Source organism: Rutilus rutilus (assembly GCF_951802725.1).
Source record: "Rutilus rutilus genome assembly, chromosome: 10".
In the NCBI taxonomy this organism is placed as follows: domain Eukaryota; kingdom Metazoa; phylum Chordata; class Actinopteri; order Cypriniformes; family Leuciscidae; genus Rutilus; species Rutilus rutilus.
Genome location: NC_140215.1, coordinates 31,657,074 through 31,801,252, shown reverse-complemented (window position 1 = coordinate 31,801,252; position 144,179 = coordinate 31,657,074). Strand labels below are relative to the sequence as shown.

At 40.7% G+C, this 144,179-nt stretch overlaps 1 protein-coding gene and 2 long non-coding RNA genes across 8 annotated transcripts in view; all 3 read left to right on the top strand.

The window, feature by feature from the left end:
• LOC311298464 overlaps positions 1-360 on the top strand; it is a 3,692-nt gene extending 3,332 nt beyond the window's left edge. The window contains exon 4 of the long non-coding RNA XR_014628963.1: positions 258-360. This is a non-coding gene — a long non-coding RNA (uncharacterized lncRNA). The remainder of the gene's footprint in view (positions 1-257) is intronic.
• Positions 361-464: 104 nt separating this feature from the next.
• On the top strand, positions 465-1,481 carry LOC311298923. The gene is made up of 4 exons (XR_014629018.1): positions 465-545; positions 842-947; positions 1,135-1,241; positions 1,424-1,481. It is a non-coding gene; the product is annotated as an uncharacterized lncRNA (long non-coding RNA).
• Positions 1,482-24,997: 23,516 nt separating this feature from the next.
• Positions 24,998-139,787, top strand: galnt13 (polypeptide N-acetylgalactosaminyltransferase 13). 6 transcript variants are annotated; one of them, XR_014628969.1, is made up of 15 exons: positions 24,998-25,483; positions 31,470-31,714; positions 46,353-46,521; positions 53,018-53,184; positions 64,156-64,363; positions 73,950-74,120; positions 81,467-81,584; positions 81,767-81,947; positions 104,758-104,897; positions 107,953-108,051; positions 111,141-111,275; positions 112,580-112,609; positions 114,321-114,532; positions 127,230-127,316; positions 127,420-127,885. XR_014628969.1 is itself a non-coding variant. In XM_084421503.1 (14 exons), the coding sequence occupies exons 2-13, from the start codon at positions 31,573-31,575 to the stop codon at positions 114,504-114,506; spliced, it is 1,746 nt and encodes a 581-aa protein (XP_084277629.1). In that variant the 5' UTR covers positions 24,998-25,483; positions 31,470-31,572; the 3' UTR covers positions 114,507-114,532; positions 138,361-139,787. The 6 variants fall into 6 exon arrangements, 4 of the variants coding, with proteins under 4 accessions (XP_084277629.1, XP_084277630.1, XP_084277631.1 ...); XR_014628968.1 differs by lacking the exons at positions 127,230-127,316; positions 127,420-127,885 and adding an exon at positions 138,361-139,779 and having other exon boundaries at positions 114,278-114,532; XM_084421503.1 differs by lacking the exons at positions 127,230-127,316; positions 127,420-127,885 and adding an exon at positions 138,361-139,787.
• Positions 139,788-144,179: the final 4,392 nt, after the last annotated feature.

Below are 144,179 nucleotides of genomic sequence, written 5' to 3'. Positions count from 1 at the left end.
TTTATCGTAATATATTTTTATCGTATATTTATCGGCCGGTCCGTGAAAATATTGTCTGATATTAAACCGGTCCGTGGTGCAAAAAAGGTTGGGGACCGCTGCTTTAAATCATTTAAATACATTTAAATAGTCAATATTTTGAGAGACACAAATATTTTGTTTCTTGAACAACCTTTTTATTAGGACTTTATTCTGTGATTTTCAGTTGATATTATATGGACAATTTAATTACCACAATATTTTTTGTTTAATTTTAGATAAAACCCCTAGAGTATGAAATCATTGTGGGAATTATAAATGAGCATCACCACTGGACACTAGCGGTACAATTTCCTATACATATATTATACAAGTAAATTATGTCACAGAAGAAAAATGCAGTGCCATAATATTATGTTATATGATAAACTTGATTGAGTAAATAATTAACGTGTAATTTGTTTTCATGAAAAAAAAGGTGATCTCCCACAACAAAAAAAGTCCCTGTTCCTGGATTCACTGGGGGAGTCTAAGCTGGACATAAAAACATGTCTTGAAACAACAAGGTAAGGATAGCTGTAAACATTTAACTTCAGCATTATTAACATTTACACAAGTTGTTAAGTTAATCATCTATCCATAAGGGGCTCTATAAATATGTGAAAAGCTTACAAATCTAACAACAACAAAAAACACAAAATATAAATGTGAACATTTTGTTAGTTGTTATTAGTATTTTGTTTTTGTTAGAGTCTAAAAATGCATACCTGGTGGCATTGACCCCTATAAACATCAAACTGTTTTGTGTGTGACAAAATAGCAAAACATAATATTTATTCATATTGTTATTATCTTTCTTCAGGGCATTCATGCGAAACAAGGGATGCAATGTCTCAAGGTGGACATGTGACACAGTCCCACATCCCAAACAATCGGACAGTACCTCGTGTGGAGTCTTTGCCTTGAAAGTATGTTAACTATTCAGAGTATTGTCCTCACCCTCACATTATAATATGACTATTGTTCTGTTAAGAGTGTTACCAAACATTTATTTTACACAACCATTGACTAAAACTACAAAGTTATTCACTGACGGCAGATTTATGTCTCTGTAACATGATTTTTTAATGTAATCATAAAATATGTATTTTTCAGTTTGCAGAAGAACTCTTGAAAAATGAGACAGTAGGTTGTCCTGCTTCAAAAGAGGCCATCATCAAACACAGGCTGCAAATCGCTGTCACTTTTTTTTCTAGAGACTGGTAAGTAATAAGCTATCAGGGGATGTTTTGGTAATCCAAATAATTGTCCGTACAGTTGCTGTAAAACATCATATGTAGCTACCAGAATTGTTCCATACTTACCTAAATAGTATTACAGTGTGGAAAAATTACAAATTATAGATGCATGCTCTGTGTTTTTTGTGTTGTGTTTTGTTTCAAAGATGACCTGACTGACATATGTCACTTCTGTGGGGAAGAAGTGCCAGAGACAGACTTGAGACATTTACAGTAAATAAAACTATATATATATATATATATATATATATATATATATATATATATATATATATATATATATATATATATATATATATATATATATTTTTTTTTTTTTTTTTTTTTTTTTTTGTTATAAAGTTATTAAGAATTATCTTGTATTGTCATGTTGGATTCTTCTATTCTATTTCTTCTATTTTACCCAGGACTAACAAACATTGTAATATTATTTTATCTCCACATAAATTACTGTAGAAGAAAGAAAACATGAATTACACAAGAATGAAAATTTGCAGCCTCTTACTGAAGACATCTTATTTAAAATCAAAATTATTAGTTTTCCAGATTCAGTATGACATTTGTTTGCAGTGGTTCCACCATATGTGCGTTCAAGGCCCACCAACAGAGGAGGCCTTCCTGTGTACTGCTTGTACTTCTACTTTGTTTTATGTACAGCATTATCGTACTGGAGGAAGTGGTTCATTACATCTTGTTGTATTCCATTACACCTTCCAAGTTTGTGTCATCTTATCTTAATAAATCTGGATAGGTCTCCCTCCACTGCATGCCTCTCTAAATAATCATAATATTATGTTCAAGTACTTGTACATTCCTTTGCCAAAACTGGTAAAAAAAAAACAAAAAAAAAGAGATGACAAGCTGTTGCTGTTGTCACTGCCAATCCATCTGGTCTCTAAACGTCTTAATTTAATATTTTTGTTGTTTATGTTTTTGGTTTTTTTAAAGAGTAACTTAGAAATTCTGTCATTTGGCATGTCAGTGTTGGTAAACATGTTCTGGAATAGTGTTTTTTTGTGACTGAAAAAAGTAGTCTGGTGGTAGCAGCGCATATGCTCTGCCTGAGGGCAGAATGGTGAAGTGGAAACTTGTCCATATTCACATTATTAGACATGATGTGTGAAGTATTCACAAAATAAAACACTTGATTTGGCAGGTCGAAAATATGTCAAAATAAATAATTCACTGTGGAAGGAGAAGGGGGAATTCAGAACAATTTACAACAATATACAAAGGCTGTGTTTGCTTTATGAGGGAAATTATATGGCAATGGTCCACCTTTACCGATGAATTCATGCACGCTCATGCGACCGGGTATACACTTCCTATCAGGGGTAAGTAGCCTTCCTTGGCACGACACCGGAATCTGAACACCACATTCCGAACACAAAACAAGGCACACAGACAAGAGAGCGCACGGCTAGAGCACGCTCGAAACTGTGCGCTCAGACAAAGACAAGACAATACAGCAGTGTCATGGCTCTGTCACAAAACCAAGAATAAACTACACCGAACTGACAGATCCAGCACCTACCCTACTTATTAAAGGCTGCTTATCTGTTATCTATTATTGCTCACCAGTGGCCTGTTGCAAGAAGCTGAACAAACTCTTAGTTGCAGAGTAGGTTTACAGTTGATAAATCCAGATAAATCCAACCTGGTTTAGATCAGGTACAGCGATCTCACAAAGCTTGGTATAAACGTTCTCTGTCAACTCAGGTTTTATTATCCAGAGTTTGCGATTAACTCTGAAGCACGTGTAGCCGAATGTGTGGCACGTGCGGCAAACAGCCAATCACACGGAACATGGAGAGCGCAATTCACTTCTCTTCTGAAGATTATTGCTGCGTTCCAAACCGCATACTTCCCTACTATTTAGTATGGGAAAAAGAGTAGGCGAGCGAAAAAGTATGTACGAATCCAAAAGAGTAGGCGAGAATTACCTGGGTGACGTACGAATTATCGCGAGATTCGGACTTAAGTGCGTTCCAATATGCATACTTTCCTACTATATAGTAAGCGAAAACAGTACGTGAAGGAAGCAGTACGTTCGAAACATCAGTATTCATAAAAGAGTAGGCGAGAAGTTCCCGGATGGCTTACTTCTTCCGGACAGATTTTTTAGTGCTCATCCGATGGATACTCTTCTATCCCAGGAGGCCACGCGAGAGGATACGTCATTATAAAACATCGCAGAGATCAGCGACGCGGGTGCTTTCAAATGTGAGTAAACACGTTCCTTTTGTTAAAATTGCATGTGTTGAACTACTGAAGAGTAAACTGTTGAATTGTTGAAGGTGTAAAGACGTTACACAGTATAGTATAGTTGTGATTTTGCTGTAAAAACACGTTTTATTATGTATAACGTTAGCTAACAGGGGAGCTCCAGTAAAGACACGTAAGTTACGTCTCTAAAGTGGATTTACATAAACAAACCATACATCAAAGACGCTTATTTTAAATGTCTATTTACATCTGACAGGAAAATCTTGAAATATCACAACATGAAATAGACATCTGAGTGAAATGTGTGCTATTATGTAGAACAAATCTATAAAGTAACTAACGTTAAACATAAGTTATCTATTTTATTTGTCCATTACTGTTGATAAATTGAGGAACATTTATGTTGGATAAAAAGTAAAAAAAAACCTCAACATGTAAATGTAGTGTTGAGTTCATAAATCACAGAGGTAACGTGGATCTTGTCTGGATGTTACAGGGTCAGATGAACAGATGTGTGTTTATCCAGTGGAGAGTGGCTCATGAAGCTGAATGCTGCCATCAAAGGCTTTGAGTGAGTATACTACAGAAATGAATAACAACAACTATTTCAATATTAAGTTGTATTTTATTTTAATTATTGTAATTTCAAACAGAGCTATCACAGCACTTTTCTGATTCTTGATTTCTGTGCATTTGCTGCACAGCTTTTGTGGTGGAGCAGGACCTGCAAGGGAAGATGATGGCGGCATTTGTGGAAAAAAAGCGTTTTTGTCTTCTAAATAATACTGAAATCAAATGACATTGTGTGGTTAAAATTACTGCTTTTGTGTTATGTTTGTGCATTTTGTAGGATCTGAAATGTCAGCGGGCTGGTGTGAGCACTGAGGATGAAGAGCCCAGAGCTGAATCCTAGAGATGGTCCCTCCATCACTCCACTTGCCTCAGATTGTGTAGCACAACACATCACGTAACAGCCTCAGGCACAAAGGAACGGCTCACCTCTGGCGGTCAGCTGATTCATCAGAATAAAGCCGCAGAATGGGAACCGCTGTGTTGAGATGGTAGAAGGATGTGGGGTTCAGCGTCTATAGCCTACATACATGATTGTAGTTTGAATAAAGCTTTGTTTCATGTGTTGACTTATGCATTTGTTTATTATGTGATGGTGACTTTCATTCATTCTTTTACTAATTTATTAATATTTCTCATTGTTGTCAGTAAATAAAATATAATTATTTAATTAATGTTTTATTTAATTGTTTGAAAGAAAATGTAGATATGTTCATTATATACACATCTAGAGTGTATTCAATCCTGCATAGCTATGTCATATGACATACATTACAATTTGTTTGTTTTATTGAATTATATAATTTTCAGTAAAAAGTCATATAATTAAGTATTGGTCAGCATTTATCGTTGTTATTATTGTATGTTTTGGGGTGGGATAGAAATGCAATTCATTCTGAGGTAATATTAATTTTTAATATTAATGATACTTAAATTTTTCGAGTATAAAATCAACAGTTTTCCTCCAAAGGCAAATCTTCGCACAGCTTCCCTTTGTGCAGACATTACAAACGCTGAGGAAACCCGTTCTAGGTAGGGCTGTCGAGTTACTGATGTTATGAGATCTGTAAAAAATCTCATTATGTATGCAAACCCATAATATATATATATATATATATATATATATATATATAATGGGTTTGCATACATAATATGAGATTTTTACACAGGAAAAAAGAACCTACAAGGTTGAATATCTTAATATATATTTTCTTAAATAATTCATTATAATACATTTAAAAAAAGCATTTTTTGTTATTTATAGGCCTGAGAGATGAAACGACAGTTAAATTCAACAAGAAAAAGAGGAAAAAATAAAGCAGTTAGCCACTTTTGCTTGTGGATGAAAATATTTGGATATAAAAAATTAACAACATATTCAAGAGATGACAATTTTGGGATTTCGTAATAAAAATAAATAACATCGTTAAGGATAAAACGGTAGTTCACATTAGTAGTAGGGTTAAATAAAATAACTTAAATCAACCCTAAATGTAATTCACAAAATAAATGGGCAGCAGTTTCTTCAAAAAGACCACAAAATGAGCAAGTTTAATCAATATCATGATATTTACAGACAGATGAATTAAACGTGTCCGTTCGAATCTTTTAAGTTGTTGCACGTGTGATAACGCGTCGTAGGTCACATGATAACGTCAACATGGCAGATGTCCGGTTCGCATTCATACTCAACGAGATTTGGCTATAAAGTACCTACTCTTTTAGCGCTCGTTAAGTAAGTACTCATTGAAATTAAGTACCTACTCATTGAGTATGCGGTTTGGAACGCAGCCTATGAGATCGTTTTGAAAATTATCATGAAACTAAAAGCGTTTACAAGGCAGGAATAAACACTGCTGTTGCAGCGAAAGTTTGAGAAGGCAGAAAGAAAATATCTGACTATATCAATGCATGATGTGAATCAAAGATATGCCTAATATTTACAGAACTCACAAAGAGCTCAAATGAATACATTGTTTAAAAGCATTATATATGAATGCATGTATTATATTTATATTAATTTCAAAGTTTAATATTACTTGTCAATTCATATAATAATTATATGAATGTATATTAATTAAAAGTAATTATAATTCATATAATATAAATATAATAAATAATTAGCAGCAAAAGATGAGCATTTTGCCTCTAAATTTTTTCACTATAAACTGCTTTAATTTGGAGCGAGATACAGGGAGTGTGGCTTTATTTCATCAGATACATGTCATTTTGCTCACAGCTGATTGTTCTAGTGGGTTTGCAATCTCTAACCCAGAATAAAACCTGCTCACTAGCATATTATCCATGTAACGTAAGTTACCATGGCGATGAACATTGCTAAAAACCAATCCACCTTCTTGAGCCCGAAAAAACAGAGTTTGCGCAAACTAATCTCAAACTTACCTGGGTAGAAACGTCTCGGTTACGTATGTAACCCTCGTTCCCTGAGTAACGGAGACGTTTACGTCGGATGACGACGAATGGGGTTTCGCTTAGAAAGCCTATTATCTTCGAGTATATAAAACGAGCCAATGGCAATGAAATGCCATGGGTCTGCGGAATTTGCATAGCGTAACTCCGCCCCACCCTGGGGGTATATAAGGAAGTGCGCTGGCAACATGCAGATATGTCTTCGCTGAGGAGCCGAGACTGAACTCAGGCGTTCCAGCGGTACAGCGGAAGTGGCAGGGAGACGTAACGTCTCCGTTCCCTACTCAGGGAACGAGGGTTACATACGTAACCGAGACGTTCCCTTTCGTAGTCACTCCGAGTTACGTCGGATGACGACGAATGGGGTTCCCAGTGTAATCACGCCACCTCTCGACTGTCTTCCAGTGCCCTGCGTAAGTCTGAGCTCCCTGTCGTGAGACTGGCACGGACGAAGGACTCCTACTTAACACAGGAATACCAAGGTACACTGGGAAGCATATCTCAGTGGAAATATGCAATTATGCCCAACCCGAAGGGGGGGACTTGAAATACACATATGACCCCGCGGGGCTGCATATGGAGAAACACTGTGGTGTCCAGCCGCAGGTGGAATATTTCAACCCCAGGGGTGGCAAGGTGGCTTGCCAAGGGAAAGACACATGCTCAAAGAGGCTTACAGTGGAAATACACATGTGGGGGTCGCCCGGAGGGGGGACCATGCACATGGAGGCACCTAGCCAAGCGCGAAAGCTGCCAGTGGCATAACTCTGGCGTTGACGTCAACAGTGCTGGAGGAGACTCAGGGCTTATGAGGCTCAACTGAGGAGAATATCGCACGTATCCCGTCCGTGGAGAGGAATGGCGAGCAAGCGAAGACACCTGAGCAGAATCTAGCACCGGCTAGTTGAAGCGAGTTCATGAGAAGAAACTGGCTCAACTCTGAGATTGTAGAATCTCGCGAATGTGTTAGGTGTCGCCCAATCTGCAGCTCTGCAGATGTCTGTTAGCGAGGCGCCATGCGCTAGAGCCCAAGAGGATGCCACACTCCGGGTGGAGTGGGCCGTCACACCAAGGGGGCACGGTCGACCTTGCTGCTGGTAAGCCAAAGCAATGGCGTCCACTATCCAGTGAGACAACCTTTGCTTCGAGAGAGCCTTTCCCTTCAGCTTCCCACCATGACAGACAAAGAGCTGGTCTGAGGTCCTGAAACACTGCGTTCTGTCTACGTAAGCACGGAGGGCGCGTACTGGACAGAGCAGTGCCAAGGCTGGGTCTGCCTCCTCCAAGGGCAGCGCTTGCAGGTTCACCACCTGGTCTCGAAAGGGTGTGGTGGGTACCTTGGGCACATATCCAGGCCGGGGTCTCAGGATCACGTGAGAGTTAGCCGTCCCGAATTCCAGGCACGCTTCGTCAACCGAAAATGCCTGCAGGTCCCCTACCCTCTTGATGGAGGCCAATGCAACCAGGAGCGCTGTCTTCATTGACAGGAACTTAAGCTCCACTGATTGCAGAGGCTCAAAGGGAGCACTCTGCAGGGCAGTTAAAACCACTGAGAGGTCCCAAGAGGGTACGAGGGGAGGACGAGGAGGATTCAGTCTCCTCGCTCCCCTCAGAAACCTGACGATCAGGTCGTGCTTTCCCAAGGACTTACCATCAACTGCGTCGTGATGTGCGGCAATGGCGGCAACATACACTTTCAGGGTGGAGGGAGACAGCCTTCGCTCCAACCCTTCTTGCAGGAAGGAAAGCACGACACTGATGGGGCATTTCGTGGGTTCTAGATTTTTAGAACACCAGTTGACGAAGAGGTTCCACTTCAACGCATAGGCATGTCTCGTGGACGATGCTCTAGCGGAAGTGATGGTAGCCATCACCGCTGGTGGTAGGGTACTCAAACCTGCCTCGTCCCGTCCAGGAGCCACACGTGGAGGTTCCACAGATCGGGACGAGGGTGCCATAAGGTGCCCCGTGTCCCTGAGAAAGCTCGTCGGCCGCCTGGTTCAGGTCTCCCGGGATATAAATGGCTCGAAGCGACCTCAGATGCTTCTGACTCCATATGAGGAGGTGGCGGGCGAGTTGCGACATACGGCGGGAGCGTAGACCACCTTGACGGTTGATGTACGCTACTGTGGCGGTATTGTCTGATCGGACTAGTACGTGTTGACCCTTGAGCAACGCACGGAAGTGGTGCAGGGCAAGGCGTACAGCCAGCAACTCGAGGCAATTGACATGCCAAAGGCGCTGGGGTCCTGTCCAGGAGCCTGCGGCAGCATGTCCATTGCACATGGCACCCCAACCCGTGGCGGAGGCATCTGTTGATACAACAACATGCCTGGAAGCTCGTTCTAAGGGAACTCCGGCCCGTAGAAAATTGAGGTTCGACCATGGGGAGAAGGTCTGATGGCAGGTCGGAGTCACTGGGACTCGGAGCGTGCCGTGTTGCCATGCCCACCTCGGGACTCGATCGCGAAGCCAAAGCTGAAGCGGTCTCATATGAAGCAATCCGAGCGGCGTTACTGCGGCTGCGGATGCCATATGCCCCAGGAGCCTCTGAAATAGTTTCAGTGGAACCGCACTCTTGTCCTCGAATTGGCGAAGACAAGTCAGCAGTGACTGCGCGCGCTCGCTCGTAAGCTGCGCGCACATGGCGACCGAGTCGATCTCCATACCGAGAAAAGAGATCCTCTGCACGGGGCAGAGTTTGCTCTTCTCCCAGTTGACCCGAAGGCCCAGACGAGCTAGGTGCCGGAGCACAAGGTCCCTGTGTTCGCAAACCTGGTCTCGAGAGTGAGCTAGGATCAGCCAGTCGTCGAGATAGTTCAGGATGCGAACCCCGTGTTCTCGTAGGGGAACAAGGGCTGCCTCGACGACTTTCGTGAAGACGCGAGGAGACAGGGCTACCCCGAAAGGGAGAACCGCGTACTGGTATGCCTGCCCCTCGAAAGCAAACCGTAGAAACGGTCTGTGTCGAGGAAGAATGGAGACATGGAAGTAGGCATCCTTCAGTCTGCTTCTGGGCAGTCGAGAACTGCTGGGCAAAGTCCTCGACTGCTCCGCCGAAGAGGCCAGCCTGGGATATGGGGGTGTCGAGGAACCGGGTCCGCTCGGCCTCCCGCATATCGGCCAGGTTGAGCCACAGGTGTCGTTCCTGGATCACGCAAGTGGACATCACCTGACCCAGCGAGCGTGCGGTCACCTTCGTCGCCCGGAGAGCGAGGTCGGTGGCGGCACGCAACTCATCAAAGAGTGCTGGGTCAGTCCTCCCCTCGTGCATGTCACGTAACAACTGGGCCTGGTAGACCTGCAGTGTCGCCATGGCATGCAGTGAGGAGGCTGCCTGCCCCGCAGCTCTATAGGCCTTCGCCACGAGGGTGGAGGAGAACCTACAGGCCTTGGAGGGGTGCTTTGGGTCGCCACGCGAAGAAGCACTCTGAGGACACAGTTGCATCGCAACAGAGCGTTCAACCTGGGGAACCCCAGTGTACCCATTGGCAGCCGCCTGATCGAGAGGAGGCAAGGCGGAGGAGGTCGCCGAGCGATCACGGGAAGACAATGGTGCCTTCCAGGACCTCGTGACCTCCTCATGCACATCCAGGAAGAAAGGCATTGGGGTTGGGCGGCGACGAGGGTCAGTGGCCGCTCCCAAAAACCAATCATCCAGCCGCGAGCGCACTGGACCAGGTGGCGGGGACCACTCAAGACCAATGGCCGCGGCTGCCCGGGAAAGCATGGCCGTCAGCTCGGGATCAGACTCGGGCAATGCTGGAACACCCGAGGGTAGCAGCACAGCCGAATCGTCACTTCCCAAGGACTCCTGCCCACCTTGTGATGCAGCGATCGACATACGGTCTTCCTCTGGAGCGCCGAATGAGACCCGCGGCAAGTCAGAGGACTGTACCGCGGGCTTATCCGGAACACTCGCGGGTTGCACAGTGCTAGAGGGGGGTGCGGAGCGTGGAATAGTCGGTGCTTGGTTCCACACCGTAACCCTCAGGTCACCCTGGCCGCCAGCCGAAGTACCAGCTCTCGTGGAGCTCGTAGATCGGGGTGCGGGTGAGGGGACTCTACCACGAAGGTCATTGAGTCTCGACCGCAACCGTGCAATGGGCATGTTCCCGCAATGGGAACATGACTCATCCACAAACGCTGCCTTAGCGTGCTCGACACCCAGACACACAAGACAGCGATTGTGCCCATCAGAGTCAGACACATAGAGACCGCAACCAGAAATGCACGGGCGAGGCATCTTTAAAAAGACGTGCCACGTGCAATGCTCTTTTGTGAAAGGAGATTTCTCCGCAAGTGTTGAAGCGACCAGGGAGATGAACACACACACTCTGGCAAATCACTGCACAGATAAGCAGGGAATGTGCACTCGCTGGAACTCACTGTCACACCAACACCTGGAGAGAGGCTCGTCTCGAAGAGGATGAGAGATAAACTCAGAATTGGCTGTGGAGTGAAGAATCAACTTGGCTCCGAAGCGAAAACATATCTGCATGTTGCCAGCGCACTTCCTTATATACCCCCAGGGTGGGGCGGAGTTACGCTATGCAAATTCCACAGACCCATGGCATTTCATTGCCATTGGCTCGTTTTATATACTCGAAGATGATAGGCTTTCTAAGCGAAACCCCATTCGTCGTCATCCGACGTAACTCGGAGTGACTACGAAAGGGAACCAGCTTTGTGCAACAGGCAACTGATCAAGTGGAGTTTTTCCTCTGGGTCTGTCCCTCCATCATTAAACCTGCTGCTATTACTTCTATTTTGAAGGAATCAGGGCTAGATTCTTCTGTTAATTAAATGCAATTTTCCTTTTGTTTCTAAACTGTTCAGATTCAGATTCACTTTATTAGCCATTTGCAGTATGAAACCACATTGGAAAAAATGTACAAGAAGCTCAAAGTGCAAAGTCGACACTTACGATGACACAACACAAAAAACAAACAAGCAAATGCCACATGTTTCTAAACTGCTCCTCTCAGCTACAATTTTCTTGATCCCTATCAACCTGTTTTTTTATCAGGCCACAACACTAAAACAGCACTGACACGTTTTCAATTAAACTTGCCAGACAATGCAGTAGAAAGGCAAATAATGTATTTTTGAAATCTGTCAAAGTCAATTACTGCCCTGTTGTTTGAGTAGGAAATACTTCTTAGCAGACCCAGCATTGTGCACTACCTAAATTTACAGCCGCTGCTGGAACAACAATAACAGCTTGTTATGTGCATATGTCATTAAAGTGTTTGTTTACTTGTCCTCTCGATCGGATTACAAAAGGTTTAAACCACCCTTACAATCCGAATGAAATATGAATCGTATTTAGCCAATTCATTCTGACTGACGTGGTTAACTGTGCTACTAGTCCAATTACAATCAGATTATTTGAGTCCATGTAAATACAGCTAGTGTTCTAAGACGCGCTTATGACTGCACACATTTTTTAACGCTATGAACATAAGAAACTAAATATATGAGACAGTTGTCAGATTGCATTGGTGATTTTAAATATGAAACTGAATCATTATCTTGGTGAACAGCTTTGGTTTCCCCATTCAAAGAAATAGGAGCTGTACTTGTATGACTGAAATAGCTGCCTTAAAAGCACTTTGGTAATTCTTAGAATTCAGTTTTGGCTGGCTTCGGGAGGTCATGCTGTGGGTCTCCACAGGATCTGATTGTTTATGTTTTGATTACTTTCAATATACAGTACATAACCAAGTCATCTCTTGAAAATAACAGATCTAATCCTGAAATCCAAAGAAAAGAAATGAAACTTTACTTTATCAGGATAGACTGGTGTTTGTACTGCTCTAATCTTTGATTTTGTTTTTGCAATCCCAAACAGGAAGTCTGCTTAAGGAAACACAGAGGACTTGAGACAGCATGCATAAACACACAATACACACACGTCCGCTACATTTTAGAGGCATTTTTATGGATAATTTTAATATATGCTTTGCATGTTTTAATTTGTATCAGTTGTTTGTTAAGTTATTTATGGGGCTTTTTTCTACTTTGTATGGACTGCTTGCATTTGCATTGCATGTTTTGAATGCAAAAAAGCTCAATTTGAACCAGTTATAATTGTGTATTAAAACGGTTATAGGCCCTAAGAACATGTTACCATTTGTTGTGGTAAATTGCTGTTTACTCAGTGTGACTTATTAGATGTGCCTTGTGCCTCAGTCACAGCATAGTGCCTTTACTTTTCATACTAACAGCTCAACAAGGTCATGGCTTGCCCTTGGTGTCAAAGGTTGAGTTTGAGTCTGATAAAATGTAGACTACTTTATTTGCCTTAACTTTCTTTCCTCTTACACAATGGAATACCTCCATGACTGCTTGTCAGTCACACACCCTCTTTGAGTTTCATGCAATTGTATTTTATGTGTATACACGATTGTACATGGGTTCCACATGAAGTTACATGGAGTGCATATGGGTTTAACAGACATAAATTATTGATTTATATGAGAAATGTTTGTTGATGTTGTTTGTTGAACACGGTTGACCAGCCCTGTTTGTTTGAACCGCGAGAGGCGTCAAAGCTTATGCTACTCATACATCGTCAAGTGTTACTCTTTTGGCGCAAGTCGACTTGCGTACAGCCGTCTGCCGGAAGCTAGTTATTTTATACGATTAAAGTTTTAAATATGGACATTTTTCTTACAAGAACGCTACGCGTCGCTTCAGAAGGCCTTTATTAACCCCTCTGAGCCGTTTGGGAGACTTTTATGATGGATAGATGCACTTGTATGGACTTTAATATAAAGCTTGGAAGTGCTAGGACATTTTTTATATTATAACTCTGATTGTATTCGTTTGAAAGAAGAATGTAATGTACAAGTAGGATGGCTTTAGGGTGAGTAAATCATGGGCTAATTTTCATTTTTGGGTGAACTATCCCTTTAAGAGCAAGTGAATTCAGTGCGACAGTCACATTCAAGAATGACCTACAGTCACATTAATATGCTAAACTAAATATTCTAACTATGATCATATTGTTAAATTCTATTTATTTAATCAAAAACATTTTTTTTTTTTTTTTAATCCATTAATTCTTCAATATCAAATTAAAGCATTATGGTAGGGGTGTCCAATCTTTCCAGCTGAGTTTATCTCCAGCCCTTATTAAACACACCTGATGCAGCTAATTAAGGTCATTAGGATCAATGAAAACTTCCAGGCAGGGGGGTATTCCAGAAAGCAGGTTATGTGACATTCCCGGGTATGTTTAAGAGTAAGTAAGCGGATAACCTCAACTTTCGGTTCCAAAAACGGAGGTAACTTTCAGGGTATGTTAGTAGTCATAGCAACTCACTCTCTGAACTTTGTTTCAGAGAGGTGACGGAGCATGGCGTGCCCTTTTGAAGACGATCAGTGGATGTGGAAGCACAGATAATCCGAAATCTTTTCCGGCGTGAGAGGGTGATACGACCACGTATCAATGTGTTTTTCGTATCCAAATGAATGTTTGCGGGAGCGTTACCGTTTTTCAAAAGAATCGTTAATTTATTTAACGAAGATTTTGAAACCATACATAGCAAACGAGACACATCGCGGATTAGCGCTTAACACGGAGTGCATTTTGTGCATTGCCCTTCGCTTTTTTGCGACGGGGAGTTTTTTGTATACAATAGGCGATGCAGAGCATATGGGAAAGGCAACTGTGTGTAGGGCTGTTCGTACAGTGTGCATTGCACTCAAACGGTTCCTACACACTTTCGTGCAGTTCCCTGGCCATAAACCACTGAGGGTCATTAAAGAGGAATTCCACAGAGTGGCGGGTTTGTCCGTTCTATGATATTCTATGACAGACCATTTTAGTTACATAGCACTACTTAATCTATACTGTATACAGTCACAATCATTTTAAATGTTTCTAATTATATAACTTTCAATTTCAGGGTTCCCAAATGTGATTGGGTGCATTAATGGAACCCACATTCCCATTAAAGCTCCTTCAGTCAATGAAGGAGACTATGTTAATAGGAAGTCAATCCATAGCATCAATGTGCAGGTGACAATAGATTTTTTAGGTGCTAAATGTTTGGGTGTTTAAACCATTAAATCACCCTCATTACTGGTTCCCACTAACTAGGTAATATGTGATGCAACCCACCTCATCACTAATGTTGAAGCCAAATGGCCAGGGTCTGTACATGATGCCAGAATGTTTAGGGAGTCATCATTGTGCCACAAATTTCAACAGGGTATGTTTTGCCTTACACAATGTTATGTTTTTTTTATGCAATTATACACTTTAACTACCTTTATAGGACACTTCAATGGTTACTTGCTGGGGGACAGAGGGTACCCTTGTCTGTCCTATATGATGACACCCTACCCTGAACCTGAGCCTGGACCACAGGCACAATTTAACCTGGCCCACAGCAGAACACGGGTCAAGGTGGAAATGACCATAGGCATCCTGAAGGCAAGGTTTCAGTGCCTGCGTGGGCTCAGGGTCAGCCCAGAAAGGTCATGTGACATCACAGCTGCTTGTGTTGTTCTTCACAACATTGCCACACTGAGAGGTGAGAGGGCCCCCCCTTCTCTTGATGAAGATGGCCAAGAGGAACCCCCAGTGAACCCAGTAGACCAAAGAGATGGCAGGGTGGTACGAGACATGATTTGCCAAAATCACTTTAATTAAAACCAGTTAACAGTCAAGTGTTGTTCATTGTTTCCTTCCTGTAACAAGACATTTGTATTTATTGCTTTAGATTTCATTCAACAACAAATGACAGATTAATGTTCACATACTGTTTCCCACCTTAAGCTGGTGCTCCAGCAATTCAATTTCAAGTCCTTTTTTAGGTTAAGCCTTTTCTCCTCCATTTGAAGCTGTATAAGGTCCATCTCCATGTCACTCTTTCTGATTTGCTTTTGAAGGTGGACCTTATACAGCTCTTTGGCAAGCAACTAGAAAGACAGAATAATTAAACATGACTGATAAAGTCTGTCATACAAACACAGACCAAATATTTAAATGAGGAAGGAGAACTGCAGAACATTTCTTACACTGCTAAGATTCTGTGTGGAGGTAGATGGACCCTCATCTGTATTAAAATCTCCTGCCATATTCTGTAAAATGACAATGACAATTTATTTATTCTCTTATGTAAAAAAGGGGGAATGCATTCTATGCATCATACCTCTATGGGCCTCCCCACATTTTCTGTTTCGGTCACAGCAGAAGTGGTCTCTTCATCGTCCTACAATCCTACAGTGAAAATAAGGAAGGATGCTTGGTCTAGCAAACAGAAACCTAAAGACAATAATCACTTACAACTGTGACAGAGTGTGGTGTTGCAGGAGGATCCAATAATACAAAGTGGCCATCAGCAACTGCAATATAATTAAACAAATAAGATAATCATGCATATTCAATACTCAATGTATATTCTTAAACAAATACAACTAATAAAGAAGGACATTAGGAACATCTAAGAGTACTAGTAATAAGATTACAGTATACAGCATATGCAGTCAAAGCAGCATGCATACTGCACAAGTGAATCAATGACTGTAAAATGCATTCAAAATGCCTTTTTAAAATGGTGACAGTGTTGATGATTTTCTTTATTAAAACACTGACAAAAACAGTGAAAACATCAATAAATCATAAGTATTAATATGGTACACCTACATTTTACTAAGCCACTTGTCTTGGTAGCGGAGTCTGACAAACTGCCCCCTGGAATTCCATCGACCACAGGTCGCCCTTTATTAAGGGACAGTGCCAGCTCCTCAGTTGGGGTGAGGGAAGGTGGAGGTGGACCCCCACCTGTTTTACAGGCCTCAGCCTTCTTTCAGCCTAGAAAACTAAATTACATTAAATACTAAATTACATGGCGTCAGTAACAAGTTTAGTAAGTTTAGAAAATATTACCTTGCTGGAGAATGTTTTTGTGTTTAATTTTGACTTGGCTCACACTTCTTCTGGCTCCAGAAGGATTATGTCACGGTGTGGTGTTGGAAGTAAAGGGGAACAGGCAAGAATTCCAATATAAACTTTTACTAAATATTGCTTCAGGTAGGTACAGACAGGCAGGCAGGTAACACTCACACGCTAAATACAAAGTAACATAACCAAGAACCGACCAAGACAGACTGAACAAAGAGAACTAAATACAGACACTAATGAACTATAACGAGGTGAGGACAGGTGACACAGATGATGAAGACAATGAACAGGTGGGTAATTGAGGGAGTGAGTTCAGGTGTGGAGACAAGGAGGATTCTGGGAAGTGTAGTGAAGACGAAGACAGAATGGTGCAGACGATGACTGTGACATAACTCCCCCCTCCCGGTAGGCGTGACCTCACGCCGTGGAACAACAGGGGTGGGGGGGTGGGGGGGTGGGGGGGTGGGCGCCCTGAAGGCTGATTAAGGTGTGGCAGGAAGCCTCCAGGGCGGAGCTGGCGGAGCAGGCTGCCAGGGCGGAGCAGGATGAGCAGGCGACCAGGGCAGAGCAGGTTGAGCAGACGGCCAGGGCGGAGCAGGTTGAGCAGACCCCTCGGGCGGCCATGGCGGTGAGGACCCCTCGGGCGGCCAGGACTTTTCTGGTGGCCGTGGGCCCTTGGGTGGCCACTGCGAGGACCTATGGCCCCCCCAAAAAAAATTATTGGGGAGAGTGACGGAGTCAAGACAAGGCTCTGGGACAGGAACTGAGACCGGGACAGGCTCAGTCTCTGGATGGGCAGACGGGACGTGAACAGTCTCTGGCTGGGCAGATGGGACGTGAACAGTCTCTGGCTGGGCAGACGGGATGTGATGCGCAGGCTCGGAAGGGCTGACGTGATGCGCTGGCTCTGGGCTGGACGGGACCAGCGGTGAGGGCTCTGTGCTGGACGGGACCAGCGGTGAGGGCTCTGGGCTGGACGGGACCAGCAGTGAGGGCTCTGGGCTGGACGGGACCAGCGGTGAAGGCTCTGGGCTGGACGGGACCAGCGGCGAAGAGGGCTTTGAGCTGGGCAGGACCAGCTGCGAAAAGGGCTTTGAGCTGGACGGAACCAGCGGCGAAGAGGGCTTTGAGCTGGGCGGAACCAGCAGCGAAGGGAGCTTCAAGCCCGGCGGGATAAAAGAAAACAACAGTTCTGCGGGCCTGACACTGTCAGTCTCTAGCTCGGTGGGCATGACGCTCACAGTCTCAGGGGCGGCAGGCATGACGCATACTGCCTTGGGCTCGGCAGATCTGGTGTGAAGTGTGGGCTCGGCTGGACTGGCGTTAAGTGCAGGCTCGGCTGGACTGGCATGACGTGCAGGGTCGCTAGTGCTGGTGACTGACTCTGGATCAGCTGTGCAGGCGACTGACTCTGGATCAGCTGTGCTGGACGGGACAAGCGGTGAAGGCTCGGCGGGACGAGACTCAGGACCGGGAGTGAACACCGGGGCGGCAATGTGATGATCAGGTGGTATCATGGCGTGCCACGGGATGAAGCTTTCCAGACACCTGGAGAGTGCCTCTCTCCAGTCCAGACCAGAGAGATCTGGAAGCTCCCTCGGATCGACCTCCTTGGCCCCACACCGGTAACACGCCTTGATCGTCTCATCATTTAAAGAGCTGGTGACAGCGAGAAGACAAAACCTCCTGGTGTAGTCGAACAGATCGCAGCTTTTTGCCAAGCCAACTGTCTTTCTTTTGCTGATGCAGCAGTATTGCTTTTTTTTTGTTATAATGGGCTTATAGTCTTCATAAGCAAGCATTAAAACCTCCAACTTAGTTTCACCGAAGTATGTAGCTCGCTTTTTTTCTCCCTGGGTTTCCATGGTGACTCCTGAAATCGGCGATCCATTGAAAATGTCTTTATGTACTCGCCGTGCGCGCATTAACTCTGGGTTACCAATAGGAGGTTGATTAAACTAACTCCTCACAGGTGTTTTGGAACCGACATACCCAGAGTAAGCAAGTTTGGGGTTAACCAACCAAGAGTCCAAGGTTTATTTGACGGTAAGTTAACCTTGCTTTCTGGAATACACCCCAGGGGCCTGTTTCAGAAAGGAGGTTCAACCAACTCTGAGTTAAAACTTGAACTCTGAGTTGACTTACCCTGAGATGGGAAACTCTGAGTTTTTGGTTACAGAACAGCTGAAATGAGTTAGTTCAATCAACTCTGAGTTGACTGACTCTGAGTTAAGCGCATGCACCACAACTATAAAAAGCCATTATCAATGGAGCGCAGATATTATGAGTCACCATGGCAACAGCGCCAGACAAAAAGAGGTCTGCATATTTCTCACCAGCAGAACTGGATGAGCTTCTGCAAGCATATGGAGAGTATGAACACATATAATTATTATTTTTTAAATATCCGCTGCAACAGCGAAGGACAGAGAGTTAGCTAGGGAGAAAATAGTTGCTCGAGTCAATGCGTAAGTTTACATTTTAATTACTGTTATACAGTGTTGGATGTAATTAATTACCAAGTAATCTAAATACTGTAATTTAATTAAAGGGATTACTCTTAATCCTTCTGTAATTTAAAGTAAAATCTGATGTAATTGCATTAGACTATAGAACAAATCTATATATTTAACATACATTTTTAAAAGGTATATTTTTAATGTAACCTTCTCCCTCTACACACTTTGGTCAATTCAAGAATAATTCATGCAATTGTATATTGTTTATTTGAAAGCATTAAAAGTGCAGTTTCTTGTCTCTCCTTGTATTGTTCAAGTGGTTGAGGTTGATATGGGATTTAGTAATTAGTAATAAGTAGACCAATACTTTCTAAAGATAGTCATTATTACATTAATCTAATTACACTGTTGAAGATGTAATTTGTAGTTAGTAATTAATAACTATTTTAGAGTAACTTACCCAACTGTTATAATATCAGAGGTGAAACTGGAAGAACAGTATGTTATTCAACCTAATTTTAATTTCCATGTAGGTGCAATCCTGCAGGTATTAAAAGAGCATGGCAGCAGCTGAAAATTAAATATAAAAACATAATTAAATCAGGTAAGGCTTGAGCATATCATGGGTGTAGGCTACCTGACTTTACAAACATTTTATATATTAAATAACTAAATAGCATCCAGTGTCTAGCAGTGCAGCAGCATTTTTGGCTGATGGAATTCCTGGAGGGACTTCAAAGCCAGTCACTCCAGGAGATCCAAGGGCCTTCATAAAATGTAAGAGGTTTACATATGTGTTATTTTTTATATAGGCTATTTTTGATATTTCCATTTGTTTTACTTTGGGTTGGGTTTTTTGTTGGTCCCAACAGATTCTGATGGTAATATCTGTCTTTTCGAGCCTCCTTCCCAACAGAACCCCAGGCAGTTGTAAGTAGCCTACTCAATACACCAGAAATTATGACAAATAGTGTTATAAAGTGTACTCAACCAAATGCTCATCTTCACAGGACGATGGGGATAAAGAGTTGCTGCTGCCACAGAGAGGCCTACAGAGGTAATGTTAATATTATGTGTCTACACATCAAACAATCTACACATTCAGATTTTTTTTGAAAAATCAAAAAAAAAAAATATATTTTTTTTTTTCATTTTTATGTGGAGTAGCCTATAAAATCTAAGTTTAAATCTAAAAACGGGTATTCTTATCTCTCCCCCCGCCCCCAGAGTGTGGAAGAACAGCAGGAGGACGGTCCATCAGCTTCTGGTGCACAGATGAACACAGTTCAGTGATTTTCAGTAAATGCCACAGTTTAATTCTGTAGAATTTGTTTAGAACTACATTATGTAACTCTAATCTACTACTGTCTTTTCAGTTGCCAGTTAAGGAGTTATATGACTTCAAAACAGCAATGAATAAATGTACTGAAAGAATGAATGAGGTGTTTAAACACCGCTTCCTCTTTTAAAAAGGGGAGGAGACCGAAAGAAACTCTGGGTTTACCGAAGAAAACCTGCTCCCGACCAGGTTAGGTTCACAGAGTAAGTTACCATGGTAACTGAAACAGAAAACCCAGAGTTTCCCTCATTTCAGGGTTAATATACTCAGAGTTTTCACTTAACCTCCTTTCTGAAACAGGCCCCAGGCCTGGTTCTCTCTCGTCCTTCACTGTCGTTGCTCCTCCTTTTATGATTCTGCTCCTCCGTGAGAGATACGAGCGTCACGAAGGTGTTGCTCATTATCAACGTCTCACGCCGTTCTCTCACAGCCCTTGGCCATGTTCTGCTTGCCACAGAATGATTACCTGATAAAGCAGTAATCAGGGAGCAGGATATAAGGCACAGGGCAGCATCAAAGGTGATTGTGCTGTCGACTACAACTCAATGTATAATCAATGTCAGCATTATCAGGATGCTGCTTCTCATTTTTTTATTGTCCATCCTTCTCTTCCTTCCCTAAAGGTAAGAAGGCAAGGTGCTCTGCAAGCATTGAGTAATAGATGCAATACGTGAGCTATGTGTAAAGTATGATATTCTTGCTCACGTTCATGTCTCTTGCACTTCAATAAATCTGTTAAATGTTGTTAGAACTTTAATCAGGAAATTCTTAATAAACATTACTAAAGCAGGGTGCATTTTTTTAAGAATGTAGAAAAATGTATGCTTTATTCAAACACTTTAATAACTTAAAATTAACGTTTCTCATTTCGGTCATTAACAATACAAATCAAACACAAATAACAAGCATGCAAATCAAAGGAACAGAGAAATAATAAGGTAGATGCAGCATCGTTTGAAATTGTTCCAGAGAATGGGCATATAGAAGTATGCCAGGTGGTTCAACAAACAAGACTTTTATATAGGATGCACAGTGCGTTCTCTCAAATGAGAAATGCACATGCAAAACCAAAATGGGCGTTTTTCAACTGTTTTCAACAAATGATGTTTTATTAAAAAGGTTCGGGAGGAGCACGTTCAGATAATTAACACGTGTGGAGAGCACTCAGCTATCAACGATAAGAGGTGTATATATATACTGTATATTCAGCAGTCTCACCTCAATTCATGAGACAGCTAGCAGACGGTCGGTTTAGCTGGTCTGTCTGCTTCCTACCTGAGCCCCAATTCGTGTTTGAGCTCTAAGACTATGTGCCATGTTACTAGAGAGAAGAGTGGCACCACCCATGAAGGATAAAGACTGAATACCATCTCTTTTCAACAGGTCAGGTCTGCCCCAAAAACTTTTCCAATTGTATATGAACCTTATATTATTCCGTGGACACCACTTAGACAGCCAGCCATTGAGTGAGGACAGTCTACTTAGTATCTCATCACCCACTGGGTAAACAGGGAAGGGACCAGAGCATATTATAGTCTCAGAATACATCATAATGCAGAAAAACAAATATTGTCTTTCTATGTTTACTTTGATGTGTTTTTGACGTGAACAGCCTCAAACAGTTGTGGCGTGTGTGATAGAAATATTTTATGTAATAGGTATTTTCAACATTAAATGTACAGAGAAATGCAGACTAAGGTCAAAGTCCATATACAGTATACTTAGCCAAAAAGTGCTTAACACAGTAAAACTAACAGTCATATGATAAGCTTAGATCATTACAAACCAATCACCATGAACAAATCATAGTGAAGAAGACTTGAGTGACATTGATTTTTACTCAACTGTGTGATTTAAATGTACATGCATCTTTCTATTCAGGAGACTCACTTGGTTGATGTAGCCAGTGACACCCCAGTCGTGAATACAACTTCATTTCTGCAAAGAGCAACTTGGGAGTCGTGTCAGGTATGTACTGCGTAGGTGAGAAATAGATTCTAAGCTCAAAAGACAACAACAGAACATCTATGTGTGATTGAGGTTGTAGCAGAAGTACAAAATATTATACGCTCAAAAGACAACAAAAGAAACAGCTAAAATGTGCAAATTGTGATTCATTGAGGTAGTGATAGTAGCTTCTTGACGGGACGCTGTCACATTACTTCAGAGAAGTATTGTATTGTATTGTAAGAATTCAAGGGAATTACCTTGAGATACTGTAATTATTATTATTAACAACTGGAGGTTGTTTAAACTGTCCGTGGTGAAGAAGTCAGATTTAGTAGGTTGTATTTGTATTAAGAATTTCCACGCTCAGAGCTGCACCGGGCTTTTTTTTTTTTTTTTTTTTTTTTTGACATGACACGTGTCATGTCAAAAAAAAATGTGCCCGGTGCAGCTCTGAGCTCTGTTGGATGGGTTTGCTTTCACTTTTGAAAGAGTTTAGCCTGTGTACAGTTTGTCTTTGTTCATGGACTCTTATTTTGATAATCTTTTGTCTTGATGTGCCTGTTTTCAGTTCCTGTGTAATTGGTATCTGTTTCCTTGTTTCCATTGCCATCTTGTTTGTTTCCATCACAACCCTTGTTAATCTCCATGACACCAAACCACCTTCCCTCATTAGCCCATTGTCATCCTGTCTTTAATCCCTCAGTTGTCTTCTGTTCATTGTCTTGTGCTGGTGTTTGTCTCTCATGGTTCCTGATGTTTATTAAATGTGAGTTCACCGTTCTTCTGCGTCAAACCTTTCTGTTTGAATTATCAGGTCAAACCAGCGCGTGACAGGTACATACAAACATCCATTATCCATTCTTTACTTCAGGACATGTCATAAACTTTTTAACATAGAGCCAACAAAGTTTAACACTTAAAGGAGAACTCCGGTCAATTTTAACATTGAGCTCATTTTTTTGTACATTTGGAGTGCTGTCAGTACAGAGAACAACGACAAAAATCGGTGTTGCCTACAATGTGTTATCCTCTTTTTAAAATGTGCACCCTGTTGACTTCAATGGAGCAAGTTTTAAACCTGCTTTTAGCCTCTTAACATCCTTGATGTGTCATTACAAGTGCACAGGTCATGTGAGTGATTCCTTCGGAGTGAACGCGGGTGAATCTGACTGCAGTAGATGTGAAAGAAATATATAAAAAATGATGTTTATTCAGCCAGCGCACATACCTGTATTTACATCCTGTTTTCGGTCGAAGTCCACAGTAATCGATTGTCGAGTTCACGCGCATAGGTTTAGTACCTATGATCACGCGCGTGAACTCGACAATCGACTACTGTCGATTACAGCATTCTGCATACTGTCGATTACAATCGACTACAGCATTCATTTGCTGGCTGAATAAACATCATTTTTATTCATATCTTTCACATCTACTGCAGTCAGATTCACCCGCGTTCACTCTGAAGGAATCACTCACATGACCTGTTCACTTGTAATGACACATCAAGGATGTTAAGAGGCTAAAAGCAGGTTTAAAACTTGCCCCATTGAAGTCAACAGGGTGCAAATTTTAAAAAGAGGATAACACGTTGTAGGCAACACCGATTTTTGTCGTTGTTCTCTGTACTGACAGCACTCCAAATGTACAAAAAAATGAGCTCAATGTTAAAATTGACCGGAGTTCTCCTTTAATTTCACATCGTCAAAAGTTTCCCTCAACTGAAGCCCCATTAAGATCATGCATGTTTCAGCTTCATCAATTTGTGTTATTTATCATTATATAGCAGAATAACACCTGTTTAATTTGCAAAAATGTATTAGGACACAAATGTTTTTAGACGTTATGCCAGTCAATGCCAGAGGATGAACCCATTTTAAATCTTAACCAGGTATAGAGAAGAACACAGCAAAAAATTACTGAAATGGCAGTTGGCTCATGTATTGTTGTTGTATCATATGTCTTAAATATTATATATCTGTTGGAAATCAATCCTGTCTAGATCAATCAGATGTTTCAGATGAAATTTATTTGCAAATTTATCTTTGTAACATTTTTACAAATTTTGACCAGAAACATAAAAAAAATAAAAAATAAAAAATAAAAAAAAATCTGCATTGACTTTATTATAGTTTTCCGATCAGACAGCAGACAGTTCACAACCAGAAAACATGGAAAATGTTTTGTGTGTGTGTGTTGAAACATTGCATAGACAGAACAGGGCAAGTTGGACATTTCTAAAATAATATCCACTGTGTCTAGTTTCTACTGCGTACAGCAGGTGTCGCTGCCGTGTCTGTAAATTCCACTGTGGGCAGCAAATTTGTGAACCATGGATGGCGAATTGAAAATGAATGCAACTATCAAGTATGTCATAACAATTATGTAAAAATCATATAAAATAATTTTAATCATTTGTAGGCTATGAAACATAGCTATAAAACAAAACTTGGTAAAATGTGCTGTTAAAACATGTGAACATGTCCTCATGTCCCGTGAAAAAAGGTAATGTAATCAATTAGCCTACTATATATCATACTTATTAATACATTTTTTTGTTCATTATGGATTAAGTAGTACTGCAGGTTCTAATTAAATACAACAACAGCACCCATACTTTATTTTGTAACGTTTAATCGTAGGAAGAAGAAAGGCATGAGTTTGCAGCAGTAAAAAATAAATAAAAAAAGCCTAATATTAACCACTGAATTATTATGATTCTGAATGATTGGTAATAGTGTCATGCATCAGAAGTAGAATTGTCTTTTTTTTCTTCAACGAGAGATCTGCCTTTAGAAATAGCCTACATGTACCAGATGTCCTCGGCGCACTTGCGCATTGGTGTTTTAAGATGGACACGCCTCTTGTCTCCAGTCATCCTAAATCCAATACCCCAACCGGAACGATTCCGACATCATATGAAAGCATTTCTGAGGACAAGCAAAAAAAAAAATTCAGATGAAGACACAACCTGAAACCTGGTGCAGGACATATAGCTCCAGCATCCTCATCTGATTCCAGGAATGACATATGTCCAGTGATGCAGTGGACAGAATGCATGCAGCATCATTTCTCACACAGACAGTGCTGTAAGGGACAGCTCGAGGTGTATTTGGCCAAAAAAATCCGGCCTGTTATTCGTTTAATTACTCATTCATTTATTTTTATTTTTATTGGGAATATGTCGTTGCTCGTAGCCTACCAAGAAATAACCTACACATGAAATCGTGTTGGAATTATAAATTATAGGAAACGGACGCAACACGTTGTTGGCTGGTCATCGGGAGCTCAAGGTGTCATTCAGCTTTATTCAGTAAGTACAGAAGTGTCATTGCCTTACATGTAAATAACTACCTTAAATATTGAGAGCACATTTAAGCATTCACGAATCGATGCAAAACCAAAGCCAGACTATACGAAAATAACTCATTGGGGGTTAACATTTTAAACTTGTATAGCCTAGCAGTCATCGTTTTGTTTTCGTGTGGAAACCAACCAACATCATTTATTTATTTATTTAATAACTACAACCTGAGCATTTTGTGTCATTAAAACTTACATTTTTTTGGGAGCTTGTGACCCAAACATATTTTAAAATTAGCACGTCAACAGCATTATGTCAGTTTTTGATTGTTATGACATTTCTTGTCAAACCAATTTTGAGTTTTGCAATGCATAACTAACTGAAAAATGATAATATTCGGGTTGTGAGGGGTTATTACTGGTGGGTTTGGATAGAATAAATGCAGTTGCTCCAGTCAACTTGACAAGAGCTTGGATGATCTTTTGTAAACAACCAAAGAATAATGTTTATCATAAGGTAGTTAACATTAAATACAATTTAAAGGGCTTTTTTGATAAATATCCTATTCCTAGATATATAATTTTATGATGGATTCCCCAGCTGTCATTTACTGAGAGAGAATAATTATTCTCAGATGTTGCCTTGGGCATCTGATGGCATACTGTGAGTCTAAAGGTGTGTGTGTGTGTGTGTGTGTGTGTGTGCGTTAGTGAGTGTGTGTTAGTCAACTGATGCACAGATGTATGTGGATATATGCAGGCCACCATCATGAAAAAACTGCATGAAAAAAACGCCTTAAGGAAAAATTGTGTTTGTCTTTAATTTGAAGTGAAAGCTGCTGACTCAAGAACTCAAGCACATTTTCTGCCACTGGACCTGATTTTAGTGTGAGTGTTTTGTAAAAGGAAATAAAAGCTAAAGGATCAGAGGATTAGTGAGTTAACTAAGCTCTGAGACATGCTCACTTAGTGACCTATGTAGATAACTAGGGTAGGATAACTATGCCATAAACCGCTTTTTTTTTCTCTTATCTTGTGGCATAATCAATCATATATTATGTCAGTTGACTTTGGAAACATGTAGGCAATATTCTGCAAAATATGTGCACATGATTTCACTGTGCTGTTTTATCATGTCTGTGTACTTTTATTGTGTTGCATAGTTCTGTGCTTCTTAACCTTTATGCAGTGATAGTTATTTTAATACATTGAAACAATCTGTAAAAATTCTGCAGAGCTAAAATAGTCATTAGTAGGGTGTTATTAGTAAACTCTAAGCAAATGTGTCAAATAAATTATGGCTGCAAATTAGCAAGGTCTCATTTGCTACAAAGCTGTGACTATCAGACTTTCAAAAGCCCAATGTGAAGTGAAAGCCTCTTAATTAAGACCCAATCAATGCTTTCTTTAGGTTTTGAGTTTCAGGAGACTAATGGTAATAGCTTTGAGGTAACTGTACACCACAGTCTCAAGGGCTGAGTTTTTAGACTTTCATTGTCAACTTGTGCTTTTGAGTGTATATATATAGAATTAATTCTATATGGATTCACTGTTTGCTGTCCAGGCATTCCCTGAAGGAAAAGGACATACAGTCTGGAGTGAGTGTACTGTTTCCAGACTGCAGTAAAAAGAGAAGGTGGAGAGAGGGCACAGAGAACAAAAGAGAAGTACCTCGTTCATTATAACAGGAGTGATCTTGTGTCACACCTCTTGCTTGCAGTGTAGACAACAGAATTAGGAAGTTACAAACTAATTAAAAAGAAGAAGAAAAATAAAAAGGGTGTAAAACATTAATAACTACTATAGTAGCTCAGCTGATGGAGTTTTGGTTCCTTGCCACTGTCACCTTTTTCGCCTTTTTTCACCTTTGTTGCCATTGGCTTTTGGCTTGCTTAGTTGGGGACATTAAATTTAACATTTAATTTAATATTCAACAATAATATAATATAAATTAACTAAATTAATAACTTGTTTGCATTATTTTCCTGTTAATTATATCTCTGTAAAGCTGCTTTGAAACAATTTGTATTGTAAAAAGCGCTATATAAATAAATGTGGCTTGACTTGACTTGACTTTTCAGTATAGTTTGCTTTCTAGTAACAAGCAACTATTTTAAAGTGAAATGTCCAGTGAGTGTCACTACAAGTGTTCAGTTTTATCTGAAAGATGAATGTGAATCTGGCATAATTTTGTTATGTTGATGGTTGTATGTATCGCGGCAGTTTTTAAATGAAATGTCTGGTGAGTGGTGCTAAAATGTTAATGCTCTAATATGTAAAAAAAAAAAAAAAAAAAAAAAAAAAATTTCCACTATGCTATATCTTATCTTAAACCTAACTAAAAGTGTTAACAAAAGCAAACGTGAGAAAAAAAAATATACAATAAATTTCTGAAGCAACCTGAAGCTTGCTATTACATGTCTTCAAGCTCTTTTTATCATGACTCGTGTATGACAATACTCATATTCAAGCGTTCTGCATCACAAGTGAGCAGGTGAGCTTCCGGACAAGTTTATTATGGCCAAAAAGCCATATGGAGCTAGTTATGTAATGCAACCATCAAAATAGATTAGTTTACAAATCATGCACTATGCTAAGTGTTCTGAGGTCATAACAGCCTTGTGCAAAGAATCACACAAAAATTAAGGTGTGTCCCAATTTGTGTACTTTTGCACTATTCTATGACGATCCAGTGGCCACTATGGAAACCAAAACTTGCGCTTTTGGAACCTATGATCGGAATCGAAAACAAATTTTCTAAACAATTCCAATGGCATCGTTATTTTTTAAACGGTTCCCAGTTGGAACCGGTTCTCGATGCCCAACCCTATTCCTGACAGTAAACTCTGCCATATTACTAGAGAGAAGAGCAGCACCACCCCAGGAGGGATGAATACCATCTCTTTTCAACAGGTCAGGTCTGCCCCAAAAACTTTTCCAATTGTCTATGAAATCTATATTATTTTGCGGACACCACTTAGCCATTGAGTGAGGACAATCTACTAATTATCTCATCACTCCTGCAAACAGGAAGGAGGCCAGAGCAAATTACAGTGCCTGACATCGTACTTGCGAGTTCACACACCTCTTTAACATTAATTTTAGTGATCTCCGACTGGCGGAGTCGAACATCATTAGTGCCGACGTGAATAATAATCTTAGAGAATTTATGATTAGCATTAGCCAGCACTTTTAAATTTGCTTTGATGTCAGGCGCTCTGGCTCCCGGCAAACATGTGACTATGGTGGCTGGTGGCTCTATTTTCACGTTCCTTGTAATAGAACCACCAATAACTAGGGCACTTTCAACAGGATTCTCAGTGGGTGTTTCACTGAGTGGGGAGAATCTATTTGTTATGGTAATCGGAGCGGAAGAGTGTTGTTTTGTCCTGCGACTACAGCGTCTCACGGTCACCCAGTTGCCCTACTGCACGGGCTCTACAGCCGGAACCGAACAATGTACAGAGTTCATAAAGCTAGTCGCAATCAAACTAGTATCTAAAGCCCTTGCACTCTTACTATCCTCAATTAAAGTTTGGATGTTTTTCTCTAGTTCTGAAATCTTCTCTGTCAGCATGACTATCTCCCTACATTTATCACATGTAATGCCCTCAGTACTGACAGAGAAGGCTTTGCTATACTTGTGACATGAAGTGCAAGTGGTAATAACAGGAGAAGACATTACTCACTGTGTTTGTTGACTGATCCTACTTACCACAGTTGTTTGATAGACTCGTAAAAAGCGCAAGCGCGTGAGATAAAAATAAAAAAAGACGGCAAGCACACATGGCAGGTTAACAGGCTAGCGAGATACTAGCGTGTTGTGCTAGCGATAACGATTTAGATAAAAGCTAGCGATGTCAGATTAATGTGATAGGCAATATTAGATGATATCTAATATATGTTGATGAGTAAGTTATATTTAGCAATATAAACAAAAAGGAATGATAGTAATTGATAGCAATTGATCAGCAGCAAGGCAGACAGGAGCAATCTTAAGAGAGGAGCTTTCCCTTTCAATCCTTTTAGTGTTCATTTCAGCTGGAAACTGCAGTGAATATTATGTATTGGTTTTTGGAGCTTTGCAAAAATGTAGGTGGAGGCATGTATAATAAGCCTAGGTTGTTTGTTCTTGTGTTACTGTACGGTAACAAACTTAAGTACAATGGGGTTATGGAATTATTATTGCAATATTATTTAGGTAACCAGATGTAATATTAATTAAGGGCCCTACAACCAAAATATAACAAAACACATTTATTTACTCAAAGTGACCCTTTGAATAGTTGACTAGAAAGACAAAACTGAAAATGCAAAGCATACTTGCAGTTTTGATGTCACAGTGTCTGGTTTTGTGTATCTGTTGATATGTTTGTGGGTGTGGGATCTGTGTGTGTGTTGCTTGTTTGTTGCTTAGAAACCAGCTGATCACTTAATCAGCCCACAGCTGCAACTAGTTAATTCTGTTTGTTAGCTGCCTATATCTAGCGGGAGTGATTATTGCATGGTGTCGGTTCGTCACTCTTGTTTATGCTCTCTTACCCAGTTCAGGTGCCTGAGTTCCTTACGGAGTTATTTCCTCGATCTCGTCTGTGTTCCCAGACTTCTGGAGATCGTGTGGAGTTCTCTTTATTCCAGGTCTCGGTTGGCATTCACCCAGGACTATTTATATCACTCATCCTCTCCGCTGTATTTATATCCTGGTCGCCCGCCTGCTATACGTGGTGTTTTGAGTTATTCATCTGTTCAACCTGCCTTCAATAAACTGTTTGCTTGCATTTGGATCTACGACTCTCATTCTGACATTTGAATTCTGAGCACAACAATCTGTGAAGTCAAACTTGCATTGCTACAAGCATTTGCATTAATTAACTTGCATATTGTATAAAATTACTAGTTTGAGAGTGAAACACTACTTTCACAATGAGTAGATAAATGACTGATCAGAGACTCAGGGGCCTATCATACACCCGGCGCAATGTGGCACCACATTGTGGCATCGCAAGTGTTTTTTGCAAGTTTCAGCCTGACACAGTTATCATTTTCACGTTCTGCGCCATGTTGTTTAAATAAATGCATTTGCACCCGTTTGTGGACCCATGGGCTGCTGGTCTGAAAACGAGGTGTGTTCAGGTGCATTGTTGGCTCATTGCTATTTTGAGGCAACTGAAATATACTGCGCCATTGACCAACAAAAACCTGGTCTGAAGTCAATGGTGCAATATTTTTTTTGTTATTTAAAGAGCACATTAGTAATATGCGCCTATAGGAGGGTCCACAACGTGCGCACACTCTGTTTATTACACACACAGGGACACGCAGCAGCACACAAACATAAAAATAAAATACAAGTTTAAAAATTATTTTAAAAATAAAAGGATTACAATGTAAAAGATTATTATTGTGTACATAAATATATGGTGGAATCTGGCTTGTTCCGGAGATGGTCTGCTTGCACGCTTTAACCTTGCGCACGAGCAGATCCGTTTGCGCTCTGGAGAAGCGTTCGGTCTTTCCGCTTGCAAATTCCGTCATGTAAATAGCAATCCGCCATGGCGTGAGTGCAACTGGCTTTTAAAGGGAATGGGGGATGAGACTCTGATTGGTTCATTGCATGTTACACGCAAAACACACCCATTACTCATTAAGAGAATAGGAACAACCCTCTTAGACCATGCGCCGGGCGCGCTGACCATTTTTCCCGTCATTAAACTAGCAAAAGTGGATTCAGACATGCCCTTCCTACACTTGCGTCGTGCGCTTTAGACCATGCGCTTAGTTCGTTAAAATAGGACCCTCAGGGTTTATCTCAGATCAACCTGTTATACTCAGCATATCTGCAATTATGTCTGTAATTTGGTCTTTTAACTCTTGCTAGTCTTGCTATGTATCATTTCTGAAGGCTAAATGAACAGTGTATCTGCTCTATGTTATCTGAGTTTTGCAAAGAAGGATTTCAATCTTATAATACTTATGCATTTCTTGTCTTCTTCCAGTGGGATGACGTCTCAAGGTGTGTCCTGTCACAACTCCCCCTGCCCCATCTCCTGTGTCCCTCTCATCTGCCCATCTGTGGGGTCCTGACGCCAACAGGAGCTCATGAGACGCTTTGTGTACTGTAAGGTGGTGCTGACCACCTCTCTGGTCTGGGTGCTAGTGGACGTCTTCCTATTGCTGTACTTCAGTGAGTGCAACAAATGCGATAGTAAGAAGGAACACTCACTCCTGCCTGCGCTCAGAGGTGAGTCAGACCGTTTAACAGAATGGTAAGGGTTATTCATTACCTTCAGGAGTCCAGGTGTCCACTGTTCATATTTACTGCCTCTTAAGATGGCTCGTTGTGCACCCGTGCAGATGTGTTTGTGTACTTACTTATACACTCACTTTGTAAATATAATGATAAGCATACAGTCTGTATTTGAAAGGAAAAGTTAAACCCACAATGAAAAATGTCACCATTTACTGTCCTTACAGACCTGTGTGACTTTCTTTCTTCTGTGAAACACAAAATGTCAGGTTTTTGTTCAGATTGCAGGTTGCTTTATTTTATACAACCAATACATCTGAGGGCAAATGCAGACCTTGCAACACACCAGTTTGAATGTTTGCCAAAGCACAAATAACATTTGAGCAGAACATTTTCAGTAAATAATGAAGGCAAGACACTGCAGGAGAACGATACAAATATTAACTAATAGATACCACCATACTTCGTCAGTAATATTTAAAAATGCAAATGGGGCCTTATCTAGTCAAGTAATCTATTAGAGTAATAGGTTTTTACAGAGGGGAATTTTGAATATCTCTTTTTCTCACTCCATAAAATAAAATAAAAATACAGTAAACAGTCAGTAGAAAAAAAATCAGTTTCAATTCAATTCAATTCAATTCAAATTTATTTGTATAGCGCTTTTCACAATACATATTGTTTCAAAGCAGCTTTACAGAAAGTGCATTTCAGAAATGTACATAGAGAAATACAGTTAGTTAATCATGTATTGATTTAGGGCATAAACATATCGCCAGCGTCGAGTCGTCTCTTCACGGGCGTCGAGTCGTCTCTTCACGGGCGTCGAGTCGTCTCTTCACGGGCTTCGAGTCGTCTCTTCACGGGTGTTGGGGCATCTGTAGTTTCCATGGGAGGCTGGATACAAACTGGAGCTGACGATCTGTATTCGGGACTAGCGTCCCGAGATAACAACAGAAAAGCAGATGGGAAATAATTAGCGTAGCTGCTGTTCATAATATTAATGCATTCAATCTGATTCAACTGTAGTATAAAAGGTAAGTATTATGTGAATGCTTGGCTAAAGAGATGCGTCTTTAATCTAGTTTTAAACTGGGACAGCGAGTCTGAGACTCGAACAATATCAGGAAGGCCATTCCAGAGTTTAGGAGCTAAATGTGAAAACGCCCTCCCTCCTTTAGAGGACTTAGATATTCTAGGAATGACCAGAAGCCTCGAATTTAGTGATCTCAAAGAGCGCGATGGATTGTAGGGCGATAGAAGATCCGTTAAATACACTGGAGCTAAACCATTTAGGGCTTTATAGGTCAGTAGTAATACTTTGTAATTGATACGGAACTTTATAGGTAACCAGTGTAGAGACGATAGAATTGGTGTTATATGATCATATTTTCTTGATCTAGTAAGAACTCTAGCGGCGGCATTTTGCACTAATTGTAGCTTGTTTATTGAGGATGCAGGACAACCAGCTAATAAAGCATTACAGTAATCTAGTCTCGAGGTCATGAATGCATGAACTAACTTTTCTGCATCAGAAACAGATAGCATATTACGTAGCTTAGCAATGTTTCTAAGGTGGAAAAAGGCTGTTCTTGTAACATGAAATATGATTTTCAAAAGACAAGTTGCGGTCTAGTATAACACCCAGGTCTTTTACTGTAGTGGATAAAGTAACAGGACATCCTTCTAAATTAAAGTTGTATTGTAAGAGGTTATGTGGGCAGTTTTTTGGACTAATAAGTAATACCTCCGTTTTATCTGAATTTAATAGCAGAAAATTACACGTCATCCAGTATTTTATATCTTTAACACACTCTGTCAATTTAGATAATTTATTGTTTTCATCTGGTCGTGATGAAATATATAATTGAGTGTCATCCGCATAACAGTGGAAATTAATTCCATGTTTTCTTATAATATTACCAAGTGGCAGCATGTATATTGAGAATAGCAGAGGGCCTAACACAGATCCTTGCGGCACTCCATAGTTTACTGGAGTTATGATCGATTTTTCCCCATTTAAACAGACAAAATGGTAACGGTCTGATAAGTACGATCTGAACCAGTTTAATGCCCGTCCCTGAACACCAGTGTAGTTTTGTAGTCTATCTAAGAGTATTTTGTGATCTACAGTGTCGAACGCAGCACTAAGATCGAGTAAAACTAGTATTGAGATACAGCCTTGGTCAGAAGCTAGAAGTAAATCATTTGTAATTTTAACGAGCACAGTTTCTGTGCTATGGTGCGGCCTGAACCCAGACTGAAACTTCTCATAGATATCATTTTCTTGCAAGAAAGAGCCCAGTTGAGCGGACACCACTTTTTCTAGTATTTTAGACATAAATGGAAGATTTGAAATCGGTCTGTAATTTGCTAGATTATTATGATCTAATTGTGGTTTCTTAATAAGAGGTTTTATAACTGCCAACTTGAATATTCTTGGAACATGACCTAAAGATAAAGACGAGTTAATAATATTGAGAAGAGGCTCTGCCACTACAGGTAACAACAACATGTTTATTAGATCCAATGCCCACTAAACTACTGAAAGAAAGTTTAGTGGGCATTGGATCTAATAAACATGTTGTTGTTTTAGATGAAGTGATAAGTTTATTTAGCTGTCTTATTTAGTAGTTTATTTCCTGTCCTATAGTAGTAAAGCGGTGTAGTTGTTCTTGAGGGATAATTGAGGCTGAATCATAAGACACCATTAAAGATTGTACATTTACAATTGTGTTTCTGATGCTTTCTATTTTCTCAGTGAAGAAATTCATAAAATCATTACTACTAAACTGTAACGGAATATTTTGCTCAGGTAACGTCTGTTTATTTGTTAGTCTAGCCACGGTGTTAAATAAAAACCTTGGATTATTTTGGTTATTTTCTATTAGTTTGCGGAGGTGCTCAGCCCTGGCTGCTTTTAGGGCCTTTTTATAACGTGACATACTGTCTTTCCACGCGATTCTAAAGACCTCTAAATTAGTTTGTTTCCATTTACGCTCTAAATTACGAGTTTCTCTCTTGATAACATGCGTAGCACTGTTGTACCATGGTGCTTTCGTTTTCTCTCTAACCTTTTTTAATCTAATTGGTGCAACGATGTCTAATGTACTAGAGAAAATGGTGCTCATAGTGCTAGTCATTTCCTCTAGTTCATCTGTTTGTTTCGGTTCACTGAGCAACTGAGATAGATCAGGTAAGTTTAAAAAAAAAAAAAGTTAGATACATCAGATGATTGATATATGACCACACTCTTGTGTAAAAAAACTCTAGAGTATAGATATAAATAAAACTGTATAGTTTACCCTAGTGAAAAATAAATATAGCAAAATGTATTTGAAATACATTTATTGAATGCTAAGTATACTACAAATACATTTACATCTTGATGCACTTAATATAAATACCCTGCAATTGTACTTTTGGTATACTAAATTGATATAATTAGTCTGCTAAATTGGAACAGCTAATTTTGTACTTGATGTACTTAAGTTATCCAGACGTAGTGCTGAGATTCAACTGAAGATATACTTAAGTATATTTGATTGTGCTAAAATAGAACTATTGCAAGTATACTTTAAATATCTTGCATTTAAAGACTGACATTATACAGTGATCATATTATCATTTCTAACAGTGATATTGAAACACATTTTAGGCTTAATATTAATATATATTAATACTCAATAAAGAAGTACTCCAAATAAAGTGTAATTATAATATTTATATCAGTAAATCTCAAGTGATATGTCAGTAAATATGTTAATGGCTTTTTGTACTATACTTAGTGTGAAAAAAATGTATTTTAAATACATTTTGACCTAGGTGGTCCCACTTTATATTGTGGCCCTATAATACCTGTGAACTTACATGGTAACTGCATGTGTACATAGTATTTAACTACTGTGTGAGTACACATTGGTACATAGTATCTATAGCTGTAATATTTGTGTATCTACACATATGTAACAACCCACGGAATGGTATATGTAAGTACAAATGTGTAACAGGACATTGGTAACAACACTTTTTTCACTTCAGTAAGTACACAGGATTTATGTAACTATATTTTGTAACAACAATATGTATTTACACAAGTTGTTCCACTTCCAGACGCAGTCTTATATACTGCATTTACCAATTTGGATATAAATGTATTTAATTTCCAACCATGTCAGTATGTTAAAAGCAGATTTACTTTCACAGTGGCAGAGTTTTTCTAGTTTTATTTTAGGCAGTCTAAAGGACCTTGTGCTGTTCTAGTGTTAACCCAGCTGCAGGTACACAGACGTTTTACTTCAGAATCTGTTACACTGTTGAGTGTAATGTGTATTAATAAACATTGTTTAGCTTTACTGCTTTTTTTTTCTTCTTCTCGCAGTCCTCTATACATTATTTACTGAGAAGTGATCAAGGTTTAATACTTGGGCATTTCACCCATGCAATTGTTAAATTACTTTTCCTGTGGAATTATCATGTAACGACTCTGATGGTACACTACAATTACCTTAACAATTACACTTTATATTAAGTGGAAAGTTCCTGCAGAGTTACCATGTAAGTACACTGTTATTATAGTGTTACACAGATGTTTAGGTTTTGCAAATTACACAGTAAGTTGTGACCGTTTTACACTTTATATTAAGTGGACAGTTCCTGAGGACTTACCATGCAAGTACACTGGTATCACAAGGTGAAACTTTAGTTGTAATTCAACATTAGTCCTGCCAGTCATAAATACATGGTATACACATACTGTAGGAATCATCATTGTTTTCATAAAGTTTCAGTGTATTCCAAACTGGCAACTGCAGTATTTAAGAATGCATGTGGAAGTGAAACAACTTGTGTAAATACATATTGTTGTTACAAAGTGTAGTTAAATAATTCTTGTTACACATATGTACTTACCGAAGTGACAAAAAGTGTTGTTACCAATGTCCTGTTACACATTTGTACTTACACATTCCATTCCGTGGGTTGTTACATATGTGTAGTTACACAAATATTACAGCTGTAGATACTATGTACCAATGTGTATTTACACTGTAGTTAAATACTATGTACACATGTAAGTTCACAGGTATTAGGGCCACTTAATATAAAGTGGGACCGATGTTATAATCAAGCCACTTCTGTTTTCAAGCAGAACTTTCAATATGAAGTGAATTGTCATTGTTTTCTGGCCGTGGAATCTCTTGAAGTGTGCTCACCAGCTGCTCATTTCTTACTGTTTAATCCCAGCATCATCAGATCCTTGTCCTCACTTCAATGCTCTGCCTGGTAAACAGGTTTAACTCGTACCGTAAGCTGCTTTCAGGTTTAGATGTGGCCCACCAACAACCATAATCACAGTCTTTTTCTGAGCCTCATCAAATGTCTTATGTATTCAGATTCCGTGGTCTGCTTGTTGCTTCTAATGAAGTGTACAAACAGGAAGCTTGTGTCGGTCTGAAATACAATCTGTATCTATGCATTCAGGATTTAATAATGGCAGGAAAGCAATTAGGGTATTAAACAGACAGATGAGGTCAAAGCAGCCACAATGCTGAAAGAGCAGGGCTTAGAAGCACTGCAGTCTGTCGGCTATTTGCGATAGATTGCTTTTTTTACAAGGTCGGACCAGCTTAAAGATCTTCTCTTATTGAGGTCATCGCCAGTGATTAGCTAGCCCTGATGGCAAGAGGTGGTTATCTAAAGGTTATGAAATCAGCACAAAACTTGAAAGTTCAGTTTCAAGCAGGGAATTTTATACACTTCAGCAAGCCACTTATACCTGTACAGTGCATATACCAATGTGCACTATAATGATTTTAGGTCCATAATTGCTTGTTAATTATTACCTTTATATTTTAGCCTGAATTCTTATTACCTACTGATTCTCTTAATTAGTTTGTTAATTATAGAGTTCGACTTCATTGGCTAGCAAGTATCTTATATAAAAATTAATTGGCAGTTGGCATAGCTGATTCACTGATCTTCTGATGTGAGTATATCCATTATGCCTAGTCTTATAAATGCAGATAATTCCACTTCCTTTGGCATATAATATATATTTCATATTATTTCATAATACAGAACTATGTTTTTACATTTTCTGATAAAAAAAGGTGAATGGCTATTGATGATTTCCGTTGCACAGCTCTTTGCCACAATGCTAGTGTGTTGTCAGTGGTTGCTAGGGCATTACTATGAGGTTGCTAAGGTGTCCTCAGTGTCATTTAGATAGTTGCATTTAATGTCTATAGTGATTGCATACTAACTGGCCCAAGAAAAAAACAGCAACCCAGGCTCATTGGGAAAATGTGCCTGTAGTGACGTTTCTGCAAAATTACATTATGGTGCTTCAGTCGGCACTTTGAAATTGGAATGTCCAGTGAGTGGAGCTGTAATGCGTTTTCAGTTTTATCCAAAACAGATGAATGTAATCTTCTTGTAATGTGCAAGCAGACTCAGAAATCAAGGAGAGATGTATCTAAATGCAGGTTAGCACAGAAGGACGGCCTCCATTGCCGTGGCGGACAGCGCCTCCTCTTGGAAAGTGCCAACAAGTTCTCTTTCAGAAAGGAAATTTGGAAGGACTCAAGGCATATGACGTATGCTTACTTTGTCTGGATCCGAAGCGTTGGTATTGACCCATCTTTCAGAATCAACCTTTTTTTAAATCCAGCGATGAAAAGCAGACCGGTGCAAAATGATTGGCAGAAGTATAGATCGTCACCGGCTGTGGGTGGGGCTTCTCCCTACTACAATGACGTCATTGTAGGGGGGAATCTGAATCAGCTCGTTTGAAGAGACTGCTTTTGATTTATGGGAATTAAAAAAAAATCTTTTTACTATTATAGGCTGGTTGTTCTCACTCACTGCGGACACACATTGGTTTTCAAACATCTTATAAAAGGGAATTTTGCATAATAGGTCCCCTTTAAGACATGCTTTTTGGGGGCATTAAATAATGGCGCATATACAGTAAATTGAGGAGCACAAACCTTAGTAAATCACCTTGCATTATTAATTTATATACTCTCCCATAAATGTTGCATCTGAAAGGGAATTTTCTACAAATGCATATCCAATAAGGGCAGCTGCAAAAATAACCCTGTCCACGCCTTTTCAGCACAATTTATTTCACTGTGTGTCATTAGTAAATCCTGACAGTATTTTTTTTTTACGCCAAAAGAGGGTTTGCGCTAGGCACAAGATTTTAGTTAATCTGGCCCTAAGTGTAGTAATAGTAATGGAAACACCACTAATGTGATCAGTCTTGTCCAGTCTTTAGAGTTTCCTTCTATTTCATGTCTCTTTAAAATTATATCTACTGTAGATATATTTTCAAATATCCTATCAAAGGAAGATTTTACTTTTAGTCTGTTCAAAAGATAAAACAAGTTGGTTTATTTTTAGCTTTACTGTGCAGCCAATTATTAAGTTGTTCTTAGATACTACAGTAGATGTATCACAAAAACAGCCACCTTAAAGAGAGGACAGAGGTTGCTACAAATATGGATCTTATTGCTTAATAAATATTGTACTGGGATCAATATAGTAATGCAGTGGGGTATTGTTGCTTCCACATCTTAATTGCTACATCATTAAGTATACATCACCCTCTTCCCAGACTGAGAATGAAACAGAGCTTTACATTCTAATAAAACAAAAGAGAGATGCTTAGTGAGTATTAATTATTTAACGTCTTTTAGACATCTTTATGAATAACTCTAGAGAATCTCTTCAAAAGGGTCAGATCGGCTCTGTTCCAAAACCTCATACCTTATTAACCTTTTTTTCACTTTGTCTGATATCTTGGATTCATAATTTTTTTTTTTAATTATTATTAAAGCAGTACATTTTGACACAGTACATTGTCTCCAGCACAAAGTCTATAAGTGTTGCTGCTTTGTAATTTATCCATAATGTGGAGTCTTTCCTTTTCAAAAAGCTTAAAATACTGCTTATGAAGGCAACAAGGTTTTGGAACAGAGAGTATGGGACAACGCTTCCAGATTTATTTCAATGACATGATATTATGGGCTGTCCTTGTGCCCAAATGGATGCTATTTTTGGATTAGGCAGCTAAGTAAGAGAGCAGTGTGTAAGGGTATATCAAATCCCCTGGTGTTCTGCTTTGAAATACTGTGAAGGTTGAAGACAGACGTTAAGAAGCGATGCTGCAGAGTTTAATTCTTGCCGTTATTGTCAAAGACCTTGATAAGTTGCTCTTCGTCATACTGCAGTCACAGCACTCCTTATATTGCAGAGTACATTGAATATATTGCTTCTAATCTGCAGAGTAATCCTGTCTAAACCTGCCCCTGCAGACCACCAGGTTCACCCTGACCTCTTAACTGAGAAACCCAACAGATCAGACAAGCCATTACTGAGGACTGTGATTGGCTGAGAGAGGTTTGGATTGAACCCTCTTAACCTGGTCTTCTGCAGATGGATTTATCGCTCTGGGAAAGTTCAGACTGTAGGTTTATAGAAGGCAGTGATAAAAACCCTCAAATTATATTGTAGATTACAAAGCACAGTGATGTTCAAACCATTCATAAAACCCTAGCAACAACTCAACATCTTGTTATACCCTAGTAACCACTTGGAATGCATCCTAGCATTGTGGCAGTGAGTTTTCCAAGGGCAAAACCACTCAAAAAACTGAGTTCTTATCTGTTGGCTGGTTAAATGATGCATTTGTTTTTGTGTTTACTTGTATAAATACTGTTTTTGTTTTCATTTTCTAGTAATCAGATGCAGGGCAGTCTGTAGGAGGGTGAAAATCCTGGAAATGATTCACTAGCAAACATGTGCTACTTTAATGTTTTTGAAGGAGCATCTTCAGTTACCACAGGGCAAATATGGGCTTAACCTATAACGCCTACTCTATCGTACTTAATTAGCAAATTTATACGGCGTCTAAATTATTAACATGATCAAAAGTTAGCTGAAAAGTCTGTTGTACACAATCTTTTCCATGCCTTCTGTCATCTCACTGTGTAACAGTGTGGCTGCTAGCCAACACATATGATAAAGGATACGCTGTCGTTTTCAAAAACGATTACCATAAAATAAAACGTGCAGGAGATCGCTAGATCTCAAGGTATCAAGGAATAAACGCAAACCCCACAATGTGTCAATAGCCACGTTTCCATTACCCTTCAAATTGCACAAATTAAAATTGCGAATTGAAAATATGCTCAATGGAAACGCGTCAATTTCACAAAAACTCCCATATATTGCAAAACTGTTTTTACGCTCGCATGAGGTGGTTTTTCAGGCAATTCGAAAAAGGAATATTTCGCAAAACTGCAATGGAAACAGTTATTGCGCATTTACAGGTCGCCTGACGTAGCGGTATGTTTGCTTTGGACAGAAGACGAGACAGAATCCTGTATTAAACTCATAAAAGACAAAAGAATTACGGGAATACTGGATTCTAAACAACAAATAAATTCCACAATCAAGACCTTAAAGCAGAGATGAGGGAGAAACATCCAGAAACACCTCATACTGTATGTGCCACTCACAAGTATTAGGGTATTTCCTTGCCATTAATGCTTGGATAACATGCCTATGTCTCCTTTGATTTAAAACAATGGATAGTGCGGTGGCTGAGATATGTAAACCTACCAAGATCCATTGCCATGATTTTTGGAATGACTTATCGCAAGAGGAAAAAAAAAAAGACTTTTCAGTCGCATAACATCGGTTAATGGAAACGGCGTCATTTTGCAATAGTTTTTTATTGACATTTAGAAAATATCACACAAGTTTTGCGCAAGTCTATAATGGAAAAGCGGCTAATGACAACCAACAAACAACTGAAATCACAGGGCTATAAATACATTGGGCAAACTAAGGAAACCAAACCAGACAAAGGCGAAATTAATACGTGACTGCAGAAACAAACGAGGACTTTATCAGTAACCAAAGAAACCGAAACTAAACAGAGTGGACAGGAACTAAAGGACTAAAGTACAGAATTTCAAAATAAGAGTCGACACGTCAGAACGTAAACCTGGCACAACAAGAAAGCTACGGAGGTTGAGGAAGCTACAGAGTGAAGTACAGGTACAAGATCTATAGCCTCTGCTTCGACTAATAGATCTAGAAGCTCATCGGCTAGCATAGCTGCTGCCAGGGCTCGCGCTAAACTGGAAGCTGCACGGGCCAGGACTGAATTCCTTAAAAAAGAATCTGAAATCTTGATTGAGAAGGCTCAACTGAAAGTTACAGAGGCACGCATGCAAGCGTCTCTGTCAGCTATAAAGCATGAAAGTGAGGTGGCAGCAGCCATCGCTGAGGCAAAGGTTTTGGAGGCAGCAGCAGATAGTGAGTTCAGAGAAAGGATTTCTGATGTGAGAGAAGTTTCTGATCACACTTGTGATTACGTCATTAATCAGTCTCAACTGAGGTTATTGTCTCCTGCTGGAGATGAACCATGTCAACCTTGTCAAATGAATGAACCATGTCAAAGCCTTGTCCATGTGTTGAGGCCCGAGACAGGCCTTGATATAATTTACATCATTTAAAAATAGAGACTTCAAGGAAACCAATCTCAATAGACAGCAATGGAGAAGGGTGCAACATCTCACCAACACTTTCTGGGGCAGATGGAGGCATGAATACCTTGCAACGCTTCAAAGCCGAACCAAATGGAAAGAGGAACGACAAAATCTAAGACAGGGTGATGTTGTCCTTCTTAAGGATGCGCAAAGTAAGCGCAATGAACGGCCTATTGTGACCAAGATTTTCACCAGCAGTGACAAAAGAGTCAGAACGGTTGAACTAAGAGTTGCAAGGAATGGGACAATCAAGACATTCCTCAGACCTATATTGGAAACAGTTCTGCTCATGCCAACAGAGGACTGATATTTTGTGTGGTCTTATGTGAACATTCTCAGGTTATATAGTGGTCTCTAAACAATACCAGGTGGGGAGTGTCATGGCACACATTTGTTTTTTATTTCTTAGCACCATCTTGTGGCAGTTTGGTGTTACAACAAAGAAATTGATTACTGTAAGATGTTTTCTTAGTGGTTGGTTTAGACAGTGTTGGGAAGGATACTTTCAAAACGTATTTCGTTACAGAATACAGAATACATGCCCAAAAATGTCTTTTGTAACGTATTCCGTTACGTTACTCAATCTGAGTAATGTATTCTGAATACTTGGATTACTTCCACATTGAACTGCATTTTATAAGTGTCGGCCATCAAATCCTGCTTAATAAACATGCCTATTCTTGTGGGGTGGGGGTGCGGTGATGCGGTGGTGACGCGTATGCCAATAAAGCACCTAAAAGCTGGCACAAAGAACCAGCAAAAGTAATAATTATGAATATGTAAAATATAGAAAGGAGATATTTTAATTGTAATTAAAATTAAATTGTAATTTAAAATATTAATTGTAAAATTAATATTTTCATTTTAAACAAGTGTTTTCTTTGTCAGTGTCGGCTACAAAGATGAAGTTGACAATGCTGACTCGCGATCTTCGCAGTAGCCTAGTGAACGCGCCAGAGAGAAATGCACATTTCATACGGATTACATATGCAGAGAGCAGTTCTTTCGTGTTGAATTGTTCTGTTTAAAAGTAGACATGTCTGTGAGGCAAGTAGGGCCTACTACCTTTGAGACCAGCTCCAGTTCACACGCCGGCGCCTCCGTGTCCTGATTATCTTTTGTCTGCTATATTTACTTCTTATTAAATCCAGGCAATTGGTTGATGAAACATTGATTAAAATTAAGATACAATTAATACAAAACGAAATTCACTTTAAAGAAAGGCTTTGTGCTTTCTGTTTGAGCTCTCTGTAAAAGTTTTAGAGCAGTCTTTTAGTGCACCTTTCAGAGCGCTCACGTCCGTAACGGGGAACTGTCACGACCGTAACATTGTTTTTTCCTCATAAATGCGAATACAAAAAATAAAATAAAATAAATATTTTATGTTCTGTGGAGGCTGACCCTTCTTCATCCGGTGATTAGTATTACTTTTGGTTTGCGCAGTGTAATTCATAGAATTACAACAAAAAAAAATTTGCCACCTAAAAGTTCACGATTTTTTTGTGTCACGCATGTTTATTTCCCTCATATTAAATATAAAACACATGTAGACCGAGATTTTTCTAATGTCTGGCCTCCTTTATTAAGGGAGTATGGATATATAAACAGACGTTTCACTATTGGTATTAATGCATTTTCTGAGAATTTATATTTCAAGTTTTGACTGCAAATGTCACGTCCATAACGCTGGAATTGCCAAAAAAAAAAAAAAAAAAAGATCTTCAACTAGTTTTGTGGTCTAGGTCTACGTATTTGGAAAAAAAACATACTTTAAGATGCTTCTTCAGGTTGGAGGTGGAGTCTTTGGACGCTGAAAAGAGGGTTGGTTGCTGGCAAGCAGAGGTTGCACTGCACAGTTATATTTCGTTCTCCCTTCTCTTTCTTTAATGTGAAATGCTGTTTGAATTTCCAAGATATAGACGCATTCTTGCCCTGGCTCTGTTGTTCCGGCTCCATCTCTACCTCTAGCTCCCACTGCTCCTCTTCTGACTCCATTGTGACTGATCACGCAAACCGCGCATTTTTTTCGTTTTCATATTGGGGCTTCTGGGAAATGCATGGAGTTGGCTTAATTTATTTAGAGAGTGAATAAACTTGTGAAACAGAGAAGTATTGTCATGTAATCCATTGATTTCAACAATGTAACTGTATTCTAAATACCAACTATTTAAATTGTAACTGTAACGGAATACAGTTACTCATAATTTGTATTCTGAATACGTAACGCCGGTACATGTATTCCGTTACTCCCCAACACTGGGTTTAGATCATGTGACTCTTGGGTGAGTTCTTTATTCAAGAACTGCTATAAAGCCAAAACAATCTCTGTTACTTTAAACTATCCTTGTATCTCTGTAAAGCCGCTTTGGAACAATCTACATTGTTAAAAGCACTATATAAATGAAGATGACTTGACTTGACTTAGAGGCTAACCAGGAAATAACCACAGTGTTCCAGATTCTTTGCATGTGGTTGGCCAACAAGTCTCATCTCTCTGTTTCCTTTACGATTTTGTGCCTCGGAAAGGCTTTGCCTTTTTACCAAAAAAAAAAAAAAAAAAAAGAGAAGGAAGAGGAAAGAATATAACAGTAAATCTTTCAATTTTACTCCTGCATCTGCACCTTTTCTGACTTCTGTTAGCTATCTGTCAGTGTTGCGTAGATGGAACACGCATGTAGGACAGAATACCACAAGTCATGTGCAATATGTGGTTGTGATATCTGAGCTTGAGTATTTACAAGCCATTTTATTTCCATATGTGAAGTAAATTGCAAATATTAACTTCTAAGTGAAAAGGGATGCTCAATTAGAAATAATGCAAATTGCACCTTTTTTTGATGTCATGGCTGACCCTTTTAAAGGGGTGGTTGAATATGATTTCACTTTTCTAACTTTAGTTAGTGTGTGATGCTGCTGTTTGAGCATAAACAACATCTGCAAAGTTACAACGCTCAAAGTTCAAAGCAAAGGGAGATATTTTCTTTTAAAGAAATAGCTTTTTAAGGACTACAACAAACGGCTGGTAAGGACTACACAATATAACTCCCGGGTTAGTGACATCACTAACCCTAAAATTTACATAAACCCGCCCCCGGACAGAATATGCTAATCATTGAGTAGAAGATAATTACACATAAACTACATAAATTCACCAACTAACCATTCAGAAATGTTGTCTACATATTATCACTTCTTCTTGAGTCTCTCCATCTTTCTGACTTCGGTTTTAACATAAAAGGCTAAAAGTTTTTGAAATTTCCAGTGCATGTCTGTGTGAGGTAAAATGACACAAGCTCTTGAAGCTCCGCCCTCTGTTCTGGGAGCAGCAGCTCATTTGCATTCTAATATCTTTGACAGAAAAGGCAGATTCGAGATCGGCCTGTAATTGACTAATTCTGTAGGATCAAGTTGCGTTTTTTTAACAAGCGGTTTAATCATAGCCAGCTTAAAGGTTTTTGGTACGTATCCTAGAGACAAAGACGAATTAATGATATTAAGAAGAGGATCTATGACCTCTGGGAGCATCTCTTTCAGTAGCTTAGTCGGTATAGGGTCTAACATACATGTTGTCGATTTAGATTAATTAACGAGTTTGCAAATTTCTTCCTCTCCTATAGCAATAAATGAATCAAATTTTTCCTCAGGGAGACTAAAATGCACTCCCTGATGCGATACTGTAGTAGACAGTTGCATAGTTATATGCATAGGTAAAATGACACAAGCTCTTGAAGCTCCACCCTCTGTTCTGGGAGCAGCAGCTCATTTGCATTTAAAGGAACAGACACAAAAACGGTGCGTTTTTGCTCACCCTTAAAAAGTGACAACTTTAACATGCTATATAAAAATATCTGTGGGGTATTTTGAGCTAAAACTTCACATACACACTCTGGGGACATCAAAGACTTATTTTACATCTTCTGAAAAGGGCATTATACCAGCCCTTTAACAATCCAACCAGAGACAAAACGTGTGTGCAATAAATATATGGGTGGGCACAAGGTTTAGACAGAGTACCATGCAATTTGAATAAATAATCCACACTGACTGTCACCCTGCTTTCTCTGTTCCAGCGGTGATGTCGCGCACCTACGAGGCTCCAGGTGAAATGGGGAAGGCTGTGATTATTCCCAAAGATGAGCAGGACAAAATGAAAGAGCTCTTTAAAATCAATCAGTTCAACCTGATGGCCAGTGACATGATCGCGCTCAACAGGAGTCTGCCAGATGTTCGGCTGGACGGGTGAGCACGTGTGTGTTTGTACAGACAAATGCTTCATGATCACATTAATGACACTAATCACAGGATCCAATCTGCTGCCAAAATTCCAAAAACACAAATCAGCTTTTATTTGTTGTCCTTTGTGTTTTATGAAGAAAGATTTCAAGAAAGACAATGACAAGAAACTCAAACAAAAATAGACTTTTTATGTTTATTTTTTAATGATATAAACAGCAATAATTTGTCATTTTTATAGTGAAAACTACAGACACTGATTTTCTGTGGCTAGTTTCATTTTGTGCATTTATTAGATGAATGGTTACCTCAAAATTCATGGTTACATTTGCCATCAGCCCCACTAGCCTGTTTGAGTTAGACACTTAAAATTTCACATGAGAGTCCCTGTCTTCATGGAAACACATTAGCCTCAAGGACTTTCCACAATGAAACAGTTTCAGTTTAAAAATAATATTTGTATGTGATTTTTTTTTTCTCATGAACCACTCATCAAAATTTCATAATACAAGGCCCCAGGTATAACTAATACAAGGCCCCATTTTGAACTAAATCTGGCCATAGCAAAGTTCGTTAGGAGTTTGCTTCGGTGGTTCCAAACAGCTGACCAGTGCATACTTTTAAGAGCTCGCTTAAGTACTGGGGAGCTAAACCATTTAGTGCTTTGTAAGTAATCAGCAATATTTTAAAATGTATGTGATGTTTAATAGGCAGCCAATGCAGTGTTGACAGAACCGGGTTAATATGGTCATACTTCCTGGTTCTGGTAAGAACTCGAGCTGCTGCATTTTGGACCAGCTGTAGTTTGTTTATTAAGCGTGCAGGACAACCACCCAGTAGATCATTACAATAATCTAGCCTTGAGGTCATGAACGCATGAACTAATTGTTCCGCATTTGTCAATGAGAGCATATGGCGTAATTTAGATATATTTTTAAGATGGAAAAATGCGGTTTTACAGATACTAGACACGTGACTTTCAAATGAAAGATTGGTATCAAAGAGCACACCCAGGTTCCTAACCGACGACGAAGACTTAACAGAGCAGCCATCCAAGTGTTAGACAGTATTCTAGATTATTACGTGTGGGAGTTTTTTGTCCAATAATTAGAATCTCCGTTTTTTCAGAATTTAGAAGTAGGAAATTACTAGTCATCCAATTTTTTTAGTTTCGTTAGGTTTTGAAGAAATATACAGCTGAGTATCGTCAGCATAACAGTGAAAACTAATTCCATGTTTCCTAATGATATCTCCTAATGGTAGCATGTACAGAGTGAACAGCAACGGTCCTAGTACTGAGCCTTGTGGTACACCATACTGAACTTGTGATCGATAAGACATCTCTTCATTTACTGCTACAAACTGATAACGGTCAGATAAGTATGATTTAAACCGTGCTAGTGCAATTCCACTAATGCCAACATAGTTTTCAAGTCTATTCAAAAGAATGTTGTGGTCAATGGTGTCAAATGCAGCACTAAGATCGAGTAACACTAATAGAGAGATACAACCACGATCGGATGATAAGAGCAAATCATTTGTGACTCTAATGAGAGCTGTCTCGGTACTATGGTATGGTCTAAATCCGGACTGAAAATCCTCGCAGATATAATTTCTTTCAAGAAAGGAACACAGTTGTGAGGATACTGCTTTTTCTAATATCTAACATACATGTTGTCGATTTAGATTAATTAACGAGTTTGCAAATTTCTTCCTCTCCTATAGCAATAAATGAATAACATTTTTCCTCAGGGAGACCAAAATGCACTCCCTGATGCGATACTGTAGTAGACAGTTGCATAGTTATAATTTTGTCCCTGATATTATCAATCTTATAAGTGAAGAAGTTCATAAAATCATTACTGCTGTGTTGCTTGGAAACTTCTGGGCTTGAAGCTTTCTTTTCCGTTAGTTTAGCCACTGTTTCAAATAAATACCTAGGATTATGTTTATTTTCTTCTAATAGGGTTGAAAAACAAGCAGATCTAGCAGCTTTTAAAGCCTCTCTGTAAGTAATCGAGCTCTCCTTCCATGAAATCCGAAATACCTCTAGTTTTGTTTTCTTCCAGTTGCGCTCCATTTTTCTGGCTGCTCTCTTAAGGGCCCGAGTGTGCTCGTTGTACCACGGCGTTGGACTATTTTCTTTAATCTTCTTTAAGCGCAATGGAGCAACTGTGTCTAAAGTGCTGGAAAAGAGAGAGTTAAAAGTTTCTGTTGCAATATAACTCCAATAGAGTTTACAATGTCTTTAAATGCCAATCCCAATGCATCTTTTTCATTATCTATGTGTATATTAAAATCACCAACAATTAGTACTTTATCTGCAGCCAATACTAATCCTGATAGAAAGTCCGCAAATTCTTTGATAAAATCTTTATGGTACCCTGGTGGCCTGTATACAGTAGCCAGCACAAATCTCAAACGTGATTTATCGTTTACACTATATATTTTTACATTAAGCACTCAACACTTCAAAATATGTATATTTAAAACTTGATTTCTTAGTGGTTTTGAAAATATTACTATAAATTACAGCAACATCTCCCCCTTTGCGTTTCAGACGAGGTTCATGTTTATAACAGTAATCTTGCGGGGTGGACTCATTTAAAGTAATGTAATCGTTTGGTTTTAGCCAGGTTTCTGTCAAACACAGCACATCTAGGTTATTATCCGAAATCATATCATTAACAATGAGTGCTTTTGGAGTAAGGGATTGAATATTCAGCAACCCAAGCTTTAGCATTTGCTCATCTGTATTATATCTGTTTTTTATTTGTTGAACATCAATTAAATTTTTAACCTTAGATGGGTTTGGACGTTTTTTGGATTTCCAAATTCGGGGAACAGACACAGTCTCTATATGATGATATCTAGGTGAAAGAGGCTCTATGTGATGGGATTTATCTGACCTTGGTGACGCGAGGCCACTAGCAGACAGTCGGTAAAAGCCAGTCTGTCTGCTTCCTGACCTGGTGCCCAATTTGTCATTTTTTATCTCTAAGACTATGAGCCAAATTACTAGAGAGAAGAGCAGCACCATCCCAGGACGGATGAATACCATCTCTTTTCAACAGGTCAGGTTTGCCCCAAAAACTTTTCCAATTGTCTATGAATTCTATATTATTAAGCGGACACCACCTCGACAGCCAGCCTTTGAGTGAACACAATCTACTAACTATCTCATCACTCCTGCGAACAGGAAGGGGGCCAGAGCAAATTACAGTGCTTGACATCGTACTTGCGAGTTCACACACCTCTTTAATATTAATTTTGGTGATCTCCGACTGGCGGAGTCGAACATCATTAGTGCCGACGTGAATAATAATCTTAGAGAATTTACGATTAGCATTAGCCAGCACTTTTAAATTTGCTTTGATGTCAGGCGCTCTGGCTCCCGGCAAACATGTGACTGTGGTGGCTGCTGTCTCTATTTTCACGTTCCGTGTGATCGAATCACCAATTACTAGGGCACAATCAACAGAATTCTCAGTGGGTGTTTTACTGAGCAGGGCAAATCGATTTGTTATGGTAATCGGAACGGAAGAGTGTTTTTTTGATCCGCGACTAGAGCGATCCTTCACTGTCACCCATTTGCCTTGCTGCACAGGCACTAATTCAGCCGGAACCGAATCATGTAAAGAGTTCACTATGCTAGGTGCATCCAAAATAGTATCTAAAGCTCTAGCACTCTTACTATCCGCAATTAAAGTTTGGATGCGTGTCTCTAGTTCTGAAATCTTCTCCGTAAGCCTGACTGTCTCCTTGCATTTATCACATATAAATCCTATATTGCCGACAGAGAAGGCTATGCTAAACATGTGACATGAAGTGCAGGTGACAATAACAGGACAAGACATTACTCACCGTGTTTGTTAACTAATTCTTACTCACCTGGGCTTTTTATGAACTGAAAGGCGCGAGCGCACGAGAGAAAAATAAATAAAAAATAACTGAGCGCACAGGTGGCCCGTTAACAGGCTAGCAAATTACTAGCGTGTTGTGCTAATAATAACGGAAGCTAGCGATGTCAGGTTAATCTGAGATGTTGGGTAAGCTGTATTTAGTAGTATAAACAACTAGAAATGATAGTAAATGATGGTTCAAAACAGAAAGAATCTTACAGCACCGAAGCAAACAAACTCACAGCAGGCAGCCAGGCAGACAGGAGCAATCGATCAGCGATCCAAGCACCTAGTCAACACTTAGTCAACCTCAACACTTAGTCAACTACACAAGCCCAATTAGATGACAAAATAAAGGAAAACATGGAAGTTTGGATTTTTTAAGCTCAATACGTTTAATATGTACTGAAAACATCTGTCCGTCTGTTTTAGAAATTTTGATTTAAATGATTTAATTGAGTTAAAATGTTTTTTTAACATGTTTTTTGTCTTTTCACTACACATTCCCTTAATATTTTTAAATGAAGCATTAAAGTCAAACAAATGGGAAGAAACGGAAAACAAAAATGCCATATCTTTGGTAAACTGCAGAGCAAATGCTTCTTCCAAGAGCATCATACATCAATGAATGCAGGGAGGGGTGACATCCTTCAGCATGCTGAACAGTGGCATAACTCAAATGCACCAGATGAATGTGGCATGTTTTGCTCTAACAGCTCTCTGGGATTTCATTATGTAAGTCGAATGGCTCTTTGGATTCTGTAAACAAAGACCTTTTTCATTGCACTGAGAAAGAAAGACGGAAGAGAACAACTAGTTTTTACACTTCCTGAAGAAAATGTCAGTGGTGTTTGCTTTAAGTTTGCTAAGGTGTTATTCTGAGTGGTTTTAAGCTTGCTACTATGTGTTTCTTTGCAATTAAAGATCATTGGTAGATGGTTGCTTACCACCCCAAGTTAATAGAGCCCACCTCCAAGTCTAGAAATTCTGGTCTCAACAGATATATTGATCGGGTCTCTCCTTAAATCTAAGTTTGTGGAATGGTTTTGCTATTTTATCATCTACCGGGTGAAAATTGTCAACTGGACAACACAATTGTTGAAAATGTCAGATCACTTACAAAACTAATAGCCAACAAGCTGCTTGATTTGAGGAATCAATTATGCCAATACCACAGTGTGGAACGAGTTACATGCTCAAGTTTAATACTTTGTGGTTATGGGTTTGTTTAAATCGCATCTATGAGCAATAGAAATAGTGAGGCTTGCCATAGCAAGCACTATTCATTAATACTTTAGAAAAACATGTAAGAAAACCTTGGGGTGATATTAAATAAATTTGTCTCCCAGAGCAACACCATTGGTATAATATTGCAGTAAAATAACTCAGCAGCTCTATTGTTTGTGCAATTCACTCACTGCCTACAGCAGAAATCTCCTGTGAGTTGCTGTTGTATTCATAGATAGATGTTGCATGCTATCATCTGTAATATGTCTCCAGTTTTTACCCTTTTGCCCCCATCCTGTCTGTGCACACAAAGAGAATCAGAAACCTCCTTCCCTAGCTGTTCATCTATCTCTTTTCATTCCCCCTCTCATTCTTTCTGTTTTTCAGCTCACACCATCTCCAGTGCAGTTTAATGCTTTATTTAGAATCTCTTGGTGATGCTAGACCACTAGAAAATGTGGCTACATTTAGACAGCAGCTGAATACACTTGTCAGTCCTGTTTCAAGTGCTTGATATAGTCCTTTTTATACACTTTATGGACGAGAAAGACCAGATTCTGTTACTGAAGTGATTTTGGCTTTTACTGTATGAAGATAACCATTTCATGCTATTTTCAATATAGGTATTTGACGCAGAGGGTCAATATCTTGCTTGATAGATATTTAGATATCATAATTACCATGTTTCTTGCAAAAAGCATCTTTCTTCATTGACAGCCGTTCAATAGTAATGTATTCTAATTAAAAGTTTGCAAGCGACATATATTTCCCAGTCTGCTGAAGAGGAGTTGGTTTTGTGTTTGTATGAAATCAGTGTTCACTATAATTGTCAGAGATCATTGTATTAATGCAACCTGGGAAAAATGTGCCTTGAAAGCTATGCACAAAATGATAGAATGATGCACAATATACTCAAAGACCATAACAATGTTTTAAATTTTTATTGCAATTTTTAACCTTATGGTCTTAAGGAAACAGTCTTGTCCTGTCACCACATTACTAATTAGTAACACACAACATAACCCATAAATAGCAAATCTCATCTGCTTGTTTATATTGTCACAAAATGTAAACTATATTATTGCCCACCCTTATGTTTACCTGCATGTTTCAGTACACTCGCGCAAAGCAATATATACTATATAGCAAATCTTGGCAGCTTGATTGTTTGTATCGCCACAAAATGTAATCTATATTTTATTACCCAGCTCTAATGTGCTAAATGCAAGGAATAAAGATATTAACATTTCATCAACATTAACATCATAATTGTCTGTTAAGCTGCTTTGAAACAATGTGTATTGTGAAAGGTCAAATAAAACTGACTGACTTGACTCCGTCTAAACATGTTTCTGTTTTTGTCTGTTCCTCAGCTGTAAGACGAAGACATACCCCGATGACCTTCCAAACACCAGCATTGTGATCGTATTTCATAATGAGGCATGGAGTACACTCCTAAGAACCGTACACAGCGCCATAAACCGCTCGCCCAGACACCTGCTGCTTGAGATACTACTGGTGGATGATGCCAGCGAGAGAGGTCCTAATCACATCACTTAATTTACTGATTATATTAATTATAATTCCATGTTGAGTAGGTCCTTTGGTATCACACTAGCAGTGAATGGCAGAATAACTTTGTGCAATTCTACAACCCCGCATCCAGAAAAGTTGGGACATTTTGTAAAATGTAATAAAATCAAGAATCTGAGATTTGTTCATTTTCTTTAACCTTTAACTGACAAAAGTACAAGAAAAAAATTTCAAGTCAAGTCAAGTCTCCTTTATTTATATAGTGCTTTTTACAATACATATTGTATCAAAGCAGCTTCACAGTGATAAGATGAAAATAATACAACAAAGTTTGTTTCTAGAAGAAAATTGCGTCATCTTCCACTTTAAGTAAGGCAGATCAATAATATTGTTGAATATTAAATGCCCCCAACAAAGCAAGCCAAAAGCCAAGGCAACAGTGGCAAGGAACCAAGGATCCATCAGGTGGCAGAATGGAGAAAAAAACCTTGGGAGAACCCAGGCTCAGTCGGTGGCCAGTTGTCCTTTGGCCAACAAACGAACAGTGTATGATTATGATTCAGGCAGTATTACAGGTCAGAAGTCAGATTGGATCAGAACATTCAGAATATTTATCCAGTTCCATCTGGTTGAAAGACGGAGTCATCACGCCGGTATGGAGACGAGTTTGTTGAGGATCAGTGCCGATGGTTGTCGTGTCGATGAGGCCTTCACAGGGCTGATGAGGCTGGCACTTCAGGGATGCGTTGTGGATGGGTCCAGGTGCAGGTCCACCATCTGATCTGGATACGGCCCGGATCCGGCTGACTTCAGTAAACCTCGGAATAAACTGAAAGACTAACATTAGTAACGAGTACATCAGGTGTTATAGGAAGTGTCCCCGGTTCTGGCTGACCTAATCTATACAGCCTAATAATCATTTAACTGATTTGAATAATAGAAATGTATAATGTTCTATATGAATGCCAGATAAAAGAGATGCGTTTTTAGTCAAGATTTAAACTGACAGACTGTGTTTGCTTCCTGGACAATGTTAGGAAGACTGTTCCAAAGTTTAGGTGCTAAATAGGAGAAGGATCTACCGCCAGCAGTTGATTTTGATATTCTAGGTATTATCAACTGGCCAGAATTTTGAGATCACAGTAGGATCCTAACATTGTCCGGGAAGCAGACACACTCTGTCAGTTCAAATCTAGACTAAAAACACATATCTTTGGCCTAGTATACACAAAACACATTATAGACTTCTATAGTTCAATGTTAGGCTGCATAGTTCAGGTCAGCCGGAACCAGGAACACTTCTCATAAATCCTGATGTACTTGTTACATCATAAGAAGGATGGCGTCTACGCTAATATTAGTCTCTTTGTTTATCCCAAGGTTTATCGCAGTCCGCCGGATCCAGGCTGTTTCCAGATCTGAAGAAGGACCTGCGCCTGGACACGACGACGACACAGTCCTTAAGTGTCAACTAGGCTCTTCCCTGTGAAGGCCTCCTTCCCTTCCCTTTACCTCTGTACAGAGTCACCACGTGACTATGCGGACGCGATTAATAATTCTGTATTATAATTTTTTAAGTTGAGGGTTGATTTGTAAAGAAGGACTACACGCCAGCGCACATATATATTCAAACGCGCATATCTATGGACTGAACACATGATGCGCATGTGCGTGACATCGCTGTTTGCGCAGAGGTTTGCGCAGAGGTTGCATATGTTTGCGCATATATAACTGATAATCGTTTGCACCTTGGAACCTATTTCCGGGAGTGTGTTCTCCAGCCACCAGGCACTGTTTTGTGCGGATGGGCGGCTGGAGCGCGTTGAGGGTTTTCTGTTAGAATGGAGTCGTGTTAGCGGCCTCTAAATTAATAACTAATGGTCTTCGCAACGGAAGTGAATCAATCAATCAAAACTAACTTTAACAGGACAATAACTTTATAACTAGAGCTGCTGTAAAGCCAAAACAATCTCTGTTACTGTAATTTCCTATTATCACTGTAAAGCTGCTTTGAAACAATTCATGTTGTTAAAAGCACTATATAAATGAAGGTGACTTGACTTGCCTTGACTATAATGCGTTAAGAGCTCGCCCAAGTACTGGGGAGCTAAACCATTTAGTACTTTGTAAGTAATCAGCAATATTAAAAAATGTATACAATGTTTAATAGGGAGCCAATGCAGTGTTGACAGAACCCGGGATGATACTTTCTGGTTCTAGTGAGAACTCTAGCTGCTGCGTTTTGGACCAGTTGGACTTTGTGGTAACACTTTATAATAACGTTCAGTTGTAAGTCATTTATAAGTGGTTAGTTAATGATGAACTAATCATTTACAAAACATTCATAAATGATTAGCAAGTGATATACTAACATTTTATGTATGTTTTGTAAATTCCGTTACAAGTCATTTACAAGTGATTAGTAAATGATTAACTAATTATTTACGAAACATGACTATGCGTTCATAAATGATTAATAAGTGATATGTTCATTATTGTATGTATGTTTTGTATATTCAGTTGTAAGTCATTTACAATTGATTAGTTAATGATTAACTAATCATTTACAAAACACGAATATGCGGTTCATAAATGTTTAATACATTTTTTTTTATGTATGTAGCAATTAGAGGGTGCAGAAAGTGTTGTAAATGCCTTGTATACACGTACAGATAATTTGTAACAGGTAAGGAACAGTGTTCAACACAATGATGTGTAACCGCATGAATAAATCATTTACAACACTTTCTGCATCCCCTAATCCAGGGGTGGGCAACTTCGGTCCTGGAGGGCCACTGTCCTACAGAGTTTTACTCATCTGTAACAGGTGTTGAACACTGTAGTGTATGCTGCAGTGTAAGTTCTGACTGGTGAGGGTATAGACAGCTGTCTTCTCTGAAACACATGGAGTCTTTAACCACTGTGCACCTGATGTGAGCAAAACATACAAAACATTTATAAAAATGTATTAAACATTTATGAAACACATAGTCATGTTTTGTAAATGATTAGTTAATCATTAACTAACCACTTATAAATGACTTACAACTGAACGTTAATATGAAGTGTTACCCCGATGACGAAGACTTGACAGAGCAGCCATCTGTTAGACAGTATTCTTCTGGGTTGCAGAAGTTTTTTGCCCAACAATTAGAAACTTTTTTTTTTTTTTCAGAATTAAGTAGTAGAAAATTACTAGTCATCCAAATTTTTATATCAGCTATGAATTCCGTTAATTTTGTGAATTGGTAAGTTTCATCGGGGCGCGAAGAAATATAGAGCTGAGTGTCATCAGCATAACAGTGAAAACTAATTCCATGCCTCCTAATGATATCTCCCAAAGGTAGCATGTACAGGGTGAACAGCAACGGTCCTAGTACTGAGCCTTGTGGTACTCTATACTGAACTTTTGATCTATATGACATCTCTTCATTTACTGCTACAAACTGATAACGGTCAGATAAGTATGATTTGAACCATGCTAGTGCAATTCCACTAATGCCAACATCATTTTCGAGTCTATTCAAAAGAAAGTTGTGGTCGATGGTATCAAATGCAGCACTAAGATCCAGTAACACTAATAGAGCGATACAACCACGATCGGATGATAAGAGCAAATCATTTGTAACTCTAATGAGAGCAGTCTCAGTACTATGATATGGTCTAAATCCCTTTTAATAAGAGGTTTAATAATAGCCAGCTTAAAAGTTTTCGGTACATATCCTAGTGACAAAGATGAATTAATGATATAAGGAGAGGATCTATGACCTCTGGAAGCATCTCTTTCAATAGCTTAGTCGGTATAGGTTCTAACATACACATTGTCGATTTAGATGATTTAACAAGTTTAGACAATTCTTCCTCTCCTATGGCAATGAATGAATGACATTTTTCCTCAGGGAGACTACAATGCACTGTCTTATGCGATACTGTAGTAGACGGTTGCATAGTTAAAATTTTCTCTTTAATATGATCAATCTTGTAAGTAAAGAAGTTCATAAAGTAATTGGAGCTTTATTTTTAGTTAATTTAGCCACTGCTTTGAAAAAATACCTAGGGTTGTGTTTGTTTTCTTCTAAAAGTGTTGAAACATAAGCAGATCTAGCAGTTTTTAAGGCCTCTCTGTATGCAATCGTGCTCTCTCTCCACGAAATGTGTAAAACTTCTAATTTTGTTTTCTTCCAGCCACGCTCCATTTTTCGGGCTGCTCTCTTTAGGGCCCGAGTGTGCTCGTTGTACCACGGTGTTGGACTATTTCCTTTAATCTTCTTTAAGCGCAATGGAGCAACTGTGTCTAAAGTGCTGGAAAAGAGAGACTCAATCATTTCTGTTGCAACATCGAGTTCTTCTAAGCTATCTGGGATGCTGACGAGATGAAACTGATCAGGAAGATTATTTATAAAGCAATCTTTAGTGGCATAGTTTTAGTGATTGTTCTACCACATTTAAAACACAGAGTCGGCTTTGCAACCTTGGCTAAATTAAGTATACATGAGATTAAATAATGATCATGTCATCGCTCTGCTGCAGAATTTCAACGGCATCAACACTGATTCCATGTGACAATATTAGTTCTAAAGTATGATTACGACAATGAGTAGGTCCTGACACGTGTTGTCTAACTCCAATAGAGTTTAGAATGTCTGTAAATGCTAATCTATGTGCCATATTACTAGAGAGAAGAGCAGCACCATCCCAGAAGGGATGAATACCATCTCTTTTCAACAGGTCAGGTCTACCCCAAAAACTTGCCAGCCATTGAGTGAGGACAGTCTACTAAATATCTCATCACACCTTCAAACAGGATGGGGGCCAGAGCAAATTACAGTGCCTGACATCGTACTTGCAAGTTCACACACCTCTTTAATATTAATTTTAGTGATCTCCGACTGGCGAAGTCGAACATCATTAGTGCCAATGTGAGTAATAATCTTAGAGAATTTACGATTAACATTAGCCAGCACTTTTAAATTTGCTCCGATGTCAGGCGCTCTGGCTCCCGGCAAACATGTGACTATGGTGGCTGGTGTCTCTATTTTCATGTTCCTTGTAATATAATCGCCAATAACTAGGGCACTTTCAACAGGATTCCCAGTGGGTGTTTCACAGAGTGGGGAGAACCTGTTTAATTTTGTTATCGGAACGGAAGAGTGGTGTTTTGTCCCGCGACTACAGCGTCTCACTGTCACCCAGTTGCCCTGCTGCACGGGCTCTACAGCCGGAACCGAACAATGTACAGAGTTCACTGAGCTAGTCGCATTCAAAGCAGTATCTAAACCCCTTGCACTCTTACTATCCTCGATTAAAGTTTGGATGCGAGTCTCTAGTTCTGAAATCCCTGCATTTATAACATGTAAAGCCCTCTGCGCTGACAGAGAAGGCTATACTATACATGTGACATGAAGTGCAAGTGACAATAATAGGAAAATACATGACTCACCGTGTTTGTTGACTGATCCTACTCACCACAGTTGTTTGATGGACTCGAAAAGGCACGAGAGAACAAAACGATGGCAAACACAAATGGCAGATTAACAGGCTAGTGGAAGACTAGCACGTTTTGCGAGCGAAAGTGAGCTAGATTAGTTAGATTAAAGCTAGTGAAGTCAGATCAATGTGACATACAAAAGCTATAGATATATAGATATATGTCCAAAGTTTTCACTGACCAACTTAAATGTATTTTGTAAATATAAACAAATTTTGATTTTGATGGCAGCAACACACTCCAAGTTGGTAGTTGGGACAAGTTGGGGCAGAGGCAAAATAAAAGTGTAAAAAGACTATATAATATCTAAGTTAAACTGTTGGTGAACTGATAATAGGTGAGGGTAGGTTTAGGTATAAAAGGAGCAGTATAACAAAAGTCGTGGCTTTGTGCCAAATTTCATGAGATAATTGTCAAACAATTCAAAAATCACATTTCTCTATGCAAGATTGCAAAGAATTTAGGTTTTTCACCTACTACCATATATAATGTTGTGAAAAGATTCAGGGAATCCAAAGAAATCTCAGTCCGTGTAGGGCAAGGCAGAAGACCTCTGTTGAATGTGCGTGACCTTTGACCCCTCTGACAGTATTGAATGAGAAACCGTCATGCTACTCTGTTAAATACAGCCACATGTGCTCAGGAGTACTTTGGAAAACCGTTGTTACTTAACACAGTCTGCTACTGCATCCAGAAATCCAACTTGAATCTCTGTTACGCAAGGAGAAAGCTATACATCTGTTCAATGTAGCGTTTTCTGGACCCAAGCTCCTCTCCGATATTCAAAAACACAGTGGAAATGTGTTCTGTGGTCAGATGAGTCCATGTTTCAGCTTGTTTTTGGGAAAAAAAACTGACTTTGAGTTTTCAGTCCCAAAGACGAAAAGGTTCATCCAGACTTTCATCAGTGAATATTGTTATATTAATGCAATGGATTTATAGTATGCACAAGACAATCAATTCAATACAACAAAGATTTCTTAAATATGAATGTAATTTTCTGTAGTCTAATACAAGAGGTGTCATGTGCAAATCAGTTTTCAATCTTCTTTACAGGTCTATTTTGAACAGTTTTACACAGATATTATAATAATGCAATGGATTTATACTATGCACAAGACAACAAATTCAGTGTGTTAAAAATGAATGTGATTTTTATTCATTGTTTAAATCTTGAAGCATAACTCTGGTATTACTCAACCCATAGCCCTGTTGAGCAAGGTCACTGTGAGCTATTGATTGCTATTCCTTTACCTATCAATAGCTTGTGGTGACCTTGCTCAACAGGGCTATGGGTTGAATAAAATCTTTAAAAAAATCTTTTAGGCCTACAAGTGATATAAAATGTATACTATAATATGTGAATCTTCTCTACAGTGTTCTTAATATATGTGTGTGGGAGTATGTGTTGTGTTGTCTGTGAAACTTACTAAAAAATATTATACTAATTTTATTATACTAATATACTTTTTTGTGTATTTTCAACAGTTTCAGTATGAAAATAACTTTTATATTGATTAATTGGATTAATTGCATTTTGAAGAAAACACTATTTCTCATGGATTTATTGCATTTTGGGGGGGGGGGAAGTCAGTTTTTATAATAAATCTTTGAAAATCAAAATCTGGATTTGAATTTTTTATGTTATTATAACCTAAAAATGGTATGTGAAAGTTTGAAACAGAAAATAGTGGTTCCCTTTCGAAGGGAACGAGACACTACGACATTTTACGACACTACGACTACATTTTAAAAGTCTTACAGTTACAACCGGCCCTTTGAGGGCAGCCATAATGCTGAAGTGGCCCTCAGTGAAAATGAGTTTGACACCCCTGGACTACGTCATAGACGCTTCGGGGAACGCCTCAGGCGTGACAGGTGTCTGAAATCAATCATGTTGACCGGCGACAGCCCGTGAATCATCAGCTGGATTGATTAATGTGCGACCTAGATGTATAAAAGGGAGCCTTGAAAACATGAGAACTTCCTTTTCGTCTTCAGGGACTGTTTGTCTGTTTAAGAGAACATCGCTTTGGAGAGGAAACATTATGAAACACGCAGAAAAGAAGCAGAGTTTTCGCAAGTGTGCAGACCCATGCCCAAGATATTTGACGCCGGGTGACACACAAGATCTGTGCATTTTTTGCTTGGGAGAAGAGCACGCACAGGAGGCTCTCGAGAGAGCCTCTTGTGCAAACTGTGAGAGTTTTTCATTGAAAACTCTTCACTCTCGTCTGACCCTTTTCTCGAGTCAAGAGGGTTCAGCATCTGAGCCCCGTGGTTCTGGTCCCGCTCGTGCTGAGGCTCAGCAGCGACTTTTATCATGGGGCTCTCAGATGGAGCTGGCTGATCGTCTTGAGAGGGAGGTTAACCTCTCAGACAGTTCGTCCGCTGACGAGGGCGAGCTGCAGGTAGATGATGATGTTTTATCGTTATCCCCTAATGCGTCTGCAGCTGGTGCTCTTCCGAACGGGCAGGATTTGGTTGATGATGCTGTCAGTCAGGTGGAGACCGAACCATCTCAACCATCCTGCCTGTGTATGCGGAGCTGGTGGACGTTATGGGACGTGCCACAGACAGATTGCAGCTGCCGTGGAGGCGCGTTAGGGAAGAGACCGCTCGTGGCCGTCTTGACGATCGGTTTCTTCCCAGCCATAGGCCACCAGCTCAGGTGAGCCTTCCATTACTTCCGGATCTCCATACTGAGATGAAGAAGGCATGGAAGAACCGATACTCTGCCCGTATTCATCCACATCAGCGGGGTAGTTTCGCTGCTGTGGATGGAATCGCAGAGCATGGGTACGTGTCAATGCCGCCCATTGACGAGACGTTGGCTAACTATCTCGTGTCTGGGCAGGCGTCGACATTGAGAGCTCCTACCATGCCATCCAAGCCGCTAAAAACAACGTCGCGCTTGAATGGCAGAGCATACACAGCAGCGGGTCAGGCCGGTGCTGCTCTGCACACTCTCGCGGTGTTACAGGCATACCAGGCCGACCTGCTGCGGGATCTCGACCAGGGGACAGGACTATCCCCTGAGGCGGTCACTGAGCTGCTCTGCACCGCAGGAAGCAGGATCTGAGGGAGGTTATTCAGAAAAAGCGTGATCAGCGGCGCTAGGGATAATCTCCCCGGAGCTTTCTCCTAACTTCCCCCAGGCGTCTCTTACATCAGACCTGGGGCTGGGCCCATGATGAGAACCCTGTCTGATGGCCCTCCTCAGCTTGGTTAGTAGGAGCGCCTCTTTCAGGCATGTAAGTGGTGAGTCCCAGGTGCTCTTTGAGAGAGGATTCCTGACGTGTCTTCACTCCGCACGCCGCAGGTGTACTGTCTGGTCTTTTTGTAAAATGTTTTTTTGTGCGCAAATAACATATTTCTGTTTCTCTTACAGACCGCGTCTCCTGTATAGAGTTTGGGGCATGTTATGGGTAAGAAAGTAAAAAACTAAGCTTTTTCGGAGGCTGCATGGACAGGTAGTAGGCCTTAGCAGGCCTCCTTGACCAGACAGTCCCCATCTTGCAACTGGACAGCGCTTGGGCCTCCCTGAGGTGAGCTCCCAGGAGTTGGCTGTCAAGGAGTATAAAAAAAAAAAAAAGAACATATGAATGAGCTCCCATATGCTGTGGCTTATCAGGTCAGAGGCCTCACTAGGCCTTCCTGAGTATGAGCTCCCACATACTGTGGTTATCAGGTCATAGGTCTCACTAGGCCTTCCTGAATATGAGCTCCCACATATTGTGGTTATCAGGTTATAGGCCTCACTAGGCCTTTCTGAATATGAGCTCCCACATACTGTGGTTATCAAGTATCAGGTTATAGGCCTCACCAGGCCTTCCTGAATATAAGCTCCCACATACTGTGGTTATCAAGTATCAGGTTATAGGCCTCACCAGGTCTTCCTGATTATGAGCTCCCACATGGTGTGGTTATCAGGTTATTGGCCTCACTAGGCCTTCCTGAATATGAGCTCCCACATACGGTATCAGGTCAGAGGCCTCACCAGGCCTTCCTGAAGGTGAGCTCCCACATAATGTGGCTTATCACCAGGTGATAGGCCTTACCAGGCTTTCCTGGATACAAGCTTCCACACACTGTGGTTTTCAGGTAATAGGCCTCACCAGGCCTTCCTGAATATGAGCTCCCACATTCAGTGGTTATCAGGTCAGAGGCCTTACCAGGCCTTCCTGAATATGAGCTCCCACATACTGTGGTTATCAGGTCAGAGGCTTCACCAGGCCTTCCTGAATATGAGCCCCACATATAGTGGTTATCAGGTCATAGGCCTTACTAGGCCTTCCTGAGTTTGAGCTCCCACATACAGTGGTTATCAGGTTATAGGCCTCACCAGGCCTTCCTGAGTATGAGCTCCCACATACAGTGGTTATCAGGTCAGAGGCCTCACCAGGCCTTCCTGAAGGTAAGCTCCTTCCTGGATACGAGCTTCCACATACTGTGGTCTTCAGGTCAGAGGCCTCACCGGGCCTTCCTGAATATGAGCTCCCACATACTGTGGTCATCAGGTTATAGGCCTCACCAGGCCTTCCTGAATATGAGCTCCCACATACTGTGGTTAACAGGTAGCAGGCCTCACCAGGCCTCCCTGATAGGGCTTGCTTACCGGATTAAGCACTATGCTGAGTCATACTCTCCGGTATTTTCCCGGCTCTGAGATCTGGGCCGAGTGGTTCACTGCCAGCTTCGCAGTCCCTCGGGTTGGATGCCTTACCTAAGGCAAGACGCTCTGTCTTCGGACAGACAGGAAGTGGCTAGACTGTGTGTCTTATGTATTGACACCAGATCAGGCCTGCCTGGTGACATTTAGGTGGCGTTCCACTGAATAGTGACTGGCTGGGGTTCCCTCGGGTTCCCTAGCCACATTCCCTTGTAGGGACCCCTTCTATTTTTGAATTGTGGTCCTAGGCCTTTGAGCTGGCCCAGGTAGACCTTCCTTTAAACTATGTTTATGGAGGTTTTCTGTGGTATCTTTTAGCTTGGGCTATGATCGGTAGGGAGTCCTGTACGACTGTAACCTATGTTCCCTGAGAACAGGGAACGAGAAACTACGTCTCCCTGCCATGCCTCGGGGCCTGCCTACCAACAGTCCCTTCAGACGATAGGATGTTGTCATGTTTTCAAGGCTCCCTTTTATACATCCAGGTCGCACGTTAATCAATCCAGCTGATGATTCACGGGCTGTCGCCGGTCAACATGATTGCCGTGAGTTGATATTTGATTTCAGACACCTGTCATGCCTGAGGCGTTCCCCAAAGACACTATGACGTAGTGTCTCGTTCCCTGTTCTCAGGGAACATAGGTTACAGTCGTAACCTGAGACGGTTTCATCTTGCTACTTTCTTGGTAAAGACAACACATTTTTACTCAAATTAATCTAAATGGATTTATTGCGTTTTGGAACCAAACTCTTCATGTGATGTCCACCATGACTCATCTATGTAGATGACATCATCTTTTATTTTTCTCTTCTTCCAGATTTTCTAAAGAAGAAATTGGAGGCCTATGTTGCAACTCTGGAGGTTCCAGTCCGAATTTTGAGGATGGAACAGCGATCCGGTTTGATTCGAGCACGGCTGAGGGGTGCAGCTGCCACGCGAGGGCAGGTCATCACCTTTCTGGATGCCCACTGTGAGTGCACTATAGGGTGGCTAGAACCACTGCTGGCCCGTATCAAAGAGGACAGGTGAGTGTACTCTGCAGACAACACTATATTCCTGAGTCTAGAACTTTGAATTCTATCCATCTTATTTTTATCCTGAGAGTAGGCACTGCCATGTGTAACTTGAATGTGCGAGGCTTCCGGTGTTATTCACATTATTTTACCGATTACACTTTATCTCTATAGTGCACTTTAGACATTATACTTACTATAAGCAACGTTGCAACTACATGTCAACTAACTCTCATTAATTTGCAACTACATGTCAACTGTTATACTTTTATAAACTAAAAAGTGGGCTGGTTTAGTCCCAAGTAGTATTGAACTAGTAGTATACTTACAAGTATATACTTAATATATACTTAATATATACTTACTACATACTACATAAATGTACTTTAAATATAATATACTTACTACATAAAATATACTTAAAATAACTTGACCTTTACTATTAAAGTATACTTGTTTTTTTTGTAAGGGCAAAGACAATTTTCCCAGCCCCCCATGTAGGCTATAATATTGTCGATAGATAATGGATAATGTCGATGGAAGGGGTCTCAGGATGCTTTATTCACTGCAGAGATACACAGAGCACAGTGAATTATTTGGGATACACATTAGCACATCGCACATCAGAGTTATCATGTATGTGTCCCTTATTAAACATTCTGCATGAATGGTCCCAATATAATTAATTATGTACATTGTACCTTATAACTCAGAACACAAATAGTTCATTACATTTTATACTTTTTGAACCAGCTACATACTCCCCACCTGAACTTCACAAAACTTGTTCAATACAGATAAATAACTAATCAAAAGCCACACACAGATTAAACACAATTAATGCTCAATACACTTGACACAGCAACATGCTTCCCAACCCACAGAGAAAGTGATCTAAGCAGGCTGATCAGGCCTACAAAGAGTTTATAAAGACTTGTAAATAGGGTGCCCCAAATACCACTACTTTGATTTCAATGTGACAGTTACTTTAATTCAGAATTTTGGCTATCTCAACTTGATGCAATGTTTTGAATAAACTCATAGGAAAAACACTTGTACTACTTATGTAACTGCTTAATCATTTTTATGACAGTAAAGAGCTGGTAACCCCATTAACTGAACTGGTCGTCTTCATGTTTTGGGTCATTTCACGAGTTCACACTTAGAAATAAGTCAGATAGAATAAAAGCGTATTTGGCGTGCTGTCCGAGGAGAGGGCTCCGGGCTCGGTATTCGGCCCGAACCCACAGTACTCACCCCATATTCCTGGCTGTGAAAGAATAAGCCAAGAGTGAGGAGTCGGGGTGGTGGAGGGATGCTGAAAAACTGTCAAGGAATGTTAGGTGAGTTGACAGAGTGAATATATATATGCTTCTTCTCATGCTGATAGGGTAGACATAGTAATTGTTTAATGAGAAGTTGATTGGATTAATTATTTGAACGTGCTCCTCCCAAACTTTGTTTATAAAACATCATGTTCTGAACTAACCTGTTCACAGGTTTCACAAGCCTGCCAAATCTGGTTTTGACTTGAGTCACCACCTGATAAGTGAGTGAATCCACAGGATCAGAGGTCTGTATATCATCAACTGAACAGATATCACTGTATCACAAGTCAATCCTCCATTACTTGAATGATCAGAAACATTGTCACATATCAAAGATTCACCCAGTGCTGCTGAAAGCACAGATTTTGCAGGATCATGATCCACCACCAATGGAAGGACACTCTCTGTCTTAGAGGATGTACTGCTCAGGTTAGCATCTGGAGCCACAGTCCCTGCTACCCAACTGGCAGTTCGATCTGCATTGCTACATTCAGACATGGTTGTAATAGCATAGCTAAAAGCCACTCCACTACAGTCATCAACTGGTTCACTGCTGTCACTGAATGAGGGTTCAACTTCTCCAACCTCAATCGGCAGAAAGTTTGCTTGAAGGAGCAAGTTCCTATGAACAGTCTTCTCATGACCAGTGTGGGTGTTGCGGATACGGTAGGTGTGACATTGAGGATTCAGGGCAACAACTGTATATGGAGTGGATTCCCACTTATCTGCCAATTTCCTTTGACCACATTTGCCTTTGTTAGCCAGTAAGACTTGGTCCCCAACTTCAATACTGCAACCTTTGGTCCTCTTGTTGTTTAGGTCTGCCTGGCGTCGCTGACTGGTCCCAGCATTCTTCTGAGCAAGGGCCAAATCTCCTTACGCACATATCATAATCAATGAAGACATCATTCCTCTCCACACTGCTGAACATTACATCAACTGGGAGTTTTGGAACCCTGCCGAACATCAAGTAAAATGGCGCAAACCCAGTTGACTCATGGGCTGTGCAGTTGTAAGCAAAGGTCAACGATTGCAATATCTGTGGCCATTTCTGCTTGGTCCTAGGTGGCAACGCCCTGATCATACCACCCAGAGTTCTGTTGAATCGTTCAACATGACCATTGCCAATTGGGTGATTCGCAGTTGTGCTTGACTTCCTCACTCCAGCAACTTCAAGCAGTTCATGAATCAGCTAGCTGTTGAAATTGGCACCTTGATCCGGATGGATCCTTAATGGGAAGCCATATACGCAAAAGTATCTATTGCACAACAGCCTTGCAACTTGTTTCGCCGATTGGTCTTTACAAGAGAAAACATGGGCCATCTTAGTAAAGTGGTCTGTTACGACCAGGACATCCACGCTGCGACCACTGGAATTCTCTGCAGACCAAAAATCTATGCAGACCAATTCCAGAGGAGCTCTTCGTTCAGGTTCTGGAGTTTTACTCATTACACAGCGTTTGCAACATTTAACATGCTCACGCACATCCCATTCCAAACTGACCCAGAAAAACTTCTGTCTTGCAAGGGATAAAGTCCTTCCCTGACCTTGATGCCCAGCTTCATCATGAATGCCCTCAAGAACTTGCTTCACCAGCGAACTTGGAACAGCATATTGCAGTCTCCTTTTTTGAGTCAGGACATCCTTGGAGACTCGGTAGAGTATTCCGTCAAGCATTTTGAACTTCTCCCACTGCTTAAGTGTTTTGATTACCTTGTGAGTTTCTCCTGTTCGCTCACGTCTAGATGGTTTCCTTCCTCTGCTCACATAGAACAAGACTCTACACAGTGTTGTGTCATCCTGCTGCTTCTCCTGCAACTCCCTCAATGAGAAAACTGGCAGGGGACTATGACCTGGAGACAACAACTGGTGGGTATCTTGAGTGAGCCACTGGCCCGCTCGATCTCTCGTGCCTACTTCCCACTCTGTGTGAACATCAAGGATTGCCGACACGTCAGCACGGTGAGTGAACATGATTCTGAACCTGCAGAGAGACAATGTTCAATATTACAGGTGTTTGTACTCTACCTGAAAACATCTCAAATTGTGTTTTCATGGACTTGCTCTGCCTCCTCCAGCAGCGCACCATACAGCTCAGACATCAGCCTCTGAAAGACATTTCTACTGCCAGGTATGTACTGAATACTAAAGCTATAGGAGGCCAGCTTAGACACCCACCTCTGCTCGCATGTGTCAAGCTTTGGCTTCGGCATGATGTATGTTAAGGAATTGTTGTCCGTCCATACAGTGAAGTCATGTCCCTTCAACCAGTGACTAAACTGGTCGCAGACAGACAACTTCAGAGCCAAAATCTCTAGACGATGAACAGGGTAGTTAGCTTGTGCACGAGTGAGAGCTTTACTGGCAAAGGCGATGGGACGTGCCTTAATTTCTCCTTCCAGGACCTGCGACAGGACAACTCCTAACCCATCCATAGACGCATCAGTACATAGAATGAACGGTCGGCTGAAGTCGGGGTAAGCCAGCAAAACAGATTCCAACAGGGCTGTCTTTTGCTTTTGAAATGCTACATGTGCTCATGCTTCCAGTCACTGGGCTTCAGTCTCTTAAATGACACAGTGCCTCCCACAGGGGTCTTCTTTCCTCTGGGTGCAGCTATCAAGGCGAACAGTGGCTTTGCTATACTCTAGCAGGTTTGAATGAAGTTCTGATAGTATAACACCATTCCTAAAAACAATTTTATCTTTTTGTCACTCCATCTGGCATCATTAGATCAGATTTGGATATTCGCAGAAATGGCACTAACCATGTCTGGATCTGTTGCCACTCCAGTTTCGTCAATGATATGCCCCAGCAATTTCACACTTCTCCTAAGAAAATGGCACTCCTTCGGAGCTAACTTCAGTCTGTGTACACTGAGCCTAGTAAACACAAGTGAAGTCAAGTCACCTTCATTTATATAGCGCTTAACAATATGAATTGTTTCAAAGCAGCTTTACAGTGATAATATGAGATTACAGTAACAGAGATTGTTTTGGCTTTACAGCAGCTCTAGGATAAAGTTATTGTCCAGCGAAAGTTAGTTTTGACTGATTGACTCACTTCCGTTGCGAAGATCATTAGTTATTAACTTAGAGGCCGCTAACACGACACCATAAACCTCGGGATAAACAGAGAGACTAATATTAGCGTAGATGCCATCCTTCTTATGATGTAACAAGTACATCAGGATTTATGGGAAGTGTTCCCGGTTCCGGCTGACCTAAACTATGCAGCCTAACATTGAATTATAGAAGTCTATAATGTGTTATGCGTATACTAGGCCTATAATATGTTATAATATGCGTATAATATGTTTTTTTAGTCTAGATTTGAACCGACAATGTGTCTGCTTCCCGAATAATGTTAGGCAGACGGTTCCAAAGTTTTGGTGCTAAATGAGGAAAAGGATCTACCACCAGCAGTCGATTTTGATATTCTAGGTATTATCAACCGGCCGGAATTTTGAGATCGCAAGACGTGAAGGACTATAATGCGTTAAAGAGCTCGCTCAAGTACTGGGGAGGTAAACCATTTAGTGCTTTGTAAGTAATCAGCAATATTTAGAAATTCATACGATGTTTAATAGGGAGCCAATGCTGTGTTGACAGAACCGGGCTAATATGGTCATACTTCCTGGTTCTGGTAAGAACACTAGCTGCTGCATTTTGGACCAGCAATAGTTTATTTATACATAGGAACATCTGCATGCAGGGCAACCACCCATAATAGCATTACAATAATCTAGCCTTAATGTAATTTACGCCATATGACGTAATTTAGATATATTTTTAATATGGAAAAATGGGGTTTTACAGATACTAGACACGTGACTTTCAAATGGAAGATTGGTATCAAAGAGCACACCCAGGTTCCTAACTGACGACGAAGACTTGACAGAGCAGCTATCAAGTGTTAGACAGTATTCTAGGTTATTACGTGAGGACGTTTTTTTGTCCATTAATTAGAATCTGTTTTTGTTTTTTGTTTTCAGAATTAAGTAGTAGGAAATAATTAGTCATCCATTTTTTATATATCAGCTGTGCATTTCGTTAATTATGTGAATTGGTAAGTTTCGTCAGGACATGAAGAAATATAGAGCTGAGTATCATCAGCATAACAGTGAAAACTAATGCTTCCTAATGATATCTCCTAAGGGTAGTATGCACAGAGTGAACAGCAACGGTCTTAGTACTGAGCCTTGTGGTACGCCATACTGAACTTTTGATCGATGAGACATCTCTTCATCTACTGCTACGAACTGATAACTGTCACGGTTCATAAATCCTTGTGTTCATTTTGTGTATCTGTTGGTGTTTTTGTAGGTGCTGGGTCTATGTGTGTGGTGCTTGTTTGTTGCCTAGTGACCAGCTCAACACTCTAATCAGTCACTTCAGCTGCAGCTAGTTTACTGCATATATCTAGCTGGAGTGAGTTATGCCGGGTGTCGGTTCGTTACTCATGTCTTGTTCTCATTGCCAGCTACCTCGTCAGAGTTGCTTGCTGTGTTTGATCCCTGCGTGCTCATCTGAGTCCCGTGTTGCGCTGGATTACGGGGTTTACATCGACTAGCATCCTTGTCTGTGATTCCACATTGAGAGTTTCCTGTAGTGCACCCTGAGTATCCACTTTGTGGTATCGTCTGTCGAGTTTCATCAGTCTCCTGCATCTTGTCTGACCTGAGTATTTTCTCTGTCTAAATAAACTGTCTGTTTGCTACTTGCACTTGGATCTTGGAACTCGTTATTGTGACAATAACGGTCAGATAAGTATGATTCGAACCATGCTAATGCAATTCCACTAATGCCAACATAATTTCCGAGTCTATTTAAAAGAATGTTGTGGTCGATAGTATCAAATGCAGCACTAAGATCGAGTAACACTAATAGAGAGATACAACCACGATCGGATGATAAGAGCAAATCATTTGTGACTCTAATGAGAGCTGCCTCAGTACTATGGTACGGTCTAAATCCTGACTGAAAATCCTCGCAGATATAATTTCTTTCTAAAAAGGAACATAGTTGAGAGGATACTGCCTTTTCTAGTATCTTTGACAGAAAAGGTAGATTCGAGATCGGCCTGCAATTGACTAATTCTGTAGGATCAAGTTGTTTTTTTTTAACAAGTTGATATTATCAATCTTGTAAGTAAAGAAGTTCATAAAGTCATTACTGCTGTGCTGCTTGGAAACTACTGGGCTTGAAGCTTTATTTTTTCGCTAGTTTAGCCACTGTTTGGAAAACAGTGTTTAGCCACAAGTGCTGGAAAAGAGAGAGTCAATCATTTCTGTTGCAACATCGAGTTCTTCTAAGCTATCTGGGATGCTGAGATGATGAAACTGATCAGGAAGATTATTAATAAAGACATTTTTAGAAGTGATAGGTCTAACATATTTGTAACACGGAGTCGGCCTTGCAGCCTTGGCTAATTGAAGTTTACACGAGACTAGATAATGATCTGAGACGTCATCGCTCTGCTCTAGTCTCTCGTCAACATTGATTCCATGTGATAATATTAGATCTAGAGTTTCACAACACAAGCTCAAGCCGTTGGATGGCTGCTTCTTCATTTGGAGCATACACAAGAAGATCGTTGAGATAGCATAACAGAGTGAGGAAATTCTGATCCCCAAAGATGTTGGTCATGAGTCGCATAAAGCTGGCTGGACTGTTACAGAGCCCTTGAGGTAGACTGTTGAATTCATACAAGCCCATGGCAGTCATGAAGGCAGTGAACTTCTTGTCCTCTTCAGATATTACAACGTTTTAAAAAACGTTTATAACAGTTAAGTCCATCGCACTAAAGATGACATTCCTACCCAAAGCTGCTAAACAATCTGCCTGATGAGGCAAGGGGTGGGCATCCTTAACAGTCCGAGCGACTGTCCGTGAAACTAGGAATGGCAGTATATAGTACTAAGTAATTAAATCCCATAATTCCTGAAGTTTCAATAACTTCAGGAAGTTATCAAACAGCTTACATCGGGACTTTTTTAAGCTTATTTTAAAGTTTGTTTTGTCTCATTTTAAATAATTTTAAGCCACCTTAAAAGTGTGTTCAGTCCCCTGATCAAGAAACACTGCACCACTAGGTACTTACAGTACACTTGCAACTGCAGTGATTTCTGTGGTGTAATGTAGAAGTGTAGGGAAAGTGTTTAGAAGTTTAGGTGAAAGTCCACAGAAACATACTCAAGTAAAATTTTACCTATTCAACTTTATTAGCTTATTTAGCTTGCTTTGAATGCTTACCTTTCCAGCTGCTTTAGTTTGTGGTTTCTCAAAGTATAATCCTTTTACCCATCAGTAAGTGTGGCGTGTCCTCCATTTGTAAAATGACCTTTATTACGTTCATACTGATTCAAGTAGAGAATATAGATTCAGAATTACATTACTGCGAATATCCTGTTACTCTAACAAGAACACACTCTTAGACACTCACATTCTTGGAAGCTGTGTTGCTCAGCCTCATGCTCTGGTGTGCCAGTTCTTTGATACCGGAAACCTCTCTTTTCAAGCATGTGTTGTGTGCTGCTTGCTTTAAAGATTTGTACTGCCAAGTCTGGCCGAATCACTGAGCAGTAAAGGATGAGTTGGTCATTTGCGTTTTTTGCATTGAGTTTGCATTGATCAGAATCAGTCTAGTGTTGCTGAAGCTGGAGCTGGAGGTGTTAATCCAATTAATATGGAAGCATGATCTACAATGTGGACAGTGTCTTTTTGGAAATGTATTTGGGATAATTCTGCTACATAACGGATAATGTGCAGTCAGCCTGGCATTATTTGCTAAATAAATCCAGACAGGTTGATCAGGACCTGAAATCTTATCAGATTGAAAAACCTGAAATTCACTTGAATCCAGGATCTTAGGGTGGTATGATCGGTTTAGCTTTTTAGGTGTATTTTTGTTGATTAAAGCCCTGAAAATACATACATTAAAATGCATGCACTGTTAATGCATTTTATTTTTTTTAATTTTTTTTTTGTGAATTTCCTTCACTGTGGTCGCTCTTCCTTTTATGCTTACGCTCTTCCGTGAGAGATACGAGATCAGTGCATCGCGCAGGGGCATGGACAGACGAGCCAAGAGAAAAGGAGACGGAAGCATGAGGAGCAACAGAGACGAGAGAGGGGAGAGAGAAAAAAAATGATTGGTCCGGTTCCCGGACACACTGCCGCTCTGCCCTGAACCAGCTGAAAGACTCACTTGTGGTGTCATGCGATGGTCCTGGACATCAGTTGGGGGACGGTTCGATGCTCCTCCGCCTCCTGGCGGACGGCGATGGCTCCTCCGGTCAAGGGCAGCCGTCAGCGAGTCCTCCTGGTGTATGGCAGCAGGCTCCGGCCCACGGCGAATGGGAGCGACTCCTCCACTCCCTCTCGGAAGGCAGCCACCCCTCCTCGACCAAGGAGCACGGCAGCGAGTTCTCGGTCCCACTTGCTGTTCAATCGCTCCAGCACCACCGCCTCGGCCAGCCATCGGCGGTCACTGCTCCTTCATGCTGCCCAACCTCCTCAGCAGTGAGGGCTCTCCGACAGTGTGTCCCTCCTTCCTCCCGGGTTTCGGCACCAATGTAACCCAATTCATTATCCTCCTTTATGCTTCCGCTCCTCCGTGACAGATACGAGACCGGTGTGTCACGCAGGTTTCAGTTGGTCAATGGCGCAGTCTATTTCAGTTAACTCAAAATAGCAATGCGCCAACAATGCGCCTGAACACACCTCGTTTTCAGACCAGCATGCCCATGGGCGTAAATGCATTTGCTATTTAAGCAATGTGGCGCAGGTTGTGAAAATGATAACTGCGTTGGGCTGAAGCTAGCAAAAAACCCTTGCGTCGCGCCTGGCGCTGCATTGTTCCGGGTGAATGATTGGGCCCATAAAGTGAATTATACATGAATGGTTTTCCAGTGGTGTCAACTCTATTAACATTTTTTGCTAGCCTTTCATAGTGTTCCACTACAAAAGAATGTTCTTCCATGCTGCAAAAGTCATAATATTAAAGAGTCTCTTGTCGCCACAGAAGTTAGGGTTAGTTCTAAGTTCTTAATTCTAAGTTCATAGAACTTAGTGAAAATGAACTGTTAAAAATATGACCATGATTAGGGCTGTGTCCATGAATTTGGCTTGTGTTTTTTAGCTTTTTCATGTCTTGTTTATCATCATCATCATTGATTGGTATATGACTGAAATTTTATATATTCAAAAATAGAAACTTGTTGACACCCTGTTGAAGGTGAATGGGTTATTTTTGTTTGACATTCTAGGAGGGCTGTGGTCTGCCCTATCATTGATGTCATCAGTGATGAGACATTTGAGTATATGGCCGGCTCAGATATGACCTATGGGGGATTCAACTGGAAACTCAACTTCAGATGGTATCCAGTTCCTCAGAGAGAGATGGACCGACGAAAGGGGGACCGGATCCTTCCTGTTAGGTAATAAAATTTCCTTTGAATTATATGCTAAATTTAGGGCTGGGCAAGTTAACACATTAATTAATTAACGCCGACAATTAGTTTATCGCGCATTAACGTACTTTTTATTAGTATTATTTTGAAAGTCTGTTGCTCACTGCGTCTGAATACACATACCATAGATAGACTGTAATACAACCGAATACAACACAAACCATGGGTCACAGGAGGGGTGGGATGTTTATCAGTAAGCTATTGGCTGCTTGGGATGGGCGTCATCACGCGTCTCAACCAATGAAAGCATTTGTTGTGAGCCTAAGAGAGCTGCAGCGCGAAACAGAAAATATCTGGTGCGGACAGAAAAATGGAAAAAGGTACCGAACTCTTAAATGGAAATTTTTATTTTAAACCTCTTCCACACGGTGGAGTTGATAGAACTAAAGCTATTTGTAACCACTGCAAAGCTGAATTTTCTTATCATCGGAGTACTTCGAGTCTGAAGTATCACTTAAATGCAATGCACACTGTTGATGCCAGCAAATCACCCCCTCAAACAAACAGTGGAGGAACGCTTCAGCAGACTACATTGGATGCAGCGTGTGGGAGAACTATAGATAAACAAAAGAAAGACAAGCTAACAAATGCCATTGCGAAGTGGGTAGCTACAAACTGCAGGCCGATTAGTATTGTGGAAGATGTCGGTCTGAATAATGTTATTAGGATCGCAGCGAATGACTGCACGTATGAGCCTCCCCCAAGACGCACCATCACAAGAAGAATACACAAATTGTATGAAAAGGAGAGGACTATAAAGGCGACGGCGTTACAACGTGCACCAACTGTTGCCTTCACCGGAGACTTCTGGACATCGCTGGGTAACCATAATTACCTCGGAGTTACAGTGCATTATATTGATGAACAATGGGAACTGCATTCACATGCTCTGACTGTAATGAAAACACAAGAGAGACATTTTGCTGAAACGTGCGCTGAACATTTTATTCATGTTGCACAGCAGTGTGACGTTTCAAATAAAGTCAGCACACTTAGCATAGATAGTGCAAGAAATATGATCGCTGCTGCGAAACATCTGCCTTTTGAACACGTCCCCTGCGTCGCGCACAGTCTCCAGCGTTCTGTCTTCAGCGTCTCTGCACAACAGCGCGTTTGACAATGTCCTGGCCAAATGCAGAAAGGTTGTGGGCCATTTTAAACGCAGGCAGTTATAGTGTTATTATCGAGGTTCTGGACATATGTTTTTTTTTTTTTTTTTTTTACAAATTAAACAAAACGTTAATGCCCTGGCAGTGGCAAATAGTTTTGGTTTTATATTTAATTTGATTACATTAATGTTTAAGTTAAGATTTACAAGAAATATGTTAACTGCTACTAACTTTTAACTGCTGTAAAAAAGCACTTTATTTGTTTAAATTTGCACTTTTGTTCATATAGCAGTACTTTGAAAAAATAAAAGTACGCAATACACTACTTTTGAATTCATTATTGAATTTTGTGCATACTGCGATTAATCGCAGAAAATCATGCGATTAATCGCGATTAAACATTTTAATCGTTGCCCAGCACTAATATATATATATATATATATATATATATATATATATATATATACAGATGTTCTGTGCTATATTCTTTCTTTCAAACAAACAGAATTAATGACAACAGCTTCATAAAGACACCCAGCCTTCATCCCACATATTTCGAAACCCTCACATAATAGCTGATACTTCTTGGTTAATTGAGCTGACAGCATGTAATGTAGGTGGCACAATGGTTTAGTTGCTGTCACTGCAGGACTGCCGATTTTTAATTAACCATTAAGTTAGATGTAAAACTCAAATCTGATACTGTCAACTCTTTATACCTGTTCAATAATGACAACTCATGGGATAGATTTAAACAGCATTTATTGATAAGAATGAAATGTACATTGGCTTAGTCTTAGAGAACTAGATCTACTACGCTGCTGCTTCTGCATGAGTGAAGGATACTGCAGTAACATGTACATAAATACGGTTAAAGTCAATCATTTTACCCCTTAAAACTCACCTTTGATCACTAAAATGACATATTTAAACGTTTTTTTTCCTTTAAAAACGGTTTGATGAATATGCAAATTAGCCCCGCCCCCACTCACTCACACCAGCTCAGAGATCCATTCGTTGATGATCATGCGTTGACCTGATTGGTTACAAGGTAGTTTTTGACGTCAGAAACATCAGCGATTTCAAATCACGTTTTTGATACTGTCTTTGAACTGCAGTTTTAAGGAGAAAATACTCAGCAATGGTGTTGACATGAATTTGCACATGGTTTGTCTTAAAGCATATTAAAAACACCACAAAGACATATAAAAAACATTAAAATCTTGATTTTCTCCACAGGGACTTTAATAGAAAGTGAGCTGCTGCAAGGAAGTAGGGAGAACTCTAGCAGATCTAGGCAGGTGGTGCTGGGGAAGGTAGAGGTCTAGGAAAATTCCCATGGTGTGCTGAACTGAGTTGAGCCGAAATGAATTGGCTATGTAGATAGAACAAACAGATCTATTGGTCAAAGTAGTCGGCTTTAAGAAAACCAATCAGCTGCTCGGTAGAGCTTCATGACTGAACGTACTCGGTTACTGACGTAACCTCGGTCCTCTCTAGAAGAGGGAACGAGTACTGCGTAATATCTTACGCTAGGGGAAATCTCTTTTCCGCGGATATTGAAGCCAAAAATTATCCTTAATTTTGAAATAATGTAAAACGCGTTGCGGCAGCATGCAGACATAGGCAAGACGGCTCGCGCGCCTATTGGCTGCCCTGCGGCAACTGCAGCAGCCTATCGAGAGAGGCCCCCCGTCGAAACAGGCGTGGCTTGGGCCTATAAATACAGCTCGACAGGCTGATAGAATGTGATAGAATGCGTGTTGCAGGCACGGCAAAGATACGCAGTACTTGTTCCCTCTTCTAGAGAGAACCGAGGTTACGTCAGTAACCGAGTACGTTCTCTTTACGAGAGGTCTCTCGTACTGCATAATATCTTACGCTAGGGGAACAGAGTGTAAAACGCCGTGCGTGCTGAGATCCAACACCAAAGTCCCAAGGGCAGGTGCTCATATAGTGCATGATCACCAGGGACTCACAGAGAGTCTGGGAAAGAGGGGCTAGAACAGCATCATTCCCGTAATAAGTAGCGTCCTATAAGGAGCAAATTATACCAAGCCTGGTTCTTCCAGAACGGAGCCACAAGTAGCACTGAGCATCCGTTTTCCCTGATTCGCTCTAATACCTGCGGCAGGAGCGTGATGGGGGGAAAAGCATAGAGCGGGCAGCGGGGCCAGACATGGGCCAGCGCATCCCTGCTCTTGGAGAAAAACTCTGGACAGTGAGCGTTTTCCTGAGACGCAAACAGGTCTACCTTCACTCTGCCGAGCGTCTTCCACAGCAGTTAGACTGTCTGCGGGTGTAGAGACCATTCTCCTGCCGGAACATTATTTCTGGACAGTCTGTCTGGTCCCATATTCAGGTGGCCTGGCACGTGCGCTGCTCTCAACGAGCGCAGATTGTTCTGAGCCCAGACCAGGAGGCGCTCCGTCAGGCTGTAAAGGTTTCGGGACCTGATACCTCCTTGGCGATTTATATAGGCCACCACCGACATGTTGTCCGAACGGACCAAGACGTGGTGTCCTTTTATCTGGGGACAAAAGCGCCTCAGCGCGTTGTCGACTGCCATCATCTCCAGGCAGTTTATGTGTAGAAGCTTTTCCCGTTCTGACCACTGGCCGCAGAACGGTCTGCCCTCGAGCAGCGCTCCCCATCCCGAGGTGGAGGCGTCCGTAGACACCACCTTCACACTCAAGGAAGTCCCCAGGCTTACACCTGACCGGTACCAGTCGGTCGCTCTCCAAGATTTCAGAGCTGAGACGCATTTCTGATCGACCTTGAGGCGAAAAAGACCGGAGATCCACGCTCGACGCGGTACTCGCGCTTTTAGCCAGAACTGCAGTGGGTGCATGCGAAGCAGACCCAACTGGAGTACTGATGAAGCTGAGGCCATGAGACCCAGCATTTTCTGAAACTTTCTGAGCTGGACTATAGTGCCGCAGCGGAAGGATTGTGCTGAATATTCAGTCTGCGCTGTGGCGATAGTTGTGCTGTCATAGACAGCGAGTCCAGTTCTGTGCCCAGAAAAGATATTCTCTGACTGGGAGACAGTGAACTCTTCGCCCAATTGACTTTGAGACCTAGATTCTCGAGGTGTTCGAGTAATATGGTCCTGTGTTCTATGAGCTCTGAGTGTGATCGAGCTAGAATCAGCCAATCGTCCAAGTAGTTCAAAACTCGCATGCCCCAAAGTTTCAGGGGTGCAAGCGCCGCGTCCATGCACATTGTAAATGTACGAAGGCGAATCTCAAAAATCGCCTGTGACGTGACGCTATTTGTATTTGGAAATACGTGTCCTTCAGATCAATTGACATAAACCAGTCCCCTTGGCGAATTTGCGTGAGGATTTTCCTGGTTGTGAGCATTCTGAACCGGCGTTTCGAAAGCACTCTGTTCAGCTGTCTTAGATCTAGAATGGGTCTGAGACCCCCGTCTTTTTTCGGCACCAGAAAATATCTGCTGTATTGACCCCCTTCGCTCTGAGCTTGAGATAAAGGCTCTATGGCCCCTTTGCTCAACAGTTTCGCTATTTCGGCTCGAAGTAGATGTGCTACATCCTTTTCTACCGTAGTTTCGATTCGCGCCACGTAACGGCGGGACGTCGAGCGAACTGTAGCGAAAAGCCTCTTTTTATAATGTTCAGCTCCCATTCTGATACCCCGGGAAGCTTTGCCCATGCACTTGCATGAATAGCTAGGGGTTGAATGCGATCTGGGCTCTGGCCGCGACATGGTGGCGACCGGAGAGCTTCGGTATGCTGTAACATAGACGCCGTGCTTGCAGCGTTCGAGGCAGGGGGCGCGCTGATCACAGCGGGCAGCCTGCCCGCGCTCGACTCTCCTATGGCGGCTTGCTGAGAGAGAGCGAGCGGGGCGAGGTATGCAGTGTGTAGTGTTTGTGGGCACTGGGCCGTGGGCACATTCACTACATTTAATGCACAATCGACATGAGTCTGGAATGTGGCGGGCTGTGCTTGCGTATAGGAATGAGCACTGGGCCGTGGGCATTTTTACTACACCCATAACACCATCGGCCGTGGCCGGAATACCAGAAAATACACTCTTTATGAGATTTATCTGGGTCGCCGTAAAAACGGCGTTTGTATGCAGGCAAACGGGCTGTGGTACCGGCTTGTTTTTTGCAAAATACACTGGAACAGTCGCATTTTCTGGAACTGAACGAGCGAGAAGTGCGAGAAGAGCGAGAGAGAGGCCATGTTCTGCCCTATGGCCTGTGCAGTGGACTTAGTGGCGCGAAGAGCTAGGTCCGTGGCGCTCCTTAAGTCCGGCACGCTGATAGCTCCCGGTCCTTCCTCATCCAGCTTATGGAGAAGGTCGGCCTGGAAGATCTGCAGGATGGCCATCGAGTGCAACGCAGATGCAGCCTGTCCAGCGGCGGTCTAAGCGCGACTGTGCATGGCTGAAGTCGTGCGGCAAGCTTTTGATGGTAGCGCTATCTTGGCACGCCGTCCAGCGAAGGGCGGGCAAAGATGGGCCGCTACAGCTTCTTCCACAGGAGGAAGAGAATGGTATCCTTTGTCTTTAGCACCGTCCACCACGGAGAATGCTGCTGAGACCATTCTGGCTGAGAAGGGGGCGTTCCAAAACTTAGCGACTTCTTCATGAAGCTCAGGAAGAAAAGGCGCGGGTCTTGAAGACGGCGAAACGCGGTCCCCTTGCAGGAAACATCCATCCAGCCGGTTGTGCGCAGCCTCCACGGGTGCTGACCACTCAAGGCCGAGGCTCGCTACGGCCTGCTTGAGCAGACGCATCAGCTCTGCTTCAATGCTGGCCCTTTTCCCAGAAGGCTCGTGAGCAGAGGGGGCGAGATCCACAGACCTCAACCAGTCCTCACTGCCCAACGCCATGATAGAGCAGCTGTCATCCTCCACAAACGCGGCTTCTTCGTCGTCGTCTATGACGGAAGCGGCGGCAGACGGCGGCAACTGTCCGGCAGTGAGAGACTCGGGTGAAGCAGGCGGCGAAGCTGGCGGGCGAACCGGCGAGCTTTTGCGGGTTGGAGAAGGTTCCGGGACCCGCTGAGCACGGCGCTTTTTACGGCGCGGCACCGCAGCGGGCGGAGGTGCAGTCTCTGCGAAAGATGCCAGGCGAGTCCTCAGAGTCACCATGGGCATCAGCTCGCAGTGAGGGCAGCCGCCATCAACGAGCACGAAAGCTGCATGTTCCTCACCCAGGCAGGAAACGCAGATGACATGGCGGTCCCTGTCGCTGAGTTGGGCTCGACACGAGCCACAGAAGGTGCGAGGCATCTTAAAAAAGACGCTCTGCTTTCTCTAACGGCGCGGCTTCTTCCTCTCAGTATCCAGCGATGCGAGAGCTTCGCTAAAGAGATGAAAAATCAGATTCTATCAGCCTGTCGAGCTGTATTTATAGGCCCAAGCCACGCCTGTTTTGGCGGTACGTGACGCAGTAGGCGCGGAGCACCCCCATTGGATCTGACATCACGAGGGGCCTCTCTCGATAGGCTGCTGCAGTTGCCGCAGGGCAGCCAATAGGCGCGCGAGCCGTCTTGCCTATGTCTGCATGCTGCCGCAACGCGGTTTACATTATTTCAAAATTAAGGATCATTTTTGGCTTCAGTATCTCGCGGAAAAGAGATTTTCCCCTAGCGTAAGATATTACGCAGTAACTTGAGAGTTTCAGAAAAGTTTTAAACTGTATTACCTTTAAATTTCATTTGTCTGTCAAATCTGTTATGCAAAACAAACAGTTGTCAGTGAAAAAATGTAATCAAACATTTCATCGTGATACAGTCCGACATCGATTCTCTTAGTCAACGATACAGCATTTGCCGATACCTCAAACCATGCCACGATATGATTAGATTCAGAATATCAATAAATATATTGATACTATGTGCATATTTTACACAACCAGTTACATTTTTATTAACTACAAACGCAACCAAAATATAACAGCAAACATATCATACACCCGGCGCAATGCAGTGCCAGGCAAGTGTTTTTTGCTAGTTTCAGCCTGACGCAGTTATCATTTTCACGTCCTGCACCACGTTGTATAAATAGCAAATGCATTTACGCCCATTTGTGCGCCCATGGGCTGCTGGTCTGAAAATGAGGTGTGTTCAGGCGCATTGTTGGCGCGTTGCTTTCAGTTTGAGGCAACTGAAATAGACTGCGTCAGATTTTTTTGTAATGCTTTTTTGTTTTAATCTTTTCCACAGAACTCCCACGATGGCAGGAGGTCTGTTCTCAATTGACCGAACTTATTTTGAAGATATCGGCACTTATGACTCAGGAATGGACATATGGGGAGGGGAAAATCTTGAAATGTCTTTTAGGGTAAGTTTAAGATATTAAAAAGAACACCAGCAAGGGTCATAAATGTCTCACATAATCATACTGTTCTGGTATGCTATATCCATGTTCATAAATACACTTCGTAATGCTCTTTTTACTGTAATTGTATGTAACCAGTTTTTAAAACCATTCTGATTTCATTCCTTTTGTATGTGTGAAAATAGATCTGGCAGTGTGGAGGATCTCTAGAGATAGTTACATGTTCTCATGTTGGGCATGTATTCCGGAAGGCCACACCATACAGCTTCCCTGGTGGAACTGGTCAGGTGATCAATAAGAACAACAGACGACTGGCTGAAGTCTGGATGGACGAGTTCAAAGATTTTTTCTACATCATCTCACCAGGTAACACTCTTCAGGAAATCTTTAAATGACACTTCACTGACATGGACCATCGCATTTTCTTTGGTGATCTTTGATAATGGTTGTTGTTTCTACTACTTTCTAACACAAGTAAAAGTGAAAATAAGATGATGCCACAATTCTACTTACGTATCGGCATTGGCCGATACGCGGCTGCTGCGTTCGCCGATAGTTTTTTCCCGGCATTATTTACAGACAGGCGTCCGCAGGCAGCTCTGTGTTGCTGGAGACGCTGCAGTTCACGTGCAGCCCATGCACTGCCCCTCCCACACTAGCAGAGTGCTGGAAGCCTCATCAAGACAAAGCATCTTTTAACTGTTTGACTTAGCTGAAATATTGCCATACACTTTGAAAGTGGAAACATGTTGCTCTATATGTGCGTGCAACTATAGCTAAGCAAGTTTGTGGGTCCAAATGGAAAACGCGAATGCCTCATCTATAAAACTGCTTGTCATTGTTTTTAGGGAGCTTCAAATATCTAAGTTTGAGGCTATCCATATGCATACGGCAGCTGTTACGAACACTGGTCATAGGATTAAATAATGCCGACGTTGTTCCGTGATTCCGTGATATTTGTGGGAGTTTTATTCAGAGACCACCTAGCTGAGGTTTGGACATGTGCTCATAAAAGAAGCGGCGCGGTTGCGACACGCATGCGATGCAGCGCTCTCGTTTGTCCAGGCGCTCCTATGCCGTGGTGAGATGAAAACATCTAAACTTTTCAGAATGCCGCAAGCGCACGCAGGTCATGTGACAAAAAACAACTGACCTTTCCATGACGACATCGAAAGCTCGGCCGAACAGCTGATCATAGCTGGACAGGGCGGGTTTTTATTTCTCATCTCCATACATATATGTAGTTGTAAAGGGCTAGAAATAAATTAATCCTAACTTCCTCGTCATCATGAAGAGCGCAGTTCATGGTTGCATAGCAACGACAGACGAAAGCGCTTGTAGAAAGGAGAAAGCGGCGCGGCCGTGCTTTCCACACGTTTTTAGACACGATATGTGAACAGTATCGGCTCCAAATATCAGCCCAAGAAAATCGGCAGCCCGTATCGGTCATCGGCTAAGGCTGATGAAAAAAAATCGGTATCGGCATCGGCACTAAAAAATCCATATCGGTCGATCCCTACCATGAGGTATGGCTGTCTTTACAGAGATGGTTTCTATAAGCAGCGTGTTGATTTGCACATGTGGTCATGGTTGTTGTGAAAGACTGCAATTATCATATCGTTCAGCCTCCTGGGCCATTGTTGTAGTCTTTTATTTGCTTTCTATATCCTGGCACAAACACAGCTCTCCTCAAGCTTACACAGACAGTAGGAATAGTAGCAGACTAAATTTCTTCAAATGCAATTCCTTCACCGCACTTCCTCTTATCTTCCTCTTTCATTTTCCTTGTACCTTTTTCTTCCTCTTGCCCACCAGCACAAGTTTACTTCTTAAAGACCCTTGTGAAAAATAAGTACACTTTAACATAGTTTTAAAAAGAGTACTTATTACGGAAGTAATATATTTGATAAGATATAACGTACTCGGTTACTAACGTAACCTCGGTTCTCTCTAGAAGAGGGAACGAGTACTGCGTAAGTATCTTACGCTAGGGGAAAATCCCTTTTCCGCGAGATATTGAAGCCAAAAAATTATCCTTAATTTTGTATTATTGTAAAACGCGTTGCGGCAGCATACAGACATAGGCAAGACGGCTCGTGTGCCTATTGGCTGTTCTGCGGCAACTGCAGCAGCCTATCGAGCGAGGCCTAGCGTGACATCAGACCCAATGAGGGTGCTTCGCGCCCACTGCGTCACGTCCCACCGAAACAGGCGTGGCCTAGGCCTATAAATCCAGCTCGCAGGCAGCTGATATCTGGTTTTTCATCACCGAAGCTAACCAGAGCGTGTGCATGCACGGCAAGATACGCAGTACTCGTTCCCTCTTCTAGAGAGAACCAAGGTTACGTTAGTAACCGAGTACGTTCTCTTACGAGAGGTCTCTCGTACTGCGTAAGTATCTTACGCTAGGGGACCCAATGTAAAACGCTGTGCGTGCTGGGATCTGACACCAAAGACCCAAGGGCGAAAGCCCGGGGTTCATATAGTGCATAATCACCAGGGGAACTCACAGGGAGTCCGGGAAGAGGGAGGGGCGGAGCCACGCTCTTCCACATATAGTAGCGTCCCTCAGACGCAAATTACATCATACAGACAGGGCGGAGTACGGCCTGAACTGATGGAAAATTGTGGGTCTTATTCGTTGCCCATAAGCATTTTGAGGTCGATCAGCGAGCAGTTCTCATCGAGCAGTGCTCAGCAGACACAGTATTCTGAACCGATAGCATCAGAACAGACAGTACTGGTATATTTAGACCGACAACAGCCTGGCCTGTAAGGCGGGAACCTCTAGGTTATAAAACCTTATAAATGTAGACGGGGAGGCCCAGCCTGCCGCCATACATATTTCTTGCAAGGCAATCCCACTTGACCAGGCCCACGATGAAGCCATGCTTCTCGTGGAGTGCGCTCTGACACCCAACGGGCACTGCATGCCCCTGGAAGTGTACGCCAGCGCAATGGCGTCAACTATCCATCTGGATAGGCTCTGTTTCGACGCGGCTAGTCCCTTGGAACGTCCGCTGAACGAAACAAAGAGTTGCTCCGTCTGTCTGAAGACAGATGAGCGAGACACATAAGCTCTTAATGCCCTGACTGGACAAAGGAAGCTCGCGTCTCCTTCCTCATCAGAGACCGGTAGGGCTGACAGGGAAATGACCTGCGCCCTAAACGGTGTGTTGAGGGATTTTGGAACGTAACCGTGCTTAGGTGTGAGTATAACTCTTGAGTCATTAGGCCCAAACTCCATGCACGTCGCGCTTACAGAGAGCGCGTGTAAGTCCCCTATGCGCTTCACTGAAGCGAGAGCCAGGAGAAACACTGACTTGAAAGACAGGTGTTTAAGATCAATAGTCTGTTAAGGCTCGAATGGGTCACCTTTCATGACTTCCAGCACCGTAGAAAGGTCCCATACAGGGACTGAGGGAGGTCTGGGAGGATTCAGTCTCTTAGCTCCTCTAAGGAAGCGGATGACTAAATCGTTCCTTCCTATTGACTGACCAAGCGTTGTTTTTGAGAACGCCGCTATGGCCGCCACATACACTTTGAGCATGGAAGGGGTCCTGCCCTTGTCCAACAGCTCTTGTAGGAAGGAGAGAACCTCCGTCACCCCACAGTCTGGGGGCGACACGCCACGAGCTGTGCACCAGCTGGAGAACACTGACCATTTCGAGGAATAGAGACGTCGCGTAGACGGAGCTCTAGCCTGCGTGATCGTGTTTAACACTCCGCTTGGGAGGTCAGCGGGTACCCGTTGATGGCCCAAACATGAAGGGACCACAGCTCTGGGCGCGGATGCCAAATCGAGCCCTTGGCCTGAGAGAGGAGGTCCCTCCTCACTGGCACTGGCCATGGGGCAGTGCTCGCTAGCTGCATTAGAACTGGGAACCAGGGTTGGTTTTTCCAGAACGGCGCTACGAATAGCACTGAGCATCCTTCTTCCCTGATCCGTTCTATCACCTGAGGCAGGAGAGAGACGGGAGGGAAGGCATAGAGCGGGCGGCGGGGCCATACATGAGCCAGCGCGTCCCTGCTCTTGGAGAAAAATTCCAGACAGTGAGCGTTTTCTTGAGACGCGAACAGGTCTACTTCCGCTCTGCCGAATTTCTTCCACAGCAGCTGGACTGTCTGTGGGTGTAGAGACCACTCGCCTGTCGGAACATTGTTCCTGGACAGTCTGTCCTACGTTTAGGAGCCCTGGCATGTGCGCTGCTCTCAGCGAGAGCAGGTTGCGCTGAGCCCACACCAGGAGGCGTTCTGTCAGCCTCTGCAGGTTTCGGGACCTGAGGCCGCCCTGGCGATTTATGTAGGACACCACTGACATGTTGTCCGAGCGGACCAGGACGTGGTGTCCTCTTATTTGGGGACAAAAACGCGTCAGCGCGTTGTCTACTGCCAACATTTCGAGGCAGTTTATGTGAAGAAGCTTTTCCCGTTCTGACCATTGGCCGAAGAACGGTCTGCCCTCGAGCAGCGCTCCCCATCCCGAGGTGGATGCGTCCGTAGACACTACCTTCACACTCGAGGAAGTCCCCAGGCTTACACCTGATTGGTACCAGTCGTTTGCTTTCCAAGGTTTCAGAGCTGCGATGCATTTCTGATTGACCTTGAGACGAAGCAGACCGGAAGCCCATGCTCGGCGCGGTACTCGCGATTTCAGCCAGAACTGTAGCGGGCGCATGCGAAGCAAGCCCAGCTGAAGTACTGATGATGCTGAGGCCATGAGACCTAGCATCCTCTGAAACTTCTTGAGCGGACAGATGTGCCGCAGCGGAAAGAGCTCGCTGCACGCTGAATGTCTAGTACGCGCTGTGGTGACAGTCGCGCTATCATAGACAGCGAGTCCAGTTCTATGCCCAGAAAATATATTATCTGTCTGGGGAACAGAGAACTCTTCGCCCAATTGACTCTGAGACCCAGATTCTCGAGGTGATCGAGCAAAATGGTCCTGTGCTCTATGAGCACTGAGTGAGATTGAGCTAGAATCAGCCAATCGTCCAAGTAGTTCAATACTCGCATGCCCTGTAGTCTGAGGGGTGCGAGCGCTGCGTCCATGCACATCTTAAATGTACGGGGTGCTAGGGACAAGCCGAACGGTAGGACTGTGTACTGATATGCCTGACCCTCAAAGGCGAATCTCAAATATCGCCTGTGACGTGACGCTATCTGTATTTGAAAATACGCGTCTTTCAGATCTATTGACACAAACCAATCTCCTCGGCGAATCTGCGCGAGGATTTTTCTGGTCGTGAGTATTCTGATCTGTCGCTTTGCAAGCACTCTTTTCAGCTGCCTTAGATCTAGTATGGGTCTGAGACCCCCGTCTTTTTTCGGTACCAGGAAGTATCTGCCGTATAGCCCTCCTTCGCTCTGAGCTTGAGATAACGGCTCTATGGCCCCTTTGCTCAATAGTTTCAAAATTTCGGCTCGAAGTAGGTGTGCTACTTCTGTTTTTACAGTGGTCTCGACGCGCGTCGGCGAAACTGTAGCGAATAGCCTCTTTCTATAATGTCTAGCACCCAGTTCGAAACCCCGGGTAGCCTTGCCCATGCATCTGCACGAATGGCTAGGGGTTGAATGCGAAGCGCGCACTGGTCGCTCAGCGACAGAGGGGCTTCGGTGTGCTGCAACATAAGCGTCGCGCTTATGACATTTGAGGCAGAGGGCGCGCTGATAACAGCGGGCAGATTGCCCGTGCTCGACTCCTCTGCGGTGGTTAACCAAGAGGGGGAGGGCTGGGCGAATCCTGTAGGATTTGTCATGTCTATGTGTGGATGTGGGCGTGGGATAGCGGGCACATTTACCACACCGAGAGCATTGTCCGCCTGAGCAGAGCGAATGCACGTTGGTTTCGTTTTTACAGAAACCTCGAGACATGCAAAACAAAGTGATTGTGGGCACTGGGCAGTGGGCACATCTGCTACGTTTAATGCGCAATCGAACTGGGTCGATTTTATGTGCGCGAGCCCTGTGTGACGGGCTGTGCTTGTGTGTAGGAAAGAGCACTGGGCAGTGGGCATTTTGTCTATACTCATAACACCATTGGCCGTGGCCGGGACACCAGAAAATACGCTCTTTGTGGGATTTATCTGGGTAGCCGTGAAAACGGCATTTGTGTGCAGGCAAGCGGGCAGCGGAACCGGCTTGTTGACTGCAAAATACACTGGAACAGTTACATTTCTTGGAACTGGACGAGGGATGAGTTTTGGTGGAAGTCCGGCCGCGGCGGGACTTGAACACCGTCGTTTCCCTAGGCGTGCTAGGATGACTTCGGGGCCTCGGGCTTTACCGCAATCCTGGGCCGCGGCCCACGCTGGGCGGGGCGGCAGCCAGATGAGCGAGAGCGTGGTCTCGCGCTTCGGGCCTGTCGGCGCTGCGAAGTGGCGGCGGTGGGCGGAGGCTGAGGCTGTGAGCTCTGGGCAGACGGTTTCGCACGTCCTGCTGCAGAACTGGAGCGCTTCGGCATGAAGTGCTTCATAGCCTGTGACGCTTTCTGTACCTCGGCGAATCTTTCCGCTAAATCTTTGACGGAAGTTCCGAAGAGGCCAGCGGGAGAAAGCGGAGCGTCGAGGAACGCGGCGCGCTCAGACTCAGACATCTCGGAGAGTGTTAGCCACAGGTGTCTCTCAGTCACAGTGAGAGAGGCCATGCTCCGTCCTATGGCCTGTGCAGCAGACTTAATAGCGCGGAGAGCGAGGTCCGTAGCACTTCTCAAGTCTGGCATGCAAATTGCATCTGGCCCTTTCTCGTCCAGCTTTCGGAGGAGATCGGCCTGGAAAATGTGCAGTGTGGCCATAGTATGCAGCGCTGACGCAGCCTGCCCAGTGGCGGAGAAAGCGCGACCGAGCAGGTTTGACGTCATGCGGCAAGCTTTTGAAGGTAGCGCCAGCTTAGCGTGCAGTCCAGCGGAGGGCGGGCATAAGTGGTTTGCTATCGCTCCTTCGACCGGCGGCAGCGAATGGTACCCTCTGTTTTTAGCATCGTCAACAGCGGAGAATGCTAGCGAAACAGAAGAGCGCATTCTAACTGAATAGGGGGCGCTCCAAGACTTAGCGACTTCTTCGTGTAACTCAGGAAGAAAAGGCGCTGGTCTGGACGCAGGCGAAGCGCGCTCCCCAGGGAGAAAGTATCCATCCAGCCGGTTGTGAGCAGGCTGTTCAGGCGTAGACCACTCGAGGCCGAGGCTCGCCGCGGCCTGTGTGAGTACGTGCATCAGCTCTGACTCGATGCTAGCCCTTTTGCCTGACGATGCGCGAGCAGAGGGCGCGAGATCCACAGAGCTCGCCCAATCCTCACTGCCCGATGCCAGGAGAGAGCAGGAATCATCCTCCCCCGACGCGGCTTTCTCATCAGCGTCATCAACGGAAGCGGTGGCAGACGGCGGCCGCTGTCCGTCAGGAAGAGACACTGACGACGCTGAGCACGGCGCTTTTTACGGCGCGGCACTACAGCGGGCGGAGGTGCAGTCTCAGCGAAAAATGCCAGGCGAGTCCTCAGAGTCGCCATAGGCAGTAGCTCGCAATGAGGGCAGCCGCCGTCAGCGAGCGCGAGAGCTGCATGATCCTCACCCAGGCAGGAAACGCAGATAACATGGCGGTCCCTGTCGCTGAGTGTGGCTCTGCACGAGCCGCAGGAAGGCATCTTTAAAAAGACGCAAGCTCTTTTAGACAGTGTGTGTCGTGGCGGCGAACACACACACAGCAGAGAGAGTAAAGAATATAAGCGCCGGATAGCGCAGCGGGAAGGCGATAGAAGGCGGCGCGGTCAGCGGCTTCAGTGACGACTCGTCCCGCTGCAAAGGCTTCCTCAGACGGCGCGGCTTCTCTCCGGATCCAGCGATGTGTGTGCTTCGCTGAAGAGATGAAAAATCAGATATCAGCTGCCTGCGAGCTGGATTTATAGGCCTAGGCCACGCCCGTTTCGGCGGGACGTGACGCAGCGGGTGTGAAGCAGCCTCATTGGGTCTGACGTCACGCTAGGCCTCGCTCGATAGGCTGCTGCAGTTGCTGCAGAACAGCCAATAGGCACACGAGCCGTCTTGCCTATGTCTGTATGCTGCCGCAACGCGTTTTACAATAATCCAAAATTAAGGATAATTTTTTGGCTTCAATATCTCGCGGAAAAGGGATTTTCCCCTAGCGTAAGATACTTACGCAGTACGAGAGACCTCTCGTAAGAGAACTGAATATAATTCAGTAATTATTTACTTTTAATTGAATGTTATTTACAATTAATAAAAAATTTAAAAAACATATAGTTTAATAAATATATATATTAAATGCAATTAGATTTACTTAAAAGTGCTTTTTGACCCACTTAAGTAGGATTTAAGTACATATTTATATGTAATTTCATAATTACTTATGTTTTTATGTATCAGGACAACATAAAAAATCATCTGGTCCTTGGCAGGTCTTACAATTAGGTAAATACATCCTCATCAACACATGACATTTTACACCACGCCATGGTTTATTTAACAAAAACTTGGCCCAAACAGAGAAGCAATGTGTGTCAAACTAAGTACTGCTTCCATAGGAATTAAGAGGGTACGTATTATTCAGGCACTGCTAATCAAATGACTTTGATTAATTTATCATCAGCAAGCGTGACCAACTCTATAAAATCAGAAGTTTCGGCTTTTGTTTGCTGGTTTGGAGCATTCAGGTGTGTTTTAACACAGTGCCATGGAGGAAAGACATCAGCAATGATCATAGAGAAGCAATTGTTGCTGCCCATCAATCTGAGAAGAGTTACAAGGCCATTTCCAAACAATTTGAAGTCCATCATTCTAATCTACAGTGAGGAAGATTATTCATAATTGTAAAACGTTCAAGACAGTTGCCAATCTTCCCTGGAGTGGACATCCCAGCAAATTCACCCCAAGGTCAGATTGTGCAATGCTCAGAGAAACTGCAAAAAAAAAACAAGAGCTACATCTCAGACTCTACAAGCCTCAGTTAGCATGTTAAATGTTAAAGTTCATGACATTACAATTAGAAAAAAGACTGAACAAGTATGGCTTGTTTGGAAGGGTTGCCAGGAGAAACCCTCTTCTCTCTAAAAAGAACATGGCAGCACGGCTTATTTGTACAAAGTTGCCACATATTTGTAATTACACACCAGTTTAACCTGAGCACCCCTTAATGAGTCTGTGACAAATTGACAAATTTGGGCATGAAAGTCACAGTGTCACAGTGTCACACTGAAATTCACAGAAGACGAAGATGAAGATAATTCCAAGGTTTATTAAACAAGTACTAACAAAAAGAACCAACAACACAAAACAGTGTGCTATGCACAAACAATACCAGACACTGAACTGATGACAAGCAGGAACTAAATACACAGATGATAAAAAGACAATGACTGACAGATTCAGATTCAGGCTCAGATTCAAAATCAGCAGTGAAGATAGTTAGTGTCCATGATGATTGATGACGTGCAGGTGATCAGGTGATGGCGGATAGTGTGCAGGTGGCCAGGGCGGAGCAGGGGGCCAGGGCGGAGCAGGTTGTGCAGGGGAGACGAGCCTTCAGGCGGCCATGGCGAAGACGACCCTTCAATCGGCCATGGCGAAGACGACGGAGGGAGGAGCCATGGTGGAGAAAGGGCAGATGACTCCGGGGGGTTGACTGACGGAAGCGGAGCAGGTGGAAGAGGATACCCGGATGGAGTCGTAGAGTCGACGAGCCAGGGCGATGCTGAGGATCCCGAGGGACATGGCGATGCCGACAGCTCTGGTGACCGAGGCACAGGCGGGGATCCAGAAGGCCTGGAAGGCCTGGTGGAGCTGGAGCGAAAGAGGACCAAGGTTGAGAATCAAAACAGTCGATTTTGATATTCTAGGGAATTTTGAGATTGCAATAGACGTGAAGGACTATAATGTGTTAAGAGCTCACTCTTTTAGTGCTTTGTAAGTAATCAGCAATATTTTAAAATGTATACGATGTTTAATAGGGAGCCAATGCAGTGTTGACACAACCGGACTAATATGATCATACTTGGTTCTGGTAAGAACTCTAGCTGCAGCATTTTGGACCAGCTGTAGTTTGTTTATTAAGTGTGCAGGGCAACGACCCATAAGAGCATTACAATAATCTAGCCTTGACGTCATGAACGCATTAACTAATTTTTCCACATTTGTCATTGAGAGAATATGACGTAATTTAGATATATTTTTAAGATGGAAAAATTTGGTTTTACAGATACTAGTGTTAACAGTCTAGGACCCAAGGACCAGATGTTTGAAAGAAGACCTGGAGTCAGAATTATAATAAATTGAAGAAAAGTTTTACTGAAGATAGTCTGCAGTTTCATCAGAAGTCAGCTTCAAGACTCACACAGGAGTTCGTAGGTCGCCCCGTTTACAGTTATAAAGATCACAGCAGTTATACCCTGCACCAAGGTCTAAGATATGTCCTTGCTTCAGGTTGCAGTTTCTGATTGGCTAAGAATAGTAATTTTCCACACATATACAGATGGATTGAAGCATATCTCCATTGATTAGGCAGCTAACACTCGGACTCTGAGTTAGGCACGTTGTGACCTTCCAGGTTGCAGATTTGGGTTGCTGGGCGCCAGCATGTCCAGAACAACAACTCAGTCAATCTCCAATAATGCCAGTGGTTCCTTAACCTGTAACCAAGAAGACTAACACAAACACTGACACACAGCTTTTCCAAGGTTGGATTCATTCTTGGACAGGAGAGTCCTCTCAAAACATCAAGATGATGCGTTTATTCTCTCAAGGAGAGCTACACTTTAGTCTAACTGGAAAGTAAGGCTTTAACATAGAATTGGTCCCTTAAAATATTGGCTTCAATGACCCCTATATGTTTTAACACGTTGAAGACCTTTCTCAAACACAAAACAAGTCCCTATCTCATTTCTGGAAGCCAGGCTAAATAAGCAAGCAGTGTTACTTCATTCAGATATCAAATACAGACATTAAAGAATACATTTACAAATATTTGATATTTAGAAGGAAAAATATTGATTAATACCTTGATTATAATCACTCATTACATATACTGTACATTGAAGCAGCAGTTGATTCCAATCCACCCCTTCACTAGAAACGTGACTTTCAAATGAAAGATTGGTATCAAAGAGCACACCCAATTAAGACATTTAAGCACACTTCTTTTTCACAAGCCTTGCTATAAAACAACAGTATTTTGCTTTACACTTGTTTAAATACAAAGGGTTAATATGACAATGAGATCTATTTTAACACACTGATCTACAAATAAATCCAGCTTGGGTGAGTAAATAAAACATTTAGGGTCAAAGTTAAACGTAAAAACATAATTATAAAGTTAAATTGTAATAATAATAGTCCTTGCTGAAATTATTTGAGCTATTCAAATCAAAGACATGACTCTTCTTCACGTTTCTAGTGACATATGAAGGGAGGCAAATTCAATTAATTAAATAATCACACTGTCAAAAGGACAACATTTTTGTGGAACCCTGGTTACACTCGCTACCATTCACAAGTTCTGTTTCACAAACTTACCAGTGAGTGTGTTTTTTTCTACAAAAGATACAGTGCCTCTTATTCCTACCATGAAACATAAATATTTGATCCCCATTCAACGTTAACTGTGCCACATCCCCCTAAAACATTTTACATCCATCTGTCTTGCTCGTATTTGCTGATATGGACTTTTTTCATGACAGTCCGCAAGCGGTTCTGCCATCGCAGATCAGCCGGACAGATATTTCACTCTGATGAGAGATTTTCCATATTTTATTCATGCCTGGCTTTGTGCTAAGTGTCTGAGCTCTAATCTGCTGCTCACATATTCATGACAGTCCTGCTATTCTTATCTGCATCTCACCCCTAGGGAGACCTGGGAAATGTAGTGCTATAGAGGGGTTAGAAAGCCTCAGTATCCTGTACAAGGACAATAATGAGATTAGCCTTTACTGAAACCTCTGTCAGTTCACTTGAGAGGGAAAGATTCAGGAGGAACTCTGTCGTAATGTGGAGCAGAGGAGGGAGATTTTTCCTGGAAAAGCATCCCAGTGGTGCTGCGCTGTGTTGTGGTGTGCCAACTGGAGCATGTGTGTGTGTGTGATGAATAAATAGTGTGGTCTGGTATTTCTAGAGTCTAGGGCAGTGGCTGTTCTTAGCGAGACTGAGGTTATTTGGAATAAGGGCTCAACAGAATGAAGTGTCAAATCTTTGCACATTTAAAGGAATAGTTCACCCCAAAAAAAGAAGGTTCTGTCACCATGTACTTACAGTTTACCCTACTGCTATTCAAAATGCTTATGACTTTCTGTGTTCAGTGCATGGAATACACAATCAGATGTTTATCGCAGTATTCACAATAGAGGTCTTCTAGTTCTAAGATCTGTACCTAACCCCAATCACTTATATTTACATTTGGCAGAAGCTTTTATCCAAAGCAACTTACATTACATTCAATGTACCCAATTCATCAGTTCATGCATTCCCTAGGAATCAAACCTATTATGACCTTGGTGTTGCTAGTGTCAGGCTCTACTTTTTGAGATACAGGAATGCTACACTTCTGCCCCTAACCCGACATGCATACATTTCATGAAAAAAAAAAAAAAAAAAAAAAAAAAAAAACAGAGGCAAACCCTGGTTTGAGACTGGCCTATTACAATTAGAAAATTATCCTGACCCAATGGCAGGGTTTTTTTTTTTTTTTTTACTCAACTGTACCTGAATGTTAAGAACATCTAAAAGTCTGAACAGCCCTGCATAGGAGTGGGGACTTTTTCAACCTGGTTTCAGCCAATATCAGAGATGATAAATAAGAAATTGTAGACAAATAATATGTAAAAGTATGCCCACCTTCCTATCTTAGTTGTAGATGAAATTCATTCTCTGATCCTTCTTTGTAACGTTTATGTTAGCTATGTTTTTAACCCATGTTGCCAGACAATGTAACCTTTGTGTATGTCAAAAATGGGAGGAATATGCTTTCTTTGTTGTTTTTTTGTGTGTTTTTTTATAGTTTTGTTTGAGGAAAACATGAAAATATACACTTACGGTTACATTTTGTTAATTTCATTAAATTGATTAGTTGGACAATAAATCACTTAGATGGTTTTCTGTAATTAATATCTGTCAACAGTAGGCTACATAATTTTTCTGCTTGGGCGAGCACTTCCAAGTGGATAAACCACATAAGTTTTATGTTGCACCTCAAATGACGGATTTATGTTAATATTAATAAGCAAATCCCTGCACTCAATGTCTCAGGTATTGCAGAGCACAATTTTTTATATGAACCACATGCTGCTGGTTCACACACCGCAGTGTCCTGTAGGTTCCGATGATTTGCATAGAACCACGGCTTGACAAAGAAGAAGGGGAATAATAATGTTATATAATTATTTATATGTTTTGCTTTAAATAAAAAAAATATTGTAAAATGCCTAAAATAATGGAAAGTTTGTATGTTTTAAGAGTATTCACGTCTTCCTGGGATCCATTCGGTAAAAGCACATTTGTTAACACTTTATTTTAAGGTGACGTAGGTGCAGGGCAAGAGCATTACAATAATCTAGCCTTGAGGTCATGAACGCATGAACTAACTGTTCCGCATTTTTCATCGAAAGCATGTGTCTTAATTTAGATATATTTTTAAGATGTAAAAATGTGGTTTTACAGATGCTAGAAACGTGGCTTTCAAATGAAAGATTGGTATCAAAGAGCACACCCAGGTTCCTAACCGACGACGAAGACTTGACAGAGCAGCCATCAATTGTTAGACAGTATTCTAGGTTAGTACGTGCGGAGGTTTTTGGTCCAGTCATTAGAAGCTCTGTTTTTTTTTTTTCTGTGAACCCCTTACCAGTCAGCCCCAATTTTGGCAAGTGATGCATACATGACATACCCAAAATAAAAAGGTTGCTGCTCATAAGTCATTCTGAAGACACATAACCAACATATATTTAGAAAGCCAACCCTTGAGAGTTTACAGTTCAAGACTCAAAATTAACCAGACTGTTATTAATATTGAGATATATAAGCTCAAACATAAAAACAAAAACAACAAATATTAAGAATATATTTATTAAATGTATAAAAATATTATGTGAATGTAGTATAGCAACTTATAACCACAACTAAAGTGTAGCCACAATTGTGGTCATGCTTCATTTCAAATCTGAGGATGATATCTCTAAAATTATGCATTTTATGAAGCCTGTTGTGAGACCATGTCAGGGGAGGATTTGGAGAAGTTTCAGAGAAGGCTAACAAGATTCTCATCAAATATTTTATTGCCCTGTAAACACCCATTTACAGTCTCTGACTAATGTCTAGCGAGGAGAACTGGCCCCATTCATGTTCTTTTCATTTAAATCGACCAACCTTTCACACCTCCGGTAAGCCGGTATGAGACTTAATCTTCATTATTCTTTTATCCTTATTCTTTTGTTTGAATTCAGCCATTATAGCCTTTCTTCTGGCATAATGCTTGACCATCGACACCTATGTAATCGCACTATACATGAATAATCCACCTATTAACTTAAGTCTTGTTAGAAAACAAACAACAAAAAACTATTCTTGGAACTTTTAAATGCGAATTCTTAAAAAAAAAAAAAAAAAAATTATTATTCATTAGCACAACAAGTAGCCTCAAGCTACATGACACAATTTAATTTATTAATATCAGACTTTTACGTAAAACTCACTTTAAAACACCATCGAGTATTTGTATCATATTCCGGTCGTGGTTTAAAATGGTTTCAAGTCAAAAAAAGATTTTGAAATATGTTATATTTAGCATTTTATATGAAGCTATGGCCTATGCTTACCTTTACCTTTATTCTTTATTCATATAAAAATACCCCAAATCGCACGAAAATAACACAAAAACACACTTCAATCGTGCATTTATTAGCTTCTTGTTTCGGTGAAGAAATGTCACTTTCGCTTTGTTATCACGGATGTCCAGAATGAGGAAGTGTACACAGGACGCGTCATGCAGAAGAGGTCACGTTGAACCACGTGAGATGATTGACAGCTGTACAGCAAATGATAGAGCTCTGAGGTCAAATCTGACGCAAATCAGGAAGAGGAGACACACATCTTACTCCGTTCGCTGTTTGAGCTATTCAGGTCGCATAATTCAGTGGAAAATGAATAGAAATGTTATTCTGTATGACGAAATATTTTACTAACATGTGATAATTAATCATTATTTCTCCAAATATTCGCACCATTGGACTAATAGCCCTGGCGTATGCTGTATATTGTATGTATTTGAACACAAATAAACCGGAGAAGACGAGAATGAATGTTGTGTGAGTGATGATATCTATTCAAAATAATGATCGTTACAGATTAATTATTTTGCACTCCTGGCATAAATTAAGAAATTAATGTCACTCCAAACCAATTTAATCATAAACAGTGGTCAAATATCGAAGCTGGAGTCTTAAACATTTCTTATGATTCTGAGTTTGTCCAGATCAAGTAAGAGTGTGATGTTTTGACGAGTAATGAATTTTGAACAACAATAATCCAGGATCACCAGTGATCCCTGCCGCTCAAGGGGTTTTTAAGTAATAGAAAATTAGTAGTCATCCAAATTAGTGATCGACCGATATATTGGTCGGCCGATATATCGGGCCGATATTTGTGAACAGTCCCTAATTCATAATAAACTGAGAATCTATTTGGTTTAAACTTTGCCAAGTTACTTTTAAAATTAAGTATAGTACAGTTTGCACTTTATTATGCTGCTTGCTTGTTGCTACTGTGTGCAATAGTGTAATTATTTTATTTATGCTTAAATATTTATTTTCAGAATTTATTTTCAGAATTTTAATTATGCTTAAATATTTATTTTCAGTATTTTCAGCACTGAACTTTTTTTTTTTACTTGTTCTACCTCACATGTTTTTAATATTTGTCAAATAAATGTTCCTTTTTTAAATTGAGACTTGTAACATTTGTTATCATCATTGTGTCATTTTTATGATGTAAATTGAGTGAGCAAAAGCAGTATTGGCTCCAAATATTGGCCCAAGAAAATCGGCAGCCCGTATCGGTCATCGGCTAAGGCTGATGAAAAAAAAATCGGTATCGGCATCGGCACTAAAAAATCCATATCGGTCGATCCCTAATCCAAATCCAAAATCAGCAATGCATTCCATTAATTTCTTGAATTGGCAAGTTTCGTCGGGGTGTGAAGAGGTAAAGAGCTGAGTATCATCGGCATAACAGTGAAAACTAATCCCATGCTTCCTAATGATATCTCCCAAGAGTAGCATGTACAGAGTGAACAGCAACGGTCCTAGTACTGAGCCTTGTGGTATTCCATACTGAACTTGTGATCTATAAGACATTTCTTCATTTACTGCTACAAACTGATAACGGTCAGATATGTATGATTTAAGCCATGTTAATGCAATTCCACTAATGCCAACATAATTTTCGTGTCTATTTAAAAGAATGGTGTGGTCAATGGTATCAAATACAGCACTAAGATCAAGTAACACTAATAGAGAAATACAACCACGATCGGATGATATGAGCAAATAAGAGAGCAGTCTCAGAACTATGGTACGGTCTAAATCCTGACTGGAAATCGTCACAGATACCATTTCTTTCTAAAAAGGAACATAGTTGTGAGGATACTGCTTTTTCTAGTATCTTTGACAAAAAGGCTAGGATCAAGTTGCATTTTTTTTAATAAGAGGTTTAATAATAGCCATCTTCAAAGTTTTCAGTACATATCCAAGTGACAAAGATGAATTCATGATATTAAGGAGAGGATCTATGACCTCTGGAAGGATTTCTTTCAGTTGCTTAGTCGGTATAGGGTCTAACATACATGTTGTCGATTTAGATGATTTAACGAGTTTAGAGAATTCTTCCTCTCCTTTTGCAACGAATGAATGGAATTTTTCATCAGGGAGACTACAATGCACTGCCTGATGCTGTAGTAGATGGTTGCATAGTTATAATTTTCTCTATAATATTATCAAACTTGTAAGTAAAGTTCATAAAGTCATTACTGCTATGCTCTTTGGAAACTTCAGAAGTAGAAGCTTTATTTGTTGTTAATTTAGCCACTGTGTCAAATAAATACCTTGGGTTGTGATTGTTTTCTTCTCGAGACTCGAAAAAAAAGCAGACCTAGCAGGTTTTAAGGCTTTTCTGTTCGCAATTGTGCTCTCTCTCCACAACAAGTTTGAACATGTGGAATTGGAAATGTCTATGAGATTTGAGAGCTACAACAAAGATTTTCTGTGAATAATGGCATGAATTTCGGTTTGTTAAATGTCGAAATAGCACACAAGTTATGTGGACTACATTTATAATACATTTATATATATTGTGGTTTATTTTTGTCCTTTCGAACACCTGTCACTATCTCTTTGCATCTTATGGAAAACAACAGAGTGTACATTTGTTTTTCCTGGAACAATAAGAGTAAGTTATTTTAATTGAGGCCTGAGCTCAGAGGGGAGAGCTATAACAGGGGACACAAGAGCACATAACTTCGACCCAGTCATCACAACTGAGAGTAGCTCTGCCCCAAGGTGTCTACTGAAACACACAAGATCATTTATCATCTGCACCACAGACAAAGACAGAGAGAGACAGAGAGAGGAGAGGTCACATAACACAGCAGAAAATATGAAAAAAGACGTAAAGAGAGAAAACGTTAAACTATGGATGAAATGCAGAAAGTTAACACTCAGCAGAAAGACACAAATGCCTGACGCTTCGGCTGTCAGTGTGTGCTTAGATCGCTGAGGCTTCTGGGATGTCAGCTGCTCTGTATGTGTGTCCTGCAGATGTATTGTACCCCCTCTGCAAAGCCACACATATAAGAGACCACCCATCTAGAAGATAAGATAAAGAAGATAAGCGATTTGGTGAATGGATGGATGATATTTTTGTGTTAGCAGATATAACTTTAATGGAGAAAAATGATGTTGACGCTCCCTCTAGTGTCTGATGTTTCAAATCGAGACATCTGAGGTTTTTCAATTGTGCCAGGCGCCGCATTTTATTTTAGGCACATAATGGTAGTCTGGTTGGATATTTGCATTAACAGTTCATGAAACCCTCCTTATTTAAGGTAAATAATAACAAGTAAATAAATAAATAATTATTAGTATTTGTTGTATCTTGTTTTCATATCTAAACATTCTATTCAGAACCATATTCAAAAAGGCTGATTCCAAAATGTCTTTAGTGGTGAAAAAACTCATTGCTGTTAATTGTGTTTGAGCATGTGTGTATATATTAGCCTGACGTCGTCATACTCAGATTCTAGTCAGAATATGAGTCTGATACTGCTCCATTGAGCTTTGATTATGGGGCGTGTTTCAACCGAATTAGGAAGGAAAATGCCTCTGCACTCAATTGGATAGACCTACAACCAATCAGAGCAACGGAGTAAGTTTTCATTCATGTTTCCGATCGACAAATGCCTTGATCGCGGTTCTCTGTTCCTCTTTTAAAATGAATGCGCTGTCGATATCATCTATAACAGTCGCGACGGCGGAATCTACACATGATGTTTCATAAACAAAGTTCGGCAGGAGCACGTTCACATAATCAATCCAATCAACTTGTCATCAAACACCATGTCTACCCTATCAGCATGAGAGGAAACATATATTCACTCTGTCAACTCACCTAACATTCCTTGACAGTTTTCAGCATCCCTCCACTCACTCTTGGCCTGTTCTTCCACAGCCAGGAATACGGTGGGAGTACTTTGGGTTCGGGCCGAATACCGAGCCCGGAGCCTCTCCTCGGACAGCACGTCAAATATGCATTTATTCTATCTGACTTATTTGTAAGTGTGAACTCGTGAAATCTCAATTCTCCAGCGGCTGTCGTCTTTGTTGTTAACGAATTCAACCCAAGCGCTCGTTGGTGACGTAGATGATTACGTTGCTCATCTGTCCATCATCGTATAAAGCCCGCCCTGACAATTTGATTGGTCCGAACAATTTTTGTTCGGGCATAATAGCTCCTCAACGGAGCGAGTCCAGACCGAACTTCCCGAACAAAAAATTTTGTGGGCGGGGCTAAGTTCGGCTGGCATCCAGGCTATATATATATATATATATATATATATATATATATATATATATATAAAAAAATGATAGTTTTTTTTTATGATTTTATGATAGTTAATGAAATTGTCAGCTATCATAAAGTAAAAAAACAAACAAATTAGTTTTACAATGTCTATTTTGAAATATAATAGAGCATTTCTAACATTTTGGGCATTGGCAACATGCTTGTTGCCTTAAGCTCATTCGGGTAACTTGGGGCATGCTTCTCTTCTCCACTGCTTGTAACAGACGAGCACCCCTTTGCTGCTACTCTCCTCCTGCGTCTGAATTATATCCATATCTGGTATTAGCGAGGGGAGAAAAAAAAGAAATTGCATCAGATTTTCACTGTCAGTTTGTGGTTTGGGGATGTTGGCATATTGGTTTTGCTTTGAGGGGTAATTGTCCTGGGCCATGACATTAAACTGACCCACTCCTTGCAGGGCTAGTAACCCGCTTGGTTTTAACAAATTACTTCGAAAGTTACAAATGAAGTACCCATTCCGGGCAACAAACCGTCTTTGCCGCGTCACTGCGCGATTTCATCGCGTATGAAGGGGCAGCCATCTGCTCCCGATCATGCAGTGTCAAAGCAAGACAAAACAAGCAGCAACAACACGACCAAGCAGCGTCAATTTTCTCATCGCAAACCAACCATCATTGGTACCTACAACGTCCGTACTCTACGAAAAACAGAAAAAAGAGGCAACCAAGAAACACCAACATTTGAACAATCTGACCGGATCCATCAGCTTATTCATGGGTGTGGAGAAAAAGGAATCGACATCGTAGCCATACAAGAGCACCGACTACCAGCGGCCGATGGCATTAACACCTACATCGAAATCTACAACAACAAAGAATGGAGATTCGACTTCTGCTCAGCCACAAAAACAACCCAAGGCAATCACGTTGGAGGAATAGGGCTCCTCACGAGTAGCGAAGCCAACAAATCCCTGACAGCAACAACTAAAGTGTCTGAGCGGATAATGACAGAAACATTTGCGGGCAACCCTTTAACAACAGTCATCGTAGCCTATGCCCCGACAGAAGAAAAACCAAAGACAGAGAAAGATAACTTCTATAACCAGCTTATTAAATGTGCACACGAAACATCGCCACACAATATGCTCGTCATTGCAGGCGACTTCAATGCAAGAATTGGAGAAGACAGCCATCAGTCAAATCCAAGAGTTATAGCCAAACACGTTCTGCACAAAGCAACAAATGACAATGGAAGTAGACTAATTGACTTCTGTGAAGCAACAAACACAAGGCCATTACAGCCCAGATTCCCTCATCCAAAATCCAGAATCTGGACGTGGCAACCGGATGCCAATAGAAACGCAAAAGACGGGAAAAATAGAGCTCAACTAGATCACATACTCATCAACGGCAAGTGGATCAATTCGGTGAAGAACGTGAGAGCGTACAACACAATCGATCTTGGGTCAGACCACAGAATAGTAAGCGCAGAGATAAAGATCAGCCTGAGAGCGCCAAGAGAAAACAAGAACAAGCGCCTCAAGTTCGACTGGAGAAAGCTCAAAGACAACGAGGAGCTACAAGAACAATATACCGTCACTATCCAAAATCGCTACAACGCACTTAGGAGAGAAGTGCAGCCAAAATACGATAGATTAGTAACAGCCATCGAAGAAGCTGCAAAGAGCACGGTCGGCCTAGTCAGGAAAAAAGCACCAAAGAACTGGGTTTCGAGCGAAACGATCAAAATTCTCAAAGCACGGAATAAATCTAAGAGAAACAAGAGTTTGAACATGAAACAACTCACTCAAGATCTGCTTGACTCATACGAGCAGGACAGGATCAACTACTTGGAAGAAAAACTACAGCAACTTAAAGAAGCAGCAAAAACAAATAAACTACGAACAACTTGGGAGATAGTTAAAGAGATCAGCGGCAAGACTATGTCAACAAACAAACACAAGATGAAAAGAGCAGACGGAACAGACATCAAATCGTCACAAGAACTGCTAAAGGAGTGGCAACAATACTTTAAAACCTTGTTAAATAACAACATAATCACTGACGATTTGCCAATCGAACCAGCTGCCCAGGATTTTGACATCAACACAAGTCCATTCACTATCATAGAGATAAAGTGCGCAATTGAAGACCTGAAGAATGGCAAATCACCTGGTTGCGATTATGCAATCACACCAGAGGCACTGAAATACGGAGGAGACTATGTTGCCGATCTCATCTGCAACATCTGCAACGATGTATACTGTCAAGAAAAAGCACCAGAACAGTTCACCACGAATCTGATAGTACCACTGCCCAAGAGAGGAGACCTCACCCTAATGAACAACTACAGAGGGATCAGCTTGATGTCGGTCGCCGCCAAAGTATACAACAAGGTCCTTCTCCACCGAATAAGAGACCCGATCGACAAGATCCTACGCGCCAATCAAGCTGGCTTTAGAAGAGGGAGAGGATGTACAGAACAAGTCCACATCCTGCGTAGAATAATCGAAGGCTTCCAAGACAAGAAACTCGATTATTATATCATCTTTGTGGATTTTAAGAAGGCATTCGATTCCATCAAGAGATCAACCATGTTCGACATACTAAGACATTATGGAATCCCAGACAAAACAGTTAGAGCGATCCGCACAATCTATAACAAGTCAAAGAGTCACGTACTATTAGAAGGGAACCTGTCAGACCACTTCGACATTACAACAGGCGTCCTACAAGGCGATACCCTAGCTCCCTTCCTATTCATAATTGTCATTGACTATGTATTAAATCGAGCCGAAGAAGAGCATGCAAAGAACACATTATCGCGCGGAATCGTAACACATTTAAAAGAATCCAGCAGAAATCCAGAAGTATCACTATTTGACCTGGATTTCGCTGATGACATCGCCCTATTTGAAAACACCCTGGACAGAGCACAGGAACAACTCACAACAACAGCAAAGTGGGCCAGGAGAGTAGGCCTTCAAGTCAATATAGGTAAAACAGTAGCACTGAGCAACCAAGAATATGCCGGTCTGGACATGGCAATACACAATCATCAGCACATAGAGCTAGATGGACAGACCATTGAATGGACCAAGAACTTCAAATATCTTGGCTCCCACATCGCCTCTAGCGAATCCGATGTCAAAATACGAAAAGGCCAAGCATGGGGGGCCTTCTGGAAGATGAAGAACGTGTTTCAGTCACAAAGTCTTCCAATTACACTCAAGATCAACATATTCGAATCTGCGTGTGTCTCAATCCTGCTCTATGGTTGCGAGAGCTGGATCCTTAGCAGCAAACTTAGAGACCAACTCAACAGTTTTGCCACCAACTGCTATAGAATCATGCTTGGCATAAAGCGACTGGACAAGAAAAGCAATAAAGTGATTTATGAAAGAGTCGGCCGCAACCCACTCGTTCTTCAAGTACAACAGAGACAGCTAAGATTTGTAGGACACTGCCTAAGAAGACATGAGAGCGACTTGATCAATAAGTATGTCTTGTACGCGCCACAACAACGGCATGGCAAAAGAAGTCGAGGTAGAGCGCGAAGGCTATACCATCAATATATCGGCGAACTCATCAATAAGAACGTACCAGCAACAGTGAGCGAACTACGAGAAGTTGCCAGCAATCGCAAGGAATGGACAAAATTAGTGACCGACTGTCAACCTACCCTGTTCGCAGCCGATTGATGATGATGATGATGAGGGGTTATCGTTGCTCCCTGCTCTAATCCATGCTAGGCTGCATGGATGGGCAGGGAGTTCTTGCCCAGAATGGAACCATATCACCAATCCAAACTGTATGCTATTTGTTAATCATCTTTGACAATATTGGTTGTGACAGAAATTACTTGAATAAACGTAAACATGTTCGCTAATATGGACGTGGACAAAGTTTTTCCATGTCCTGTAGACTCATTATCTGTATATGTCTTCCTCATTTACCCTGTGTCATGTTTGTAACTGGGTCATTTACATGTGTTCATTTAGCAGACACTTTTACCTCAAGTGACTTCTAAATCATTGGTCATGCATTTCATTGATTTCAAAGGCCAAAATATGATAAATTTGATAGATGTTAATTATTTGTGTTTCTTCAGGTGTGGTTCGGGTGGATTATGGGGATGTTTCTTCTCGGAAGGCCTTGAGGGAAACTCTGAAGTGTAAACCCTTCTCATGGTACCTGGAGAACATCTACCCTGACTCTCAGATTCCACGCAGATATTACTCACTCGGGGAGGTACGAGACTTTCATTGCTTTCTTGGTCAATATGGTAATAAAAATAATTAGAATTAGTAATAAAATGTTTCATTTTCAGCTTTCGTTTTGTCATTTTGCACACATCTAAGGGCCAGATTTACTAAACAGGTCAAATTAGCATGAGAGCACAATCCCATAAAAACGCAGATGGAAATGGAAAGTTCTGAGCATGATCTACTGACGACGTGCAAATTAAAGCACACAGACGCAGCCGGATCATTTCCATAATGACCAACGCAATTTACCAAGAGCAGCGCAAATTAGCGACATGCTTTTTTTAGGCGGTAAATAATGGAGCAAATACCAGTGAATTGGCTGGTGCAAACTGTAGTAAATCACCTTTACTACTACCATTAATTTAAATACTCTCCTCCCATAAATTTTGCATCTGAAAGGGAAGTCCTAAAAGTGCATATGCAATAAGGTCGGCTGAAAAATGAACTGTCCACGCCTTTTCAGTGCTAATTTTTCACTGCGTGTCTTTAGTAAATCCTGACAGAAGTTTTTTTCTCTGGGGTCTGAGGTGTTTTCTGGGCCCTGGAGGTGTTCTGACATGCTCTGACATTTGTGCTTATTTCTGTTACATGTGACATTTTCATGGCTAAAGTCTGATTACACTGTATTCAGCACAAACTCTGCTACAAAAAATATTTAAGCAGCATAAAAGCATAAAACAATACGTAAAAGTTTGGCAGTACTCATCCCTTCCTCCACCTTAGCCTTTGTTTTCTCCAGAAGTTTTGGTTGCACATTTTGAGAGAAATGCGCCTGGCTTGGTAACAACCGAAAAGGGGCGCATATGCTGATGCGCTGGTGACACGTTCATGTAACATGTAAGGGTGGCGCTGCCAATAAAGCACCTAAAAGCTGTCACAAAGAACCGGCAAAAGTAATGATTATGAATATGTCAAATATAGCAAGGAGACATTTTAATTGTTTATTAATAAACAAGTGTTTTCAGTGTCAGTGTCGGCTGCAAAGATGAAGTTGATGATGCTGACTCGATATGCTGAGTTTCGGTTCATTTATGAGACGAGCTCCAGTTCACGCGCCGGCGCCTTGGTGTCGAGATTATCTATTGTCTGCTATATTTACTTCAAATTTATTAAATTCATGCAATTGGCTGATGAAACATTGATTAAAATTAAGATTAAATTAATACAAAACGAAATTCACTTTAAAGAAAGGCTTTGTGCTTTCTGTTTGAGGTCTCTGTGAAAGTTTTAAAGCATTCTTTTAGTGCCGCTTTCAGAGCGGTCACGTCCGTAACGGAGAACTGTCACGTCCATAACATTGTTTTTTCCTCATAAATGCGAACACGAAAAATAAAATAAAATGAATATTTTATGTTCTGTGGAGAGCCAACCCTCTTCATCCGGTGGGTAGTATTACTATTGGTTTGCGCAGTGTAATTCATAGAATTACAAAAAAATATTTTGCCACCTAAAAGTCACGTCCGTAACGCATGTGTATTTCCCTCATATTAAATATAAAACGTATGTGTAGACTGATATTTTTCTAATGTCTGGACTCCTTTATTAAGGGAGTATGAATATATAAACAGACGTTTCAATATATTGGTATCAAATGCATTTTCGGAGAATTTATATTTCAAGTTTTGACTGCAGATGTCACGTCCATAACGCTGGGATTGCCCAATTGTAAAGAATTTATCCTCAACTAGTTTTGTGGTGTAGGTCTACGTATTTTGTTGTTATTTGTTAACTTCAAATAATACTAATAGTAATTTAAAGATGTGGTAGCATTGGATCTGGACGGGAAGGATAACTCTGGGAGTTGGAAGGGGTGTGTCGCGATTCTGCCTTCTCACACCGCGACACAGATTCGTGGATCAAACCCCGGACGGCTGCGGATCGGCTCCGCTGCGTGTCGGCTCCGTGCTCCGCCATCCTTCAGTACCCACCAGGTCCGGATTTGTTGTGGAACGGCTGCAGCCATGACTGACAACTGAAGTCACGAGGACCCCACGAGATTCACGTATGATCGCACGATATTGTGCTGAATTGCTGCGGAGCTCTCCGGCATCTGGCAAAAATAGAAGCTGACCCCTAATTTCCACCAACTGCAGAACGGCTGCGGATCCGCTCCGGAACGGCGGCGGATTCAATAGGTTTCCATTTCGCTGACTGCGGAACGGCTGCGTTCCGACTCTGGCGATCCGCAGCCCTCCGGAGCAGATACGCAGAGCTTCTATTTTTGCCGGATGCTGGAGAGCTCCGCAGCAATTCAGCACTTATATCGCGCGATCATACGTGAATTCGCGACCGTTCCGCGACAAATCCGGACCTGGTGGGTATTGAAGTATTGGGTATTGACCCACAATTGCTCTTGCGTGCATGGGTGTGGTCACATTAGAGATAATGAGCAGGGGCTGTAGAAACTGTACATATCGTTGCTTTCATACGGATGACTTAAACAGAGAATATTTGTTTTCTGATACTTAATTATTTGTTATTTGTAATTATTACTTGATATTTAATATTTGTTTTCTGATATTTCATTTAAAAATAGAGACTTCAAGCTTTGTACAAACATATGTTTCATGTACAGTATGTGTGGCAAGCATTCGCTGAGTTACAGATCATTTTCTGTCGCATTTCAGAATGAACTTCACATTGAAAGAGACGGCAGAACGCGCATCATGTTTATTTTCTTTATTTTACGAAAAACACAACATTTTGTTTTTGTTATTAGTGTACACAAATAAAGGAAGAAATTTTACAGTTTTGAATGATGTATAACACTTGCCTGTATGACAAAAATTGACAGAGTTATTTGTTTGATAAGAAAAGAAAAAAAGTGAGACAATCGCGCCGGCACAACCGCCGACCCCAGAGGGTTAATACCAAAAGAGGGTTTGCGCTGGCGCAAGCTGATAGTAAATCTGGCCCTGAATGTGCAGGTTTATGTGTGTGGTTATGCTGAAATGTCTGCAATATAAAAATGTATTAATTAATTAAATTAAATGAATAGCATTGTACAAAATCCTCAGACATTGTCCTCTTGTTAATAGATCAGAAATGTTGAGACAAATCAGTGTGTGGATAACATGGGCCGTAAAGAGAATGAAAAGGTTGGCTTCTTCAACTGTCATGGAATGGGCGGCAACCAGGTAAGAAAGCTGTCAAGTAAAGTCACATTTATTTATATAGCGCTTTTTACAATACAGATTGTTTCAAAGCAGCTTTACAGAGATATATACAGGTATATAATGCAACAAAGCTTGTTTCCAGAAGAAAATAGCATCATAGTCCAGCTTAAGTAAGTTCAGTGATGTTTCATTTTTGTTTCATTTTGTTTTGTTTTCAAAAAGTTATTAATTTAACTTTAAATTTTCAGTCGCTCACATGTCGACTGATTGGGATCACGCCAGGGAGCCAGTCATCTTCGAGTACTATTGAAACAAGCGTGCGCAATGCGCGCAGTGATACGTGTGCAATTCTTTCTCTAGTGAGTTCCCCTTATTAGCCGAACCCTGTCGAGTTCCTCCATACCCTTCGGCAACGGACGTGGCGGACAGCATTGACTTCCCTGGCCCAAGCCCTGTCCCATCTCCACCTCAAATAATGCAGGGGGGGGGGGGGATCAGGAGGCTTCTGTCTAGGCGCTGGAAGGTGGTAGCACTAGTGGCGTTTTAATAGGGATCCCAATCAGTCGACTACGTCGAAAGTGAGCGACTGAAAGGGAACGTCTCGATTACGTATGTAGTCCCGTCGCCACTATTGCTGAACCACCGCTGGCTCCGAGTTACGCTCTGCTCCTCAGCGATAAAGCAACTAGTGCGTGCATCCACTTCCGTATTTATACCCGCGCCGCAGGGGCGGAGTGTATGATGCAAATCACGCACGCCAATTCCGTTAGCTCGTTTCAATAGTACTCGAAGATGACTGGATCCCTGGCGTGATCCCAATCAGTCGACACGTCGACTACGTCTCCCTTCCCTCCTTCAGGGAACGAGGGTTACATACGTAACCGAGACGTTTTCCTTGCCATTGTTCTATAGAGTCGTAAGTCTGAAGATATCAATACCATGATTCGTTTTAACAATATGTAACCATTGTATGTCGACATAAAATATTACTTCAAAATCACCTACATGAATTATAGTTGCGTATCTATACTCGAGAATGCTTTGGACCGCTTCCACAACGCAACCCTAAGGGAACGTCTGGCAATTCCACCAAGTGGTTAAAACGTATAATTTATTGTAATATAATTGGATAAATAAAGATAAAAATCATTTGGTGAATTACAGGAAGAATTACTGGAAGATATTGGCACAATTTCACCTGTAAAAAGTCAGTCTGGTCACTAGGAACCTACCACAAGCTTTGGAACATTGGAAAAAAAAACCTTTAGGTGAATTAAAGTAGTGTTTTTATTAAAAACAAATTGTGTACTGTGCATACAGGGAACTATTGGCACAATTGTACCTGTAGTAAGTCAATCTGGTTACTAGGAACTACAACCTTTGAAACATGATCAAAAAAAAAAAATTTTTTAAACTTGTATTATATTACAGACTAAATGTCCAAAAAAAAAAAAAAAATGTTTACTGTAAAACCATGAAGGGAGGTATTGGAAAAAAAGTTACCTGTAGTAAGTCAGTCTTACCAATACAATCAAGCTTTGGATTTTGAACATGTCTGTTTTTGAATGCTAAAAGTCATTTTAATTAATACAAATTATACGTTGTAACAACTTGGAGGAATTGGCAGACATTCCCTTAAGGATCATGCGCTGTGGTAGCGCAGTCTAGAGTATAAATATGCAGCTATAATGCACGAGAGCCCTCTAGTGGTCGAGAGCATTTCCGTTGTGTTGTGGCTTTATTTCTTTGTGTTGTGGCTTAATTTTGTTGTGTTGTAAAGTTATGTTTGCTTTTTTAAATTTCGTTGTGTTGCGCACTACTGGGCCACCGTAGGATATGGCCCGGATCCGGCTGACTACATCATGCGTTGTGGTCGTGTCTACGCACAGGTCCACCATCTGATCTGGATACGGCCCGGATCCGACTGATTATTGTAAACCTTGGAATAAACAGAAAGACTAACATTAGCATAGATGCCAATCTTCTTATGATGTAACGAGTACATCGGTTGTTATAATAGCTATTATATTAAAGGCTTACCGTGTATATAAATATAATCTAAAATAAATAAAAAAATCGACAAAAAGGAATAGTTCACCCCAAAATTAACATTTTGCCAACATTAACCATATAGTCTCAAACCTGAACATACTGGATTTGGATACTGAACAAAACAATAAGGATACACTTTGAATAATCTGCTGGTAGCTCTTTTTGTATGCAATTACAACGCACAAGGACTGAGGCCATCAAAGAATGCACAATGAAAGTATGATTAAAGTCAATCTTCTGAAGTAATAGAATAGCTTTGTAATACAAACAGACTGACATTTAAAGAGGCCATTTGATGCTATTTTAAAAGGTCATTCATTTGTTTATTGGGTGTACTAGAATAGTTAACATGCTGTAATGTAAAAAAAAATGTAAACAAAAAAACAAACAATTAGAGCATTTCAGAAAGAATGGAATAATGTACAGTATGTGAGAGAATAATGTGAGTTCTGGTTTCTTCTAAGCCCCTTCTTCCAAAAAGCCCAGAGTGCTCTGATTGGCCAGCTGGCCCAGTGCGCTATGATTGGCCAAACACCTCAAGCGTGTGTCGGAAATGTAACTCCTCTTACCATAATCACGAGTTTCAGCTTCCAAGGCTTCTAAAGCAAACGGTTAACAATGTTATCGGTTTTACCGTAACAGTTCGAGCCTGAGTCGGATTCTGAAAATGCAGCTAATCAAGCAGATCGATAGGAACCAACATCGGAACAGCACAGCATGGCAACAACACAATGGCCACATTGCTACGTCTCTCTCTCTGTCTGTCTGTCTGTCTCATGAACATTGAATGGACACTTTGGACAGCTATAGGCAAGATGTCAAGATTTTAGTGAATAACAACTTAAATTATGATACTTTTATGGAAGGTACTTTTGCATCTTTTTGAACTTGAAAGCCCACTGTTTGGCCAAACAAATTTTTTTTAATCTTTATTCCTGAATTGAAAGATTGACTAAGGTGAAATCACAAGTAAAATCGTAAAGGAATAAATGCATAAATAGTAAGGAATTTCATTATTATTAACACAATTAATTCCCAGTTGATCAACCTGTTTGCAGGTGTTCTCATATACTGCTGATAAAGAGATCCGTACTGATGACCTGTGTCTGGATGCATCGCGGCTTAATGGACCTGTTGTTATGCTGAAGTGCCACCACATGAAAGGAAACCAGATGTTTGAATATGATGCAGAGGTACATATTACACCGAATACACAGAACAACCACATCACTCTTGCACACTGAATCGAAGTCAATGGAACATAGAAATCAAATTATTCAAATGATTCCCTCTTAAAAAAAGTAGTTTATTCAAGTATGTAGAGATATACTTAAAAAAATTGAGTATAGTAGTATATAAGGTATAGTATATAGTTAAGTATATAGTAAACCACATTTGGTTTATACTGACAAGTATACATTAAATTCTAAGGATACTTGCCCTATACTTGTACTTAATCTTTTGATCGAGATAAGCTTAGGAAAAGTTTAATTTAAGGGTGTACTCACACTAGGCAATCTAAACCGTACCTGAGCACGTTTGACCCCCAAAGTCTGGTTCGTTTGACTAGTGTGAACACTCCATACCGTGCCGGGGTGAAGTTCACCTAAACGTCCCTGTCCCGCTTGGAAGAGGTGGGCCAGAGCACTGTTCAGTTGGGCTCAGGTGCAGTACGCAAGTAGTGTGATTGCCAACCGCGTCGGAGCACTGAACATTTACTACTCTTGTGTTCTCTGCTGTCATCATGACGACAGCAAACATCTTCTGTTACTACTTGGACAGTACACTTTTCAATTAATTTAATCACAGCATATTTAGGTTTATAACGGGTCTGGTTCTCACCTTTATTGACGAACAGGAAATGTAGTTTGCGAGTAAAGCTGCAGCTGCCTCCATAATGATCTTCTGATACTTGCAGTGCAATCAAGTAAAAATTGCTACATGGCATAAATGATAAATATATTGGTGTGATGCAGTGGAAAAGTCCCAGGACTAGTTATCAAAAAGTTATAAGTTTGAGCCTCACAAAGATCATACAGAGTGGGCTGAGACCCTAAAGGAATGCTCATCCAGAAATGAAAATTGTCATCTTTAATTTCATTTAAGCATAACTTTTCTTCTTCCCTTCTTCTATAGCTCAAAAATCTCATTCTCGCTTCTGCATATTCAAGCTTGCAATGTATTAATTAGTCATATGACACATTCGTCGTTCACATGCCCACATATTTATGGAGAGAAAATTTTTCCAGATTTAACATTGTTATTGCCCTGCTATCCACAACCACATCACATCAGACCTTCAACTAATTGAAAAATCTCTGCTTTTAACCACCAGATGGTGCTGCATATCATATTATTATCCACCTTGTGCACTCCTTTATTTTTTGTAGTGTGTTCCTTGTCTGGAGCAGAACTGTGTATTTGAGATGCTGTGCACTTGCTGGCCCTGAAAATGATTGAAAGCTTATTGAAACTATTATTTGTGTGCATGTCTTAGTATGTTGGCAAATGGGAGTATGACTTTAAGGTAAGAAAAACTGTTTTGCTGCGTGTTGTTTCAGTATTCTGATGGTGATGTTTGTGAACTAGACTCCCACTGTATTTGAGTCACATTGTGAATGGTTTAGAAACACACTGGCATAGATTCATATACAGACATCTTTGTAAGCCTTTTTAGAGTGATGACATGGAGGAATATATTTGTTTACTATACAACCCTATAACATATCCTCTTAGCCTCCGTGGGCATTGATTTTCAGTGAATATTACATAATCAATATCTGAGATTCATTACAGCATTCTCAAGATATCAAGAAACACATATCACATACGCCACAGCTGAATAAAGAAAAAGTTGGAGATCTTTGATCTCATCTATACTTCTGGTAATATAACAGACCCTTCTTTGTCAGGTGGGTCGATTCTGGTGCTTATATCAAAATAAATGAGTCATTTGATTAAAAAGAAGACATCACACTTGAGCCATAAGGGACGTTGGTGCTGAATCACAAAGGGGCGCAAGAAATCAGAAGCATCTAAAAATAGATCTCCATCCCCTCGGTGGCTTTGGTTTTAATGTTGGACACAGACATGAATCCAGTGTTTAGTTTTCACCTCTAAGTTGCCTCTAATGCAGGGCATTGTATTTATTCCATCTCCTGGAGACTTGTGTTGCAGGACTTTAGTCATATAAATGATCAAATCAAAAAGAAAGATGATATTGACATCACTTCACATCCTAGAATTTGCCACCATTAAAGTGTGATTCAGTTTCCAATTTACCCATAGACTACTCGATATTTGGCAACCAGAGAGACAGACATTTGCTTTAAAAATAGCTCTCGGGTTTTGTCACTGCATGTGGAAATTGATGATTTTGGTTTACCGAGATGTCATGTGCTCAGTTTCTGGCACTGTTTCCAATTAGCTATTAAAAATAGCTGTTTTAGAAGGAAAAGAGCCATTAACTCAGCATTGCTAAGTCAGCCCCATTACTGTTGATTTATGTAATTACGAGACAACAGCAAATACAAACTACACACCCACACTTATTTCCTGACTTTCCAGCCCTACATTTGCATTTCAACATCTGACCTTTTCCCATGACTCCTATTAGTTTGTGCCCTTGTTTAGAACGTCTGTGTGTGTGTATATATATATATATATATATATATATACTGTATACAGCAGGGTCTGGGACCACATTGAAAATATGGAATTCAACGCCTAATTTAAACAAATAAAGTTTAAAATAAAGTTGTTGTTTTTTTTAAGTTGCATAGTTGTAAAATGAATACAAATTCATTCAGACACTGTACTATTTATAGATCACTAATCAAATAAGCAAATTAGTGCCATTAATCATGTGAACGTTCTACAATATGCCAGATTTTGCTCTTTGAAATATTCTAAAGTCAGGTTTTGTCCATGTCAGTTCAAGTACTACTGTCATTAACATTTTCAATTAATTTGTAATGTTTTTATTTTATTTTTTTATAATAACGTTAGTAGAATATAATTTGTGGTCTCAGTCTCATTTTATTTCTTTTTCGGACGCTTAATTGCATGTTAATTGCAATTCAATAAAAGATATATGCAATTATCTGTAATTTTTAAGTGCATCTTTTTATTTAATATTAACAGTCATTTAAATTGTAAGAGACTGGGCCATGTTTTGAGCTCTTTTTTTCACCAGTACCCATACCTGGTTTATTGTCATGTTACATGGGAACCATCAGAAACGCACCTTCCTCCACATCATCACCCAGTCGTGTCTAACCATCAGTCGGCTGGAGGATGGAACGTACGGGCCAACGGTGGAGTACTGTGATGATAGTCCCCTTCAGACCTGGACCCTCCGCAACTTCACCCGACAGGAGGTCTTTAAGAAGCTCTACTACAGTCCAACTGATTACTTTCTGTAATTACCAGAGCGTCCTGTTGATGGCAGGTCAGTACTGAACGAGTCAGCGACCCAATCCAAAACCAGACCTTAGTTCCTTTGAGGTTATGAGGATTTAGGTAGACAACCCATAGTTATTAGAGCTGTCGTGGTGTATGGTGTCATTTTGACCACATGCACATAGTTGTTGAAATATTAGGCATATCTGTCTTGCACATGATTCTGGATTTAGTTTGAGTGTTATTTTATTTGGTCTGTCTAGTGTTTTTGAGCTTTAGATATGTAATGATTGGAGAATTGGGTATTCTCAAGATATGGTACTGTTTAAATTCATTTGAAAAGGTTACTTCTGAACTTTTTTCACCAGACATTTGGAGATCATGATGGGGGATGTGTCCCAGTCGATATTCAAATGAATGGTCGGCAAACATGGGTTTGAGATTCCTACATCAGTAGTTAGTTACAGCATTTCAGTAACCAATCTCCAATCAGCCAGACAAGCAGCTGTGGTTGCCAGAAATTTACTGAAAAAATATGCAAGCAACATTTTTGGTATTACAGATAGAATTTAAATTTACTGTAAAAAAAAATGTTGTATCGAACTCAATATTAACATTCTTATAACTGCTATTAACTAATAAGAAACTTTGATTAACAAATTAGTAAGTAATAGCACTCAGTTGAATATGGTAGTTCACTATTAGCTAATCAATAACTGCTATTTATTCCATAACTCCCAGAGGACTACTAAGAACTACTATATGCAGGTTCATATTTAATGTGATTAATGCATGTATATGTATAATTACTTCTAATGTAAAGATCATGGTAACCAATTAGTAATGACTCGAGTATTACCAAATTCCTCAGAAGGAATTACTTATTATTACTTATCAGCTTTTGAGGTTTTTGTAAGATTTTTGATAGTAATTGCTTCTGATGGATTTGTTAACATTTTGAGTCATTACTAGTGGGTTACCATGATCTTCACTTTAGAATACTGATCCAAATGGCCAGTAATTCCTTTAGAATGATGTACAGTAGTAACACGTGAGTCATTACTATCCAATACTTTACAAAAACCTCATAAGCTTACAATGACTTTATGTCATTATAGGGAGTTTTTCACTTTAGAATACTGTTCCAAATAATTAGTAGGCCAATTCCTTTTGAAAGATTTGGTAATACTTGAGTCATTACTACATTTACGCAGAATCAGGGTTATAGTTAAACTAAAACTAAAACTATAAATATTTCAAATATTTGAAATAAATATTAACTGAAATAAAATAAATGGTAACACTTTATTTCGATAGTCCACTTTAGACATTCTTCTAACTATATGTAACTTTGCAGCTACAAGTCAACTAACTGTCACTAGAGGATTAGTAGACTGTCTGCTTAATATTTGCTTACACTTTATTTTGTTGGTCCCCCAAAAGACATTCTACTGACTACAAGTAACTTGGCAACTACAAGTCCGAACCCTAACACCTAACCCTAACCTAACAGTCTACTGACAGTCTACTAATACTCTAATGAGAGTTGGTTGACATGTAGTTGAAAAGTTACTTATAGTTAGTAGAATGTCTAAAGTGGACTATTGAAATAAAGCGTAACCAAATAAAATATAAAAAAGCTTTTCACCTGTAGTTGCCAAAGCAACATTTCTCGTTTTCATTTAATTTGGTTAATTTAGTTTGCTTAATTTAATTTAGTTCAATCAAGTCGGCATGAAACGCAAGTTGCGATTTTCTTTTCTTCCCTAATGTAAGATATCCAAGAAATGGTTTCTTGAACGAAAAAAAATAATGTAGTTCAATTAGCATAATTGACTTGATTTTGTCAATCGGGAATTGATTGGATTGTTGGATCATTATGGTTTGCTATTGGTGGATCTCATGTGAGTGACAGATTGTCCTGCCCTTGCATGGCAAACACATTATCAGAGAAGACAAGAGAAGAGAAGAGATGTGAAGAGGACGTTATTTACATAAAACGAGGGCAAAAAAAATAATAATAATAATAATGATGCGTGGATAACTAATTTATATTATATAGCTATATTCCATAAACAAGACTTTAACTTGATTAACTTAACAAAACAAAACAAAATATTTTAAGACAAAACACACAACAAAATTATAAAAATACAACAAAAATAAATATAAATGAAAACTCAAAATATTAATTTTATTTAAAAAATAATGTTTTTTTGTGTGTTTTTTTGCAAGTTCTTGTACATTTTAGACTAAAATATGTTGTAGTTAAATATATATATAAAATATATGCTGTTAATCAGTAATAAGTCATGGGAAGATGCATAGAACACAAATCATAATTGTTCATTTTAATTTGAGAAACATTTTTGGGTTTTAGTGTATTGAATGTGAGGCCTTTTTTTTTTATCTTAAATTGGTTTACAGAGCTCAGGCTGTGCTGTGAGTCTACATTCAAGGAAGGTTTCCATGCGTTTAGGAGCAATTACTGCTGACCTTTTGAGGGAAATGCGAGGGGACAGCAACTCAAAGACACACAAATGAAATAACAGACATCACAGGAGCAGCTGGATATATACTGCTATTTCAACGACCTTCAGAGCACCTCTGTGTCAAATTAAATTTTATTTGAAATTGTATTTTATTACATAAATATTTTATGTTGAAATGGAAATGTATTCCACATATTCCAGCTATTATTTAGCATCAGATCAGAGAAGGCGGTGTTATTTAAACCTGATTATATGTTTGTGGTGGACTGAAATGGGCCTGTCTTTGTTTACAAGCTCTTTTGAAGTGATCTCATTGTGAAAGGTTTCTTTCATGGCCCTGGCTTGCATTAACACGCTCTCACGGTCACACGGCAGCTGCGCTCAGCACAAAAAGGTTTTTTATTATTATTTTATTTATTGTCTAAACCCTGAATTTGAATGGCCACTCAGCAATTTTAATCTGCATTTTTTTTTCAGCATATGTTCGGCCACCAACGCTTCATCAATGCTTGTGTCTTTGTGAATGCTTTTTTCATTCATAGGTTTTTCTTTTCATCATTAATTTGTCTTCTAACTGGTGCATATGAATGACAGCAGTACTATATGATTTTACACACTGCAAAGACTTTATTTTATGGCTTTAAAAGTCTTCCAAAGCTGAATGTCTTCCAAAGGATACAGCATTTAACTTTTATTCTTTTGAATTTCTTAATGCATATTCAATTTACAGAGTGGACACCAAAATATATCACACATTCATGATTATATAAATATATTATACCACCATTTATGTCTACAAACCTATAAATGTATTTAAAAAATTTAATTCATAAAATATATAATGACTATGATGAACATGTTGTCACATTTCTGCAATAGCACTTTAGATTTTAATTTATATTGTTTATATATTTTTATATTTATATATGTATAATAATTATAATATGTATAATGTATAATAATATACAATTTAGAGATTACAAAAACATTTATTAAAAGAAAAAGGTTTTGTTTTACTTTGAATTTGATTTTGTGGGCAAGAACATTTAAAATATTTTTGTATTGTGTAGTCAAGTCATATATAGCGCTTTATACGATACAGATAGTTTCAAAGCAGCTTTACAGTGATAACAGGAAAATGATGCATTTCAGCTGAAATCAATTCAGTGTTGATTCAGTTCCATTGTAAAGATCATCAATTATTAATTTAGTTAATTTCATCTATAAAGCAGTTCTGCAGATAATAGTGATGTCATCGTTCAGCTCAGTTCAGTTCTCATACAACAGCGTCGGTACAGACAGATAAATAATATTAAGTGTCCCCAACTAGTGTACTTTCCCACGTGTTGTCAGTTACCAACATGCAGAAAGCTATTTTGTTGTCATATGTCTTAGCATTTCATGGCAATGTAGTTTCACATGTTGCATTAGTATAAGCCCATGAAAACATTCTTAAAAAACACCCCCACACGGAGGTTGCAGTGGAACACTGAGCAGAACGTGCTGCGAACACGGAGCGGAGAGCACAGCACACACACACAGCGGAACACGCTTCGAAGTTGTGCATCTTCGGAAGCGGAGCCGCTCGCAAAGTCACGAAACATGCTGAGCCAGAGTGAAACCAGATCGCTGAACACGGAGGGGCCTAAAAACCTAAAATGCAATTTGCGGCTGAACATTTTCGGCAGCTTAAATTGTGGTGCATCCCTAATTTTAAGACAATCATATGCTGTCGTGGGCCTTATAAAATAAAGTGGCGGGCCGGAATAGGCCTGCGAGCCTTGAGTTTGACACGTGTTTTAGAGGAATGCTGTATATTTTATGTTATATGTAAAATAGGCATAAATTTGAACGAGTGTTATTGACTTTAGTGAGGATGGAAGCATTAGTTTGAGCTCACAGCTGATGCCGTCAGTCAGCGATGCTGTCTGTGTCCGTCGCTGCTCAGATGCACACAGATAAAAGCATCTCACCTAGAGATCTCTGTAACCCCCCACACACTGAAACTATATCTGCCATTGAGAACCACACAAGCTATGGGTGCCATTGTAGCAAAAAAATAAAATAAATCTAATGTAATGGCTCCTTATAATACTGCTTATTATTTTCCTCACCTCCGTCCATTTATCCACCCCTCTCAGACATGCAGCATTAACACATTTCGAAACATTTGTCCTTTTGTTACTATACAGTCTATAAGGGTAATTCTCAGTAAATAGTGTAAATTGTGCCTGATATTTTAATTGTTTATTATCAGTATTATTATTATATTTTTCTGGGTCCGTATCTCAATAGACATTGGGCGACTATCATATAGGGAGATGTGTCAGATTATAGTGGTCAATAAGTGGTGTTTTTAGGGGTTGATTATTAAACTGTTTCACTCAATCCTAAGTATGTGCATGGAGTCTTGCAATGGCAGGGCTCTCAAGTGTCACGCATTGAGCGTGACAGTCACTAATTTCGGTCTTTTGTCACGCACTCCCGCCACACATTGTATTTCTCACGCGGAAAAACTATTTATAATATATTTAATATACCGCAGTGCCCAACACTTCTCTGGCCGCGCCGCTCTCACTGTGGAACCGGCAGGAGTCAAGCTCCCTTGGAGTTCTTAGTCGAGCCTGCCACTTATCAGCCAATCAAAAAAAAGAAAGGGGCTACACAATAGCCAATCAGAAAATAGCACTATTGTACAGTGGTGGTTAAAATTTATGGCACCCCTGATAAATATGATAAAAAATGGCTGTAAAAAAGAAATCTGCATTGTTTATCCTTTTGATCTTTCATTCAAAAAATTCACAAAAATCTAACCTTTCATTGAAGTAAAAGAATTGAAAGTGGGGGTAAATCACATTATAAAATAAATGTTTTTCTCCAAAACACGCTGGCCATAATTGTTGGCACCCTGTTATTAAATACTTTTTGCAACCTCCTTTTGCCAAGATAACAGATCTGAGTTTTCTTCTATAATGCCTGATGAGTTTGGAGAACACATGACAAGAGATCAGAGACCATTCCTCCATACAGAATCTCTCCAGATCCTGCAGATTCCCAGATCCATTTTGGTGCTTCTTCTCTTCAGTTCACTCCTCTCATCAGGTCAGGGAACTGGGATGGCCATGGCAGAAGCTTCATTTTGTGCTCAGTTACACATTTTTGTGTTGATTTTGATGTTTGTTTTGGACCGTTGTCCTGATGGAAGATCCAACCACGGCCCATTATAAGATTTCTAGCAGAGGCCGTCAGGTTTTGATTTTTTATCTGTTTGTATTTGCTAGAATCCATAATACCATGTATCTGAACAAGAAGTCCAGGACCTCCAGCAAATAAATAGGCCCACAACATATAAGATCCAGCAGTATATTTAACCGTAGGCATGGGGTACTCTTCATCCCTGTTTGCACCAAACACATCTGGAGGGTTTGCTGCCAAAAAGCCCTTTTTTTCATTTTATCCAATTCGGTTCCTTCCACCAGAGCTTCCTCCTTCACCGAGTCTCCTCCTTCCTCAGTCTACAACGGCGTTTTGGGTTTCTGAAAAGGCAAACTTTTAAAAATGTGTTTCAAAGAGCAAGTTTTTGAAAACGGTCTTCTTGTAAACAACAAAAATGTCTCTGAAGACGATGACGTTATGCACATGCATATTATGTGTTCAGTCTATAGAGTTCATCGCCATCTAATGGCCTTGCAGCATAAAACAGGGATTTTAGTTGTTTTCGTGGATCCGTGTGAATGGGGATCGTTTTGACGATGGTGTCATCTGTAAGACCATCTGTAAGACCGTGTGTCCACCAAAGTGTTTTTAGCCGGGTGAAAACGCTAGACGCTCTGCTGAAAACGCCTAGATATGGGCGCTTGAGAGCGTTGTGGCAGCGCATGAGCGCAGCATTTTTTGCAGTTGAAATTATTTTTCAAAATATATTTCACACATATTTTGTTTCTGTGTTGAGGGCTCCCATTAAAAACAAGTGAATAAACGCTTTGGTGGACACACGGCCTAAGCGGAAAACTCCAGTTAGCTGTTTCCTTTGTTCTAGTTTCCCGCCAGTCATTAGTTGTCATGGACATTCATTAACAATTTAGGTCTATTAGACACCATGTCTATTTAAGTTCCTTATTTCCTTTCAGTCATTGTCCAGTATTGTTTGTGCTATGCACACTGTTTTGTTTGTGTTTCCCCGGATTTGAATTTTTCCCTGGATACCTGTATTTACTTTGTTTAAATAAAGAAATATTTTACTTCATCATCAGACTACGTGTGACAACCTGGTTCTTGTACTACTTTTCTCAGTGAAGAATAAGATTTTTCCTTTTTATTGCAGTTTTAATTGGCTTTTTAAAAAGATACCATAACAACCAAATAAACATACCATACAACATTACAAGAAACCATAACAACATTTAAGAAATATAAGTCAAACATATATATATATATATATATATATATATATATATATATATATATATATATATATATAGCCCACAGTATATATGTAAGGAATAATTGATGAATGGCCAATTAATTCATAGAAAAGTAGGCTAATACACACCCGAGGTGGTAATTCGGCCACGATGCAAAGCGGCAACACATTTCTGTGTGAGTGTGTCAGTATATATGTGTGTGTGCGCGCGCGTTTGAGTGGGAGAGAGAGCGGGAGAAAGAGAGTATGTGCTTTCTGTACATAATAAAAGGTAATGTAAACATGTAAATAATTTGTCATTTTTATCCCATTGATTACTATATTTATTTGCTTGGTCAGTGCTATTGTGGGTTTTGGTTCTTTTGCTGTTTGGAATAGCTGAAATCATTTGGCGAAGTGATATGGAACTGTAATGCAGTAACTACTTTAGCCATGTGTTTCCCTGAAAATAATTGCACACCTTAGAACGTTTGTCAACCAATCCACACAGTGTCAAACTCCAAAAAGCACCATACAGTATCATAAAAATACAATGTAAAAAATGCTTTTTCACAGTTGTAATAGATTATTGGAGTGTTTTTACAAGAAAATACCATTTCAGTCTTTTTACTTCAAAGTTTTATGTTTGATTCAATGTTACTTGCCATTTATTTGTTCTTTGGTTAGTTCTTTGCAACTATTTTTGAAATGTATTAGCCATTTATGAGTGAAAATTGTTTCAACTCCTCTTTGTTCTTGCTGTATTCCAAGTCTTCAATGATATTTCTTAAATCATTTGCTCTCTCTTCACTCATGTGTGTCCTGTGTTAAACAGTAAAATCAGGGCAAGCATCGGTGAGCTGTGAGAGCTCTAAAACACAACACATGCTTCTTATGTTTGGATATTAACCATCTGCTGTTCATCATGAACTCAAAATGCTCAGTGATTCATACAAAACCTGAGACAGCACGCGGTCAACTCATTTGTCTTGCTGTCTTCTGCATGAACTGTAAAATAGTGTCAGAGTCTGAGCAGTCTACAGTTGAGGAGAGGCAGAGCAGTGCATATTCTCACCTATCTCTCAGTGTGAGACAGTGACTGATTACCTTCATTCAGAGCTGTTGAGGAGTAATCACCCACAGGCTCCAGGCTTTTTGGTAGGGTGTCTGGACTCTACAGAGCAGCAGCTTTCATTATCCGCTTCTGGAGTTCTGTTGGATGGCATGAGGCATTGGAGACTGTATTGAATGCCCACTCTGAAGACTCGTATAACTTAACGGTGTAAAAATGGGTTTGGTTTGAACTAAATCTGCCCATGTAACTGATAACTTTGCTGGGGTCGCTCTGTGGTGTCAGCATGCCACCTTGCTAGAACTCTCCATATAAAGAATCCTTTAGCCAATCAGGGCGACCATGTTGGCGGCTCCACTTCTCAGATGCCCCTCCAGTCTTCTTTTGGGGGTAGTAGCTTACACAATTGATGTTGGCTTACTTCCCTAAAGGCAGTGTCGATGTTGGGCGGTGTTGGTGGTTGTATGTGTTCGGGCATCCTGACCTCTGTCCCTTCAAGCTATCTTGGAGTACCAGTGTAGAGATAGGATGGTGATTTTAGTTGCCTAGACTGTAGATGCCTAGTGCATCCTGCTGATTGCCCATCTAACACTGAATGTGACAACCACCTCAGAACCTTCCACTATTTGTCCATGGCTGGAGCCAGTGGATGAGAGTTGTTGTGTACTGTCCCTTTTGTCCGCTCTGGCTGGGCTAGCTTGGAGTTGAGTGTGTAGATGTTACAAGTCAACATGCTTCCCTGATGGTCTGCTAGGAAAGGGATAGCGGAGCAGAAGAGTGTTGAGATGACAATGGTCAGAAGTCAGAAAGAGGTCAGCCATTCTTCATCGGCAGCCCTTCCGGGTGAGATCCTCTGAAGTGCTCTTACTTTTCCTCTTAGGAGGACTAAGGGTTGAGCAGGCAGTTGACAGAGCTGAAGGCCATTGCTCTGTCCTGTACATGGGATTCCATGTTTATATTTACTCCCCAAGGTTGGGTTGCTTTTAGAGTCTGCGAGATGGGGTACGCCTAATATAGCAGCACAGTAACCTGTCCACTTCCATTGGAAGTTGTTGGTGGATGCAACTGTAGTTGCAGTGTCCCTATAGTTGACTGAGTTTCACTTTTTCTGTTACCCCATTCAGCATTGTGAGCCGAAAGTGAGAGTGGGAATAGCAGTGAAATTAGAGGTGTTGCAATATATGCTTAGTTTGAGGATGGTAGCAACCTACCCTCTTCTATTCAAGTTGTTGGCAGATGCAGTTGCAGTGGCGGCCTTGCTAGTGAAGGAGAAAGGGAACGTCCTTCTCAACTATCCTTTCCTTCCTGGCCTGGTTATAGACTTGTGCATATTTCACAATATTTTTATTTTTATGACCAGGTGTTACGACCCTTCTTTGGCTCTTAACAATCTAGGGATTGAGAAGGGGGACATTAAAGCAGTTTGGACCCCTGTCACCAATAATCACTGAATGGGTTGAGAATAACGAGAGACACAAGACGAAAAGTCGAATTAACTTAATTCAATAAATGTAAAGTGATAACTATTTTACATATGAATAAAGAAAATCAATATTTACACAAAGATAAATAAACCAACCAAGAAACAAAAGAAAACTAAACACACCAGCAAATTTTAGGAACTGGGGAGAACAAAGGGGAAAACTGGATTGTGCCAAACAAAAGAAAATAACAATCAAAAAGGAACTTACTAAACCATTTCAATCTACAGATAAAAGATAAAAGATAAAAAGAAAAGATCAAAAAGAAAAAGTCTTCAACGTCCATGACATCGTAACTTAACTACTCTTAACTATCTAAACAAAAATACAGAGAGTGGCACAAATCCCTAACCTAGTGTGTATAGACAAAATCAAGCTAAATGTGAGCCATATATGTCATGTGACATGCTTACCTAACCCCTCTCCTCCAATCTCCATCAATACAAAAAGTCTCTCTATCGCTCTGGCAGTAGCATGTTCCTTAAGTAGCGCTTCCCCAGGTGTTGAGCATCGGGATGATTGGAGGATCACGCCCTCACAGGGCACAGCCAATCCACTCGTCACGGATGATTGACAGGCAAAACAGCCAATCAGCATATCGCCTGTTAAAGTGAAAGTAAGAGAAAGACAGAAGGAACCGAAAAGAGAAACACACACGAAACACACTCTAAACGTCCCTAAGGACGTAACACAAGGCATTTTGCAGTAGCGTGTGTATTGACATTCCCATAGCGTCAATCTAACGCAGCGTCGAGTTCCTTTGAAAGGGAACTTTTTGGGGTACGTAACCCTGGTTTCCTGAGAAGCATTGCTTTGCCATACTGCATGAACACCTGGGTATGTATCTTCTTTCAGACAATTAAAATCGGATGACGTATGTTCGTGCGTCTATTTATGGTCTTGCTGACTTGCTTACCAGTCATCACCTGACTACTTAAAAGGCCAATTTCATTGGCGTGTTGGCACACGTACTTCAGACACCGGTTCACACAGAGGCGTTCCAATAGCAACAATCTGACACAGCGTCTTGTTCCCTTCTCAGGCATACAAGATGGTTTCACATGTGTTCCACGTTTGACCACATGTGTTTTTGCACATGTAAAATGCATGTAGTTTTTCTGTAAATAAAGTGATAGCTAATATGTGCATTTATATGTCATGATCTGAGTAAAAATCCATAAAAAGTTGACATCTAAGGTAAGGTCTATAACTAATATGATACCTAAAAGGATAAGTATGCATAGGTAAATGAGCTTAATGATTTTTACTGTAGGTTTGATGTCAGTTCTTATGACTGTAGTGAGGTACTGGGGGCTATTATGATTGATGATTCTGTATCTAAACCACAAATGAGTTTGACTGATGTTATTAACCCTTTAGAACCTGAAGCTAAATTAGGTGTTTTTCATATATTTTGTTTTTTTGACTGTACAATTCTAAAACAATGTGCTACTTCAAGTGCAAGGTGTCATCTTTTTCAGAAAAAAAATGGCTTTCAATAAATTATTGGCCATTACTGTGTGTGGTGAGTTTGTAAATAGAATTTAAATAGACAAAAATAAAAAAACCGGGAATACATTTATTGATTTTTATTTAGAAAAAAACCCAGAAAAATCACACACCACATGCTAAGATGCGTGAAAGAGTAATGCTCAGCCGCCTCCCAAGTTTCATCAAAGACCATCCCAATCGCCTCTTCTGCTGTCTACTCCTTCATTTGTCATGTATTTGTTTGTTTCTTTTATTATTTTATGCAATCCAAAACACTCTAAACTGCTGCGCTCTGTATCTCTCTGGTCAAATCCTTCCTTCCTGCTTTGTCAGAAAGCTGCTGTCATTTGCTGATGAAAAGCATGAAATTACCATAATAAGCCGTATTGCCGAAAAGTGCATATTTTCTACTGTCAGGGGCAATTTGAATGGTTTTGATAGTGCAAACAGTTGAAGAGTTAAGGTAACATGAAAACAGCTTGATGGTATGTGTCGGCGACGACACAGCCGGTTTTAAAAGGGTTAAGGTTTTTAAAGCTCTTGACATTAACAAGGCAACTGGGCCGGATGGACTTTCTGCTTTTATTTTGAAAACCTTTGCAAAGGAATTATCCCTTTGCATGGGTGGACATTTGTCAGAGGTCTATTGATTTACATATTATTCCAGATATAAAAAAAAAAAATATATATATATATATATATATATATATATATATATATATATATATATATATATATATATATATATATATATATATATATATTATACCAGTTCCAAAAACACCTAGTCATCAAGAATATAACGACTATCGTCCAGTCACCTTCATTGTGATGAAGTGTTTGGAGAAGATCAGCTTAAGGAAGAGGTCTTGATCCTTATCAGTTTGCTTATCAAATCAAATAGGAGCACTAATGATGCTGTCCTTACTGTGGTCCATCATGTTTTAAAACATCTAGAGGATCCTAAGGCTTATGCCAGGTTGATCTTTCTTGATCTGATCTCTGCTTTTTATACCGTGCAGCCACACCTTATACTCTCCAAACCAAATAGTATGGCTGTTAATCCATATAGCATTAAATGGTTCCATGCATTTCTTACTGGTAGGACTCAGCAAGTTAGAGTCAATTGGACTGTTTCTGAGTGTAGGTCCATTAGTATTGGTGTCCCCCAGGGGTGTGTATGTTCACCACTCTTATTTACACTGTACACCAATGAATATAGGAGTCACCATCCTGGGAATATTGTCGTAAAATTTCTTAGATGATACTGCCACTCTTGGTCTTCTGTATTTAACATTAAGGACATTCAACATTATACTACAGAGATTGCTAACTATGTTACATGGAGTAAAGAACACGGTCTTGTAATTAACGTAAGAAAAACAGAGGAAATGTTTTTGATCCCAAGTTAGTAGGCAACCACTCATCTATCATGATTAACAACAAGACCATTAGACAGGTTGCTTCGTACAAATACTTAGGTCTGCTTATTGATGATAAACTTTCATGGGATAATCCCATAAACATGAACCTTCATGTGGATAATCTGTGCCAAAAGGTGCAAAAAAAAACAAAAAAACTTTTTACGGAGGCTCAGATTTGTTGGAGTTGCTCAGAGGTTCATGTTGCTGTTTTATCATGCCTGTATTGAATCCATCTTACTGTATGATATTGCGGTCTGGTTCGGTAATTTGACAGTTACTCCTAGATCTCAGCTGAACCATTTGGTGCGTACGGCAATGAATGTGGTCAGCCTAGGGGTTTACCCCCATCTTCAGTCTATTTTTAACAAAATTATTTTTAAACAGGCAAGGAAAATTACTCTGGACCCTTCTCATGTGCTGTATCCAGAATTCGAACCACTTCCATCGGGGTCGATGTTTTCGTATCCCAAGGTATAGATATAAACCTTTGTTCCTTTGGCTACAAGGCTGTTAAACTCTAGTGCAATGGACACAACTGTGTGATTGTTATTTATGTCAGTATCTTGTTATGCAGTTTCACCTGTATTGCCCAAAACACATGAAGCTTTGTGCCGTGCTGCTTATACTTAGCAAGCAGTAAAAAGAAAAACACCCCTTCCCGCGACCCAAACAAGTCATCTGTGGATGAGAGTCTGAAGCAAGGACTGCCGGGACGACATTCTCCTGCAGCAGCGATAAGTGCAATGAGAATTTTAGAATGACAGGACAGTCATTTATTACACTATAATCAACAACAACAGCTCGTTCTTTGTGTCATTTGTCATTATGCCATTTCTATGTGCAGAACTTTCCAGTTTCGGTTTTCAATCAGATCACGTGTTTACATATCTTATCGAATAGATAAGAAATGATTTTTGGCAAATCCATTGAGATTAAAATTATTACATGTGACTTTTGTTTATCCCGACTGTACTACTATTACATATGGATTAATAGGGTCCATGTAAACGCAGCTATAGTATGAAATAAATATGCTCAATTAATCAAGAGCAGTGAGTGAGTTTCTCTTTTTCTTTTATTGTTCGATTAACATCAACGATACAGACAGCAGCAGGTACAGTATATTAGACTAATTGCATGGATAAAATATACTTACTGACAAGCATCCCATTTTATCCCACCTGTTTTGACAAATAAGTGTGTGTATTTGGCCAAAAAGCCGTGCAAGATAATTCAAATGACGCTTGCATGTTTCCTGTCATACTGCATCACTTGCTGTCGGTGTAGATGCAGCATTAAAATGCATTCATTTTAATTAAATGAAAAAACAGTGCTTAAAAAAAAACAAAAAACAGTGCTATAGCACTGGCTGCTCCTGACTAGATACGAGGTTATCTTTTCTATACTTTCACAGTTGGGCCAAAAGAGCCCCACTGACTTTCAGCACTGATTATATACCTTATATTTTGCCAAGTCATATTTTTACTTGCTAACTTTTTATTTATTACAAAATATATTACTGTTAATTAATTGCTATATTATATAATACTGTTAATAAATAGGCAGCAATGCCTAGCAGGTGCTCCACCTACCTGTACATTTCACCGGACTGTGTTGGATAGTTGCTACAAATTCAATCCAAAATCTGGGGTTAAAATCTGCTTAAATGTCATAAAAATTCTGTCAAATGCAATCAAGCCTGCTGGTCCTAAACTGGGTTTATTTTATTGGTAACATTTTACAATAAATCTCATTTGTTGACATTAGTTAATGCATTTGCTTAACTAAGAATGATCAATATATATTTTACAGCATTCATTGACCTTTGTTAATGTAAGTTAATACAAATACAATTGTTTATTTTTTGCTCATGATAGTTCATGTCAAGTCATCTTCAGTTATATAGCGCTTTTAACAATGTAGATTGTTTCAAAGCAGCTTTACAGAGATAAGCGTATAATTTAAGGTAACAGAGATTGTTTTGGCTTTATAGCGGTTCTTTAATAAAGTTATTTTCCAGCTAAAGTTAGTTTTGATTGATTCACTTCTGTCGCAACGATCATTTGTTATTAAATTAGGGGCCACTAAGACGACACCATTCTCTCTATACAGACTTTAAACGCGAACCTGTGATAAACGCTGATGGTGTTCACATGCGCATTAAGAATTGGTTCTATAGTTATGTGTGTTTGAATATATGTGCGCAGGTTTGTAATTCCCTACAAACCAAGCCTAAACAAAGTACTGGTCTTTCCTTATAAATTTTGATACAGAATTTTATTTTGTCACTTCGGGGTAGGTACGCGAAATGAATTTTCCCGACAACGCATTATCTGGAGTGGTAAAGGGATCCTCCATAGGGAGAGACTAGTTGGCACTTGTCATTGGGTCCAGGCGAAGGTCCTTCGTCAGATCTGGATACGACCTGGATCTGGCAGGCTGCGGGAAAACCTCGGGATAAACAAAGACACTAAAATTAGCGTAGATGCCATTCTTCTTATGATTTAACGAGTACATCAGGATTTATGGGAAGTGTTTCCGGTTCTGGCTGACCTAATCTATGCAGCCTAACATTGAATTAAAGAAGTCTATAATGTATTATGTGAATGCTAGGTGAAAGAGATGTGTCTTTAATCTAGCTTTGAACTGACAGAGTGTGTCTGCTTCCCGGACAATGTTAGGAAGACTGTTCCAAAGTTTTGGTGCTAAATAGGAAAAGGATCTACCGCCAGCGGTCGATTTTGATATTCTAGGTATTATCAACTGGCCGAAATTTTGAGATCGCAATAGACGTGAAGGACTATAATGCGTTAAGAGCTCGCTCAAGTACTGCGGAGCTAAACCATTTTGTGCTTTGTAAGTAATCAGCAATATTTAAAAATGTATGCGATGTTTAATAGGGAGCCAGTGCAGTGTTGACAGAACCAGGCTAATATGGTCATAATTCCTGGTTCTGGTAAGAACTCGAGCTGCTGCGTTTTGAACTAGCTGTAGTTTGTTTATTAAGCGTGCAGGGCAACCACCCACTAGAGCATTACAATAATCTAGCCTTGATGTCATGAACGCATGAACTAATTGTTCCGCATTTGTCAATGAGAGCATATGGCGTAATTTAGATATATTTTTAAGATGGAAAAATGCGGTTTTACAGATACTAGACATGTGACTTTCAAATGAAAGATTGGTATCAAAGAGCACACCCTTCCTAACCGACGACGAAGACTTAACAGAGCAGCCATCAAGTGTTAGACAGTATTCTAGGTTATTACGTGAGGATGTTTTTTGTCCAATAATTAGAATCTCAGTTTTTTTTCAGAATTTAGAAGTTGGAAATTACTAGTCATCCAATTTTTTATATCAGCTATGCATTCCGTTAATTTTGTGAATTGGTAAGTTTCGTTAGGTTTTGAAGAAATATACAGCTGAGTATCGTCAGCATAACAGTGGAAGCTAATTCCATGTTTCCTAATGATATCTCCTAAGGGTATCATGTACAGAGTGAACAGCAACGGTCCTAGCACTGAGCCTTGTGGTACACCATACTGAACTTGTGATCGATAAGACATCTCTTCATTTACTGCTACAAACTGATAACGGTCAGATAAGTATGATTTAAACCATGCTAATGCAATTCCACTAATGCCAACATAATGTTCGAGTCTATTTAAAAGAATGTTGTGGTCAATGGTGTCAAATGCAGCACTAAGATCAAGTAACACTAATAGAGAGATACAACCACGATCGGATGATAAGAGCAAATCATTTGTGACTCTAACGAGAGCTGTCTCGGTACTATGGTACGGTCTAAATCCGGACTGAAAATCCTCACAGATATAATTTCTTTCAAGAAAGGAACACAGTTGTGAGGATACAGTTTTTTCTAATATCTTTGACAGAAAAGGCAGATTCGAGATCGGCCTGTAATTGACTAATTCTGTAGGATCAAGTTGCGGTTTTCTCTCTGTAAGTAATCGAGCTCTCCTTCCATGAAATCCGAAATACCTCTAATTTTGTTTTCTTCCAGTTGCGCTCCATTTTTCTGGCTGCTCTCTTAAGTGCTTGAGTGTGCTCGTTGTACCACGGCGTTGGACTATTTTCTTTAATCTTCTTTAAGCGCAACAGAGCAACTGTGTCTAAAGTGCTGGAAAAGAGAGAGTTAAAAGTTTCTGTTGCAATATCAAGTTCTTCTAAGCTATCTGGGATGCTGAGATGATGAAACTGATTAGGAAGATTATTAATAAAGCAATCTTTAGTGGCAGAAGTGATAGGTCTAACATATTTATAACACGGAGTCGGCTTTGCAGCCTTGGCTAAATGTAATTTACATGAGACTAGATAATGATCTGAGATGTCATCGCTCTTCTGCAGAATTTCAAAGGCATCAACATCTATTCCATGTGATAATATTAGATCTAGAGCAGGGAACGATAACTGGTGGCCCGCGGGCCAAAACTGGCCCGCCAGCAATATTTTCTGGCCCGCCGGATTATTTTGAAAGTCCTAAATGCTTAAAAAATGCATAAAATTCGCGCCTGCCGCGTCTAGTTATATGCTTGACCACTTTGTGTCCATTCTGTCCATTGTGTACTTTGGACGGAGCGGGCGGTCTGACTGACAATAGCCCACTCCCGACATCTTTTGAGGAGGAGCTCTGAGGAGCTGTTTGGTACTGAAACCATTGTCAGTCAACAACATTCTTTTTTTGCAAGGATGTTTGAAATAGTTCGGCAGAAAATAGCCTACTTCATTTGTCAGTAGGGCAATATGATTTTCGTTTATGTTGCTTAGAAATTTGAGTGATAGGCTTTGTCCTATTTAATTTATGTTATTTATATTTCATACACTTTTTCTGTGGCATTTTTTTTCTCTGCTGACAGTACAATGTTAAAATAGCCTAGGCCTAATATTTATATTGACACAAACACAATTTTTGTATAGCATTTATAATTATTATAGGCTCCTTAATCTCCTTCTTTCCGTTAGAGACATTTGAATGTGAGATTATGGAAACGAGATCTAAATTTTGCGGACCCGTCAGGTCGGGAAATAAAGCGGGTGAACACCGAGTGTATTTTAAACGGTTGCTGAATAGAACCTTGTGGGAGCGGGACGGAAAAAAAACTGTCCCGCGCAGACCTCCTTAAACCTTAGGTGTGTATGTGTGTGTCCCGAATAAATAATAATAAAAAAAAGGAATAAAGTTCAAAAGTCGGACTGTAAGCGAATGAGGCATGATTGCTATTCACACCTTTATTAAAATGGCTGTAATCTCTTACCACAATAGTTCTTGATCTGTTTAAAATGATTTCCTTGATATAGATGCCTAAGGTGTTAAATTCAAAATTAAATAAAATTTGTCTAATCCAGTAATTATTTTTTTCTATTTTTGATCTGAGCACAATCAGAAAATCAGAAAACCCGTCGTTATTCGTTTTTTCATTTTAGTTCAGGAAATAAATAATGGAAAAACAAGTCGTTTTTCATCTTTTTATTTTTGGTTTTAATTTGAAAAAACGATTGAACGAATGATCCACAGACGGTGACGGACCCATCATATTCCGCGATTATAGGCCTATATAAGAGTATTTAATTTGTATCCATAGGCCTACTCTGTGTAGCTGGCCCGCCATCTACTGGCTAAAAAAAATATTGGCCCATGGCCAAAGTTACTTGCCGACCCCTGATCTAGAGTATGATTACGAGAATAAGTAGGTCCTGAAACGTGTTGTCTAACTCCAATTGAGTTTACAATGTCTTTAAATGCCAATCCCAATGCATCTTTTTCATTATCTATGTGTATATTAAAATCACCAACAATTAGTACTTTATCTGCAGTCAATATTAATTCTGATAGAAAGTCCGCAAATTCTTTGATAAAATCTTTATGGTACCCTGGTGGCCTGTATACAGTAGCCAGCACAAATCTCAAACGTAATTTATCGTTTGCACTATATATTTTTACATTAAGCACCAACACTTCAAAATAAGTAGGGTAGAGTGGGGGAAAACGCCCCCCTTAAGGAAAATGTGACATTACAGTGAAACAAAACATAAATGTGACTAGAATTGCCATCCCGGTTTTGAGTGACTATGGCAGGAGTTATTCACCAAATATTAAAATTGCTCAGCCTTCATAATTAATTAGTATTTTCACTAAAAATATTTTTGTACAAAGGGGGCGTTTTGCCCCAGCGGTGGGGTAAAACGCCCCCCAAGGTGGGGTAAAATGCCCCCTTTCTTACCAACCAGTTTGCTTCATAGATCAACAGCAAAATTAACAGACAATAGTTTTTAATCTCTAAAGGTAAAAGGCAAGTAATGTATCAACGTGTATATATATTAATATTTATTTCAGCAATGTTCAAAATAGGCAAAATTAACTACCTTCCATCAGTGAGCTAACTGTGCTAGCAAGCTAGCTAGTTAATGCTCACTTGAGGTAATTTTTTCATGTTTTGTTCAAATATTTTGATTTTACCACCTAGTTATACTGCATTAAGTGTAAAACAAAGGATTTGATAGACAGAAATATTTTATTATAGTAATTATGATAGAGAAACTATGCCCCCAGGGGGGGGCGTTTTACCCCTCAGCGTAGGGGGCGTTTTACCCCACAAGCTATGAGTTTTTAAAAAAAATGTTTAATTTTTAAAATATAATTATATTCCTTATAAATAATATATGATCTCAAACTACAGACTTCACTATTCATCTATCATACATCACTGCAATATCCTGCAGAACAATAATCTCTTAAACACTTATTTACTAATATCTGAAAATTATAGCATTTACCATGTAATCCTCTTCTCTTCAAATGTGTCGCTGGTGTCAGCTTCTCCATAGAGATTTGTATATCCCCGTTATCAACGTAGTGCATAGCAACAGTAAAAATTTATCTTGACTACTTTTAGTGGTTATTTTGGGAAAAACAGGTGGGGGGCGTTTTACCCCAGGGGGGCGTTTTCCCCCACTCTACCCTATATTTAAAACTAGATTTCTTAGTGGTTTTGAAAATATTACTATAAATTACAGCAACACCTCCCCCTTTGCGTTTCAGACGAGGTTCATGTTTATAACAGTAATCTTGCGGGGTGGACTCATTTAAAGTAATGTAATCGTTTCGTTTTAGCCAGGTTTCTGTCAAACACAGCACATCTAGATTATAGTCAGTAATCATATCATTAACAATGAGTGCTTTTGGAGTAAGCGATCGACTATTCAGCAACCCAAGCTTTAGCATTTGCTCATCTGTATTATATCTGTTTTTTATTTGTTGAACATCAATTACATTTTTAACCTTAGATGGGTTTGGACGTTTTTTGGATTTCCAAATTCGGGGAACAGACACAGTCTCTATATGATGATATCTAGGTGAAAGAGGCTCTATGTGATGGGATTTATTTGACCTTGGTGACGCGAGGCCGCTAGCAGACAGTCGGTTAAGCCAGTCTGTCTGCTTCCTGACCTGGTGCCCAATTTGTCATTTAGTCATGTAGTAAATGTTGGAATTAACATTAAGATTAATAAATGTTGTATTAATAGATTAATAAACTAATGTTAACATGAAACCTTATTGTGAAAGTGTTACCATTTCATTTAAGCATTATTTAAATATTTAATGAAGCTTATTATTATTATTATTATTATTATTGTTGTTGTTATTTTTATTATTATTATTAGATTAGATTAGATTAGATTAGATTCAACTTTATTGTCATTACACAAGTACAGGTACAAGGCAACGAAATGCAGTTTAGGTCTAACCAGAAGTGCAATAGCAGCAAGTGCAGGATATACAGTGGTTCCATAAGTGCAGAACATGGATATGTACTGAATAAATATAGAGTTGACTACTATTATAAACAAAAATTTACAGATAGATTGTCCTATGAATATAATATACAGATAACTATTACTGTGAACAGAGTTTACAGCTAGATATGTACTGAATATAATAATATACAGATGGCTATTACTATAAACAGAATGTTTACAGATAGATATGTACTGAATATAATATACAGATGGCTGTTACTATAAACAGAATTTTACAGATAGATATGTACTATGAATATATATACAGATGGCTGTTACTATAAACAGAATGTGAGCATAATATACAGATGGCTATTACTATAAACAGAATTTAACAAATAGATATATGTATAAGTTAGGCTAATGAGCAGTATAACAATGGATTTAAAGTAGTGCAAATAAAGTTTGGACAGAAGCTATCCGAGTGAAAGTGCAGTGGAAAGTAATTGCATATTACGATATTGCAATGTATATATAAACAGTCGGTACTGTAAATAAACAGTCGGCAGTGCAAATTGAGCATATTCCAGTCAAGGTAGTAGTGCAAGATGCATATGTAAACAGTTGTTACTGTAATAACAGTCAGCAGTGCAAATGAACATTATAGTATTGCAAATAACAAAATGGAGGCAGGTGTGAGGAGGGAGAGGAGAGTCAATCAGTATATGAGGGGAGTGGGATCAATGAGGGTTAGAGTTTAATAAAGAGACAGCTCTGGGGAAAAAACTGTTCTTTAGTCTGCTGGTCCTGGTCCGGAGGCACCTGAAACGCCTGCCGGAGGGCAGGAGAGAAAACAGTCTGTGGGCTGGGTGAGAGGAGTCCTTAAGGATGCTGCGAGCTCGATGCAGACAGCGTTTCCTCTGGATGTGCTCGATGGCAGGTAGTGGAGTCCCAGTGATGCGCTGGGCGGTTTTCACCACCTGCTGCAGTGCCTTGCGCTCTGCAACAGAACAGCTCCCATACCACACTGTAGCACAGTTGGTCAGGATGCTTTCTATTGCACAGCGATAGAAGTTCACCAGGATAGTGGAGGAAAGCTGATTCTTCCTCAGTGTCCTCAGGAAGAAAAGGCGCTGGTGAGCCTTCTTGACCAGGCTGGAGGTGTTGGTTGTCCAGGTCATGTCCGCCGAGATGTGGATCCCCAGGAACTTGAAACTGGAGACACGCTCAACAGCCATTCCATTGATGTGGATGGTGTCGTGTGTGCCTCTTGACACTTTCCTGAAGTCCACGATGAGCTCCTTCGTTTTGGTGGTGTTGAGGAGCTGGTTATTTTCGGTGCACCATGTGGCCAGGTGCTTGATCTCCTCCCTATAGGCAGTCTCATCGTTGTTGCTGATGAGACCAATCACCGTAGTGTCGTCCGCAAACTTGACGATGGAATTAGATCCGTACACAGGCTTGCAGTCGGAGGTGAAGAGGGAGTAGAGGAACGGGCTTAGCACACAGCCCTGTGGTACACCAGTGTTGAGTGTGATGGATGTGGAGCAGTTGGAGCCTGATCGAACATTCTGGGGTCTGTTGGTCAAGAAGTCCAAAATCCAGTTGCACATGGAGGTGTTGAAGCCCAGGTCTCCAAGTTTGGCTATTAACTTAGTTGGGATGACAGTGTTGAATGCTGAGCTGAAGTCAACAAACAGCATGCGTGCATAAGTGTTCTTATTGTCCAGATGTGTGAGCACAGAGTGCAGTGCCATGGAGACTGCATCCTCTGTGCTCCTATTGCTACGGTAGGCAAACTGGTGTGAGTCCAATGTGGATGGTAGAGAGTCTTTTAGGTGTGCCAGGACCAGCCGCTCAAAGCACTTCATTACGATGGGTGTGAGTGCTACAGGGCGGTAGTCATTAAGGCACTTCGGGCTGGAGTGTTTTGGCACTGGCACAATGGAAGTGCATTTAAAGCATGTTGGTACAGCTGCTTGGGCAAGAGACAGGTTGAAAATGTCTGTAAAAACCCCAGCGAGCTGCTCCGCACATGCCCTGAGTACGCGTCCAGGGATGTTGTCTGGTCCAGCAGCCTTGTGCGCGCTGATCCTGCTCAGTGCATTGCAGACATCTGTGGAGGAGAGTGTGATCGGTGGGTGGTCAGCTGAGGATTTGAGCTTGGTGGCAGTTTCTCTGTTGTCTCTTTCAAAGCGAGCATAAAAGTCATTTAGCTCGTTCAGGAAGTTGACATCAGTGGCTGCGGGGGTGGAGTGAGAGGGTTTGTAGTCACTGATGGCCTGAATGCCCTGCCACATGCGCCGAGGGTCAGCGTTGGAAAAGTGTCCCTCTATCTTAAGCTTGTAGCAGTGCTTGGCCTCTTTGATGCCCCTTTTCAGATTTGCTCTGGATGTGCTATAGGCTTGTGCATCTCCTGATCTGAAGGCAGTATTGCGTGTCTTCAATAGGAGTTGCACTTCCCTGTTCATCCATGGCTTCTGATTTGGGTATGTGGTGATCTGCTTCTGGGTTGTAACACTGTCAATGGTGGTATTAATATAATCCAGTACAGAGGAGGTGTAACAGTCAATGTCCGTGTGAGAGCCACTGGTGGCTTGAGAAGCAAACATACTCCAGTCTGTGTGTAGAAACCTTTCCTGGAGTGAGAAATCTGCCCCCGCAGGCCACACCTTGATGGTCTTCACTGATGGCTTCACGCGATTGATCAGAGGTGCATATTTGGGGGTGAGGAACAAAGAAAGGTGATCTGACTGTCCCAAGTGGGGGAGGGGTGTCGCGACGTAAGCTTCAGCCATGTTTGTGTAAACATGGTCTAAGGTTTTGTTTCCTCTGGTGTGACAGGAAACATGCTGGTGAAATTTCGGTAGCACTGACTTTAAGTTTGAATGATTAAAATCACCCGCAACAATAAACGCAGCTTCCGGGTGAACGGTCTGTTGTTTACTGATGGCTGCGTGAAGTTCTTTCATAGCAAACTTGGCATCAGCATCCGGGGGAATATAGGCTGCAGTTATAATAGTGGAAGTGAACTCCCGCGGTAGATAAAACGGTCTACATTTAACCATGAGAAACTCAAGGTTAGCTGAACAATGTCTCCCAACAATAGCAGAGTTTGTGCACCAAGCTTTGTTAATGTAAATGCACAATCCACCACCTCTGGTCTTACCGGAGCCATCTAATGTTCTATCCGCCCGGAATGTATGGCGTCCCGCTAGCTCAATAGCGTTGTCCGGTATTCCGCTGTTTAACCATGTTTCCGTGAAAATTAGAACATTACAGTTCAAAAGTCTCTTGCTGTATGTGATGTTGAGTCGAATCTCCTCCATTTTGTTCAACAGCGACCGTACATTGGCAAGGAAAATGCTGGGTAAAGAGAGCCGGTGTGGTGTTAGCTTTAGCTTAGCTCTTAGTCCTCCGCGCTTCCCCCGCCTTTGTTTACGATCTCGCCGGCGCCTGCGAGCACTTCCGCCCGGCCGGGCAGAGTGCATAGCCTCGGGTGATCTGGCGATCTCAGGAAGGAGTCGAAGGTTGTCCATAAAACTGTCGGAAATTCGCAAACCAATATCCAAAAGCTCACCTTGGGTGTACGATGTTAAGGCACAACTGTTCTGGACGAACAGACCCGAAATGAGCAAGAAAATTAAAATTATTATTTTAAGGTGAAATATGAGCCAGATATGTTGACAGACTTTGTGAGATTCATCCACACTAGTTTTTTTTTTCATTTTTCTATAAATCTGTGTTCCCCCCACAGCGGCTGACTCTGCTCCATGTGAACAGTAACCAGTGTCTCGACATGCCTTCTGAAGAGGATAAGATGGTTCCCACTCTCAGAGACTGTAGCGGCAGGCGCTCACAGCAGTGGATCCTAAGGAATATGACGTTAAGTGTCTGACAGAGCCGGCAACATCCAGTTCAGACCTGAATCTCAGCACTCACCACACAACACGAGTCCTGGAGTCAGGTTTATGGCCTTCTTCACAGCTCTGTGAACTGTCATTTGCTGGTTCATGATCAAGTCCAGCCAGGCTTTGATCAGAAGAACCACACACAGCCCATTTACTGACCCAATTGTGGCCAGTCTTGTGTCTCTGTTAATGTCTGGACTGCATCCTTTAAATCTCAGATTCACTGGTCTAGGGTCAGATCACAGCCATTGACCAGCTTGGCGAGGTTTAAATGCAAAAATATTTTTCTTTGTTTGAAAAGAACATTTCATTATTTCCTCACATTTCATCAGGTTATCATGTACAAAAAACAAAAAAAGTGGCTTCATATTTAACCCCAAATCATATGACCTGGACATTTCTGTTTTCAGGATATTTACTTATCAAGTGTCCATTTTATTTTTAGCAAACATTTCAAATGTAGTTATTGTGTGTCTACATTTGGTAATGTGCTACCATCTGTGTATAAAAATCATGGGAGAATTGTAGGCAGCAGCATCTCACAGGCAAAACTAAAACAAATCATCTGAATCCCCACCTTCATCATCTCCATAAACACAGGTGTGACTGATGGATGTTCCTGGACACACAACTGTACAAATTATGAACTAGGCCTTTTGAGCATTGATGTACATATTAAAGCAAATATTTTTTTAAGATGAAATCTAAAAACTCCAGTGGAAAAATCAATACTGCTGTAATACTGCTTGGTGTATATAAAATGTTTGGAAAATACTGTACAGCTTTATTCCACTGCTCCTATATGTACACATCTAATGCATCCACCATGTATTGTCAATGTTCTATCGATGTATGTTTAACACAAACAAACACACACACACACACACACACACACACACACACACACTTAACTTTAATAATATTGATTCTTGAATTGGAGGTTTAAAGGTTTTGTGTATTTAGTTATTAAACATGCTCTCAATTGAGAGGGGTGTAATACAACTATATATCAATGATTAATATGAGCTATCGCATGCATGGTACAGTCTGTACATTTCTGTATTATTATTTTTTTTTTATCTTCATAAAACCGGTAAATGTGTGACTTTGTAATTGACTAAATGTTAACTGTTTTGTACTTTCTTTTTTTTGTCACAGCCTTTTCTCTCAACTGACTTCATGTTTAATATATTATTATAACTGCTAACTGTAATGAACCATTGTTGATAAATGTATCACCTTCTTATTAATAAGATTAGCACAGCAAAACTACAATGTCTGTGGGTTTCTTTTTCTTTTTTTTATAATCCAGATGTATTATTTAAATATATATATATATATATATATATATATATATATATTATGAAGTATCTGGTCTAGGTTATCCATTGTGGTTTTGTAAATTTATCTAAGTGGATTCTGAAATGAAGAGAAATACATACATCACCAAAACTGAACTATAATTTGTATAATTCTAATTCAGTCAAGTCAAGTCACCTTTATTTATATACCGCTTTATACAATACAGATTGTTTCAAAGCAGCTTTACAGTGACAACAGGAAAATTGTTGTTCAGCTGAAGTCAGTTCAGTGCTATTTCAGTTCCGTTGTAAAGATCATCAATTATTAAATTAGTTAATTTCATATATAAAGCAGTTCTGCAAAAAATGATGTCATCATCCAGCTCAGTTCAGTTGTCATACCGCAGCGTCAGTATAGTCAGATCAATAATATTATAAAATATTCTCCCAAACAGGTTAAAGAGATGGGTTTTTAGTCTAGATTTAAACTGACACGAGTGTGTCTGCTTCCTGAACAATGCTAGGAAGACTTCCAGAATATGGGTGCTAAATAGAAAAAGGAGCTACCGCTTGCAGTTGATTTTGATATTCTAGGTATTATTAACTGGCCAGAATTTTGAGATCGCAATAGACGTGAAGGACTATAATGTGCCAAGAGCTCGCTCAAGTACTGAGGAGCTAAACCATTTAGTGCTTTTAAAGTAATTAGCAAGATTTTAAAATGTATACAATGTTCAATGCAGTGTTGACACAATCGGGCTAATTTGGTCATACTTCCTGGTTCTAGTAAGAATTCTAGCTGCTGTGTTTTGGATGAACTGGAGTTTGTTTGGCAATTTCTGCTGGTATGTTAAATATATAGTATGGGATGTTTTGTCAAAAATAAAGTAATCAACTAAGATGTTATTATAGTGTTTGTTCCAATGTATATTCAAACTAATGAATCCTTAACTTTGAAATACGTATGATAAAATGTATACTTTTTACAAAGAAAGATTAAACTTGAAATATTGTTAAATTGTAATTGTTTTTGATTTACATGTGAAAACTTTTTAATAAAATAGCAAAACATATATTTACAAGGTAGATGTAAGCAACATCTTAATAGGTCAATATAAGCCATCCATCCATCCATCCATCTTCTTCCACTTATCCGGGGCTGGGTCGCAGGGGCAGCAGTCTAAGCAAAGATGCCCAGACTTCCCTCTCCCTAGACACTTCCTCCAGCTCTTCCGGGGGGACACCGAGGCATTCCCAGGCCAGCCGGGAGACATAGTCCCTCCAATGTGTCCTAGGTCTTCCCCGGGGTCTCCTCCCGGTGGGACGTGCCCGGAACACCTTCCCGGGAAGGCGCCCAGGAGGCATCCGGAACAGATGCCCGATCCACCTCTGCTGACCCTTCTCGATGTGGAGGAGCAGCGGCTCTACTCTGAGATCCTCCCGAGTGACCGAGCTTCTCACCCTATCTCTAAGGGATCGCCCAGCCACCCTGCGGAGAAAGCTCATTTCGGCCGCCTGTATCCGGGATTTTGTCCTTCTGGTCATGACCCAAAGCTCATGACCATAGGTGAGAGTAGGAACGTAGATTGACCGTAGATTGACTTCGTCTTGCAGCTCAGCTCTTTCTTCACCACGACAGACCGGTATATCGACCGCATTACTGCAGAAGCTGCACCAATCCGTCTGTCAATCTCCCGTTGCATCCTTCCCTCACTCGTGAACAAGACACCAATATACTTGAACTCCTCGACTTGAGGCAGGAACTCTCCACCAACCTGAAGTGGGCAAGCCACCCTTTTCTGACTGAGAACCATGGCCTCGGATTTGCAAACCGCCCCAGTCCATGCTGAAGGTCCTGGTCTGAAGGGGCCAGCACGACAACATCATCCGCAAAGAGCAGAGACGAAATCGTGTGGTCCCCAAACCTGACACCCTCCGGCCCCTGGCTGCGCCTAGATATTCGGTCCATAAAAATTATGAACAGAACCGGCGACAAAGGACAGCCCTGCTGGAGTCCAACATGCACTGGGAACAAGTCTGACTTACTGCCGGCAATGCGAACCAAGCTCCTGCTCCGGTCGTACAGAGACCGAACAGCCCTTAGCAAAGGGCCCCGGACCCCATACTCCCAGAGCACCCTCCACAGGACGCCGCGAGGGACACGGTCGAATGCCTTCTCCAAATCCACAAAGCACATGTGGATTGGTTGGGCAAACTCCCATGAACCCTCCAGCACCCTGGAGAGGGTATAGAGCTGGTCCAGTGTTCCACGGCCAGGCGAAAACCGCACTGTTCCTCCTGAATCCGAGGTTCTACTATTCGGCCGTATTCTCCTCTCCCGGGGAGGCTGAGAAGTGTGATTCCCCTGTAGTTGGAACACACCCTCCGGTCCCCCTTCTTGAAAAGAGGGACCACCACCCCGGTCTGTCATCCCAAAGGTACTGTCCCCGACCGCCACGCGATGTTGCAGAGGCGTGTCAGCCAAGACAGCCCCACAACATCCAGAGACTTGAGGTACTCAGGGCGGATCTCATCCACCCCTGGTGCCTTGCCACCGAGGAGTTTCTTGACTACCTCGGTGACTTCAGCTTGGGTGATGGACGAGTCCACCTCTGAGCCCTCAGCCTCTGCTTCCTCAATGGAAGACGTGTCAGCGGGATTGAGGAGATCCTCGAAGTATTCCTTCCACCGTCCGATAACATCCAGCTGCCCACAGCTGCCCACCTCCACTGTAAACAGCGTTGGTAGGGCACTGCTTCCCTCTCCTGAGGCGCCGGACGGTTTGCCAGAATCTCTTCGAGGCCAGCCGGTAGTCCTTCTCCATGATTCATGAGACCAAAGCAGTAATTAATTATTTTTCAAGTTAAAAACCCAAAATTAGTAAAAGCCTTGACGTATATCAACCTGATATGACTATATTAGGTATGTTTTTGGAGCTATTAAAAGTGTCTCCATGAGAATGCCATTTAAATTTTTTCATGATGTCATCTCAATGGATAGACCAGCCCGTGGATAGACAATCTTACTGGTGTCAGATGTGACCTGATGTTACATTTAAACTGTATTAAGGGGAAGAGATCAGCAGATGAACTGACAGACCTCCTCTCTAAAACAGACTGGTTAATAAGACCCTCTGTTTCACGTTTAGACTTGTTTTGTGTTTCTTTAAATAACACTGCAAAATAACTGCTGGAGATTATTTCTCCAGGGAGAAAGACAGTGAGGCAGAGGGAGACATGATTATAAATACAGTGTCTGGACATTTTGTGTGTGCATTTTGTGTTTGCATCTCCATTGTGGTTTCATAAATTTGAGATGATTATAAAAATGTAAAAAAAACAAAAAAACAACAACAACAATTGGTCAAATTGGTCGTGAGATAGCGTTGGTAGATAGGAATCATGGTGAGGCTGTTAGCCCGTGTGTAGCCCACTATGAATCTCATTACGACTGCCGAGCCAGTTCCTCATGCAATGCAAAAATATATTTATATTATTAACATGTTATAGAGGTTTATTATTGATTGCTACTTTTCAAAGCTGTACAAATACATAATTTAGAGTATGTTATAATGCTTATTGATACTCTAATCAAATACATTAGAGTATGTTATAAATATTATAACACTTATATATGTTATATCAGGTTTATTATCTTTACATTAAATCTAAAACCAATAACAAAATGTTACTTGAAATTAAATAAAGTTTAACTGTAATAAAATAAAATATAATATTAAAATATTATTGTGTTTATTTTAGCTAACTAGCTAAAATAAACACAATAATATTTTAATATTATATTTTAATAAGACGCAATTTCTCATTTTAAGTTTAACTTTAAGTATTAAAATAACACAAGCAAAAACTTAAATAAAAATTAATAAGAACTATAGAAATATACTAATAAAAAAAAGAAAACTAATAAAAATGATAAAAACACTGCAAAATTACTAAACATAAAAATATAAACTACTTCAGAATATTAATAAAAAACTATAATAGTAATGATAATGAAATAACACGCATGCCTATAAATACTAAGATCGGGTTATAATCACAGTGGTCAAGTGATGCTGTACAGTCGTAATAAAGTATGCCAGATGGTGGTAATCTGCTGTATTCCTCACAACCTCATACATTTAGAACTTAAACATAACTTAAACAAATGACAGTGGGCACAAATTATTTTTTTGTGAATTGTCTCTGAGCGCTATAGTGGATACTATGCATTGTAAAAACAAAAAAGTAAGCCGCATGTTACACCTCTACTGATCTTTGGACTCGATGAAATGTTTCTAATTTGCTATGGACGCATTATCTTTTACTCACCACCAGGTGTCTCATATAATCGTCTGATCACCC

What these genes read in the sequence shown, in the direction of transcription:
- galnt13 (XM_084421503.1), top strand. Translation starts at nt 31,573, where the DNA reads ATGAGACGCTTTGTGTACTGTAAGGTGGTGCTGACCACCTCTCTGGTC. An exon ending in ACTCCTGCCTGCGCTCAGAG is followed by an intron (nt 31,715 to 46,352) that starts GTGAGTCAGACC and finishes TCTCTGTTCCAG; the next exon opens with CGGTGATGTCGCGCACCTAC. An exon ending in TGTTTGAATATGATGCAGAG is followed by an intron (nt 111,276 to 112,579) that starts GTACATATTACA and finishes TGCATGTCTTAG; the next exon opens with TATGTTGGCAAATGGGAGTA.